At 38.7% G+C, this 144,179-nt stretch overlaps 4 protein-coding genes and 2 long non-coding RNA genes across 9 annotated transcripts; 4 read left to right on the top strand and 2 right to left on the bottom strand.

The window, feature by feature from the left end:
• Window positions 1–3,544: 3,544 nt before the first annotated feature.
• Window positions 3,545–11,297, top strand: LOC120732802. Its single transcript, XR_005695682.1, has 2 exons — window positions 3,545–8,578; window positions 8,832–11,297. It is a non-coding gene; the product is annotated as an uncharacterized LOC120732802 (long non-coding RNA).
• Window positions 11,298–12,527: 1,230 nt separating this feature from the next.
• Window positions 12,528–26,152, top strand: LOC120732803. The gene is made up of 2 exons (XR_005695683.1): window positions 12,528–12,577; window positions 25,136–26,152. It is a non-coding gene; the product is annotated as an uncharacterized LOC120732803 (long non-coding RNA).
• A 22,965-nt stretch (window positions 26,153–49,117) lies between these two features.
• On the top strand, window positions 49,118–63,545 carry tmod4 (tropomodulin 4 (muscle)). Its single transcript, XM_040030631.1, has 10 exons — window positions 49,118–49,232; window positions 55,263–55,439; window positions 56,026–56,182; window positions 56,706–56,825; window positions 60,766–60,858; window positions 61,013–61,143; window positions 61,408–61,515; window positions 61,981–62,124; window positions 62,845–62,989; window positions 63,114–63,545. Exons 2-10 carry the CDS (start codon window positions 55,338–55,340, stop codon window positions 63,134–63,136), a joined length of 1,023 nt encoding a protein of 340 aa, XP_039886565.1. The 5' UTR covers window positions 49,118–49,232; window positions 55,263–55,337; the 3' UTR covers window positions 63,137–63,545.
• Window positions 63,546–66,133: 2,588 nt separating this feature from the next.
• On the bottom strand, window positions 66,134–70,477 carry scnm1 (sodium channel modifier 1). The gene is made up of 8 exons (XM_040030632.1): window positions 70,304–70,477; window positions 70,056–70,126; window positions 69,876–69,964; window positions 68,384–68,478; window positions 67,945–68,045; window positions 67,730–67,854; window positions 67,523–67,643; window positions 66,134–67,383 (listed from the first exon to the last, which is right to left on the bottom strand). Exons 1-8 carry the CDS (start codon window positions 70,352–70,354, stop codon window positions 67,272–67,274), a joined length of 765 nt encoding a protein of 254 aa, XP_039886566.1. The 5' UTR covers window positions 70,355–70,477; the 3' UTR covers window positions 66,134–67,271.
• lysmd1 (LysM, putative peptidoglycan-binding, domain containing 1) lies at window positions 69,851–74,664 on the top strand. Of its 4 annotated transcripts, none has more exons than XM_040030637.1 (4): window positions 69,851–69,954; window positions 71,140–71,312; window positions 72,718–73,025; window positions 73,680–74,664. In XM_040030637.1, exons 3-4 carry the CDS (start codon window positions 72,718–72,720, stop codon window positions 73,852–73,854), a joined length of 483 nt encoding a protein of 160 aa, XP_039886571.1. In that variant the 5' UTR covers window positions 69,851–69,954; window positions 71,140–71,312; the 3' UTR covers window positions 73,855–74,664. The 4 variants fall into 4 exon arrangements, with proteins under 4 accessions (XP_039886571.1, XP_039886569.1, XP_039886568.1 ...); XM_040030635.1 differs by lacking the exon at window positions 69,851–69,954 and adding an exon at window positions 70,718–70,830; XM_040030634.1 differs by lacking the exon at window positions 69,851–69,954 and adding an exon at window positions 70,726–70,850.
• A 73-nt stretch (window positions 74,665–74,737) lies between these two features.
• tnfaip8l2b (tumor necrosis factor, alpha-induced protein 8-like 2b) lies at window positions 74,738–81,409 on the bottom strand. Its single transcript, XM_040030638.1, has 3 exons — window positions 80,918–81,409; window positions 76,184–76,507; window positions 74,738–75,544 (listed from the first exon to the last, which is right to left on the bottom strand). The coding sequence occupies exons 2-3, from the start codon at window positions 76,499–76,501 to the stop codon at window positions 75,302–75,304; spliced, it is 561 nt and encodes a 186-aa protein (XP_039886572.1). The 5' UTR covers window positions 76,502–76,507; window positions 80,918–81,409; the 3' UTR covers window positions 74,738–75,301.
• Window positions 81,410–144,179: the final 62,770 nt, after the last annotated feature.

Raw genomic sequence — 144,179 nt, forward strand, 5'->3', positions numbered from 1 at the left:
GAAAAAGAAAAAACACTCCATCCTGATTGATGTCGACCAATCAAAAAATGATATGGCAACATGTGGCATCTGGTTGTTTGGGAAGAGGGGGAAGTTTTAGGAGTGACCGGCGAGAGAGGGCGAGTGCGTGAAAGAGAGAGTTTTGATACGTGAGAGGTTTGTGAGGTTTGCCGTGTTTGAAGTCTCAAGTTAGTGTGTTGTCTTGTGTAGTTAGTGTGTAGTGTAGTCGTGTTTTGTTTTGTGTCAGTTCTACTAGTGAACGTCACAGTTGCTGCAAAAAAGCCACCAAAAGCAGATTGCAGTGTAAACGCTGAGTGACACACCTGCTGTCAGACCTGCAGGTTTATCCCTGTGCTGTTCTCATCTGTATTATAGTGAACACAAACTATTTTTTTTGGAGTTGCATAAATACTTTTTGTGCCTTCTTATCTGATGCAGAACAGCTGATTCTTTTGTAAAGTAGTTTTAAGTAGTTGTAAAAAACGGAGCCTTGGCTGCATTTTTAGGTAAATAGTACCATATAACTTTGTTGTTTGCAAAACTGACAATTTATTTAAAAATGTACAATTTCTATTTGCATTTGAATTTATGAAAATGATTTGTTAAACATGCTTGTGGTTTTTACAGTCAAAAATATCACTTTCTACTCGTATTTTAAATTGTCTGAATTTAGATAAATTGTGCTGATACAGTATGTCGAAATGAGAAAATAACAGATTAAAAACTCTATCTTGCCAAAGATGAAATATAGTCAAAAACGGCCAATTATACCCTGGACCCCAGAGGGTTAAAGGCTAAAAGCAAAGTTGTCACCAAGTGCTGTTTATATTTGTGTGTATTGCTGCAGCTTTTTTGAGTATTAACTTGGTGCCTTTGGGTGAAATAATGGTAATATGAGGGACCGATCCATATGGTCACAAAGAATAGCCACTTGTTTCTGTGCTACCAAAGTTCCCCGGCTTTCATTCAAAATGTGTTTCTGGTCAGCACCTACACATTAAACTACTTAAACATTATGAATGTCTTCAAGCTCACACTGAAGCCTGTGGGGCACAATCAGCCACTGAGACGGTACACACATTTATGTGTATTTGTATATGAATATTTCATACTTTAAAGCTGCCTGTTTATTTAAGGGAGATGAACAAAATACATTGGAATTGTACGTGATAATATGACGGATGATAAATTCAATAGATTTTAAGTAGATACTTGTAAATTTTCTTAAAGTCTTATATGTTGAATTGAACGATGTGATCTATTCAAAGCCTCTCCCAGTCAGTGCTGTTCTCCATGCCTGTCTGACTGTACATGATGTTATTAGCACAAACACTTTAAAGGTGATCATTTAGGACTTCAGCAATAATACAGACAGCAATGTAGTTAGCAATAAAACGGTTTAATTGGGAATTAACTTAAAAAACAAACATCTCCTATTTCTTGGCACACAGGAAAGAAGCATCAATGTGCTGGAAAAGCTTGCAAAGGGACCTTGAAAGTGCTTAAGAAGTGCTTGAATTTGACCCTGAAAAAGGTGTATGAACCCTGTTCTTTGTTTTTGGAACTGTGTAGAAGTTTCTAGCTTAACTTCAACTACTTCCAAGGTGTCTGAATTAGTTCAAATCACCAGCTATTGGCCTTCATCAGGGACCTTGATGCAAACACACACGTGATAACTGTCAATGGAATAACCTCTTAAGACTTTATTCTTTATTCTGCCTGAAGGAAATCCTGTGAGCACAGATAATGCGTCTTTAAAGATAAATAGTCCTTTAAGAAAAAGAAAAAACCAACAACAACGTGCTATTGGCTGGTTGTGGCACATTTTCATTTATTTCCTCGAGCTGAAGCTTAACTCTAGGCTTTTTCTCAGCACATTTTGTACTCTACAGCCAGTCTTTGACCCTGAGTGAAGTCATTGGAAGCTTGTTGTGTTTTGTTCTATTCCAAGGATAGAACAGTTTGGTAACAAGAGTCACATTCTGTCTGGAAGGGTGGGATGTTCCCAGCAATGTTCCCAGCATGTTACCAACAGGAAGGAAACTGCAGCGCATTGAGGAATAAATAGCAAGCCACAGAAGCCTGTGCTTGTCAATCAGTAACTATTTATCAAGCCTTTAGATGGCAGTGTCTTTTCTTATACTTCTTATATTTTTTAACAACAAAAACTTTACTCTGAATTTACTTTGCATGGGCTTAAATGAGCACAAAGGCAGAAAAATAACTTTCTGACTGCTTTTTTGAAGTTACAGTTTGTCTTCTGCTGTGATATAGTCTGGTAGCCCAATGTACAAATATGCTGTTGAGACATGGGTTACCGTTGGAGTTCTATAGTAACATGATTTCTTAAGTTTGACACAATAAAGTGACCTGAGAAATGGAAGTGGTTAGATTAACCCATCAGTGTGGCCCAAGGTCAAAATTTCCAACTATGTCCTTACTGACTCCCAATTCTGTGCAGTCATCTGAGTTTAGAACTGTAAGTACAATACTGGAATTATGTCAACATTTATCTCCATATATGGTAATTTCACTAAAAACAACTTTATTTTTTAACATGTACCATTTGAGCATAGCTATTCAGCTGGATATTGACACAGAGCCAGCCTGCCTATAAGACACACACACACACACACACACACACACACACACACACACACACACACACACACACACACACACACACACACACACACACGATGCAGGAACTACCTTAGTCAATAAAGAATATTTAAAGTTGTAAATTGACAAAAAAAACATGCAGTTAGTCTAGAAAAAAAGTAACACGTGGAAGCTTTTGGGGGCTCCATGTAAGTTGGTGATATTGTCTGGTTGGGAACCTGGTCTAGGAAGAATGTACAATGATCTATATTATTACAATGACATTTTGCAAAGAGAACGAGAAAATGCAATCCCGTCCAGCTCTGCATTCATGCAAAATATTCAAGTTCAAAGTCAGAATGAAAATGAAAGCAAAACTAAATTAAGTTATAATCATAATAAAGAGAAGATTTATTGTAAGAGTTTGGACAGTGAGGGATATAATAAATCTAAAGACTCTTAAGTGCAGATTGGTGTCACCTGATAAAATCTGGTTTTGGATTTAGTTTTTATAAGGAGCCTGGAAAGAAAAGTGTGTGGACTTAAAGCTGTTTCTCCTCTCATCCAAGAAGCTTCTTCAGTTCTAAGAGCAATTGGTGGATTGTCCCAGATTTTAAGCCCTATGGAAGTGTCCCCAAGAGGGTCATGGATCCCCTGTTGATCCTCTACCTAATCACACGAGCCAAGGTGTGAAAACGGGTTTGGGTCACAATCAGCCAAGGTTTCAGTTGAACCCATTGTGAAGCCTAGTCTCACCCTATCATGTGATTTACTCAGTAAATTAGAGGATCAATATCAATAAGGGGTCTATGACCCTCATGGGGACACTCCCATAGGGCTTAAAATCTGGGATTCTCCACCAATTGCTCTTAGAACTGAATAAACTTCTCGGATGAGAGGTGAAACGTCTTCAAGGAAACTTAAAGCAGACCAGCGCTTTTCTTTCCAAGCTCTTTAAATTACGATGACCTGGATGACTGAGAACCTTCAAACATGCAGTTTTTATGTTATCGGTTACTTTCATGATGTTTTCTGTGTTTGTGTTGATGATACAGTTGTAAGGGAAAAATAACAGGGGGTGACAGCCACCTGAGAATTGCATCATGTTTCCTTCTTAGTCACTGAACTCTTATGATCTGTGGCTTTTGCCCTGCATTCTGTTTTCAGAAGCATCGTGACTTGGCTGCAAGGCGTCTCTTTCCATTGACTTCTGGTATTTTGGGGTCAAACTGTGACATGTCTGAACTTGTTTAACCCAAATGTTCCAAGGTGTGATGATGTTATCACTGGTGGGTGGAGGTCAGGTGGTCAGTGTTGGTTACAGGTTGTTGGCTCCCCCACCCTGCCTTCACCTTTTTTTGGGAAACTGCATGTTTGCCGCTGGTTGTTTATTGAGATCTGAAGCTTTTAGCATTCCTCACAACAATCTCTGGAGTTCAATGTTTAAAAGCCACTGATCCCAGATGAATGGAGGTTATTGTGTTTATTAAAAAAAAACACAGTATGCTCCTGATAGTCATCCATTTATGTGGTCATTTTTGAGAACCTCAGTGCTGAACATAATTCATATGACTTACTACCATTTCACCACTGAAAATATGGGATCATGCGTCTTTTTATCACATGAATTTTTTTTTCCATGATTCTTCTTGCTGAAAGGATGAGTGCTTTGAAACACGTGTCTCTTTTGTCAGCAGGATTTATACATCCACTTTTCTTGTTTCAGCACTTGGTCAGCAAAAAGATTCAACACAGACCCTTTGCAAATGAATCTCTGGTGTCTGAGATTTAAATTTACTTCTCAAGCAAACCCACAGATTTTCAGTTGGACTAGCAAATATTACTGCTGCATAGGAGACAAAAATGAGTCATACTTTAATGTCATGAGCTAAGCTTGACTGACGCATCATTCATTCATTAGTGGTCCCAGTCATATGGCACAATAGGGCAGGTCTGGGCAGAAGGCTTAGCACAAGAGCTACATGTAAGCTTCCTGGTAGATTTCTAGTACCATATTTGTGTAGTTTACTTAGAATTTTAAGTATGGAAGTTATTTCTCACTTATATAATGTTTTACAAAGTCCCTTGTCTCAATAGTATCAGCTGGCCTATGACTGTGGCAGTCTGGATCGTTCCGTTTTTCACTAGTAGGCATACTCATAGATACTTTTTTTTTTTTTTTTTTTTTTTTTTTTTTGTTTGTTTGTTTGTTTGTTTGTTTTTTGGCCAATTGTTAAGAAGGAAATCCATACATTCTTTGTCATCTATTTGTTTTTGGTGTGGTGGTGTGGGAGCTAGCCTTTTCAGTCGATAATTCTAGAATGTGAATGTGAAGAGTTTCCTGCCTCTCTGTGTTAACCCTGCTGAAGACTGTCGGCCTGTCAGGACTGTGATCTGCCTTTTGCCCAATGGTAACTGTGATAGGCTCCAGCCCAACCACTAATTTGACTTTGATATGTGGAAGTTGCTTAATGGGTTCTAACTGATAATGAAATCATGGTGTTCAAAATGAAGTGTATTTAGTTAGGCTATAACGAATAACATTGCTTTTATTTATTTTCTTAACCTTTTCCTAGAAGATTTGGAGACTCCCAAATTCAGTGTTGCCTATTTTTTTTAATTTATTTATTTTTAATCTGCTGTGTAACTTCTCATAGGAACAAAAAGAAATTGTAGACGTTGTCTAATATTCTGTACTAGAGACAGTAAATTTTCTCTTTACGCGGTTTCTTTTGCATATCTGTAGCAGGAATTAATTCATTGCAATGTCCTCCAGAGATCTGAGTTGTGCATTACCTAACAGTAACGTTTTTTATTTGGACGCACCCATGGGGAAAGGTTGAAATATATGATGCTAGAGTATCAAGTAGTCTATTGTATGTGCTAAATTACCACTGGTTGTGACTACAGTTCTAGCTAAGTCACTATATGTTGGTAGCCCAATGCCTCTCTTAACACCACAGCATCTTAAACTAGCCCTATTGCAACAGGACAGGTTTGAAAACAGAAGTGTTATGCCTTCATTCCTTTGCAACATTAGATATGTTTACTAGTAAGAGTACTGTAATATGATTCCACACATTTTTCTGAAACCTTATATTGTCCACTTATATTACCCACTATATAACTTATCCTTGAAGACTAACAACTAAGATAATTCTGAGGTTAGGGTGTGTTAGATTGCTTAGAGTGACTGTTTTTAAGCAAAGATAAAGTGTAAGTAATAGAAGTTTCTTTACCAAAGAGTCTTTCATTTTCTCAGTTCACCTGTAATTTAACTTAAAGACAAGAGGGTATGTTTGAAGTTTCAGTGAAAAGATGCATGCAACTTGTGTACTGGAGTAAGCTGAACTTTGCAGCTAAAATATGGGGCAATCAAAGTCAAGCTAAGCAGGAATCATTAAAATGACTTCGTGTTGGTACTATTAGTTTCACTTCATTAGCTCCCTGTTAAATCCACTTTTTGAATGAACACGCATAGTGTCATATTATCCCATCAGAACACTTTGCTCCCAGATTGCAGGCTTACTTGCAGTTTCTGGAGTTTACAAAAGTAGAATCGGAGGCAGAGCCTTCAGCTATCAGGCGCTTCTGCTCTGGAACCAACCCCCAATTTGTATTCAGGAGTTGGACACCCTCTCTACTTTTAACCTTAAAGTTGTGGAGGTTTTTTTTTTTTTTTTTTTTTTTTTTTTTTTTTAATAAAGTTTATAGTTAGGTCTGAGTTAAGTATATGTTACATTTATTGCTTACCTGTTTGTGTTTCAGGGTGATTACAGAACAACATGGGGTTTAAATAACTTAGTAGTTGTAGCATATAAAATAGTTAGTCCAAGTTCTGTTAAATGTTTTACTAAGAGAATTAAATTACTGTTTTCAGTGCATAGTCCCCCAGTTACATGCCTCAGAGAATACCTACACACTTACAAAAACGATAATTAGGGGCTTTTGCTGTAGGCTTTGCCATTGTTATGTCTCAAGGACTTTCTGTGAATTTGGGTCAGGTCTAAAGTCTTTCATCCTCCCCCATACATGACGATACGAGGGATTACTTCACAGACAAAATACAAGCTCAGCTGATAACCAAAGACAAAAAGAGAGGTCTGCTAGCTCGAGCCTGTCGCCTTCACATTACCAGAAAAAAGCTGCTTGGTAAAGTGTTGATCCCTGTGTGGGTAGGCTGTCATTTCATAAAGACAAAGAAAAGATTGGTCATTGTGTTGTGGAAAACACAATTTAAAAACATAATCCACTTAAATTCTGCCATGAATGCTTATCAAATTGATTTAAGAATTTTTTATATATACATGCGCATTCCTCCAATGCCTTAATCCAGTTTTTACTATACAAATCCTACGAATTCAATCAAAGTCCAAACCAGAAAAGCGGTTTAGCTGAAGATCAAATGTGTTCATAAACAACAACGTGAACTGTATGAAGTTTCTTCTAATCAGAACTGAGTTGGGGATATTTTCCCAATTATTACAAAATTCCATAAGAAGAGTACAACCAGCAGTAACCTGACCAAACTGATGCATATCATCTCATTCTTTGCAACAGATTCTCATCAATGTTCCAAACTTTTAATTCATCAGACGTCCACAATGTTATAATAGGTGACGCACAAACACTTAGTGTAGTTTACTTTGACTCATGAAACATGTAATAATCCACAGCTGAAGATAGTCCCCAGCAAATCTATTGTTTACTGCAGTCTGAAAGCTTATTAAGCCAAGTGTGGCTACACTGTTGCTAAGTCTTTTTTGACATCACCCGTGGTCTTGTTTGTCTGTGAACATTGGCGGTCAGTTGAGACCACTCATGGAGGCATTGCTTACGTACCTTGGTAGCAGACTTGAGGACACTTGATCTGTGTCCATCCAGCTCCTTACCGCCGTTGGTCATGAATGTCAACTTTAGCTAGACTGTACAAGACTGGTTTAGGCTAAGCTCCTGTACTGCACACAACAGCAGAGTGTGGCCAGCTACATTGTGTGCACAAACATATGAACATATGGTTGATGCTTTACTGCATCATTGCAGAGCTGAAAATGTTAAGGCCAGCTCAACTTTAATTTGCTGCATGTCACGCTTGCAATACAGTGGCCAGTGCCAGGCATCAGGTTGCTTGTACTGGTTTTGCAGTTCAAAATTACTTTATCACTCGCCTCTGTCCAAGCAACGAGAATACAGTGTTATATTTGCTACACTTCATTTGAATGGCCAAATGTAGCTGGGAAGGTGTTTGCTTAAATCTTTCTTAAAAATGTTTTGCTAAATAAGGTAGAAACTTATCAAGATAGAAATCTGATAGACTGGGTAAGCGTGGCATCAAACGGAAATTACTGCGTGGGTGGTGTGATTATAATACTAAGCAAATGTAAGCCAATAACAATGGAACAATATGTCAATACCACCACTGACTTGCTGCTAAAGATTGGTCTTTACTTTATTATACACTTTCACCAAAAAAGAGGAGATATTTTTTTTTAGAAAGACACATTTTTCAAAAAGTATTGTGAATAATTTCTTTATCAGGAAGTTGTGGTAATTCATGTGTTAGCACAAGCAAACCTTAAGATTGCAATGAAGGTCTAAAGTCTGAATATAAAGCAAGTTGATTATGATTACCAGGTTAACATTTAAGCTTTTCTGTCTTTAAAAAGCACTTCATAAAACCAAGGACACAGGACCTGGCCTGACCATGATTGATTTCATTGCGTATCTAACGAACAGTAATGGAGAAAGAAAAGCATTGAAAACTCAGGCGATATCAGGTATACACCAGCGCGAAATGTGCATATACACATGCCACTTGTTTGCCATGGGGCTATATTATATGTCATCTGATCGTGGTGTTTGTGCAGACGCTGTTTGCAGTTCTATATTTGTTTGCTTCAACAATGAGCTCAGCCTTGAATGAAAAGGTTCACATTTAGGAAATGTGCCTCTTTAATGAGAAGGGCAACATTTTCACGTGTGATATTTAATCCAACACAATCTACAATCTTGAAAACGGCACCCTGGAATATACAGAAGAACTTTGGTTAGACTAATAAGTCAGAATGTTCATAGCAAAAATAATATTAACTATAGGTTTGAAAGGAAAGTTATAATCCATGTTTGGTAGATGGTTGACATACACAACATTCACCTTGTCCAAGAGAGGCTGCTGCCACAATAAAATGTAAGAGACACTTCACTTGGTTACACCATGTTTGTTTATCCAGGTTGGAGTTCTTGTTGTCTTTAATACTGAGTTCTTCGTGGCATAGATTTAACAAAGTGCTCGAAACATTCCTCAGATCTTTTCCCATATTTACACGATAACTTCACGTCATTGCTGCAGATCTGTCGGCTGCACATCTGTGTTACAAATCTTCCATTCCACCACATTCCACAGATACTCTGTCTGACTGAAATCTGATCAGTGTGGAGGCCATTTGAGTACAATAACCTCATTTAAGGAGCAAGTCTTGTACATGGTACATGACAATGCTGAAATTAGCCATCAGAAGATGGCTGCTTTGACTGTGGTCATAAAGTCATAGACATGGTCAGAGGTAGCCGATGGTGTGTAAATGATGTAGTTTTGTGCCAAGAAAATATCTTCTGTGGTCTAATTTTGGTGAACTGTGAAAATTCTTGCTATTCTCCTCTCACATCAATGAGGCATTTTTGCTGAGAGGACTGCTGCTCACTAGAGATGTTTGTGTGGGAGAATCCCACCATCACTTAAGTCGTCTTTCTTCTCCATTCTGATGCTCAGTCTGTAATTTAGCAGTTGGTCTTGATTATGTCACATACCTGAATGCACCGGGTGGCTGATTAAATTCTTCCAATAACAAGAATCTCAAAAGCTATACCTAATGTCATGGCGTCTGTGTGCATGTCATAACCTATTTATCCAAGCAACCACTAGAAAGCATGCTTTAGAGTTTCTTATCTAACAATAGGATTTGAACAATATATGTTTAAGGCTGTTTAGTCTTTTAAAATGGGAAGACAAAGCTAACCAGGTTCTAATGCCAGCTCAATGCAATTCAGTTTTATTCATATAGCACCAAATCACAGTAACAGTCAGCTCAAGTTCAGTATTCATTGTACAAGCACATGTTTTTAAAAATGATCAGGCCCCATCTTATCTTAAAGACCTCATTGTTCCCCAATAGAGCACGATGCTCTCAGACTGTGGGCTTACTTGTGGTTCCTAAGATGTTTAAAAGTAGAATGGAGGGCAAATGCTTCAGCTTTCAGCTTCCAGTTTGAATTTGGACAAACTGGAAGCTGGCTGGACATGCACTCTCTCTGCACTTTTAAGCTGAAGCTTAAAACTTTCCTTTTTGATGAAACACATAGTCGGGGCTGGATCAGGTGATCCTGAATCATCTGATCATTTGTTATACTGCATTAGGCCTAGGGTTTTGCGTGCTTCCCATGATGCACCAAGCGTTCCTTCTTCACTTCCTACTTATTTTCTCTTTCCCGTGTGTGTTTATATCCCACTCTGCATTTAATTGGTTATTATAATCTCTGCCTCTTTTACATAGTTATCTTTTGTTCTGTTTCCCTCCAGTTATCCGGCAGATGGTTGCCACTCTCTGAACTTGGTGCTGCCTGAAGTTTCTTCCTGTTAAAAGGGAGTTTTTCCTTTCCACTCAAATCACCAAGTGCTTGCTCATAGGGGGGTGTCGTCTGATAGTTGCAGTTTTCTCTATTTTGTTGAAGGTTATTTACCTTACAATATAAAGTGCCTTGAGGTAACTGTTGTTGTGATGTGGTGCTATATAATTGAAATTGATTAATAAAAGGGAGTTCAAAAGCCTGGAGCGTCTTATGCAGAATATAAACTTGTTCACAACAGTGACAGAGGAAACCAAATAGATTTACTTGAAAGCACTTGTCGGAAATAGGTTGTAAACAACATCCTCCTACTCATCTCTGTATGTGAGCAGAGATGACAGACCCTATTTGTCACTCCTCCGTCACCACCTTCAATATACAGTGATGAACCTCCTTCATTCACCTTTTTTACCTAATTTGTTTCTTAATCAGAAATGGACAGGTTACAACCTGAACAAACATTTTCATTAGACATGTCACAAAACTGTGCAGGTATCCCATACCTGCTGACTGGAAGCAGATCGCTCTGGTAAATCTGGGGTAAACTGTATAACCTCTGTGTGTGACCTCTGCCGCATGACTTCTGTAAGAACAGTATGCTTCTGAGTGCATTTGATCTCAAATGTGCTGTGTGCAGACTTTTGTGTTTCTATGAATGTATTCCACACTTGCTCTGTCAGGATTTGTGACCATTATAGCTGACATGGATCGTGTGAGAAAATGCCTTTTTTTTTTTTTTTCTTTTTTTTTTTTTTAAAGATAAAATAATTCTCGTGAGAACACTGTACCCACATAGTACCAACATAACGATAAAATCTCAACGTGATGTAATGTGTTTTCATTTCGTAACATTTCCCAAACAATCCTACAATTATTATCGTTGAAAAGGGCCGTTCCCTTTAGTGACGTTAGCTCTTTCTGTAGTAGTAGCAACACCAGCTGAGTGTGGGAACTGTTTACACCAGGACAACTGAATGTGTTTTCAGTAAGCTTTTTGTTGTTGATTATTGACTGGAAGGAAAAGGAGAATATTTTCTTTTTCTCTTTCATGGGATTAAACAGGTGAGAAAGTCCCAGAGCATCCAAGAAAAACATTCAGGTTAGGCTTACTGTAGGACTTGGGGAAAATAGGTGTTAGCTGACACTGCATCAGATTCTGGCAATGAAACCTGATAGGCGTGAGACAAGGAAGAAGTGCACAGTCTCATGGGAAGACATGGTGCAACGAGCAATGATTAACACAAATGGTGTTCCCAAGCTCAGTGACGGCACGTGGAGAGGACATGTACGCAAGGTCAAGGAGAAACACGCTTGATGTTTGTCCTCACGTCCAGTTACATGAGAACAATACACAAACTTTATTAAACATACATCATGCATACACGTAATATTTGATATGCTAACGTGAACAGATTATGTCTCTTATCAACTTTGTGATCCTTCATCTTGTAGTGCCTAAATGTGCATTTTGTTTGTGGTCTAGTTAACATGTCTCCAGACGCATGTTAACCTCAAATGCAGATTTGGGCCAGGTCAAAATTTCATTTTTCCCCCAGTACTTTTGTCTATAATCGATTACCTATACAACTAATAGCTTTTTTTTTTTTTTTTTGCTAGTGTCAGTGTTAGTGCTAAATGGTTAAATGAAGATTATCAAAGAGTATCAACCATTAGTACTGTAATTGTCGGGCTATAAGCCGCTACTTTTTGCACAAGCTTTGAACCCTGCGGCTTTTAGTCAGGTGCGGCTTTTCTATGGATTGTCCATGATTTTTGTCATATCGTAAGATGATTTGTTTTATTTGTTCCGCTGTTGTACGGCACTACGTTGCCTGGTGGAAGGGCATGTGATCAGACGCACAGTATCGGGGTTCAAGAGTGGTATGTTGGTCACATGTCCATCCGCCAGGCAACATAGTGCCGTACAAGTAGCGCGAAAAACAAACTTCAAAGTAGCGCTACGCGTTCAGCAGGAGGCGTGGATGATGAGCGGCGATAAACTTGCGAAAAGCAAGTTATGCTCAACTCCACCGGTGGAATCTGACAGCGTGGAAAAGTGTGAAAACATCCATGATCACCAACGGATTTCGAAGGGCTGGACTGCTGCATGATGGAGAGGAGGACACCGCCACGGCCCTTCTGAGGGACTCTGACACTGACAACGAGAATTTGTTTGGTTTTGAAAGTGACAACGAAGGAAAGAAGCTGAGAGTGGATGACGAAGCCATCCTGAGCCTGTTCGTATCCGACACTGGAGAAGAGGACTTTGGTGGTTTTAGTGCGCAGGAAGATGGTGGTGAATGACTGACTTTTCTTCTTGTTAAAGCCGTGTCACTGCACCTGAGCCTAAAAGGTAGTCTGAATCTATTTTTCTGGTGTGCTGTAGGTTATTGTTATGTACTACATTTGTTACTCATTTATGAAGCACAGTACATGTTTTGTACTTGTAATTACCGGTACTTGTACATATACCTAAAAAGTTATGCAAATATGTACCCATAACTTGTTTTTCAAAATACAAAATATTAATAAAAGGGGTGTGTCTCCAAACAGCCATCTCTTTCCTGACTATTCCCTTTCTCTTACATATGATAAGTCAACATTGAAACACCTGCGGCTTTTAGTCAGGTGCGGCTAATGTATGTACAAAAAAAACAGGATTTTCCCCTGATTTTAGCTTGTGCAGCTAATATTCAGGTGCGCTTTGTAGTCCGGGAAATACGGTAGTTATGTCAAAAGGAGTTTGCTATCCTGACATAATGCTGTAGCACCATGCTAGTTTGTTCCGTCTACTTTTTTCACCTTTGATTGTGATGTAGCTTGTAAGTCTCTGCATTAAGTTTATTTGGCATACTATGATGAATAATCACAGGTCTGTGTGCCCTGGAATTAGACCCCGAGAAGCTAATGTAGTCATATGCAGACTGCATGAAGTGCACATGAGCTGCGTTGCTTTAGTGTAGTGATCCAAGGCATTTTCCAGTTTCAGTATGAGCACCCAGACATTCCCTTTTTAGTCCAGAAAAACAAGAGCTTAGTCCAAAGGAATTCAAAGAGCCCTTCAGTGAACCTCGAACAGGCTCCTCAGTTTACAGAAAGAGAGGAACAGTTATGTTTTCCTGTGTAAGGTTTGCACCCCGCCTTGTCTGGAAGAATCTGGTTCACAGCTATTTGATAGTCTGTTGTGCAGTAAAAGGAACAGAAACACAGCTAGTCTCTTAATAAAATCACAGAACATACCTAAATGTGGACTAAATGGCTTTAATCTGCTAAAACACCAGGAAATCTGTTACTAAAATTATAGAAAGCATTTGTTTTCTCACCGTTAACCAACATAGGTGCAGAAATCTCATCTTTGTTGTCTGGAGGAACATTTCTTTCCTCCAGCCTTGGCTGTTCTTTTTTTTTTTTTTTTTTTTGTGGCTTTATGGGAAGCACACTTCAAAAATCCATCCTTAGCCTCAAGCATATGGCATGAACCTCAGCCTGATGGTGTGCAATGCACCCAATTTAAGACCTTTCTATACTTGCCTGCCTGAACAGATTTGGTCTCCATGTGCTATGTTTTCATAAGACTTGGTTATGGTTTCATGTCATATCCCAAAAGACATGTTTTTCTGTGCTTTATCAGCCCACGCAGAAAAATTCTTCTGCCACCTAAAAAATAAAAAAATTATCTGACACCTTCAGTGTTTTGAGTGAAATACTGGCAGACTTTTACATCCCACTCACATATCTGACATAATTAAAGGTCCTGACACAGGAGTCTGTGGACTGGGGAAGTACATGTCTGTTTACCAAATGTGAGGTAGCTTTGGCACACTCTCCACATTCTTGAGCTGCACGCCCACGCTCAAAGACTGATTCAGTTTCACAGTGCAGCTGTATAAAGTGAGTCTCCTACACAAGTTTCAGTCTTTTGCCTTTGGTGATAAGGGCAGCTGTTAACAAGAGATTCTACACAAATCCACAACAAATCAATCGCTTTTAATACTGGAGACGGTGGAAAATAAGGAAACTTTAGTTTTAGTTTCGTCACAGAAGTTTGTGTGATCGTAGCTTCCCGCAGCAGTCACAAGATTCGTGAAACTTGGTTTAGGAATTCTAGTCACATGTCAGTAGATCCAAGAAAGTTTGTGCAAACATTATGCATATTACATATAGAATAGAATAGAATTCAACTTTATTGTCATTGCACATGCACAGGTACAGGGCAACGAAATGCAGTTTGCATCCATCCAGAAGTGCTTTAGTGATATAGATATATTACAATATATATATATTAGCAATAATATAGATATGTGAGTATAATACAGAAATGGGTCTATTAGGGAATGTTATAATGTACGGTAATGAAGTATGTTTGTGAATAGTCTATAACTATAAGTATGTACGAGGCTGTAGTGAGTACAAGCTATGTACAGGATATGAACAGGATATAAATATGAAAAACTATACAGAATATGAAATAAATAACTTTACAGAATCTGAGATATACAGCTATACAGAAATGGGAACTATGCAAGTTGTAAACAGTTGTAGGATTAAAGATTATCGAATGTACAGAATGATTATTTACACAGAGCTATACAGTAGTGCAGTTAAGATAAGTGAGGGTGTAGATAGTTTCTACAGAGGCTATATAAAGTGCTAGTGGTTGTGAGTGGTGGTTCAGTCCATGTTATTATTGTGTGTTTGAGGGTACAGTTGTCCATTGTGGGTGTGTGTATGTTCAGTCCATGAGTTTAACGTGGGTCAGATGTCAGGAGGCAGAGTTCAGGAGTCTGACAGCTGTGGGGAAGAAGCTGTTCCGGTACCCTGGTGGTCTTAGTCCGGAGGCTCCTGTAGCGCCTCCCAGAGGGCAGGAGGGTGAAGAGTCCATGTGATGGGTGACTGGGGTCTTTGATGATTTTCCCAGCCCTTTTCAGACACCGCTTCCTGTAGATGTCTTTTATGGCAGGAAGTGGTGCTCCGGCGATGCGCTGGGCAGTTTTCACGACCCTCTGCAACGCCTTCCGGTCCGAGGCAGAGCAGTTCCCGTACCAGACTGTTATACAGTTGGTCAGGATGCTCTCGATGGTGCAGCGATAGAAGTTCACCAGGATGTCTGAGGACAGGTGGTTCTTCCTCAGAGTCCTCAAGAAGAAGAGGCGCTGGTGAGCCTTCTTGACCAGCTTGGAGCAGTTGGTCGTCCAGGTGAGATCCTCGGAGATGTGGACTCCCAGGAACTTGAAGCTGCTCACACGCTCCACAGCCGTCCCCTTAATGTGGATGGGTGGATGTGGGTCAGCATTCCTCCTGTAGTCCACGATGAGCTCCTTGGTCTTCTCGGTGTTAAGCAGCAGGTTGTTTGTGTCGCACCACTCAGCCAGACGATCCACCTCCTCCCTGTAGGCGGCCTCATCGTTGTCACTGATGAGGCCAATCACCGTGGTGTCATCTGCAAACTTAATGATGGTGTTGGAACCATCAGCAGGTCTGCAGTCGTGGGTGAAGAGGGAGTAGAGGAAAGGGCTCATCACACAGCCTTGTGGTACACCGGTGTTCATTGTGATTGTAGATGAACAGTGGTTATCCAGCCGGACATGTTGGGGGCGGTTGGTCAGGAAGTCCAGTAACCATTTGCAGATGAGGGAACTGATGCCCAGGTCTGTCAGTTTCCTGATGAGTTGTGAGGGGTGGATTGTATTGAATGCTGAACTGAAGTCTATAAACAGCATTCTGGCGTAGGTGTTGTTGTTGTCCAGGTGTGAGAGGACAGAGTGCATTGCGATGGAGACTGCATCCTCTGTGCTCCTGTTCTGGCGGTATGCGAATTGGTGGGGGTCCAGGGTGGGGGGGAGACAGGATTTGAAGTGTGCTAGGACCAGTCGCTCTAAGCACTTAGTGATGATGGGGGTGAGTGCTACTGGGCGGTAATCATTGAGGCATAAAATAGCATAGATTCTCTGTACAGCAGTAAAAAACTCTAGTAGTGACCTTGTGGGATATGTGTAATGCACAATCGAGTCCACGTGAAAGTAACGTAAACATTCAGTATACTGGTGGATGGTGGCTGGCACGTGTCCTGCAAACCTCTACACCAAACCACCTTATAGCAGTTAAGATATTTTTGGCAATTAGAATATTTCAGATATGTGAAACTCAGGTCACTCGTAGAAACTAATTCCTGACAAAAGTCAGTCAGAAGGCAGCCAGTGAGTAAGCTGCCTCAAACTGGTTTTGCTGGACTTTTCTTCCTACTGTTGCCAAATACTTGCTCAAAGTTGGTTGTTTGTTTGCTGGGTTTTCTCTGTATGGTCTCTACCTTGAAGCGTCTGCTGTTGTGATTTGGCGCTATAAAATTTAATTGAACTGAAGGGCTGAAGAGCAAGAAGTGATTTCTATAAGAATTACAAAACAGTTCACAGTTGATTATGTGAACTTGACATCATTTGTCTTGCCAGTTTTCTTAGCTGAATAATGAAGAGTTAGAACTTGCCCTTCTTTTGAGTTTTAGACTGTAAGAACATGAAAATGAATTGAAAATCATTTTAACTGAATTTGGATCTGAGCATAGCCCCTGTTCTAACTGAAACCACAGCCATCTTTAAGAGGATTATGAATGGTATGTTTTGTCTTTGTCTTAACTGATTTTGAATGAGTCAGGTGGTTCATTTGAACTGCTCCCAACCTTTTTCTGGTTAATTTACCTGGGTTAGTTTAACGCCAGTGTCCGTGAACTTTGCCCAGAATTTCTTTCCTTTCTGTGCAATGTGAACTCATCCACATCAGCCATTCAGATCCAGTCTACACAGGAAACAGATGAGCTCATTTCTCAGTTATAATGGTCGCAAACGCCACATTTCTGCTTTTTCTGAGGCTTTGCGTCTTTAGTTTCTGTTTTCCTAACCACGGACTACACAAACTGGAATTTAACTTATCTCACAGATGGTCTTCCTTGTTCCACTTCACTTTGTCCTCATTGGACTCTGAAACAAATGAATGGAACTTCCTGTTATTGTTAATTGTTAATATTACTGTGGAATTTCTTGCTTCCTGTTCAGCTGACTGATCAGCTGACTTTCTAAGTGCTTGGTACTGTAAACTTTGAACCCAGTTTAAGTGCTGACATCATTATTCCACGTTCTCTTTTATGTCATCTGCATTTATGTCATAAACGGTTAAAACCAGGATGTCATGTACAGTATGCAAGTCTTTAACGAGGCTGTCTTCCAAAGTGGCTGTTTAGTCTAGCTCTGAGGGTTTTTTCTTTTGTTTGCTTCCTCCTAAAGCAAATTTACTCACTGGAAAGCCAACTCACAAGAACAGGCTTGTCTTTGGCAAAGACCTATATCTGTAAATGCCTTTCAAGTCACCCTTTCATTCTTTCTCTTTCATCTTTTTACTGTACAGTTTTATTGCTCAGTGTCCCTTCGTTGTTGTATTTTAACATTTCCTGAACACTAAATCTGCTGCGAACCTGCTGCGAAGTTTGTTGCTGTTTGTGGGATAAGTGTGAGGAATGAAAGGAATGACGATCAGCCCATATCCTGGCGTCACTCCAGAGTAAGAGGGATACAAATTTCTGGGAACATGGTGTACTAATACAACCTGTGTGCATGAGGGTGTGTAACATGGAACTAGTGATGACTGAATTTCCAGGTGCTAGTTTGAAGGTTATTTGAACTGTGGATGGTTAAACAGGAATATCAAGAGCTTTTATTTTTGCCACGACTCACTAAAGCTTTTGAGGGCTGGCCTTTGTCTCTGCTTTGAATAGCAAGGTAGACTTTAAAGCACTGCCCTGAAAAAAGAAAAATGAAAGCGGCTCATAACACAGCTGCTAGTCCAATTGCAGTTGCTGTCTCTCAAGTCAAGAACCAACCTGCTGTCCTGATTCAGTTTTTCCAGTTTTCCTTTTGTTTTGGGTACACAGGACAGTGTGGGTGTGTGTGTCGGTAACAGATGGTTTACTTCAGGGCTATAGTTAATAGTATTCCCACGCAGTTCCCTGGTTCAGGAAACTTATAGGCAAGAAGCAAGTCATCACTTTTGGTATAAACAATCTCAGCTGACTGAAGGCAAACAGCAGCTTGGAGATGGCAAACACCCAGTGCAAATAAAACACCACAGTGTTTCAGGCAGTATGTCTATGTCTAGCTTCTATTTTGACAGTTAAGAAGGGCTGTTCCTTGTTTATGAGGAAAAATGCAGTGGGCTTCTATAATAAAATGATTTATTATAGAAACAGGGACCGGGATAGTGCCATGTTGAAATGAGCTTTGATCTATTTCACTCTATTTTGGGGCAATCTGGGTGCAACAGACTCATATTGTGACCCATGACACATTTCTTTCGTGTTAATATAAAAAAAGTTAGGCATAAAACAATAGACTTGATCGGTGTTATGTCATCCATTACTTTGTAGATTATGCCTTGAGTAGAGCTGTTAAGCTGGTAAATTCTATGCAAACATCACAAATGATGAGTGGATTTAGCAACCCAAGGCACTGCATTCTCATTAGTTAGCAGGTTGCTACAATCTTATCAGTTTTACTAAGGCCTTTACACACCATCCATCCATTCTCTTCCGCTTATCCTTGTCAGGGTCACGAGGGAGCTGGAGCCTATCTAGGCTACCATAGAGCGAGAGGCAGGGTACATCCCGGACAGGTCACCAGGCTGTTACAGGGCTAACACATAGTCAACTATTCGCACTCACATTCACACCTATGAGCAATTTAGAATTACCAAATAACCTAACCCCACTAACTGTGGAAGGAAGCCAGAGTACCTGAAGAGAACCTACACAGAAAGATCCTGGCCAGGACCTTCTTGGTGTGAGGCAACAGTGCTAACCACTGTTCAGATTTTTTTTTTTTTTTTTTTTTGTATGTGAATAACAATTCTGACCAATCAGACCTGCACATTTCACAACAAGCACGCTTGTAGCTCAAATCGTGCAACTCTAATTATAAACCATAACATAGATAAAATAATACTAATTTACCTCAGACACACAGGTAGATGTTGCTCCAGGTCAGTCGGATCTCAGATGTGGTCCCAACTCTGCCAAAAAGAGTTCAAACTGTCCCTCTAACATCCTGAAGTGCATATGAAGCACTTTTTCTTTTTTTTAAGCAATGCACTTGTTGTGTAAAGACCTTTAATGTGATCATAATTTACGAAATGAACAGCATGCTGTATTCAGCAAGACTTTAAACCATTCAGCAAGACTTTAAACGAGTAACTGAAATCGTAACATTATTAGAAAAAGACACACAGAGGTCATATGGCAGTTGAAAAGAAGATTATGAGAATTTTAATCTTGTATAGAAATGATTTTTGTGAGGAATCACCCCCCTGTTGGTTCAGGTTTAAAGCTCTTACCTTACACATTTGTTACACTTTTCAGTTGCAGAGGACATGTCTATCATGTATTGAATATACAGGCCGTGGTTAGTGTGGGAGATTTGTCATTTCTCGTTAGCTGGCCAGTATTTACTGTATTTAGGTGTATTTTGCTCTTTAGCAACCTCAAAGGAAACATGTTTGTTCTCTATACATGTTCCTCTGTAGTGATCTGCTTTTTTAGATGAATAGCGTGTGTGAAATTTCGAGCTTTTGCGTTAAATGGCAGCCTCCACCCTGTTGAGGTTAAAATCTAACTGTCGGTGATGTGTACCAATCTCAACCTAATTTGACAGCTGAACACTGACATGAAAGGTGTCAGACTAGGAGGGTTGTTCGCCTACACTCTAACTTAGCTGGGGACAACATTTGCATCACTGCTGACGTGGCTGTGTGCTACTCTTAATAACTGCTTTTGGGAAACTGCATCTTCAGTCTTGACTTCAGCCTATACCAGTGGGTGTAACTTAACACTCTGACATGCCACATAATTACTTATTTGCTATTTGTTGTCTAACTGTGCCCAGGAGAGAAACCTTTCATTTCATAATGTTCCCTGTTGATCAACATTTAAGGCAGGTTTGGTCATACAGCAAAATGGGTGAAAGGATGTAAGGCATCAATTACTTATTTTATCCATGAAGAAAGTAGTTTGTTACACTATTAAGTACTTTTACTTTTCTAGGGTAGATAAAGTGATTAGACTCTTGAAAAATGTTAAAAGCTGTCTATAAATCTGAAGGTTAATCAGTTTGTTAATCCCTGACTCAAAGTGTGCTTGGAGGTTGAGCAAGATACTGAACCCCAAATTTCCCCCAGTGTATCAATCAGATTGTGAGTGTGTGTGGCTTGTAGTAAAAAGTGCTTTAAGTGCTCAGTTGCAGTTTTGCTGAAGGCCACAGTTCACTGAAGTTAACAGAGTAACATCAGCAAAAAGAACCGATGCAACTCTTAGTTCAGGATAATGGCTCCGGCTGAGCAGAGATTCTTGTCAAATAAAAAAAGTAAAATCAAACCCGGTGACAAGGGTAACCCTGCCTGAGGCCCACACCAACTGAGAATTTGCGTAACTGCCTGATTTGAATATGGACGCATGGGGTTATGGAGGGAGCTCATGTGAACACTCATGCATGACACCTTCATCCATCATTAACTCATACAAAAAAGACCCAACAGGACCCAGTTAATATCTTTCTAAACCAGGGGTGGGGAACTCCAGGCCTCAAGGGCCGGTATCCTGCAGGTTTTAGATGTCACCCTGGGTCAACACACCTGAATCAAATGATTAGTTCATTACCAGCCCTCTGGAGAACTTCAAGACATGTTGAGGAAGTAATTTAGCCATTTAAATCAGCTGTGTTGGATCAAGGATGCATCTAAAATCTGCAGGACACCAGCACTCGAGGCCTGGAGTTGGCTACCCCTGTTCTAAACCTTCCATTACCGCTAGTTTTGTGTTGCAGTGAACATGAGCAGACAACTTGTCACAAGAAGGTTGTTCAGCATTACAACCTTTAAAAGAAAAATTGGCAAATTACAAAAAATGGTGCACTTTTGAAGAAAACAAACAAATCTTCATGCTCACTCTTGACAAGCTAATGGTTACAGTATGAAACGATTCTCTTTATTTGAGGCTAGTGAACTATTAAAGATGTTTCTGCACAAAACGCTTGGGTGGAGCACATCGCTGGTTAGCGGCCCGGATCAGCTGGCTGTTGTTTTTTTTTTTTTTTTTTTTTTTTTTTTTTTTGGTGAAGAGGAAAGTACCTAAATGCTTGCGTCAGTTAGAGAAACCTGTGAAGAGAAAACTGCAACTAGTACAAATTTGTTGACCTATTCTGCTCTTGTTTCACTGTTAAATTTGACTGAATGCAACTGAGAATGCTGCAGCTGTGGCCTCTAAGCCTTAGCTGTGTCAGGGCTTGTTATTATAAGAGGTGTGTCTCTTCCTGTAACTCAATATAAATTGAATAAAGAGAGGAAAAGGGTGCTTAGAAAAGTTCAGATTATAGTTATGAAAGGCTTTAAAAAGCATCATTGTTTTCATGTGTTTTGTCTCCATCACTACTGCCCTGTACTCATTGCTGTGGAGACGCCAAAGCAGACTTCTCAAAAGATCTTAGAACAAGTCATGCAATACTTCCTCGAACTTACTTACTGGCAGTGAAGTCTGGAAAAATTGTCTCACACAACTGATTTCTTCCTGTGTATCACTAAATTTACCCCCTTTATTAACAAGCCCCCCAATCATACTTATTCACTAGAGTCCCAAACCCGCTTACGTTTTCCTACACTTTCTTAATCTATGAAAATGTAAATTTAGAACTAGTTTATTAACAAAATTTACTTGAATAAAGTAAAAGGATGTAAAATTTTGATAAAGGAAGCTTTGAGCTTCAAACAAATATTACTAATATTCAGTCAATCAAATGGTGAGGATATCCTGTTTTAGTTTTTAGCATTTTGTCTTAATACTGTAATTTAACGTGGCACATCATATCACAAAACATTACGACATCTGTAAATGAAATGTAATCTGAGTTTCTTTTTTTGGTAACTTGTAATCGTTTCACGTAAAACGATTACATCTTCTTTTAAGGACACGTACACATAAGCCTTGTCAACATGAATAATCATGAGTCCTCCAGTCCTAACTCATGATTAATATTTAGCTTTGTTGCAGGCTCTCTTTAAACTGTGTGTCAGTGCAGCTGTTTCCACAGAATAGCCCAACAGCTGAGAGAGGATCAAGGCTCCAAAAAGCCGGATGACAACATGCACTTTAAATAAAAGGCTCACATCATTTGTAATTAGGATTGCACAACAAGTTAAAGACCACTTTAGTGAATTATTGCCTGTGGCCTCATAGCCCTTTAAACTATATTTAAGGGTTTTGCTGAGTATATCTTTTTTTGGCTTACACTTTGTGCACACAGCAAATACAGTCTGGTTTTAGAGCCACGTCACGTGTATGTTGCTCTGGGGAACTTGAGTAGAAGCTGGCGCACATTAGAAACGGGGAGGAATGTCAGACGAACTAAATTAGGGTAATAGCTTAGTATAAATCACGTTCGTCATATCTGAAGTGCATTTATGTAGCACAGGCTACCCTAGCGTCTCGGTTTAACTGTACTTGGGGATTATTTTAAGTATCACGTCCACATCAGTGTGCTCACAATTACAGTAAGATTTAGAGTCCCATTGAATAATTTTATCAGCAGATAATAGGTATTAGCCAGTCTGCATCATCATTTATAATGGCCAAAGTCTAAAAATTGAAAAGTAACACAAATGGAAAAAACACCCTTCAACCATGTCATTAGTGCTTATGTTGCATAGTTTGTCTGCTGTAAGCCACTCCGCAATTGCCTGTTTCGTTTGTCTGAAAGAAACAAAAATGTTGCCCAGTGCACATACAAAACCGTAAATGTGAACTTTATGGTATCACCAGTGAAATAAATCACTGGTTCCCCAAGAATGAGAGATGTCTTGAAGTGTGTTAGATACTAGGTCCATTGTAGACCACTATAACGCCATAATCAATGGTTATGTTGGTTTATAGTTGCTCAAAATCTGTCATGTTTCTCTTATTAAGCTGTCAGGTTTCTTGTATCATGTCGCTGTTTTGAGTGAAACTTGCATGATGTAGTTACAGCATTTTAAAACTATGAAATCATCTGTAGATATTATATTTTCGTATTTCTGAAATCAGTGTGACCTCTTGTACTTTGACAGCCAACCTTACCTCATGCATGTTTACAGAGCAGCGGTGACCCATACAGCCTACTGGCGCTCGTAACATATGAAGCCCGTATTGGTGATTAACAGGTTGACTTACGTCAGCCATCACCCAGTCACTCAATCTGTTTCTTGCCAAAACACAGTGTCACTTGGACACTTTGTGGGATGAGTTTGTTTTTAATGACAAAGATCAGGGAATGCAAAACGTGATGCACTGTACATACATCATACAGCCACTGTACACTTTTTTTTTTTTTTTTTTAAAAGACGGGCAACTACCTACTGTCCTTCATGTAGTTTTATGTGTGCTGTTTTTAATTTACTGTCGAATCATCTGTTTGCATTTGTGCTTAGAAATGTCCAATTCAGCTGTTTATCCATGACTTAATTCTTTGTACATCAGTTTTATTAGGCATGTTGTTTGGATCAATACTTACCATAATGCTGCACTTGTACCATAGTCCCATTACGGGAAGATGATTTAAAACATGATCACGCTGTGTATAATTTGGCTGCCATACAATCGACTTGGCTGTGCAGACAAGAAGTGATTAAACAGTGAAGTACTCAACAGTATGTTGATTCACAGTCATGCATTTGCAGCACACCCATGCCATACAGAGAAGCTGATAAAACAGAAGTGCAGTCCCATGCGAAATGTTGTCACAGTAAACACTTCATACCCGGATGTTTACAGCCTGAGCAGCTTGATAACTGATTGGCATGGCTATATCAAATAAATTCCAGTATTTTAAAAGGAAACCCATCTTATCAGTCTGGTCTCAAGGTTGATGACTCATTTTCTTTTTTTAGTTTTTCAAAAATAAACTATAAAGACATGGAGTTACACGACTCTCTTCTTACCAAAACAGCTTTAAAAATATGGAAATATATCAAAGTTGGATTTTAGATTTGAAAGCTAGCAAAACGGTTCTTTTGCAATTGCACATAAAGCTCCTTAAAGGGAAAGGAACTGCAGTCTGACAAACTCATGACTTACTCCAGCACCACCACTCCATCCTTCAACTGAGGACTTTGTAGTTGACTAGCAGACTGTTCTCGCTGCTAGTGCGCCGTGACACTAACACCATAGACCACTTTGTGCATAGCTCTCTTGTGCCAGTTGTGATCTGTCAGCTCATATCAGCAAGGTTTGAAACATAGGAGGAAAGCATATTATAAATGACTGTATCAGAAGATACAGTGCACCGGTCCGCCGTGGTGAAGAGGGAGCTGAGTGTAAAAGCGAAGCTCTCAATTTACCGGTCGATCTACGTCCCTACCCTCACCTATGGCCACGAGCTGTGGGTAGTGACCGAAAGAACGAGATCGCGGATACAAGCGGCAGAAATGAGCTTCCTCCGAAGGGTGGCTGGCCTCTCCCTTAGAGATAGGGTGAGAAGTTCGGCCATCCGGGAGGGGCTCAGAGTAGAGCCGCTGCTGCTCCACATCGAAAGGAGCCAGCTGAGGTGGTTCGGGCATCTGACAAGGATGCCCCCTGGGCGCCTCCTGGGTGAGGTGTTCCAGGCATGTCCCACCGGGAGGAGGCCCCGGGGCAGACCCAGGACACGCTGGAGAGATTATATCTCTCGGCTGGCCTGGGAACGTCTTGGTGTTCCCCCGGATAAGCTGGAGGAGGTGGCTGGGGAGAGGGAGGTCTGGGCCTCTTTGCTTAGGCTGCTGCCCCCGCGACCCGGCCTCTGATAAAGCGGATGAGGATGGATGGATGTATCAGAAGAGGAATGATATAATAACCGCTGTTTTCTGTCTTTTGCAGGTGCTGGGATGCATTATTGTGACCTTCCACTGGAACGACAGTGTTGCCAAGATGAAAGTTCATCAGCTTAATAAACTCTACACCAACGTTTCTATCCAGCTCTGTCGCATCCTCATCCTCTGCATCTTCCATTCATCACTATCACATTACACATTGTGATTGTAGATCGACTTAACATAATGGAATCCTGCACATTTAAAACTCAAAGCCTAGCTTCTCTATCCCAGCTGTTAAACTATTAGCTAAAAAACTCAGGGTTTTTGCAGCAAACATGCACTTTATTTTTTATTATTTATTTATTAATTTAAATGAAGGCACTTAACTGATCTGTTTGGTTTAATTATTTTTATTTTATAACCATGACCTCCTTGAGCCTGGTTCTGATGGAGGTTTCTTCCTGTTAAAAGGGAGTTTTTCCTTCCCCCTGTTGCCAAAGCACTTGGTTTTCTCTTTTCTTTGTATTATTCTAGGGTCTTTACCTTATAATATAAAGTGTCTTGAGGCAACTGTTGTAATTTAGCGCTCTATAAATAGATAAAACTAAACTGAATGAAGAACCTTTATTTTAATTGCTTCAGTTGTGAGTTACATGTTTCTTAGTTCTGTCTGTCCATTTAATAAAACTGAACAAATGTCAGTTTTGTGGCCCTGAAAATAGTGAAAGCAGTACATGAAGCTCTTAACATTAAGAATCCATTAAGAATGTTTTCTAACGGGAGGATCTACTTTGTCAAAAATTGATTGTGACAATCATGATTTGTTTTTGACTGAACTTCTTTGTGTTCTTAGGAAAGAGAATAAAATAAGCTTTTAGAATTTATAAACTGAAATGGAAATGCAGTTTGTTTGTTTTTTTTTGGGGGGGGGGTTATACTTTATGTATTATGTGTGCAATTTGTTATTGTTGTTATGCCTCATTTAGTGTTCCAGTTTTTTATTCTTAACATTGTTAATGGATTATTAGTTACATTTAAATGTAATTAAATAAATTATATTTCATTGTATAAACATTAAATAGTTTTGGAAGTAAAAGCAGGTTCTTATCAGAAAGGTTTCAACATTTGGATGCCGTATTGTCCTTTGAACCCTCTGGGCTCTATGCTGGCCATTTCTGACCACTTCTTTTTCTTTTTTGATCATTTTTGCAGTGTTAATGCATATGGAAATTTTCAACTTCAGCTCCTTGAATATATCAATAATATACACTATACATCCAATTATTCCTTATATCTTTATCGTGGCCACATTTTGGCCAATTGAAACCCATTATAATGACATTTTTTAATTCCTTGTTATTGACCGTAATAAATCATGCAGTTTAGGTAAAATTGCTTTCATTCTAAACTTAAGACATGAATATTGTATTGTTGTTGTTTTTTGTTGTTGTTTTTTTTGTTTGTTTGTTTGTTTTTTACCAAATCGTGACTAGCCCCGGGACGTCGGGCTAGCGATTTTTTTTCCAGTCGGGCTACCAAAATCTATCTCTGCCCTACCTGTCGGGCTATCATAGGAAGGAAAAATATGTGTCAATGCTTTTGCATTCTTTCGGAAATGTAGCTGGGTAATTATGTCATTGGCATCTGTGAGCCACTGTCAATATGTGACATATTGTAATAGAGTTTGAATTTGTGCTTGTTTTTTGCTTTCACTTTGCAATCGCACGAACTGTGTATAGAGAGCGACAGTACTGATTGGTGAGTCACGATAATTTGCGCACCAATTTGTTAGCTTACTATGCAAACATGACATGTGAAATCTCCCGCAGCAAGCTTAAACATGTGAGAGGTTGATCGCGCAGAGAATCGCTGAGCTTATGTGAGTGCGTGTGTAAAAGCAGCATGATATATATTTTAGTTCTGCTGAGCCAAATAAGACAGGTCAGGGTGAAGAAGTGACAGCCAAAGAAAAGCTTACCACAAAACGGAAAAGTTATGACAAATCAGACTATAAGGCAAAAAGAAAGTGCAGCTTTATGGTTTCATGGACAAAAGAATTTCTGTGGCTGCAATATGACGAGCTAAATAATAACCAGGGGTGCACATAAGTGGTCCGCAGGTGCGCATTCGCTATCAAAATAAAAAACGCACACAAGATAAGAAGTTGCAACGCGTGTTTGCATACATAAGATTTTCTGGAGGAGGACAGACATTTGTTTAGAACTCTTAAAGATGTCGAAGAAGCTCCTTTAAGCAATTACTTTGGTGTTCCTCCACCTCCAAAGAAATGTCAGGAGTCCGAACCACAAAAGAAGCACGTATTCTCGAAAAAGTGGTTGCAGGAGGTTAGCTGGCTTCAAACAAATAATGAACGCACAGAGATGTGGTGCGGAATGTGCCGTGAAAATCCCACTCTAGCGGACAAAAACAGTGCCTTTTATATGGACGCAAACGCGCGTTGCAACTTCTTATCTGGTGCGCGTCTTTTATTTTGACAGCGAATGCGCACCTGCGGACCACTTATGTGCACCCGTGTAAATAACATAATGTTCTGCCGGGTGTGTTGTTGGTTTTCCCTCGATTTCTGAGTCGACAAGCGCCTTTGTTACTGGGACCAGTAATTTTAAGAAAGCCCCTCATTAGAACCCATGAGAAATGCAAGAAATGCATTATTGCTCAGATATTGCCAAGTCAATATCTTTCCCGGAACAAACACCAATTGCAAATAACATACTAAAAATAAACCTGAAAAATCTGTTTAGAACAGCGTACTATGTTGCAAAGAGTGAACTACCACTGGCAAAATTTAGCAGTCTTTGCAAACTTCAAAAAGCAAATGGCCTAGATCTTGGTTCCACTTGTCTCTTACCCGTGACTTCAGTGGAAATTATTCAGGATCTGATACAGACTGATTCATGTCCTACACAGTTCTTACAAGTTCTTAGAAATTTCTGTTCAATTAGAACCAAGTATTTGAGTTGATGGTTGTAATTTTTATACAATGTTGTAATTTGTGTTTCAACAATTTTTTGATTAATGTTTTGTTTGTTACAAAACATCAATCAAAAAATTGCTCTCTTTTTTTTTGGGCTACTTAAATTTATTTTGGGCTACCAAAAACTGAAGAGTCCCTGCCCGAAGAGCTACCAGGGGTTTTGAAATTTTGTGAGCCCTGACATCATTTACCCATTTTTGGCCAAACAAGCAATTTCATGTAATATTCTTAGTTTTGTATAAGGGCGTACGGTGGCTTACTGCACTCCAATGGACCAAAAGAATGACGCTATGTTGGCATAGGTTTGATCTTAAGGATGTAATAGCTTGTGTTTGTGCATGACATTGCAGCACAAATATGTATCTGCAAGATGGAGTGGAATAAATTACAACACATCAAATATTACATAGGCTGCAGTGAGTTTCTGTAGATGCAGGCTATTGAGCTTTGAGTTTCCCAGGCAAACTTGGCTTCAAAGCACTTTTATTCTTGTACTTTTCATAGAAAATACCATACCCAAAATATTAACTTTCAAAAAAATTTATATATATATATATATATATATGTCACAGGACATTTTGCAGAGTTCACAGCTGCAGCGCAAACAACAACAAACACTGTTTGTAAATCTGTCCTGCAGTTTATGCAGGTTCAGTTAGTGCTGCTGCTATAAGTAAGCCCAACAGCTTCCAGATAATTTTCTTCTGACAAGATGGCAAGAAGGTCATAACTGCTTCAAGCTCCCTGACCATATGATGTGGTCAGGGAGCAAGGATAGGAAGAAGTCCTCTGCCCTACTATCTCCTGGATGTCTTGGAATACAATGCATTTGTCCCTTGGAAACCACTTCATAGGAGTGGGAGTTGTCTAAAACCTACAAATGAAGAGTGATCCTCGAAGAGCTGGGGCACATGCTGATGATCTCAACAATTGCAAGACGGCCTTGTTCCTGATGCTCAGCCGCTTCTGTCATTGATCCGAACATACAGTAGTCTGAACTAGATTGTTAACCTCACCTCGCCAACAAAATGAGAACAAGGTGCAACTGTAATTAGCACATCCTACTGATAATGAAGATGCACACACATGCACAAGCTAAAATACAAATTCTGGTCGTTTTAGTGGTCATTTGGTCATTAAATGGTCATTTCTGGACATCAACACCCCATGTGGGAGTTGTTTTTTTTGGCTATTCATCAATAGAAGTAATAATGCAAAAAAGTTAAAATCATTGTTACTGTTACTGGTACTGACCTGCACTGATGACTGAAAAAAATATTCAATTTATTCCCTTTTCTTTCTGAAAAGTTACTGGTAATATATAACCTAACTGACATTTACAGGGTAAAAAACATGGCCATAACATGCTAAGTGGGAGTTTTTCTGTTTTTCTGTCACTGCAAAAAAAAGTAATGATGCATATTTAATCACTGATACTGTTAATCATTGATATACATCCAACTGCAATCATGATGAGAAAATAAATCAGATTGCATGTTTAATTTGAAAAATTTTTTTAAGCTTTTATCTCTTTCTAAATAATTACAATTATGTGATCTAACTGATATTTAACTGGCACCTGTGGCTCCCTCAGGGCCTGGGGCTCGGCCCGCTCTGGCGCGATGGCTGCTGGCGGAGACTGCGGGCACTTCACTGCAGCCCCCTGTAGCTTCTGCATCGTGGCTGCTGGGTGACCCCCGTCTGGGGAGCTCCTCAGCTCTTTTCAGGAGGGTGGTGCTTCTGTCCCTCCGGTGGTACTCCGTGGGCTCCGTGGGCCTGCTTTATGTCCTGGGGGGCAGGGCTATGGCTCCCCACACCCACTATCAAATAGTTACATGGAAAAACCTTTTGAAAACAAGTGCGCTCAGGCACACAGGTGTGACCACAGGTGTACACACGGGTGTTCATAGACACACACACAATCTTCCCTGGCTGGTGCCTCAAAGCATGCCGTGCATTTTTGGTCTTGTGTGCTGCTCAGTAACACTCAATATTTATTATTTACTGTTACTTATACTTATCTAGAGTGTTGCTGTGGTTTTTGTGTTGTTGTCTTTATGCTTGCTTTCTTCTTCTTCTTTTTTTCCCCACCAGGTGATCTAGCAGATTTAGTCTTTTCTCTGTTTGCCTCTTCTCCCAGTTCTCCCTCCTTGCCTTAAACTTATCTTGTCTACGTCTCTCCTTTTCCTATCCCCCAGTCATTTCTGTTCCATTTGTAATAACTTAAAAGTTTAAAAGAAATTATAAAATAAAATAAATAAATAAATATCAAGTTGACCAGTATGGCAAAGCCATAATGATCCACTTGGAAAAGTAAATCCGTTGGGCATCTTTCTTGGCCTTCAGACAGTAATTCTGATTGCTACAGTGCCGAACGGGACAGGCAAAAAAAATTAATTATATTGAGAAAAAAATTGAACATTATTCCCCTTTTTTCTGAAAAGTTACTGGTAATATATAACCTAACTGACATTTAAAGGGTAAAAAAATCTTAATTTGAAGAAAATTTCGGTTTTCACCTCAAGGACTGATGCCAATTTGAAAAATCAAGTTGAAATTGTTTAATATATATTCATTTTATAGCATTTTGTGACCTTAAGCAGGAGGTGGCCACTTTTGTCCATGAACATGCTAAGTGGGAGCTTTTCTGTTTTTCTGTCACTGCACAAAGAAGTAATGATGCATATATAATCATTGATACTATTAATTATTGATGTACATCTAACTGCAATCATGATGAGAAAATAAATCAGATTGCACCAATTGTGTGATCTAACTGGTATTGAAAGGGTTAAAATTCTGAATTTGAATGGAATTTTGATTGTCATGACCAGGACTGGTGCTAATTTAAAGAATCAAGTCGGCCAAAGTAGAGAAATATTTGAATATATATTCATTTTATAACATTTTGTAAACGTAAACAAAAGTTGGCCATTTTTGGCCATGAACAAGCTGAGTGGGAGTTTTATCTATTTTGCTTTCCATGCACAACAATAACAATGCATAATAATCCATGTTGATGTTAATCAATTACATGTCCCAGACTCGACTATTAATAATACAAGAAAATACAGTAGCACTGCGAATTTATAAAATGGTCATTTTTGAGGTTGTCTTCCAACAAGTGCATTGTACAAACAAACTGGTGTTTTAGGGGTTAAACATGTAAAAGGTCATGTCTATTTTATATTTCTGAAAAGAACTGATGTTAGTAAAAAAATTTATGCAGAAAAAATAGCAAAAAAACAACCAACAGACCTAATCTGTTGGTTGGCACTTTTGGCCATGAACAAGCTGAAAGGATTGTGATTTTGAACAAACCCAGAGGGTTGTGTGGGTGTGTGTGTCATTCTAGATTAAAACTCTGCAATGATTTGTTTTTGTGCATGTTTCTATACAAATGCAAATGAGGTTGTACTGCCATGTTGTGCACTTTTGTAAAATGTTCACCTCCTTTAAATCCCTAAGCTATGATTTTTAGAATCCGAAACGTTACCCAAAAGCTCTTTTTCTGCAGCCATAAATGATTCAATGGAACCAAATACCTGTGGGCGGGCATGTATTTCTTCCCCCGTCTCTTTACAGTACAGTTGTTGGATGTCTCTGGGGAGTCTGCTGGATTATGGAAGGGATTTCTGTAGGATTTCTGTAAAACAAAGACAACTGTTTTTTAAAACACTAAAGAGCTCGCCTGTTGCATCAACCAATCACAAAGCCTGCAGACATGACATACCCTTAAGTGCTGTTTACATGCATTTTTAACAGCAGGCATCTCAGACTGTAAGCCGTGTATAATAGAGTATTGCATCAGTGGAACCAGAACGGCTGTGAGTATATAAACCTTTTAGAACAGCATTGGCCTACTTTGTTATCTAAATGAATAGCATTACAAAACTTCATCGGGATCTATTGTCTATGATGACATTTACACTAACCCAATGACACCAGCTGACAAATACGTGATAAGACTTTCAGATAGAAATAAAGGACAAAGTGACAAAATGACATCTATGTAAAACATGGTTATATTTAAAAAGCAGAGGAGGTAAAAAACACAAAACAAAACCCATCTATACAGTGAAAATATATATATATTGAAGCCTTACAACCACAAAAGCTGATATTAAGATAGTATTAAGTTGGCCTCGCTCACAAGAACAATGCATCCTTGAAGCCACCATGAAGTCCACTTATGTAGACTTCTGCATTGACTTCATGGTGGCGCAGGTGGGAAAAGTGTCATGGAGGTTTGTGAAATAGTAGGATGTATTGATTCATGTTTCCGGACACAAATTTCCCCTTTTTTTCCATTTTCCTGCACACTATTTGTCATATCTCACATGTGTTGACTTTTGCGATGAGTCTTTTTCACTTTTAATGGGGGAAAGAAGTCCACATCTGGAGGGTCAAAGTAAAGATTTGTTTAAGTTAAATTTAGGAATTACAAATTACTTTGTAAGTTTATGCAATAAAACTACTTTGTTAGGGGTATCAAAGGAGTGACGTGTCCCCAATGAAGAGTCTAGACAACATGTGTTCTGCAGGTACTAAATATCCTTACCTACATAACATCGGTTTAACAGTTGTGCTGACTGTCACAAAAACCCAAAAAACATGACAACTGCAGTCCATATACACAAACAGACTGTCTTGTGACTCACATTTTGCTGCGAGACTGGGCTGAGCACCCTTAGGAGCTATACTGACTACATTCTATCCTGTTTTCAGTGATAACTGAATAACTCCTGGGAGAAGACGTGCTCATCTGCAGTTTGTTTATGTGGTTGCCTGACATTCCACGTGCATGCTGCATCAGTAGTTGAGAACATTGTGTTCTGAAGTGCAGTGGTGAGACAGATTCCTGCTAGAGGCTGAAATAACTGCTCAGAAACACATGCCTGGACATGTATCCCTTACATAACAGGTCAGTGTAATCTCATCAGATGTGACCTGGCCTTACCATAACAAGGGAGGTACAAGAAATGTAATGAGGTCAGGCATTCACAATTTGAAGCTTGACTGATGACACACCGCAGCAAGAACAGGGCAAGAAGATCTGAAGACACGCTGCAGGGCATTTTCATTTGAAACACTCTGTGTCAGCCAAACAGCATCATTAGAAATGCTTAGACCAACTGTGTATCTTAGATGTTCAGCTCAGTTCAGATTCAGGCATGTTGATAGTGTCAGTATAATTTTTTCATATTACATTTAAAATTCCCGAGTGCCTCCATCACACATCCCTAGCATCCTCTTCTGTCACAGCAACCCTCTGCATGTCCTCCTTTACTACATCCATGAATATTCTCTATTTCCTCTTGACTGGCAGATTCATATTAAGCATCTTTGTTCACTTTTCCCAGTCTCTCCTCTACAAATGCCCAAACCATTTCACCCTCTTGGCCTCTCTAACTTTGTCTCCAAAATCAGTTGTGTCAAGCTGGGTGAGGATTTACTAGGTTATGAATGTGAAAGCATAAAACATTCTGTGCTAAACAGACAGTGTAGGGTAGTTTCGGTAGATGACAGGAGCTTCAGGCATGTATGTTAAATACTAAGACGTAAGAGGTAGCATGCTTTTATTTAGATCCTTGTGGTTGTTAGGTGTCATCAAAATAAGTCCCCAACCAGGCTTTACCCATATCCGTCACTTTTCTTCCATATTGTGATATTATCACACTGGACTTAAGCTGTCATTCTCTCTGCTCATTTCTAGAGCTTCTACTGACTATCATTCCTCTTTTTTTATGCAGAGCATACCTACCTTTCTGCCACCTGCATCCTGCTCTCACTACAGGTCACAATATCTGTGAACATCATAGTCCACTGAGACTTCTGCCTAACCTTATCTTTCAACCTGGCCGGTGTAAACAAGAAGGGGCTCAGAGTCAACCCCTAATGTAATCCCACCACCACCTTGAAGTCATCTGTCACTCCTACCACACACCTCATCACTGTCCACACACATGTCCTGCATCACCCTCACATACTTCTCTGCCGCCCCCAACTTTCTCATACAGTACCACAGTTATATCCTGGAATATCTTAAGAGTATTTTTAAGTATCTCAGTATCCTCACCTTTTAAAAAAAAAAAAATTAGCTCTCAACAGAAACAACTTTTTTATTACACTTATTTTCAGTATTTCTTTAGGAAAACAGAACTAAACCCTCTTCCCCTTTCCCCATTCCCCTTTTGTTTGGTTAAAAACAAGCACTGTGGGTCAAAACAGTACTGATTTTCTCTTTGTGTGTGGTAAAAACAGGCCCTGTGAGTGAATAGAGTAATTGCAATTTGTATTTAAAACATATTTGCTGTTTCACTTCAGATGTATATAGGCATCACTTCTGGGGGAAGGTTCACAGCTGGGATTCTTGTGTGTTGTTTCATCCCTTTAAGGGTGAGCCATTGTAATAGTTTCACCTGCACACACAAGTCTGTTCTGTTTAGGTAGAGGAGGTCGTTGACCAATCAGAAGACTGATGTTTAGATCCCTGGATGCTTTAGTCCAAATGCCAAAGTATTCTTGGGCAAGATGAGTTTTGCAGAGTGTGCATGTTAGATTAAAACACTTGGATGCAGAAAAAAGTGCTAAGATAAATGAGCCATGTTGTATAAAGCAGCGGTCCCCAACGGGTCACGGACCGGTACCAGTCCGTGAGTTGTTTGGTACTGGGCCACGAGAGTTGAGGCTCGGGTGTGAAATTTATGGTTTTCAGGGTTTTTATTGATATATTTTAAACTGTTTTTATCGTTATTTCGGTTTCACTGAGTCTTTTCCTGTGTGTTACGAATAAATTTTTCTTTTTCTGGGCACCGGTGCTGGTTTTATTTTGTTGTATTTATTCACAACACCTTAAAGGCCGGTCCGTGAAAATATTGTCGGACATAAACCGGTCTGTGGCGCAAAAAAGGTTGGGGACCCCTGGTATAAAGCACTCAGTTAGATTAGAAACATATGAACTACTTCTTCTACCATGTGTGTTTTAAGGCTATTGAAAAAAGAAATGCAGCAGAAATGGAAAATCTTCATCCATCTTTTTTTCCCATCTTTTCTCCAATTTTTTCAAATCTTAACTTTACTTTGCCAGGTTCAATTTAATATCTTAAATCCAAAAGGATTGCAGTAATCTAGTGAAACTGAGCTCAGCGTTTCATAAATTCAAGTTAATCACAGTTAATTCATGATTTAACAAGAGTTAACAAGAATTCCTCCACAGCAATGTGAATAACTGACAATTACTGCAAACACTTGATTGCAGCTCTTGCTACCAAGAGTAGCACAACCAATAATTAGGCTTAGTGGAAAATTACTTTTTCATGTAGGGTTGGGTAGGTTTGGGTAGGTTTTTCATTCAATAAATGAAATCAGTATTTAAGAACTACATTTTGGATTATTCAGGCTATCTTTGTCTAATATTTACATTTTTTAATGATCTGAAACATGACAAATATGGAAAACATTAAGAAACCAGAAAAGGGTCCAGTACCGTTTCACAGCAGTCACGACAAGAATGCGACAACTGCATCAAACTGGGTGAGGACGCTCATCATTGTGAAAAAATAGAACATTGTGTCCTAGACAGACAATGTTGGGTAGATGACAACAGCTTCAGGCATGTAGGTTAAGCACTGAGACTGAGGGAACATTCTTTTATTTAGATAACTGTGGTTGTTAGGTGTCACCAAAATAAATCCCTCCCAGGCTTTTGCCAGTAAGGGTATGTCATTGTTCTTGTGTGTTATGATGTCATCGTGTTTCTACTTGCTGAGTTCTTTAAAGTTCACTCACATTTTTTAATGTTCGCTTTGATACATATCTGTGCAAAATCTTGATCTGCATTTGCTTTTATTTTTTATAAAAAGAATGTTGTTTGCAAAAATAAAAAAAACCTTAAAATCCAAATTCATCTGGTTGTTGTAATTCAGGGTGCAGGGCTTTCCTGGGCATGTTCTGATATTTGCATGGTTCAAGAACAGGTTTCTCAGCTGTGTTATGGCTGAGAAACCGTTTAAACAAGTCTGTCCTTTGTGGTTCTTTTGCTTTTATTTTCGCATTCTGTTTCGTTTTCAGTCAGTCTGTTAATTTAATCTGTCTGTAATCATGATTGCTACATCTAACGTAAAAAAAGTGTCTTATTCTGGATGTTTAATCTTCGCCATTTTTCTGATAGTTCATTTGATCAACATTTTGATGATTTCATTATTAACCACTTGTCAATTGTCTTGATGGATTTTTCCATGTGTAAGCGGGTATCTGTGTTTTGAAAATGGCTGAAAATATTTCAGTACATGAGAAACCCTCGTGTGATAGCTGCTTCCGGCAGGATAATGAACCACGTCACAAAAGCTCAAACTATCTCAAACTGGTTTCTTGAACAAAACCGTTAGCTCACTCCATTGAAATGGCCTCCACAGTAGTTGGATGGTGATTCATATCATGTATCAATTTAGTTTCCTGTCCAGCACTTCTTATCAGTGACCTCATGTGCTCTATTGCATCACTAGCCACACCCATCAGTACTTTCATGACATATGCAAAAATGTCATGAAGAGTACATTCCTATAGTAACAGAGGCGTTTAACGAATGGAACGTAAGTTATTCATTTACTGTGAAAGAATTGTTAGGAATACAGCTTAATATGCTAGAATCAGTAAGAATAGAATAGAATAGAATAGAATAGAATAGAATAATCCTTTAATTGTCCCACAAGAGGAAATTTGGTTGTCACAGCAGCAGAAGAAAAGCACATATACAAACAGAACAGGACACAGAGCAGACACAATCACACACAATCTTTACAGAAAAAAATATTTACATCTTGGACAATAGTAACAAAAACAGAGTACTGTACTGTAAAGTACAGTTTTTTTAAAAAACAAAAACAAAACTTGGGTCTGTTAAAAGTATAAATAAATGTCAGTCCCATCACCATATTAATAAAGCTTAAAAATGTAGTTTTCAAAAGTATGACTTCTTAATTGATGTACATATATGAGGAAAAGAATGGGATCAAGTCATGAGCCCTGTGGAACGCCCAAAAATTGGGAACTGTGTAAGCAGGCTGTTCTTCATAATTAGTCAAAGCTCTTGCAGTCTTCAATTAGCAAGCACATTTTTTTCACTTCATTTTCATTGTGAATCAAACATAAAATAAACTTTTCACATATTTTACTTTATTTTTACTTTTATTTAATGTGAAAATGTGTAAAACTATTAATTTGGATGACTCTGCTTTGAATATTTAAAAAAAAAACTGAACTTCCAAAGAGTGTACTTTTTGTCTCAAAATTTGAATTTGAAAAAAATAAAAAAAAATTTAATTAAAATGATATCCATTTACACGTGATTTTTTACAGCAGTTACTTTTCGAAACATGACAAATCATCTCGTATATATTTCAGACATATTTCCTCAGACCATCAGGCAAAGTACGTCTGTACTACCTCAGACTGCTCTCATGTCGCCAGTATGTTTTCACTGTGTGTTTTCCACAGCCATGTGTCTCAGGCCTCCCTGCCCCCTCAGTCCGACTCAGGCAGCGTGTGTGGCATGTGTTTTGGATTCGTGCCCAAGGCCTATACAGAGCACAGGAACAAGGGCCCCTGTGTGCTCTGTTTTTCACATTCCTCAGCCCTGACATCAGCCCAGTTCCAGGAAGGACGCTGAAATGACTGTGTGCGGGAAGAGGCCCCCTTGACCTCTGCAGTCTGGCTAGCGTACCCTGGTTTGGTGGAGGCCCCTACCATCCCAGCCAAAGCCCCCACAACAATGCAATCAAAGGGATGCTTTACATACCACATGTTGTTTTGCAGCAGAAGTTAGATGGGTAGCCAGTGATCGTTAAGATGGATTATCCCCCCTTAGACTGCCATATGGAAATTTAGGACACATGCTGAATGTAAATATTATGCTTCACTAAAATGAAATATCAAACTAACTGAAAACTCGTGGCTTGTTTTGTGTTTTAGTTTTTGGTAGTTTTGGCAATAGTTTTCTTGGGTAGATACTATTGCCACTCTATCAGTGTCTGAGTTTCTTTTAATGTCGACAAATATGCATGCATACTGTAATATATCAGTTTGTTTTCTCAGCTGTTGTTCTTCTCCTCGTAATCCTGCCCCTTTTTTGTGTATCCAATGAATGATCTTCACCTGTGGGGTTGTTAGCATCTCACTGGCTGATTTAACACCTGGAGGCGTCTTAAAAATGCATCCACCTTTGTGCTTAACGACAATAAATGTCCTTAAGACCCTCCAGGGGTTAAACTCGAGTTAGCTGCTAGAGGCCTCTTCAGAGGAGACAAAGAATGATGCTCTTTGTCCCCTTTTTCACCAAAGGAGTATTTTTTTTGTATTTCTGCATTACTTGATGGAGTTTAAGCTTTTATTTGGAATGTATTTACAGAAATGTGAGATTACTTTAGCATAAGATTTGTTGAATGACCATTATTTAATTAAACAGTCATTTTGACCTATCCTTCCGGTATTTACTTCTCTCTGTCTCTTGTCTTGTTATTGTTTGGCTTTTTTCAGTATTTTATTTGTTCCTGAGTAAATCGGTTTGGCTGAGATTAAAGTTATAGTTTTTACACAGCTGAATAAACGTCAAGCAGACAACTGATTATCAGAAGTGTGAGATGCTCGAGAATATACTCCGGTGTCCTGTTATATTTTAGATAGCGAGGAGTTTATTAAACTTCCCCGAAACAATCTGCAAATTTCATTAAAATTTAATAAACTATCATCTTGTCTTTATTTTTAGTTAGCACATACCTTAAACACTTACAGCTGTAAGCTAATGATAGTTATATAAGAGCAGATGCTGCTGGTGCAATAAGCTGTACGTTTTACATCCAATGGATGCGCGATCTGATTAGTCGACTAATCGCAAAAATAATCGGTGACTAGTCGACTATCAAAATAATCGTTTGTGGCAGCCCTACTACGGTATCAGTTTCAAAATCCTACATCACCTCATTCTCAAATGATCACATTCATAATCATGCATGTCCACCTGCCCAGCCTTGTGACGACAACACCGGATCAGCCGTTTATAGCTGAGCACATAAAAACACAGGCTCAGGTAAAACATTAAAAGGCGTTTGTGTCTTCCTGTCCAGAGACATTTAGTGATCAAATTACACTCCCCCCTCGAACCTGCTCATACCAGTTTGTGGTAGTTATTTCCTAGAGCCAGTATACTCTGGAAAATGGAAGGATTTAGATTTACTCGAGGTATTTTCCATGAGCTCACAAAATGGCTCAGATGGGTTTAGTTTGGATAATGGTTATTTTGTTCCACAGTACACTGAGAATGACATATTAACTCCAGAACCAAACTGTATGAAAAACAAAGTCATGTTTAAAAAAAGAATCGGTTTATTGTGCCAAAGTTCTTTCAGTACACGGTTTTCAGCACACATAATGTTTTATATGAGGACAGGAAATGTAAAAGCATTCTGTAATCGGGCACAGAATGCTTTCAGTTCTGTTATTTATTTCTGGACTCAAAGCCAATGGCGTCGTCAGTTTCAAGTTTCCTGTCTGCTATATTTCATCTCGACTGCTTCATACATGAAGTCATTCGATGAGGTTTTCGGGCTCACGGCCAGCTTCACCCACCAGATGCAGCCTTGTGTTGGGTTTCACATAAGCATAAGGCACAAGCATGTGAGTGAGTGAGTGTGTGTTCATGTTCATGTGTGTGGGTGAACAAGTGGGTGCCTCAACAGAAAGGAGGGTGGAGGCTTGGGAGGAGGAGACATCAAAGCCTCGGGAAATCGGATCCCCTCTTTCAACAAAGCAGGCCATGGGGTTTGGAGACAAAGGAAACGCGATCTGCCATGTGACTGTGAACGCCATGCATGCCTCCCCCAGTCTGGCTCCATTCAGCTTTTCACTCATTCAACTTTATCAGGCCCCACCACCACAGCGAGCATTTGGAACAAACTAAATTAACCTTTAGAGTAATGTTGTGGTTTGCATGTTTCTTTCTTTTGTTTTTTTTGTTGTTTTTTTTAGCGAGAGCTTGGGTACCTCTTTTTTTTTTATATCTTGTGAGGTTCTTTTGTTTGATGTGGCTACTACTTTTGCTTTCATTGTTACTCATGTAGAAGCATATTTGTTTACACTGACACCGTGGGGGCTTCCCACCCTTTTTGGGGGGGAGGGGGAAAAGCAAGCCCCGTTACATAAAATTGAAGTTTATGTTTAATTATTTGTTTCAGGTTGGCATGATTAAAGCATGTCTTTTTTCATGTTTTTAAGCACGTCTTAGTAAACTTGAACAATAATTACTTACAACTACCACAAAAGAAAACTACAAGTGTGTAAGCACTGCTACACATTTCATAACAATTTACTTTCATCCATATTCATAAAACTACTCAATGCTTTCTGCTAAAGATTTTCAGCTTTTCATGCTGTAGTCTCTCAGTTCAACAACTACAGCATTCCCTGCTAAATGTTCTTATGATTTTGTATTAACACATACATGTCGTAAGTAGGGATGAACCAGTCCAGCTTTTCTAGTTTTGTTCTAATACAGATACCTTGGCTTCAGTTAAGATCAGTATCGGCTTATGGGTGGGGGGTATGACAAAGTCAAACATCAGAACTTCATTTGTTTCAGCATGTCTTGTATGACATGTCATCCAGCTGACTGCATTCTTAAAAGCCACTTTACCTTTAGAGTACAGGCTCACGCCCTTACTTGAGGTATTGTTAACACGTTCACAGGTGCTTGAGTAATACAGGAATTTGTTCCTCCTTGTCTAATGTCTGGATGTTAGTTTGGTGTGCTCTCCTGCAGATCATTCCTTCCAAAACAGCACATAATAAAGTGCTGGTGAGCAACTGCATTTGCAAAACGACAATATAAATAATTGCATTTCATTTAAAAATGAAGAAAAATCTGACTCATAAACTGTTGCAAAGAGCAAGTACCATCAGGAATGCAAAGGATTCATGACATGCAATGATGTGATTTTATTAGAAACGACTGCAAAAACATTAAATCTATTTCGCTTTTATGGTAACTATTTCCACAGTGGTGAACCTTTTACTGAATAGTCGACTAAGACCGAAAATTGTATAGGGATCTGAAAAACTCAACACCTATGTGTGTATTTTGTTGTGTCAGCGGCGCTTGAACAATCTTTATGTTTGCTTAACATGTCACCTGTATTTACACAAAGTGTGAGAAAGAACATCCGGACTGCATCCTTTGAACCCTGTGGGTCATAACTGCCACACCTCAAATGACACAGTCTGACCACACCTTGTGGGTGGTAGGTGTAATAACAGCATGTTCTCTGTTTAACCCCTTAAGTCTGTGTTGTTTCTCCTGACCCAAATGTAACTGAAAGAAATTTCCCAAACTTAATCAGTAACAGCTCCTCAACTGTATGACGATTCTTGGAAAACAGACACTTGGGATACCAAATATTAAGAGATGGCCTAGTCTGACACTCAGGGTTTGTAGGGAAGGTCTGCTTAGAACAAGTAAACAGTGCTTAAAAGTACATCTGTTCCAGATTTACTAAAGAGGACCTTTCGATTCAGATAAATGTAAAACAAAAACAAACCTTGAAGCTTTTACATTACAACCATTTTCTTACAGCTATTGCTAATAGTTTATGTGTAACATTTATTAATGGTGTACTTTCGTAAAAGTCATGTCATGCATGACAGAAAGTTCCTGTTTTGCTTTAAAAAAGAACAATGACAAAAGCCAATATAAAAAACACTAACAGCAAGTGTTGGCCTTGAGTCAAAGTGAAAAAAAGAAAAGAAAAAAAAAGGACCAAATTATACAAAGACTTCCCGAGTTCACGCTATTGTAGAAGAGGCATTTCCGGCTCTGGTCAGTTTTCCTTATCAGTTTCCTTGCCCTTATTTGGAAGTTCCGGAAATTTCAACTTGTTCCCAACAGTTGATGTATAAATAAATTTTGTAACGAGATGCAATAATCTACAATCTCTTTGTAGATTATTGTAGATTAGACAATAGAGTGATCAATACAGAACATTACTGATCATAAAGCTGGTAGATATAGTCTACTCTGAAACTCAAACAGCAACAGTACAAACATGATGACTACAGGTCTACATATAGATCCTATACTGTGTATATATTGTATATTGCTGTAAAAGGGATAACGAAGGCGAAGATGGGATGTTTTGGAAATAAGAAGAGAACCAAAAGTACATTTGAAAAGCATTTAAAAGCTGAGAAGAGCTAAAGACAAAAAGAAAACTAAAGTTAAACAACCCAATGTGGGCTAGGCTTTCACATTCCACATAATTACTATACAATCCTGAGTCCCTTTCAGTCATGTGCAGTGCTCGGCCTCACCCAATGCTTTATCTAATCTTTTTCCAACTTATATTATAATAGAGTTTAACCATTAACTCTTTTACATTATTTAGGTAGCTTTTAAGCAGATGCACAGATACTATTGCATAACAATTTTTTTTTCTGCACAACAAAACAGCAGGTCTGGTATGGCTGAGATTGAATCAGTCTTGGTAGATGTTCGAGATCCTCGTGCAGTTTGGCGTTGCCTACGTGAAAAGCATGCAACATTGTTGTCAACAGCCAATGTACCTTTCCAGCTCTTGTGAGCATGCTCTGCACGTAGCACACACACACAAGAGAGACTGGAGGCGGGGCGACAACACAGAAGAGCCTCTTTGTTTCACTGCACACGTGTCATTACGCCATCTAGTGGTGAAAAACACTGTATTTGCAGGAATCTGAGGTACGCGTATCCTCTTTTAAGTAAAAGAGGAACGAGGCATACTGTAGTTCTCGTCCTGTTTCCACTACCCGGTTGGCTATGAGAAGAAATCATTTAGACGTGTGATTGAGAGCAGAGCACACACACAGGGAAATAACAGAGCGACGGATATTTGCAAGAGTTGGGAGCTGTGGCAGAAAGAAGGAAGAAAGTAAAAATGAAAGAAAAAACCCCTTTGTTGTTGAAAGTGAATGTCAAGGGGGAGCCCCCGCCTCTTCCTGTCAACGCGGGGCAATCCCCGCCTCTTTCACATCTCCTAAAATTCAAATTAGATTCAGATTTAGTGATATGATGCAAATACAGTGTATCAATAGCAGGCTTCAGAAAGTCTATGTAAAATGTATAATTCATGAAGAATGGTCTCACTGAAGTAAAAGGTGCACATTCACTTAAAGGACAAGGTTAAAGTATTTTAGAAGCATAAAAAGCTTATTTCCCATAATATAGAAACATTTTTAGCTCAAAGTAGCAGCAAGCATCACTGCATTTGTTGGCACACGTAAAGCTTAGTATTATTAACTGAGAGCATAAACCTTAAAGCGGGGTAATATCAAAATTTCACACAAACTTGAACTGAGGTGTCACGAAATGAGTCATGTTTGATTTTGGAAAAACAAACAACACCAAGGTTGATTTGGCTAATCCACGTGAGCTGCACTTCCTGTTACTCAGAGCCCAGTCAAATTCCAGCGTCTCACACCTAATTTCACTTTTCCTGGTAAAACCCCAGATGGTAAATTTTTGACTTCTGCCAAAATGTGATGGGGCCATCTCCGGGGGATCTCGTTCAGGCTGGCTTTTTTTCTTTCTTTCTTTCTTTTTTTTTAAATAGTTTTCTAAGTTATTATGCACTTCCTCTTTTCTTGTGGTTGCAACCAAGTGCCATTAACTGGAAACACCCCCACACCACACGTATGACACACACACACAGAAGAAAAACCTTTTGTTTGAAAGAATTCCACTGACCTAAACATCTGGAAGGAAATTTTCAGAAGTGATGCGTTGTTTTGATTGTGTGGGCGAGGGGGCATCTATAAACCAGAGAGCGCATAACATTAAAAAAAAAAGTGTCAAGTTGAAAATGACAACAAGAAGGAAGCAGACCTTGAGGGGGAAGAACGTATAACACTTTGATTATACTGCGGCAGTAAAACATTGTTGATTACTACTGTGTGTATGGACTATAAAGCTCAAAACATTTTCAGCGCCACGTGAATGTGAATGTTAATGTTTGATCATTTATCATTGAACTGCAGTCAAATGTTGCAACAAGCTAAAGATAATGTTGTTGTGGTGTTTCACCAGACTTCAGTGGAAATCTAATGCGAAACCGATAAGTCAGGTTGGTATTTAGCCAAGTAAAACACACACACACACACACACACACACACACACACACACACACACACACACGCACACGCACACTGTATGCTAACAAGGGGAACACAAAAATATGTCTTCTTGTTATTCCTTGTTGTGGTTAGTGTGGATAATCCCTATTCATGATTGTCGGCAGGTCAAAGGGACTATTTCTTTGCAGAATGTAGTCCCTATAAAAAGGATGAGATGAAAAAGAAAAGCCCAGTATCAGGTTTGGGACAGCAGACCAGTGCAACACATCCACTGGTGTTGGTTTGGTGTTGATGCAGTTAAGTCCAAACCTGTGCTATACGCCAAGACAACCTGAAAGGGCACGTCAGAATAATAACCAGGGATAATATTTTGAGTGTAACCTGGAGCCCATCTAGTTTTGTGTTTTGAGTGAATTTACCCTTTTGACACAAGCACATTTTATTTGCTTACACAGGCTGCAGGTGCAATAGATCACACCACGAGATCAAACAGACACTTGCAGACTGAAGGTAAAAAACAGAACACAAACAGTTTGAGAACTCAGGTGTTTTTTGTTTGCAGTCATAGATGATGCTGAGTTAATGCTGTGCTTGTTGTTGCTGTGATTGGTATCTTTAAAGCGAGCGCAATGCAGTCAGTTGGAATTTCTGACATCTTTGGAATACAGAGAACTTGGAGTTACTCCTTTTATAACGACTAAGGATTGGTCATAGGGATGACTCTGCATGGATGTGCAGAAAAAAGTTACCATCATGACTTTGCAAAGTACTTGACCATAATGCAGAACTTTATAACAAAGTCATGTATCTTCACAACTGCTCTTTGCGTGACTTTTTAAATGCATTTTTTAAAACAGTGCTTGTTCTCATATATCGACACATATTACAGGCTATTGCCTAAACACCAAAAGCCGAGTCCTGGCAGGCATCACAGAGAGAAACACAAAAAAGTGTTAAAGACTTTTTCACAAGCCCTCGAAAGGTGCTGGGCTGTATTTGCAATGCCATCTAGTGGTGAAAGAGAAGGGGTGTGAAATGTATCTACAGTGAAGAGCACAATTTACATCTGTAGCTTGCAGATGTAAGATGATGGACTCTAAATTAAAGCAAAAATACTAAGAAAAAATAGTAAAAGAGCGAAACCACGAGCTTCTTCTAATGGAATTCCCAAAGGGTTTTTTTTGTTCTGTTTTTTCAGGGAAAACAGGGAGATCACAGTGGTTTTGGTGATTTCCCATCCAGGGGAGAGTTTTTATCATGTTGTTTTTACATAAATGACAAATCCAAAGCATTATTGTAAATAATGATGTTATGATGTGCAGTAATCGGGTCTTAGTTATCTTAATTACGTCATAGTACTGTTACCGTATCACCCCCTGCATTGGGGATTCCCATGATGTCACTTTTTTCCCACACATTTGTTTATTATTATTATTAATCTCTGGCTCTTTAGCCTGTCTTCCTCCCTTCACCCCAACAGGTTTCGTCAGATGGCTGCCGTGAGCCTGGTTCTACTGGAGGTTTTTCTTTCCAACTGTGACGAAAGCAGTTGCTCAGCGGAGTTTATATGATTGCCAGTGTTTTATCTGTGTTCTGTGTATTATTGGAGGGTCTTTACCTTACAATATAAAGCACCTTGAGGCAACTTTTGATTTGGTGCTATATTAATACTATTGAAATGAAACTGGAATTGAATCCATTGTTTACTCCATTCTATTCTTTTATAAAGTTCCAAGCCTTGTTGTGTTTCAGGGATTTGTGTGTTCCAGTGATCTGAGGAGCTACACTATATTGCCAAAGTGTGTTTATGGGATTTTTTTTTTCTTTTACCATTCTTCCAGAAGTGCATTTGTGAGGTCAGACACTGATGTTGGGTGAAAAGGCCTGGTTCGCAGTCTCCGCTCTAATTCATCTCATAGCTTTTCTACTAGGTTGAGGTCAGGACTCTGTGCTGACCAGTCAAGTTCTTCCACACCAGACTCCCTCAGCCACGTCTTTATGGACCTTGCTTTGTGCACTGGTGCGCAGTCATGTTGGAAGAGGAAGGAGCCATCCCCAAGCTGTTCGCACAAACCTGGGAGCATGAAATTATTCAAAATGCCTTGGTATGAAATGGCATTAGGGGTTCCTTCCACTGACACTAAGGGGCCCAGTCTAACTCCTGACAAACAACTCCATACTATAATCTCCCTTCCACGAAATGTTTCACTTGGCACAATGCAGTCAGACAAGTACCGCTCTCCTGCAACCGACAAACCCAGACTTGTCTATCAGATTGCCAGATGGAAAAGTCTGATTCATCACTCTAGAGAACGTGTCTCCACTGCTTTAGAGTCCAGTGACATCGTGTTTTACACCACCGCATCTGACACCTTGCATTTTGATTGGTGATACAAGACTAGGATGCAGCTTTTGAGCCATGGAAACCTTTTTTCATGAAGCTTTCTACGCTCTGTTCTTGAGCTAATCTGAAGGTCACATGAAGTTGGAGGTCTGTAGTGACGGATGCTTCAGAAGGTTCACTTGAGCATCTGCTGATCCCACTCTGTAATTTTACATGGTAATACCATTTTATGGCGAACTTTCCGTTGTTCCCTTATCACTTCCATTTTGTTATAATACTTTGTTATAAACCAGCTCACTGAGGAATATTTAGTAGTGAGGTCATTTTATGATTATATTTGTTAGACAGGAAGCATCCTATCATGGTAACACACTGGAATTCACTGAGCTCCTGAGAGTGACTCAATCTTTCACAAATGTTTGTGGAAGCATTTTGCATGCTTAGGTGCTAGATCAGTGAATACTTTTGGCAATATAATGTATGTTGTTGGGGGCAATTCACCCCTGGTAGGGTCTCTCAAGTCTAATTGATCCTGGGTGAGAGGCCAGACCAAGAGCAAATTTGGCAGCTCCTATTAGTAAAAAATCAAGGGTCCAATTTACTCTGCCTGGGACAGTGTCGCCAGACAGGCCCTTCTGGAGCCCTTTAATCTGAACATTGGCTGCTGTTCTCTTAAGTTGCATTGCATTTGTGGGCCACTGGAGTAAAAGCTCCCAAAAATTATTATTATTATTATTTTCAAATTTCATTTTATTTCAATAATTATTAATTTTTCATATTGACAGGACAATGAAAAAAAAAAACATAAACTGGATTAGAAAGTAACCAAACAACAGTCTCGCCATAGTCATTGTGCTTTTATGGAACATATCAGCTGTACATAAAAACAACAACAACAACAACAACAAAAACTGTGTAAGATAAAAGCCTTAAATGGTCGAAAGATATATACGTCACATCTACTGATTCTAAAGTAAAAAACACTTTAATCCATTCTGCACTCAAAGGTCACTGTTACACAGTTATTGGGAAATGCAGTTAACCTAAACAGTCATACGGAAACAGCTCAATGCATGTAGATATGGTCAAGACAACCTGAGAACGACCACACTGCTTCAAGTCAACAGGACAGTGCTCAACAGTGACTCAGACAACCACTGGTTACAATTAAGGTAAGGAGCAAATCTGAACACACAAACTGTACCTTAAAACAAATGGACTGCAGCAGCAATATATTATAATAATGCATAGTAATAATACTGGATACCACTCCTGTTAATAAAGAACACAAAACTGAACATTTCTGCTGTGACATTCAGAATTTGGTGAAACATGAAAATAAAACATGAAAAAATGTTTTATATTATGTCAATATGTATATATGAACCAAGGTCATAGATTTAGACAGCAACCTGTTGAATCTGTGCTATGAAGAATTAAAGCACTTCCGTAGACAAAAGAGGGTCCTGCTACTTTCAAGGTCTATCTGATTGTAGTGTAAAAGTGTATTTTGTGACACTTTGACTATTTTAAAAACATTTCTTATGTACAAATATTTTATTATTTGTTCAATTTGAAGTCATTGCAATAAATGAATAGAAATACAATGATGTATATAATGTTTGCACTAAGAAACCAACACATTCAGCGTCATTACCATTTGTTACCAACACCATTTAAAACCAATTCATAGAATAGAATAAAATAGAATTCAACTTTATTGTCATTGCACATGTCACAGGTACAAGGCAACGAAATGCAGTTTGCATCCATCCAGAAGTGCTTTAGCCATGATATAGATATATTACAATATATATTAGCAATAATATAGATATGTAAGTATATTACAGAAATGGGTCTATTATGGTATGGAGGTATGTTATGAATATGCTATAACTATAAGTATGTACAGGCTGTAGTGAGTATAAGCTATGTACAGGCTACAGGATATAAATGGCACAAATGTGAGAAGCATCTGTTGCTGAAACAAAAAATGATCTCAAATGATGCCAACATGATGATTTCTGAAGTACAATTCTTCACTTTATCAAAGCAAAAAATTTACAATGAAGCAATGATAAAACAGACAAAAGTGTGATAAAGGTGCTGTTAATGTGAGTGTGTCATCTCATTTCTGATTGAAATGGCAGTTTTATTTGTATACCACATTTCATTAAAAGCAAACTTAACTCCAAGGACATGAATTGCCAAATGAAGTAAAAAACAATAAAATATAATCAAACAAAACCAAAACACCTACTGAAATAAAAAAGGTTTGAAGTTTTACCGTTTTGATGTACATCTCAGCTCTGACCACTAGATGTCAGCCATCCTCCTTCTGTTCCTTCTTTTTCAATTGAATGATGAATGTGGTTGATTCCCCACTTCAGTCTCTCTCTCTCTTTCTCTCTCTCGCCCCCCTTTCTACACGACTCTCTACCATCTCCGTCACACAGCCAAAATAATAAAATGCTGACTTCTCAAAGTGCTGTCAGTATGCCGGTCTCAGCATAGCAGCCCTGAAGCTTGACACACAGGAGAGAGGGGTGGGGGGTGGGGAGAGAAATAGGGGGTCGAGAGAGTGAGAGGAGGGAAAAAAGAGAAACAAGTTTCTCTGACAGCAGGCTCTGCCTTGCCCAGGGGCTTCAGCACTGCACTTCTGTGAAGGTAGGTGTGAGGCTGCTCTCTGTGTCTGTTTCACTGAGTTTTTACTGGCATGTTGATTCACACTTTAATCTCTCTCTTTGCCTCTTTGTGGGGCTTTCCTTCATCCACACTCTGTTGTGTCACTATGAGGTGTTTGTAAAATAGGAGAAAGGTGCTAGACAGATGGTATTGTCCAAAAATATGGTGTTTCTGTAAAGTTCTGTGCTTTTGTGGTTTATTTAACTATAAATCAGAAATGAGTTTTTTGTTTTTTTTTCTCCCAGATATAGCATCTAAAAGACATTCACTTAAATGAATCTATCAGTATGGAATTTGTAGGCTGCCCATCACTGTGTAAGTAATTTGTCACCGGGGATTTGGAGATGTTGTCTCAGGAGTCTGCAAAGTTTGGAAACCAGAAAAGGCTAAAGTTTACACGTGGCCTGCTCGTCCTCTCCATTTAACATCCATTAGTGCCTGATGTTTTACTATTATCACCGGGTCAGATTGTCTTTTGGGATTGAATGGTGTAATTATATTAAAAGCAGGGACCTTTCATTTTATGTAGATGGGACCTTTTGGGTTTTTTGGCTCAGGTACAATGTTAGTGAAAGCCACAGTATGTCTTAAAAAATGAATTTCTTTAATGGAACCCCCCCAGCAAAGTGGTTCTTAGGGTGCTCAAAATGGTGCTCTGACTTGGTCTCACGGAGCAACCCAAGCTGGGGAGGATTCACACAGCTGTAAGTAGCTGACTTGTGAAGCTAAAATTAAGCTGAAGGGTGATTTGGAATGTTACACTTGGTCGGTAAGACGTGGAGAAGATGGCTCGCTGTTGGTGACAAATCTTCTGAGCTCTCGGTGGCAGAACGAGGCCTTAGCCTGCTCACGAGCAAAAAGAAAAAAAAAACGTTACAGAAAATTGGATCTACCAAAAGAGCAAGGGAAACAGTGCAGTACAGTATTTGGAATCCCTTTAAAGTTTATTTATGTTCCAGGAAAGATAATGCACTGACACAGAAGCAGAGTGTAAATCATCTTGGAGCATTTATGAGTGCGTAACCTTTGTCACTATGAAATCTAGACGCTTGTAATGGTCTTTTACTTGTAAAATGCACTGTAACTCATCCCTGCTGCCTGCTTAAATGCAGTACTTTGACATGTATTCATTAGAACTCCTTGCATTTAAATTAAATATGATAAAAGTTATACGATGATAAAAGTTACCTTATAGTGAGTCATGGTTTTAATGCATTCACAATAAGTGCTTTTATCCTTCAGACCTCTAACAATCGTTGCTCCAAAATGAAGCTGCACCCATTTTTTTCTTCAAATAACTTCACAGAAGTTCAAGCATTGAAATCTCTCAATACTTGAGCTGCTGTAGACAACATAGTTGTGAAAATGCTTGTAGAAACTCAATAGATGGCTTGAGATAGAAGGTTTGTAAGGGCAGGATTTTAACTGTTGCAGACACACACACTGACAGCTGCAGACACCACGGATGAGCAGTTGTTCTTATTCCACTTTTTTCAGGCCTTCTTGGCATATGCCTGGAGACACCAAATTGTGCCTGAGCAGTGCACAGTGTAGTGTAGTGTCTGCTAAAACAAGTTTGTGTGATCAAAACAAATTTATGTCACTTGGACCCAAGCGGGCATAGTTGTAGATGCAGAAACTGCAACACTGGCTTAACACTGGTTTAATAGGTGCAGTCATCAAGGGGAGTGGAGACCAGGCGTCTGTTCCTGTTGAGGAAAACTCCGCGTGCTTATCAGTCTTAGCTGAAATTTGCCCTGTGAGCTCAGTTATTCTGACTGACTGGACTTTTGCTCCCTTTGAGCAAGTTATATGAAGTTGGCCTGCATAGGTGTGATCTAATCAAAGGAGAGTGGGGGATACGTCAATAGCGACAGTCTTTGATTCACAGCTAAAATAACATTTAGTTTCTAGTTTTAATTTTTAGGAGGTAGAATTACTTGATGCAAAAACAGTTTATACAAATGAGTCAAAGCAATGGGTTAAAAGGGACCTGGATTGAATGCTGCTTACAAAAGCAGTACTTATCTCAAGAGACGGTTTAAGGTTTATGTAAAATGACACAGTCTTATCTGAAACAAAGAATCAAATTTATCTGAATTTGAAAAAAAAAAAACCTTTTTCAGATCAAAACAGAAAAAATATGACCCGTTGGACTTTTGTGATCTCACTAAAGGTTAAAAACAAAACTGTATTTCAATGAAACATCAATAACATGTAGCTGTACATTTATAGCCAGGCTTAGCTGAGATCACGACTCCTATAACTAGAGCAGCTGCAGGTGCAGGACATGGTTGAGATTTTAACTGGAAAAAGAACGGTCCAGAGCCAGCTGGCAGCGGCAGGTGACGGTCGCTGCACTGCTCCACACCCACTTTGCTTTCTATCATGCAGAAACCCTGCTGGGACTGCTGGAGACAGATGCATATGCACAAATACACCATCTGTTTCCAATGTGGACAGGGGCTTCCTGGAATGTGTCAAAACACATCATTTGATCAGACTGTTAGTTTACCAGAGTGCTATTTTCTATAGTCTACCAAAGCTGACAGCAAGCAATTCCCTCAAAATTGTAAAGTTTTGACTCTGTTTTGTAGTTTTCATGTCTCAGTGGTAGTTTTGCCTTTTGATACTTTGAAGGTTAGCTTTCTGATTTGTCATTTTCCCCCTAATCTATCTTCCCTTTGTGATTATGTGACCCTTCAAGCCTCTATAAGTTAAGAAAATATGTTCTTCGGCGCTGGCAGGCTGTTGGTATCCAGTTGTCTGAGCCCTCACTCTCAGCTGGTCAGAACAGCCATGTATTTAGCTCATCAATAAGTAAGGCTCAAAGGCTTGACAGCAGGCAAATCACACGAGCTGAGTTTGGCCAGAAACCACTTTAAAAAAAGGGAAAAATGAATGATCTAGTTGGCCTCATTTTTTTCATGTCACAATGTTTTGGATTTATTACACTGTTGGCTTCAAATGCATGAGTCAGAATAACATAAATATATATGAATAGGTAAAAAATGACATTTATCAGGCATTGCAGATTACATCATTAGTTTTCTTTTTATCATAGAAAAAAGCCCCACAATGCATCTTTAAATTTACCAATTTATTGATTTGATTTGACAGATTACCAGATAGTGTTCTGTGAAAAAAAAAGGCATTTTAAAAAAGGAGTTCACTGTAATGACTTTTATTGATCTGAAGTCACATTAAAGCATTTTTGTCTGCATCTGTGACATGATGGTCCAGCAAAAGATGAATGACTCTGTAGCTGACTGATATTTAGTGTTTTTGTTTTTTTTATAGCTATGAGTCTAGTTTAAAGAGCTGGGGGAGCTTTACTGTCAAGAGACTGGTAAAACCTTTCATCCGTGGTAAAAAGTGAGTCTAAGTAGATTGATGCCCCACCTTGTCCTGTAAGCTGCATCTTTTAAATCTCCTCTATCTTCCTCAACACTTGTTTATGCGATCCAGTGTTTGCGTCCCTGGCTTTACACATTAGAGGCACGCAGTGTTGATGAAAATAAAGATATACTTTAGTATATGTTATTTTGTGGGGTACGATATAATTTAATGGCCTATATTTTGTTTAAAAAACTCTGTATTCAGAGTTTTCACACATATGTGTATACACAGTACTCAGTATTACACAGTCACATTATGTGTGGGGACTAGACTTTACTGTGGGCATGAAAAGAAATCCCCACAATAAAGATCTGAAATTTTATGGGTACAAACATGGCTTTTGGTTAGGTTAGGTCTGTGAAATTGATGTATGTCATTGTTTTGTCCTGTATGTGTATGCGTATTTGTGTGTTTGTGTGTGTGTGTTTGTGTGTGTGTGTCTGCCCTTTCTAATAAAATGTAACCTGATCGGTGACTCTAAGAACACAAACAAGCTTTCAGTCTCAGAGGTTTTATGAAGAATAGAACAGAATAGAATAGAATAGAGTAGAATAGAATAGAATAGAATAGAATAGAATAGAATAGAATAGAATAGAATAGAATAGAACGGATTAGAATAGAATAGAATAGAATAGAATGCCCATTAACCGCAAAGTTATTTAGAGCTTCTGGAATAATGCAGAACAGTGCAGTTCAGTTCTATTTCCATGGTAACCAAGTTCCCATGGCGTCGTCAGGGAAACCAACTCATTTGGTTGTGTTGTATCAGGACATTATTTTTTACTGACTTTCTAGAGAAACTCTGGTGACACAACAAACTCACGGGGCCTTACAAACAAACACAAGGTGTGCCTTTCCACCTCAGGCCGATGTCCTTATTCAACTTTTCATATCAGAAATTTTGTGTGTTAAATGTTTCAGCTTTTTCATGTGTTTGTGCTTTTGTTTTGAAAAAACAATGATCAAGAAAACAAGTGAAAATCTTAAAAGAGGATGTGGCTCATTTGTATGTTGTAAACCATTGTTATAAATAATTTATATCTTGATACACAGCTTTTATTTTCAATTCATTTAAAAATGGAAATGAGAAACTTGACATCTGCTGCACATATGCAGTCACTAATTTGGACCATCTTGAATGTGTTTCGACAAACTTTGTTTCAGTATAAATGAAAATAAAGAGCAAGGGCTCCCTGAAACACAAAACCCCGCAACCACAATAGAGTTATTTGAGTGCTGGAAAAGTACACTTTTCAGATCACTTTGGATAGTGGAAAGTTACTCTGAATTATGCTGTCCTAATCCATCCTTGAGCACATGATTATGTTGTCATGCAAAAGAACTGCCTGCTATAAAACACTCGGAGTTATAGATGTGAGTGGTTTCTGACATCACGCTAGCAGACTGCCTGCAAAATACAATATTGTATGACCTGATCTGCAATGGTTTTCGCTCTGTGACCAAGTTGGGAAAAAATTTGGAGTAAAAATGAAAACACTGGCCCTTTAACCTGATAGCTGCATTACTCATACTTTGACCCAGATGTATACATGTTCTGTCACTGTGGTATTTTCATGTTTGGGGAGCCCTGTGGTGTTGTATGTAGACCACACTCTTTGTTATTTGAGGCTGGTGTGAATTAACTGTAACGTTTTAATGTGTCAAAAGCATAACTGTGTCACTGAGTTTTCATCCCTGGGTGCAGATATGTTTCGGGTGGGTCCACAACTGTATCAGCGAGTGTCTGTCAATGATAAATAAGGGATTGCACTTTCCACTCCTCTCTTCTCTCCATTTGACTATTCTTAGTCACTGTGTGGTAAGCTGAGGGTTTAAAGTTACAAAGACCTCATTCTCGCTCTCAGTCTTTCGTTGCTTACACTTCTTCGTGTCACTGACTCTCTTCTGTTAAAACTGCAAAGCATCAGTGGGCTCTTCTGCTGCAGTTTGCTTTAAGGTGAAAATAAAGACTATGCAAGAATGTGATCTGGGGGCTGCTGTAGCATATTTCCACAGACACTGCTTTCCTGAGTATTGCAGATGTATTATTGGAAGCGCATCTATTATTATCATAATAGCATTATTGAAGCACTCTGGATAGGGCAGCTGATAGGAGATCATGACGCTACTTGCCAAGGACAGTGGTTGACAAAAATACAAAGAAGGGGACCCCTTGTGGTCCTTGACAGGTTTCCAAGAGGATCCCAGATAAAATAAGAGCTGGGTGGTTTATCATTTACTTATATAGTCAGTAGATCTGCGGATTAAGCTTTCTGACCATGAGCTGTAACATCCTCTGTTAGCATCTGGCTGAGGATTTCAAAAGCCTGTGTTTACACTGCAACATGTTTAATGTAGGCTATAGTAATGCTAAAACAGTACTCAGTCACTCCTTTGTCTTGCATGATTAACAGTCAAAGCTAAGCTTTTTACAATGAAACTGATATTATTGTAAGAGTTTCTAACATAATAAATGACAGCACAAGATAAGTAAAAGAGGGTTGGAAATAGGACACAGTAAAAGAAGCCAAGGTATGACAGAAAAAAGATTTTAGATAAAAGAGTATAAAGATTGATTGTCCTCTCTTCTTTTTCCCCCTTTTTTACTGGCAGTGCCCTCTTACCCAGGGGTGCGCAGCAGTGTGTATGAGTGTGTGTGTGTATATGTGAGTCACAGCCTCAGGAACCATGTCAGACCCCAGGGACATTGATGAGGATGCCATCCTCAAAGGCCTTAGTGCCGCGGAGCTGGATCAGCTGGAGTATGAGCTGCAGGAGATGGACCCTGAGGTATGGATGATTTGACCTAAAACCTGCTTTTCCAGTGTCACGGGGCTTTAATAGCTGGTTCCTGACATTCACAAGTCTTACCTTTGTGCCAAAAAATCTACCCGACATCAGGAGTAGCTTGTTAACCATCAGACATGTGGGAAGTATGTGACATCTAAAGCAAGAACTACATTTTTTGAACCCTTTGTTACTTGTAAATTTTTTACTAGTAGGAGAGTAAAAGCAAATGATGAAGTTTTAAAGCATACCTCTCAGTCAGTAAACTGTAGTGTTGCCATATCAAACACATAATCAAACATGAGAAGTGCCCAATTCATCAAAGAAAAAGTTTTAAGGGCTCTCCACATAGAGTTAAAAAAAAAAAACTATATTGCAGAAAATGTTCATTTGATGCACTTTCAGTGCAGGGAGTGCATGGTCTAGCGTTTTATAAATTTAGAGAACCAAGTAAATAACAGGAAGAAGCAACAACCTTCTCTATTTTTTGGTTAAAGCTTCTCTGTTCAGATCATTTGATATACCTAAAACTTTCTACTAATTTAGTCTTATTTTCCCATCAACATAATATGATCCGATGTTCTCCCAGAATGCCATGCTGCCAGCTGGCTTTCGGCAACGAGATCAGACAAAGAAGACCCCGACGGGGCCATTTGACCGTGACGCCCTGATGAAGCACCTGGAGAAGCAGGCCCTGGAGCACGAGGACAGGGAGGACCTGGTGCCCTTCACCGGTGAAAAGAAAGGTGGGAAAGCAGATTCTTTGTCTGAGGATTTATGTAGGTGTCCTGTTACATAATATGCAGCAAGTCATTTAATTTTGTTTTCAGGCTAAAGTTTGAACATACAGTAAAAATCTATCTAAGCACTTTCAATATCTCCCCTTTCAATTGGGTATAGTTAGTCACTAATACCAACAATAGAATTTGCAATAAATGGAAACTAGTGATGCAAAAAGCAGATGTTCTTGGGATTCACCACTGAAATTGTGAAGATAAATGAGCACAAAAAAGAGCTGAGAAAGCACCGTGTAGGATTAAGCGAAACCTGAGTTTATTAAAGCTCCATTTGTGATATGTTTTGGGAAAAATCATACAAATAAAGCTTTCATGAGAAGTGAAATTATTAGATAGATAACTTCATTAAGAAATATATATATAAACAAACATCAGATATTTTGTAGTTTTTTTTAACTACCTTTTTTGGCCTTTGCTACCCTTTTGCCTGCTTTTGTCTTCTTATTTATCATCTTTTTCTTTCTGTATCTAGGAAAGCCTTTTGTGGCCAAGAAAGCACCAGAGATCCCCCTGCATGAGCAGGTGATCCTGGAACCAGAGCTAGAGGAGGCCTTGAAAAATGCCACTGATGCAGAGATGTGCGATATTGCAGGTAAGATTTACTATTGCTACTGTTTACTATTACTACTAATTGTTTGGCAGCACTATACTTATGTAGTATATATACAATATATACATTGGTTTTTTACAAGTGCAACTTAGTAAACAGGGCGCTTTTATGACAGGCTTTATCAGGCTGCAGATAATTCCAAAATCTATATTTAGTCTGTATTTCAGGAGCTAAACATCTAACGATCCTACAGGTAATCACAGGTAAAAGGGAACTGCAACTACTACTCTGACCACAAGTTCTTAGAAAAAACAAACAAACTATGTATCCATCCATCCATCCCCTTATCCAGTGGAGGCTTGCAGGGAAGTTGGAGAGGTTGGGTGCATACTGGACACGGTGGCAGTTTATCCCAGGATGCACAAAAGACAAAACATAACAGCAATCTCAAATTTAAGGAATAGTCCTTTAGTTTGTTCTCTCCCTAATACTGTAATGAGGGGAACCAGTGTTGCCTTCTTGAATCACATACATACAATAGGAAACAGATTTCTCAGTCAGATCTGCTCATCATGTCCAGTGAACAGATCTGACTGAGAAATCAAGGAACAATGCATGCTCAGCAACTTGTGAAGTAAAGCACACGCTGCTTTATCATTCATTCCAACTGTAATGAGGACCATAATTTATAAAATGAACATTGTTTTTATTTGATAAGATTTGGAACTAGAGACCGAGACCGTAAACTTGTTAGGGAAATGTTTACTGAGATCACAGGCAAAGGAGCTGGAGGGTCATTTTCTCATAGACTTCTACATAACCAAACATCTTTTTGAAACCAGACCCATTGCCCTCTTGTACTTTTGTGAGGGATGAAATGGGTAAAATAAAGTGTTAAATGCGAATATTAGCAACGGTTCTGTCCCAGTAAGCCGTACTAATGAGCCGGCATTCATAACACCAAGACCCCGACTCACCTATGACATGTAAAAATGTCTGTAATTACATCTTTTTTATGTGTGATGTCATCTGTTTGTCCTCATGCAATTTCCCATCAGTCGGTGCTTATTAACCAACAATGACATGCACAGCATACTGTGACCTCAGTGTTTTCATCACAGCGGCTTTGACCCACATAGTTCTATTATACAGATCCATTCTCTTTCTACTGCTAGCTTTATATTGTTTCCCTCAACACTGAGACAGCTCGGTTAATGACATGGCCAAACATGTGACGGGGTCCAATTCCCCACGCTCAGCAACACAAAAATAAATAGGTCTGGCTCCAGGCCACCGAAGGAAGGGTGGAGTGGACATGGGGATGGTGGAGGCAAAGATATTGTATCTGTTTAAAACATACTGTTTTTGCAGATAAAGCCTCAGTTTTCCATGTTTCCAGAAACTTGAAATTAAAAAAAAAGTTCACACTTGTTGGATTGCTTTGTTCTTGAATAATAAAATCATTTAAGAGGTGATTTTGACATTTTTTAATGTACTAATGCATCTTAGGTTAGTAGTAATGGTAAACAGCCAAACTAAAGAAAATGTAGTGACAGTATGACAACTGCAGCTTTGTCAAAGTTAACAGTATCCTGTGCAATGCCCTTTCTGGGTTTCTTAAATGTTAGAGAGAAATCAAAACCCTTACAGCCTTCCTCAGTGAGTTACGTTGCTCATCAGTAATTGGACAAGACCTATTTGGGGGAGCTGCTTTGCAAATGCAGAAAAAATGAAAACGGAAAACCTTAGATTTTCTAAAATCCTCTACACACCATTAATCCTAAATGCCGGATGGTATTTTAGGCAAAGTCAAACTGAAGCATAAAACATGCTTTATTGAGTGTGAAACCCTGAACAGGCGGTTAGACTCCCCTGATGTGCCAAACAGGCAGGCAGGCATCCGGAAAGGCATAGTAGGGGAACATGTTTGTCCAGCACCATGAGTCTGACAGAGAGACCGCCGTTTTAAGCTTGGATAGAGTCCAGATGGGGATTAAACCTCGGTTAGCCTCTGTCAGTCTATTGTTGGGGCTTTCTGGCAAACAGACTGAAGGGAGTGAATAGCCTGGCTGGCATGTCCAACAAATCACTTAAGGATTTTGATTTATATAAGACAATAGCAGTTTATTTGAATTGGTTTAAATTGATCTTGTCTTGATTTATTTAGATTTATCTCAGTTTATTTAAAAGAATTCCAGCATTAATTTTTTTTAGGTTGCTGTTAGTGTATTTAGCCACTTTAGGATGGCATGGGTGTCCATGGCAAATACTCCCCTTAACCGCCACACACACACACACACACACACACACACACACACACACACACACACACACACACACACACACAAGGACCTTCCCATGGTTAGAAATACTCCGACATTGAATGAGGAGGTTGGTGGGAAGGTGCTATGCAGGGAGGTGTTGCTGTCACAGCAGTTGGTTTGTCAGAGACTTTGGACCTGGCAGGTTTCAACAAGAGCAAAAAAAACACAAAACAACTTGAAGTCTGCCTCCTCCTGGTTGTAAAGAGTAACAGCAATAGCAAAAGAAGCCCCGATTCAACAGCTGTAGAGGTATTCATTAGTAAATATTTTATATAAGTGTAAGTTCTATTTTTGTTTCTAGTGCACATGAATATAATAATGAAGACAACAGTAATTTTATCCAATGATAAACTGCAGAAATTGGGAAAAAAATTATCACAGTATATTGTCACCTAATCTTCAAACTACTAAAACTACCGTAAATATTATGATACTATAATATTACAGTGCATATTAAACACAATAAAATAACACAATACTAACTCCTGCACTAATATGCAGATTGTGAGGTTCTTATTTAATATTTTATTATTTCCAGTTTGTGTTCCTCTTTGCTACATTTCAGCAGTAAATGCTACTTTGACATTACTACTTTAATATGACAGGTATTCTTTGTATTTTGAAATGGTCTTTATAGCATTTATGATCAGCTCATATTGCTACACAGTTAAGCTTAGCGGTATAACATGTAAAAGCAGTAGAATATCTTTTTACATCACAATTTTAGCATATGTTAGCAGTTACTGTAAAACAAAAAAGGTATAAATAATTATTTTTAACATCTAACGCTGAACACAATTATTGTGCATCACGTGAATGTCTTGGTTTTATTGTCCTGCAGTGTTATTGTTTTTGTTTTGCTGAGGTGTCAGCTGTTTAAGAAAATCTGAATGCGATACGCCCGTCCTGCACTACCACATCAAACAGCTGACAGACATGGGTCAGCATATTGCTGATTGTGACCACTGGCAACCTCCATAACAAACCTAAAAACAGGAAAACAAAAAAGCCAGTGAACACTGAACTATAACTTCAACTTAATGCAACAGGAATGATGCAAAGTTAGTGTTACTTAAGAAAAGCAGTACTTCCTTCACCTTTTCTAAATACTTGCTATTGATGTATTTTTAGGATTAGTTTGACCTGACAAATACTTTAGGTGCCCCTAAACAGAGTCTTTTCTTCTTCTAACTTTGTGTGGTCACAAATTAACACTGTCTCAATGTCAGCTATAATAACACTAAGAATTCTAGAGGCCCACAGCTTGACCCTGAAAGTTGTGTATTGTGCAGGGTATCTTTACTTCCTTGGGGGCCCCTCGAAAGTGTAAGATTAGAAGTCCCCACTGAACTCATACAACAGTTTCCTTATCTCATCAAACACCTGTGCACACACATAGACACACACAGGAGATGAAGGAAAAGGAAAAACTAACTGTGGCACTTTAGGTTTTGTCCTCGCCACAGAAACATTTTTTCCTAGCAAAGCAATATTAACAAACTTGCCTTTGGTATATCAGTACAGGGACACAGGACACACCATTAAAACTAGCTAAAAAAAAATAAGTATAACAGGGGCACAACTCTCTGATTTTATTCAAATAGTATAGATATTTTTATCTGAATGTATTCATGGTGATTGTTTTCCTGTATTTACAGCTATCCTTGGAATGTACACGCTGATGAGTAACAAGCAGTACTACGATGCTCTGGGCACCACAGGCACCATCGCCAACACCGAGGGCATCAACAGTATGTCTGAAAGCCAAAGACATTTATGAGCTATTGCTTGTACTCACACAGACAGACGTTGAAATGAAATGCAGACAGACATGTGACAGTACTGTATGTTTTATTGTGTACCGTTTACACTGTAGCCTCAGTTGTGATCATTTATCTCCTTCAGGCGTTGTGAAACCAGATCCCTTCAAGGTCTTCCCTGAAGAACCTCCAAACCCCACCAATGTGGAGGAAACCCTGGAGAGAATTCACAACAATGACAGCAGTCTGACTGAAGTCAACCTTAACAACATCAAGGTCAGCTCATTGGAACGTCACAATTATGGAAAAATTATGCACAGATAAAAAAAATGTTTGTCAAAGGGAGCTTGAAGCTGGACTCAGAGACCTTAAACGCCCAAACAAGATTAATTTCCCATATGACAACAAAGATTACACAATCGTTTCAGTGAACCAGCTCATGTCATATGCTATACTGATCCTTGGCTGCAAAACCCGGATCTGCAAGCTTATCAAGTATTCCTTGTTTGCGAACTGAACATCTCCGTATTTTCCTTGCAGGACATTCCCATCCCAACACTAAAAGAGATCTTTGAAGCGATGAAAGGAAACTCTCACGTGGAGTTTCTGAGCATCGCTGCAACCCGAAGCAACGACCCTGTGGCATATGTGAGTAAATTACCCATTGTAATTATCAACTGCTTGCCAATGACAGCAAATTTCCTCAAAGTTTAAATCAATTTTTATGGTATTTATTTCTTTGATATAAAAATCTTAGAAATGTCTTACAGTTTATATCTCGTTCTAGCCATAGATCTGTTTGTTTACTGAATGACTCTTAGAGGATATTTATTTGTAGTGTAAAATATCAACTTAAGGTACTGTTGTACCTCTACTGTGTTATTATTGTTTCACATAAAAAGAGATTAATTGCAATGACTGAAGTTTTCCTTCAGATTCTATAAAGATCTCCTTTTCTTTGTCACCTGATGTTCAGATGCACTGTGGTAAACTATAGTTTATATCCGAATGTGTCTGCCACCTGACTATAAAAAATATTTTTAAGTCCTTAAGAGCTTTTAAAATGTGGAAGAAAAATATAGTTTCAATGTACGTTTCTGTCTGTGTTTCTAGGCATGCGCTGAGATGCTGCAGGAGAACACCAGCTTACAGAGTCTTAACATCGAGTCTAACTTCATCACTGCAGACGGCATGATGGCGATCATCAAAGCAATGGCTAATAACGCCACACTGATGGAGCTCAAGATTGACAACCAGGTTAGAAACAAATTATTGGACATGCTGTGCATCTACAGCTGATAATTTGCAAGCCACTTTGATACTCACCTGTAGAATAATTTAAGCCTGGCACACAAACGTACCATTTGTGTGCAAAACAATGCCAACATCTACAGTTTTACAGACATTAAATTGTAATTTTGTACCAACAAAGTGATTCCAAAAGAGCTATTAGCCGAAGACTTGGCATATTTCAGCATGATGTGCAGTGTAATCTAAAAAAAAAAAAGAAGAAAGAAATTAAATTGAAAAACACAATGAAACATGGAATGACCTCCCCAGAGGCTGGACCTGAACATTACTGAAGCAGTGTGGGATCGTCTTGGCAGAGAAGCTTTAAATGTCCTTTAAGAAGCCTGGAGAACTGTTCCTGAAGACTATTTAAAAAAAAAATTATAAGTCTGCCTAAAAGAAGAAAAATGGTGGTTACACCAACTATTAATTTTCAAGCTCATTAGAACTGTGCAGACTTTGCCATTTCCATCACTGCATGCATTTCCCATTTTCATGGTAACATATAAAAAAAGACTTATGCACAGCAACCAAAACAAGACATCCTAATTTTTATTGTCCAAATATGAAATAACTGAGTTAATACTCATACCCAATGACATGCTTTTCTTACTGCTTTCAAATTTAATTCACAATGGAAAAAAGGACTCAGTGCTTGATTGTGTTATCCTTTCATGTATCATATAGCGACAAAAACTTGGAGACTCGGTTGAGATGGAGATTGCCTCCATGTTGGAGAACAACTCCAGTATCCTGAGATTTGGCTACCACTTCACCCAGCAGGGTCCCCGAGCCAGAGCCGCCATGGCCATCACACGAAACAATGACATGAGTAAGAAACCTGAATCCATGGTCAGATAGTCTTGAAATATTCATGTATAATACAAGGAATCATTTAAAGTGTTATTGGATTGTGCAACAGAATATGAAATCGGCATCTTCTCTCTTTTACATAGTTCGTCAGCAAAGATTAAGATGAACACGACAAGGAGTGAGCAGAAGAGCAACCATTAGCCCCTCGGGGCCTGCAAAAACGGATGACTCTTGTGCCAGCTCACTGTGGTGCAGCAGAGCTGAATGAATTCTCCCAAATTAATTCTGGTCACTGTGCCTGGGGGAAACCATGTCTAACATCCATGTTCAACCATTCATTTCATTTACTGCAGCAAGAGTTTTGTAGGTTGCTGAATTTCTCATAAAGGCATGTATAGATCACAAGCACAACCTGAAGTGTCTTTTTTGTGCTTTTAGTTTATGCGTCACCAACATCAACCCAAACAAATAGTTAACTATTTTCATTCACTAACTCAATGTGGTGCTATATCATCTGTGGGAGAGGGGGGAAAAAAAATCTGTAAATACTTTAAATAAAAATATATATTCGATTATTTTTTGTAATTGTTTGGTAAGTTTAATTTTATTGTTTCTAATTCTTATTGCACACATAAATATTATACTCAACAAATATTGTTTTAAATGCACCAAGAAAAAAAAAAAAAAAATCATACTTTGGCACATTTAAGGAGACTATCTACAGGTTGTGAGTAATCTGTATTTGAGCCACTGATACTGGATAAACTGCTATTTACAAAAGTGACAGCATTTTCTTTTCAAAATTGTGTCCATCAAATAATTGCCATCTTGTAAACAATGAATTAACATCTGTGATTAACCACCTGAATCAAGAAATTACTTAAATAAAACCTGACTGACAAAGTGAAGTCGGCTAAAAGATTTAGACTCAAGAACAGAAGAAAAACAAAGTCCTTGACATCTATATGGGAAGGCTTTGGGACTCCAACGAACCACGGTGAGAGCCATTATCCCCAAATGGACCAAACTTAGAACAATGGTGAACCATACCAGAAATTGCCAACCTACCAAAATGACTCCAAGAGGACATCAAGAACTCATCCTGGAGGTCACGAAGGAACCCAGCATAACATCTAAAGAACCAAAAGCCTCCCTTATGATTGAACAATAACAAAGAGAGTGGGCAAAAATGGTATCCATTGGAGAGTTCCAAAGAGAGAAATCACAGCTGACCAAAAAGAACACAAAGGCTCATCTCATATTTCCCCCCAAAAAACATCTTGATGATCTCCAAGACTTTGGTGAAAATGTTGGGGGACTGATGAGACAAAGCTGAACTTTCTGGAAGGCTTGAGTGGGGTAAATCTGGCACAAAGCTAACAGCATTTCATAAAAAACAACAGCAAACCAACAGTCAAACCTGGTGGTGGCAGTGTGATGGTTTGGGGCTTGCACTTTAGTGCTTCAGGATCGGTAACTGATGGAACCGTGAATCAGAATATCAGAATGTCCGGCCATCATTTCATGACCTGAAGCATCAAGCCCACTTAGGCAGCAAAACTGAGTCGTTAAACAGGTTCATGCAGGAAAACTCTCCAGTGTGACTGCATGAAAACTATTCTGCAAAGAACAGCAGACCAAAATTCTTCATCCCTTCAATTCAAAATTCCTTATAAAAGCTTGGTTGAGGTTTTTGCCGTCATGGGTGGCACAACCAGTTATAAGGTTTAGGGGGCAAGTAGGTTTGGATAACTCTTTTCCCCTTAATAAATGAAATGATCTTTAAAAACTGCATTCTACAGGTTATCTTCGTCTAATATTAAAATTTACTTGATGATCTGAAACATTTAAGAAATCAGAAGGGGTGCAAATAGTTTTTCACAGCAGTATACATAATCGTAACTGTTATAATCATAATCTCATTTTCTGTGGTAAATATTATATGAAATTATTTCCTAAAACTAACACATACAGCATTTTAGGTAACCCCCCCCCCTCAAAAAAAACCCTTGATTTAATAAATCACAGCCCTTTAATCGCTTACAGTTTCTTCTGATCTTTAGACTTCCTCCAGGCACCTGAGCTATTTTTACATCTCACTCGGCCCAACGCAAATGTGAAACGGATCCTAGCCCACTGAGCTTGAGTTACCTTGTTCCAAATATAAGAACTAACTTTAAGAGGGTTGCACCCTAATGCACCCACAGAAATTTATGAGCAGAAACAGCTGCTAACCTCTCAGGATTTTCACAGCATTGCTTGCATCCCTGCCTTCCACCTCTCGTTTCATTAATCCATTTCTTGAAAGACTTCTCACCTAATGTCAAGTTTGACAAGACCACATATGCTTTTTAGATTTCTCAAAGGTCACATTTTAAAACTGCAAGCTTCACTGACATTTGGCTTTGTGTAAAACTTTCAAGTCAGTGTTGCCTTACCACATCTATTCTGAGAGTTTCTCTTCCACTTCTTAGTTTCCAGTAAAACACGGATGTATTTTTGGACTGTAACCCTGTCACAAATGTATTCACCACATTGTATTTATGCTTCTACTGTTTCGTAAACAGTAATACTGAAATATCAGATTTGAATTTGTCTTAAAACGCTCTAACATACTTCCAAATCCCTACAAAGACGTTTTAAGACCGTGGTGACGCTCTTAACTCCAAACTAATGAAGTGAGTGAGCTTCTGAAACATATTAGCCATGTCATCAGAAACTAACCCATGTTAAGTCCCTTTGCCCCCTTCCACTGACCCTGATGTTATCCAATTTATACCAACTGTGCTGAGAGGAGCTTTAAATGAACGCACAGATTAGCACCAATACAGCCAATCTGCTGCTGATTTATAGGAAAGCTGGCTGAGAATTGATCGTATCAGACAGAGCTCACTGAACTCAAATGGAAAGGACACAATGAACAAGAAAAGGGTAATGAAAATAGTCACAATAATTATAAAGGTCAGGAGAAGTTCAGCTGAAAATTGTTGCCCGAGCTTTTAAACCCTGCTTCTTTCATTCTAGAGGAGCCATGAAAAAGATGTAAGGCTAATGTCACTGAGGATGACACAGTTTATCCAGTCTTTCCAGACTTCTAAGATGTTTCATGTTCAGGCGGGATGTTTTGGCAAAAGAACATTCTGGTGATCAAGAATGAGAATGATTTTCTTATAAAACTAATTTCATTTAATGAACACAAACCCCCAACTACATCACAATAACAAGTTTTAAAAAACAGAGTTATCACATATATTGGGACAATGTTTTGTGAGTGATCCAACCACAAAAGAAGAAAGTTGTTCAACAGTCCAGGATGACTTTTTCAGTCTTAATCTTTATGTCTTTAAAGCTAAGGCAGATGTTTTAATGTATAAATTCTATACAGATTTTAAAAATGTTCTGAATTTCTGCCAGATAATCAGGCAAATGCCAATTTGAGTATTTTCCAACTTCTTAATAACATGAAGAGTTTGGTCAGTCGTATTGAATATGAATATTTCCAAAATCACCTTTCCCAGAATTCTGATGTTACCTTAATCTGCTTGTGCAAGTAGGGAATCAAACATGCAGCAGACAAAAGAGCCAAATCTTAACACATCTTTGGGACAAACTTGCTCTTCCCGCATGAAGAAGCACAACCTGTCGGGGGGGGGGGGGGGGGGTCACAAGCAGAGGTCACATTACACAAATCTTTTCAACAGATTGGAGGAGCGGTGTTGGATTTTAATGTAACAAAAAATATTCACAGAACATTTTAAGGAAAAGTGCCGGTAACTGAGTGGTTTGTCTCTGTCACAGGTGTAAATGATTTCAGACTCTTCCATTCAGGACTCTTTATGGGTGTAGAGGGATTTCCTCCCTGATAAGTAAGCTGTTAGAGAATATAAGTACTCAAATTCAGAGACCATTGGTTAATTCTTGTCACTTTCCTGCAACTCAATGCTTTTCAGGGTGGACTATGATAAGCCAACAAAGGTTCAGCCTTAAGCATAAAATATAACTGGATATGAAAAGTTGTCACTTGAATAAAGACTGACTCTGTAGCAACCTCTATTGATCACATCCTGGATGGAAGAAATAGTTCGACGCTGAACACTCAGTAGCTTTAAAAAACAAACAAACAAAAAAAACAAAAACAAACAAACAAACAAACAAAAAAAAACATAAAAAGGCTGATGAACAGAATAAATCTGTTAAATATTTTTTTCACATTGAGCTGTCTGTTTTATGCAGCACTGTGCCTCGTGAACGTACCACTGTGGTACAGGTTTTATCTGTGCGTCCACACCATTCTGGTGCTCTCATTTATTTGCAGGCGCTGGGGCAAGCGTGAGCGGCTCTTCCTCATCTGAATCAAACTCGACATTCTCGTCTTTAACCCACTTGCCGCTGTGGTCTTGCAGCCACCCGTCACTATGATAAAACAACAACAACAAAAAAAAAAAAATAGATGAAATGCACTGAAAATCTAATAGTGACCTACATGCAGATGTGATAAAAGTAGTGAAAATGTACAACATTAGAAAGTGAAAGTCCCACAACATTTAGGCACCTTTTCAGTTTGAGATAGTGCTCCAGCTCCCTCTTCCTCTGAGCAGTAATGGGTTCAGCCTCCTGTCTCTCTGCAGCCTGACATTCGGCAGTATCTTTTGATGGATGTGGCTCGTTATTGGCTACAAAAGGAGTTGAAGCAAAATCATGACCGAGGTTTGCTCAAAATAAAAGCTGACAATAAAACATTTTCTCTAGCAGACCTTACCTGTTGAACAGACAGTAGAGTTGCTTTGTGACGTGTTCACTGAAATGCCAGACTCCCAGCATGCAGATGTCATGTTGTCACTGGGGTTTGAGCTGGTGCTTGCTGTCACTTTTTCAGATTTTGTACTTAAAAAGAATGACAAATAATTTAAATGGTGTTTTTTATTGTATGGCTTTAAATACAGACAACAACTCTCATACCAAGTAATCACTCACCTGGTTTTTCTATGACAGCTGTTATACGGTACCGTTTTCAGCAAAGCATGATGGGTGAGCTTCCGTGTTTGTGCTAGTAATGGGGCTGAACTGGAGGGCTCCTGAAATCACAACAAGAGTAGCTCATATTTTCCACCATTACACAACTACACTGAATTGTTTAGTAAGGTGTAATTTGTTAGGGTCATATGGTAGTCACACGGGCACCACATAAGTGATTTAACAGGAGACAACATGGAATAACAATGTCATGCAGTAATGAAAGATTACATCTGTTGAGCTTGTGATGTTTTTCCTGTGATGATTCATTGACCGTCTGCTGGCAGAATGACCCAGCTGGTTCTCATCTGTTGTTGCTTTGTTAAACACACAGCTTTTTTCTGTTGGCTATGAGAGACTTGTAACCTTGACAGAGAACGCATGATTATCAGTTACTGACCTGCCTTTTTTCTTCAGCCTGGACATAGTTTTCATGTTGCCGTTTTGTTATTTCAGTCTTCAGCCGTGCTTTCTTGCCATAAAATGCTTTTAGCCCTGAGTAGAACACACAACAAACAATTGGGTTTACTAAAAAGTCAATGTAAAATGAACCAAACCTGAAAAAAAAAAAAAGTCATACTCGTTTCCCTTTGAAGTACAGCAAGTTTGGTATATATCATGAAGACATGCAAAACTTTACCTTCATACTGTAGAAATTAAACTGGTATCGAAATGTAGGTAAAAACAACATTTTTTATATGCTGTAATTTATCTAACATACATGTTATACGGTGATACCCTTATTCAAAATACACTTTCTGGCATTTTTTCATCAGAAAATAAAGAAAACCTCCAGGGTACACATGCTTGTCTTTGACTGTTTGTGTAAGAGACAACAGACAGAGTTTTGCTTTTCCGAATGAGAAAAGTTGGATATTTAAAAAAAAAAAAATAAATAAATAAAAAAAAAAAAAAATGAGGTGAAGAAAAATTAGATAGTTGTACAAGACTCTGATACTTAAAGAGTACAATTTGTTTGACAGCCATTTAAAGTGATGGAAAAACTAACATAAATTCAAAAGCATGGAATTTTTACTTATCCCTATGTACTTGTAAATATACAGTTTTAGCGTAAAAAAGTGCGACAATGTATAATCGTTTGGGTTTTTAATTCTTCCAAATAATGAGGGGATATCAAATCCAGATAATTTGAAAAGAAAAACTACTCTCTGTGACGCAGCATTAGAAAAGACACAAAAAACAGCTTACCAATGACGCAATCCAAAAACTACTGAACTTTCCAATATTTCAACTCTTTGTTATCTTGATTATCTTGACTTGATTATCTACAAATCCAATACAAAATTTCCCCCTGGCTGCTGCTTTTGAGTTTTATTGAGTGTATTCATTTACTCTGTTGGGTTCTCAACTGCTGCATCAAATTACAATACAGGTCTTGTTTTGACTGTTGTTTTGCCTGATGACTTACATTGGCATTTTACTGAGGACACAACTACTGACCAGCACATCTCTTTCTTTGATCCTCAGTTAGTTATGTAGCTTCTCCCTCTCACAACTAGCTTTTCAGTCTTCAGTGTTGTATTTTATTTTTGAGCAGATTGTATTAAATATGCATAGTTTATGTATCTGTATTCCTCTGATTTTGTGTAGCATATGTAGCAAGGATGGCATATTAACCTGCACTTCACAGCACCTCAGATGATAGCACGACCTCATACAAGTGCCCCTCCTGCAGCATTGACTTTAGAAATGCAGAGCCATTTAAAATATGGGGCACTGTCTCAATAAATAGGGCGAAAGACAAGGGATAGAAATGCTGTGCAGATGGCTAACCCTTGATACAGTGCTTCTTAATAAGACTGGGAGCGAAACTTCAGGTCCCCTGGGTCCCCAAATCGCTTTAAATAACTTTACAGGTTCAAGGTGCTCACCGTCTAGATGCCTCTTTCCTTTTCTGTGGACTGCCAACATGTCGACTGTATCAAACACAGGACGGTAGGAACACACAAGGCAAGTGTACCTATAAGATAAGGGGATAAATTACATTTAATGCCATTAGCTACACAAGTTTTTCTTTCCCAAACATATCAATGTTTTGAAGTTCACTTCACCTTCCGTTTTTCATAAGAGCAGCCTCATCTTCTGGAATAAAATTAGACAAAAGGTCTGCCACACGACGTTTCTGTAAAACGAAGTGAATAACGTTAGATAGTATGTAAGTATTACTACATTTTTTTTTCTCCAAAGAAATAACTACAATATGTTGTTAGCTTAAAGATGCTAACACTAGCCGCATGTGTGCTCTTAGCTGAAGTCTCTGTTATTAAGCCAACATAAAATGCTGCAAATTGATCCATACCTTAAGGAGATTCAGCTGGCTTTTATCATCACCTTCTCTTTTAAAAGACATAACTGTTATGATTGATAATCTAAAAACTAATCTGAATAGCAGCGTATAGCTTCTTGGCTATAATATATAAGCTAATAGCAATGCTGCATTCATGGACAAACGGAAGATGGGAAATATAGACAACTCCCCCCCTATGTGCTCAGCTTTGAGGTGGATAATTGTTTCGGCTATCGGAACTACAACGATATCTGCTTGTTTTTATAACATAAAGTCCGCATAGTCGTTTGAAAGCTCGATTTGTGGCTATAGTTCATATTTACTAAATTTACGAAAAAGTTCATATTTACTAAATTTACGAAAAAAAAAACAAACTCTGTCAACTTAATATAAAACTCACATTTTTCCCCTACAGTCTTTAATGCAACACGTTGTGGCGAATCATCGGACTAGTCAGTGAACACGGCAGCCATGGCAACATATGGTTGTAGACAGCTGACTGCAAGAGTTTTGAAAACAAGTTTTTCAGCGACTTTTAGGTGTGTATTTGACAGATAAGGTACGTTATATTTGTAATCCAAGAAATTTTCTATAGAGTTTAAACGGCTGTCATTTGGAGAAAATATTGAACGCTTGGAAAAATAACGCGCGACGACATTAATTAAGTTGATAGCCTTAGCTAGCAGGCTAACTAAGCTGCTAGTTTGATAGTTATGGGCTAAAGCGGAAGCCATTATTGTAAAGATGTTATCAGCAGTGAAGTTCGCTGGTAAGCGCATTTTAGGCCCACATGGTTGTTTACCACCACACGAAAAAAGAACAATATAAGTGTTTTACGACAATGTCAGGGGAGCGAGCTCCACTACCAGCCGGAGGGGACGGCCTACTCCGAGGGAACCGCACAAGATCTTACGGCAGTTTGATCCGATCTCCGCTGTCCCCGGTGCACCAGAGACGCATTGAACATATAATTCAGCCGGGAGAGACACTGCAAGGCCTGGCGCTGAAGTATGGAGTGTCTGTGAGTATGACTGTGTTGATTTGACTCTGAGACTGAATTAGTTCAAGTATTCATTTTTTGCGCCTTTAACAGTTCATATTAAGCTTATATTGAAATTTACTTGTTGCGATATGATGTCTTCTAACTGAATACTTGATTTGCCAATATCCATCCATCCATCCATCTTCATCCGCTTTATCCGGGACCGGGTCGCGGGGGCAGCAGCCTAAGCAAAGAGGCCCAGACCTCCCTCTCCCCAGCCACCTCCTCCAGCTTATCCAGGGGAATACCAAGGCGTTCCCAGGCCAGCCGAGAGATATAATCTCTCCAGCGTGTCCTGGGTCTGCCCCGGGGCCTCCTCCCGGTGGGACATGCCTGGAACACCTCACCCAGGAGGCGCCCAGGGGGCATCCTTGTCAGATGCCCGAACCACCCTCAGCTGGCTCCTTTCAATGTGGAGCAGCAGCTGCTCTACTCTGAGCCCCTCCCGGATGGCTGAACTTCTCACCCTATCTCTAAGGGAGAGGCCAGCCACCCTTCGGAGGAAGCTCATTTCTGCCGCTTGTATCCGCGATCTCGTTCTTTCGGTCACTCCCACAGCTCGTGGCCATAGGTGAGGGTAGGGACGTAGATCGACCGGTAAATTGAGAGCTTCGCTTTTACACTCAGCTCCCTCTTCACCACGACGGACCGGTGCAGCGTCCGCATTACTGCAGCTGCAGCCCCAATCCGTCTGTCGATCTCCGGCTCCCTTCTCCCATCACTCGCGAACAAGACCCCGAGATACTTGAACTCCTCCACTCCTAACTCCTAGTATTAGGAGTGGAGGACAAAGAGCGATTCATAAGACCCTTATGAAAAGGACACCGAGGGAACAGTTTACCCTGCCCGGGATAGGGTTACCGGGGCCCCGCCCTGGAGCCATGCCCGGGGAGGGTGCCCGAGGGCGAGCGTCTGGTGGCCGGGCCTTAGTCCATGGGGCCCGGCCGGGCACAGCCCGAAGAGGAGACATGGGCCCATCCTCCTGCAGGCCCACCACCCGCAGGAGGCGCCATAGTGGTCGGGTGCATTGTGTGCCGGGTGGCGGCCAGGAGCGGAGGCCCTGGCGGACTGACCGCCGGCTGCCAAAGACTGATTTGCCAATACTGAAATGTAAATGTGGGTGAATATTCACTTTTCTTATAGTCGTTGTTTTATTTTCATATTTATTGAGGTAGGTTATCTCAGTGGTTCAACAAAACGTTCAACTACATAATTAAATTGTTTATTCAGCTGTTAGGGCATGCTATGAAAAAGTGTTTGCCTTAAAATGGCATGTATTTATTTGGTTTCCTGTCTGCCTACTGATCTCGGTAAAAGTGAGACTTGATTTAGCCAAGTCTAATACTAATTAACAAAAGGTTCACAAGGACATCTTCTCTTTCAGATGGAGCAAATCAAAAGAGCAAACAGGCTTTACACCAATGACTCAATATTCCTGAAGAAGTCTTTGACAATCCCTGTGATATCAGACCTGGATGACTGCAGTAATGGGTTGGATGTGGCGGAGGAGGATGGCAACAAAGGCAGTGGTAACTCTGCTTCACTTCACAATGGACACATAGGGAGTTCCTCTGAGAAAAAGCAAGAAGACAGGAAAGATCTCACTCCAGGGGATTTTTTGAAAAGGTTGGATGACTTGATAAGCCAGTCCAAGCAGGCTGCAGTCAAAGGATGCCAGGAAGCAGAGAAAAGGTATAACTGTGCCTGTCGCTGGTTGCTCTTTTCTTTGCACAGTTGTTGTCCAGTCAGGGTCATTTGTAGCATTACAGAGACTTACTCTCTTCGTATTTAAGTCACTAATAGTTAGATCAGTTGGTCCTGCTTATGCATATGTTTTTAGTCATAATCCCTGGGCCATTATACTCATGCCATTCGTATTCCTAAACACAGTTCAGTGGAAATATTATGTTACTCAGATTAACATTTTTTCCTCCAGGTTAATATTGGAACATATTACTGCATGAGAAATGGTCAGTGGTAGTGTAATTTGCAAATATTGTACCTTCACTGATGTGTAAGTAATGTTGAGGTCATGGTCAAATATAATGCATTTTGATGCTAAGCATAGATATACATGGATAGTATCTGATAGTCAGATTAGCCTAGATTGTCATGTCAAGTATAGTCATCCACCTTTCTGGCCTTCTTAATATTTCATCAACCACTCACAATGTGGCTGTTCAAAAGATTCCCAATGCTTAATAGCTGCTTTAAATGCAGTTTCTAATGGCCTGGTGAAAGTACCAGTGCAACAGCGATATTTTTTTTAAGAATACCAATCAATTTAGCCTAAGATCAGTACACTCTGAATGACTTGCTCTGTTATATATTTATTTTATTTGCCAGGTTTGCTGCACTAGAAGCAACTTGCAACAACAGGACATCAGATTGCCGGCCGCTTACGAGGTCACAGAGTGTCATTTCATCTTCCAGGATGGCAGTACAGGGGACAGTACCGCTCACTGTCACCAAACTGACCAGGAAACTGAGAGACAAGGAAGATGAGATCTTTGAACTGTGACATGTCTGTCACTCAGAACATTAATGGAGCTTTCCCAGGGAGCCGTGATGCGCTGTTTGATCTCCAGAATAATGGAGCGTTACGGATAAAGGAATGAAAAGGAATCCCCGGTGATCCCGCTGCTACTTAAAGTATAAAAGTGTTTTCACACTTCCATTTAAAAATTTATATTGCACAATTGTAGACTTGTTATTTATTTGGTGAGACATGCTGTAGGTTGTGAAAAGCTTCATATGACTATTCACATCTGGGAAGTTGGAAACTTGAAATTTGAAGAATTAAAAATCAATCATATTTATAGTCAGATGATCATATGGTCAACACAAAAAGGGTTTGTGTGTAACTGCCTCATATTTTCAGACTTGTAACGTTAGGAAATGGAATCTAAAACACAAGTTGTGTTTACTGTAATAATGATGATGACAATGAACTGGTTAGAATGATGGTTTTTCTATTAATGCTGAAAATGCAAGAAAAAATGTTGTAGGCTTTAGAATATTTGATAGCAATGATTGTATTGTTAAGGTTATATTTCTAATGTCTTTTCAATTTTGTATTGTTTGTTTTAAAATACATATTTTTATCCCATGTTAAATGACATTTGTTCACATTACTGCTAACAAATATTTCTTTTAGTATAACATGTAGATTTAGCTGTTTTGGGAGATTTAATGTCCAATTGGAGTTGATTTTTATCTGTTTTAACTGCCATATAAGACCAACGAATAGTCAGTAGGCCAATGAATTTAAACATTTTTTAAGCCCTACTGCGATCCAAAAATCATGAATTATAGATTGGATGTCCAAGCAGTCATGAGTAAAGAGTCTGTCTTTTTGTTGAGCTAAACATGTTTTTAAAATACAGTCATGGTCGCAGTAATTGTGCACTCTGGGGTCATTATCTTTATTTTTGGCTTGATTGTTGTCTGGACACCTCAGTAAATACAGTTTGTTTGTGCTGCAGAAGCATCATCTTAACCACCAGATGGCAGTGCTGTACTATAGTGGTATTGTTCCCAGGCCTAACTTGCTTATGCATCGGTCCAGCTGATTCATATCAGTGATTATAATGCATAATATCAGTAGTTCTGAATAATACAGTTCAAAGTCACAAATATTAGATGATACTTTGTGTCCTAGTAAAATAATCAATGCAGAATATATCTGTTTAATTTCAAGTTTGTTTTCTCTGGACACTGTCTGAATAGAAGATTAGCATCACTTACATAATATATATTTATGGCCCCAAAATATCAAAAACTTGAATGACTCCACAAAGCTCTTTTTGTATCCCTCATGTTCTTTGAGAAATATGGGAAAGCAGGTTGGTTCTCAAATGACTTGTTTTATGTTGCCAGTCCTCAGTAACAGAAAAACAAGCAGTTCGGAGTCCTAGTTGAGTCTGTCTGTTGATCTCCCAGTGTCTGTTTGAAATTTAGTTCTGATGTCATATTGTCCCATCCTCCACTAGTTTATTCAGTCCTTTACAGATCTTGGTGAGGTTGGGTCTGAAGGGCCCATCAGGGTTGTACAGTTGGGTCAGGAGCTGTGGGTCGGAGTAATGGTTGAAGACATGGTTGATGCGACCATGAGATTTAGTGGTGAGGTGGGTGTTGACCAGTTTCAGCAGCAGATCCCTGCAGCTGGTCAGGATGTCTGCCATCACTGTTTTTTCAAAGGTAAAGTCCACCTGCATCAGACAAGACATGCATTCATGTTACGTATTTCATACAAGTCAAATTGTATAATATCATAACGTGAAGTAGCAGGATATGATGTATGAATATTCTACCAGGTTTAAAGACTTCTTAGAGATTGCATATTTTTGTTATTTTGCATCATTAATCTTCCTGCATATTCAGTTTTAATCCCAATACAGAAGTTTCAATATCAACGTATTGTTCTCTCACATTACCAAAGCAGAGAAACAAGCACTTGATTATGTGGAACTGAAATAAAACAAGCGACCCTTTAAAGCAACGTCTGAGCCACGCGTTGATGCATAAGAGAATCCTATTCAACAGTGAATTAACCTGGACGTTTTGATGCCATGTGATTAATATATTTATTTATCTGTTTTAATTGGAAATATTAACACAACTGCAAATTGCATTTATTGTGGAAAAACTAAGGTCAGAAACCTCTTGAAGTTGCCTGATTTTCCAGCCTTGAAGTTCATGCTGCACACAAAACATTTTCCCCATTTGAGAGTAATTGGCATTCTTTTGCAATTGGAGCTAGAAAACAAGTGCATTGGCACAAATTTCTTTCAGGTGATGTATGCTTACTCATACATCATGGATTAAAAAATTAAAGTTGGGAAGTGTACCTCATAGAAACTGATAGCTGTCATTGCTCCCTGGTGGAGCTTCTTCTTAAAGTCTTGGGCCACTGCCAGCTCTTCTGTGCTGAAGCGGTTGTTCCTGAAAAGGACGCCAATCTTGACTGCAATCTTGATGAGGTCTTTGATGACTTTCTGAGCCTCTGATTTATTTCCCAAGTAGTCTCTGGAGACCCGGTACAGTTCATCTAGGATCTCACTGGTGGTGTCATCAATGAACATTTGTACAGAGCTTTTTGTGGCCATGCTGCTGAGGATTTTCTTCTGTGCCTTCATGGCCATGTCCTTGGCATTGAACGCATCCATTGTTGCCTGAATTATGAACAAAAGGAATTATGAAAATTAATTTAATTTTTCATTTTAATGTCTGTCCTGATAAAGTTATTATACAACTATTCAACTGTTTTAATATCCACATAAACATTTTACAGCTCAGTTTGAGCGCAATTAAATTTGTGTATAGACAAAAAAATTTCATAATTATACCTGCAGAAAGAAAGCAGTGAAAAGAAATAAAATATTCATACTTTATGCTCATAAATAGCCCAACAGGATATCATTACACAGTGTGTAGTTCTCTCAGCTATAGAGGCAGAATGTTCAACATTTACAGTTTCAGCTTCCTGTGATTAAACTGATTGGTAACCATTTTCAGTTTGAAAGTTTGAATTTGTCTCTTCAGGCAGATTTCCTGTCACTACCCATACCCATCACAGTAAATCGACAGCAAATCCTGTTGGTAGGCAAGTAAAGACTAGATTGCACAACTTTTTTTTGGCTGAATGAATTAGCATGGAAGTGCTAAAGAGGTCCTGTTTAAACCTGAAAGGAGAAGACACACAAGTACACTCTTAAAAGAAAACAGTTTTTCTTTCTGCCCTCGATTTTTCTGCCACAAAATCTTCAAAAAAACAGCAGTTCCAGTTGAGTAGTTGGAGAATGATTGCTGACTACAAGGTTTAACTGTTGGAAAGGGAGGAGAAACATGTTTTTACAGCAAAGTGGCGAGTCTTCCCTCATTACTTTTTAACTTTCAGATTATCATCCACTGACCCTTCTTACACATCATAAAACTCCATCTTAGTGTCAATATTAGTAACAGTTCAAGCCTTTTATTTGTCATCTTAAAATTAGAAACGTACATCGACACAAACACTGAACATGTAGTGTGTTAAATTCTGAAGCAATGCCTTCATGTTATGTTAGTTACAGTGTTTGTTTTGATATCTGACATGTACTTACATTGCCAAAAGGGAAAACTACCATGGAGGAGCCTCCACAGAGGCACTTAATTTTCACTCCTGGGATTCTAACCACACCTAACATCCATCACAGAACCCCCCCCCTCGGGAAGTCATCAGCATGCATACAGCACACTATGACAGAACTACAAAATCCACAGTTTTATCTTTGATTGTCAACACAGTTTGAATTAATTCTTTTTTAATTCCATCTAATTTCCCTCTAATCTCTAACATGGAAGCAAGCAGATATGAAGTGGATCACTCACAGAGGCAAACTACATTTGAATTTGATTTCTCTGATGTTCTTGTTAGAGTGTTACAAAGAGTGGGCAAGCAAAATAAGATTTAATTCCCACATCACCAAAAGAACAAAGATTGAAAGTATCACAGCAATAAGACTCTTACAATAGATGAAGCAAACAAGTGTGTTTGTAGAATATTAATGCTAAATAGATAAGCTCTAGCCTTATATCTCCAGTTCCAGAAACACGGCAGCTTAAGCATGAGCCTAAATGCTTAGCTTCTGCTTCATATTAATCCATGTTTTATGAGTAACACAGAATCAACAGATATGCAGTATCTTTAGCAAACATCAGTGCCACCGAGGCAGCTGTGCATTCTCTCCTACTTCCTGTGTCACTTAGTATTGTCACATGTGCAGAATCTCAAAGTCTAAACAGGTCTCCAGTTAATAAGACTGTTTCTGAACCTCTTTCTGAGTCATTTTCTGCACTAAACCTGACTTGTGGCCTGTATGGACAAGTATATGAGGGGTGCAGGGAGGCTGCATAGCTCAAGCATGTCCGCGCCTGCTTTTTTCACATTGCATCAGTGCTAGAACAAGAACAGGAAGTGAGCACCCTGAATCCACACACTACCTCAATTTTTCTAACTGGGTCTACCTTTGAGTGGAACGTCGAAACAGGATGTAAACACTATTTATTAAGCGCATATTTTCTGTAAGCTGTCAGCTATCAACAACTGTAACTCCTGTGATGCATTTCTTTCCTCCCTGTTTATTGTTATTAGCAACATCATTTAAAATATGATGTTCAAGTCGCCCAGTGCCAGCGATGCACAGTCAGCAGTGTGAGCAAATGACTCCACCATTCACTCATGAATGAAAAAGTGATCGAGTCACATTAATGATCATATCATGCAAATAAGTAGCACTCGCTGTGATTCTCCCCACCACTGTTATGCATCCCACTCCCAGCTCCAAAATTCATTATAAGCAAACAGTCACTTTTATAGCATATCTCTAGTAGGGTTCATTTTACATGCACAACCATTAATTTCAAACAAGTGTCACATTTCTAATAGCTCCCTTTGTTACAAAAGCTTTGGGGTCCCTGTGGGGAATTCAAAAACATTCATAAGATTAATTTCCCTTAACAGTGATAATGAAAGTAGAGCAGTGTGACAGCTATTTCAGTTTCATACTTCAGTCTCATTTATTTGCTAAAAAGACTACTGGGATCGGAAGGATGTGCACTGTGCGCAGTCATCAGCCAGTATTCCACACAGTGAAACTCCCACAGCACGAGACAGGTCGCTGCTTGGCCTTTTGTGCATCAGCATTGTTTATTTTATGCAGCGCTGTCAGGGGGTTGAGGCTGTTTGGGTAACACTGGAACATTTCGATGCTACAGCAGCATATTGCCATAAAACCAGTGTTTTGTAATGGACATCATTCAGTCGATCATGTCGAGGATGCGCTCAATGTTGAGCAGCAATTTTCTGGTACAAATGGATAGAAGAGGGCCTTTGAGCATTTATCAGTTTGTTGTTGACATCCACAGGGAGTGACTCCATTATATGTTCAAGTGTTTGTTTCCCTCCCAAATGCCTGAAACTGCACGCTGTGTGAGATCTAATGCTGGAAGGAAAAGCACAAAAATGCAGAAGTAGAACTATCAGAGCAGAGATGGCCTTAATCAGTTTCAGAGCTGCTGTAACATCCAGGCAGTGCAGAATCTTTAAATGGTAGGTTAATGGACAGTCAGAGAGAGTTGTCCTTATTGGTGGAGTCATCCAGGCAGGCAGGAGAGGTAAATATTTAGCATTCCTCAGATGACTCAAGCATTAAGCCTGAGTGTTTTTGTGTTTGTTCGTGTTTCTACATGTTTTTAGTTGCAAGGATGACAGAGTGTATGGCCAAGCAAAAGTCATTTTCCTGCAGTTTTTGTCTGCAACTTTTTAGCAATAAAAGATTTGTTTGATGTTTCGTGTGTACTTACGTGCTTGCATCTTTGTTTATTCTACTGTTTTTGTGTTATGAAAATAGATCTGCTCGCACGCCCCCTTTGACTGAGCCAATCTAAATATTCTTTGTAATGTTCCTAGAGTGCAGCTGAGCATTATCTATGAAATCCTCACTGTTTCTCATACCAGCCCTGAGATTTCTATACTGGATTGTAGCTTCTGGGACCTAAAGGAATGTATGTTCCCTTTAGTTGCCTTTTTTCATACTGAACACTGAGAATATTCTGGGAACAGCTCAGAGACACGAGTCTGTCATGCCATTTTTAGAAAGGTCATCATTGATTGGCGGTAGTTGCATTAGTATCTGATGATATTCTGGACAACCTGAGACAATAACAGCATAAAAAATAGGAGAAGTTTCTGTGTCCTTACTCAGCAGGTTTTTGTAATAGATCAGTATCTTGCTGAATGAAATGTCACTTCCGTTGTATGTTTTGAACTGTGGGTAATTGTTGTAGTTTGTGATCCTGTTTTTCAATGATATAAATATATAAGTATATAAAGTGTTTTATACAGGTTTCTAAGAATTAATTTTGCTTTATGTTATTGTTATTAACCAAGTAATACTTTTGTTTCAGTAAAGATGACTGCTTTATAGGTTTAGGTTAAACGAGGAAGCGTTTTGAAATCCTCTTAAAGCAGATATTGCAGTTTCTCTTTCAACATTGCACAACTTAGCAGAGTTGTTCAAGCCTGCCACACATCTGTCCTGCCTCAAAAGGGAAGCGAAACAGAGCCGTTGGCGCACTGGCGAGGAGTCATTACCAAAGGCCCTCAGCGTTGTATTTGTCCCTTGAATGTGTGCGGCCATGAGAGCTATGTTGCAAGCTTTCACTGTCTTTGGCTTGGACTTAACATGCTTCAAATTAAAGTAGGCCAAAGAAGAACAAAAGTTCACTGCCTTGAGATTTGAGTTGAGCAACTCTCAGCCTGTGCAAACAAAAAAATGAGAGCTCTACATCTGTGCCTGTCACTGTACTTGTCCCAGCATGACTGTGAGCATACATGCATATCTTCCAACTCGTGTTCAAGATGGGGAAGTGAAGCAAAGTCACACAGTTTCCAGTCATCCCTCTTCTTAGCTAACCTCTGTTGAAAACCCTTAATTAATACTCTTAATTTTTAGGAGATTAAAGAAATGGAGAGACCACAGATATCTAGTCCCAGAGGTTGTTTTTTTTACTGGCATATGAACACAGCAGAAGTTTCTTACCTGTGTGTGCGTGCTGAGTCCCCCTCCCTCCTTGTCTGTGTCAGATGTCTGCCTCTGCTCTGTGTATCAAGTTGACAGCACAGGCTGGTCAATTTAACGGGATCCCTTCATCTTAACTACGAACAGAACCAAAACCTAAAAAGAGCCCTCCTGCAGCGCTTCTGTCAGTGCTTGCCACCCTTTTCTTAAGATAATGTTGAGTTGTACTTCCTTGAGGAACTAAATTGCTGTGACACACCCCTTAGTGTGTGTGTATGTCTCTCTCTCCCTCGCTCTCTCTTCCTCTCTCTCTCTTGCTTTTTCTCTCTCTATACGCTATCATGTGTTTCCCTCTGAAATTCAAATTCAAACTCTTCCAAACCACTGTATTTCTCTCTTAGCCTCGCTCTTCACAATTTGGCACTCTGAATCGGCTTGTCTCTTTCCCTGCTCTTCTCTGTATTGCTGACGCTGTGCCTCTGCTTGTTCTGACTAGTGAAAAACCCAGAAAGAATTTACGAATAATCCAGTGATGCAGCCCATTGAAAGGGGAGAGGCTTAACTCTTTTTTTACTGCTGTTCACCTTCGCTGGAATGTGGCTCCTGTCAGTTCTGCTGCGCGCCATGTCCCTCCCCGCATGTCTCTTTTTGAAGGTAGAATCAAAACAATGAGTAGCCAGGAGTGTGTCTGACGTACACAAACAGTCAGAGATCACTAACTGTTCTACACCTTTTTTTTAAATGTTTAAAGATTGTGTAGAAACACAGCACCAATGTGATAATTAACAAAGTTAAAGCTTTATATTAGTTCTTTTCTTTAGTTGTTTAATAATGTTGTAGTAAGTTGTCCATTTTTAAATTTTTTTAAATCTTTACACTAACATTTTAATTACAAGCTAACTTAGCGCATTGTCGCTGAAATGTTTCTGTTGTTATCAGATTAAAATAAAAACTAAAGTCCAAAAGTGTTGCTCCCCTGAATGAACTATTGTTCAATCAGTGGCCATAAAACTCATAAAGTCTTATCTGAATCGGAGGCATGCAAATACACATAAAGGTCTCAATAAGTCTCAGCAGTTACAGCAAATGTCTGCGAAACTGAGGTTGTGAATTCAACGATTCATTTAGAATCAGGAAGTGTCCCCTGCCTCTTGAGCTGTGTGTTTATCTATTTTTTTTTTTTTCTGAATGACAACCAGCTGTGCTGAAAGACTTTTGGCCGAGGCCTGTGCCATTCAAAAAGACATGTCCACTAAGCATTTGCAAATGGTAATTGTTGTCAGATGTTGAGGTTACAAGTCGCACTGAGACCCAGCTGGACTAAGAGGAGTGCCTGGACAGGATACAGCCCACCAGTATCCGATCGAGCACACCTGCCTCTTTGTTTTGCCACCTACCTTGCCCTTCTGCAAGAAATTAACATGAGTAAAGTCGTGGTAAACTTTTCTGCAATTGCAGAATGAGGTCTGTCGCCTTGGCAACAGACAGGAAGTAGTGCTTAAGCGGTTTCCTGATGGCTTCCTCTTTATCATGTAATGACATCTCACAAGGAAACATCAGCAGGGAGTACTCAGCTGTATATCTGTGAGTGAGAGTTTACACCCTTGCCTATGTTTGTGCATATGAGCAAGTGTGTTTTTGTGAAGGAAGGCGCACGCGGTGAAATTGAGTTCTTAACTCTCTCACCTTCATACTGTACACATCTGACGCATGCTCCTCTTTTGGTCATGAGATAATGTGAGCATCTTAAATTATGTCTGTTATGTTTCATTAAAAGATCACAGGAACCTTCAAAGCCTCCAACTTTGCACACACACACACATACAGGCACTCACATAATGGCAGTGTGTTATCACCAGATGACTAAGACAAGAATAACCACTGAGGTCAGAAAATTGGACCTGAAGATTTGGAGTCTGAATTGGATGGAGGATTTGGTGAGCTTAGGTGCTTTCTGCACTCATGCTGGCTTTGTGTTATACGGTGAACAAATGCTGTTTCAGGTGAGGCTAGAGGCGTGATATGGTCTTTCTGAAGGTAACAGAGAATCAGTTTTTAAACCCTTACAGCTCAGCTTTTTTTTTTTTAGCTGTGAAGAACCTCAATGATCCAAAAAATAACTAGGTCATGGTCTCTAATTCATTTATTTGTTGCTGTGTGTCTAGTGCATCACCTCCTAGTGGTTGTTAAAATTAATGCCATCTGTTTACAGATAACACCTGAACAGTATTTGTTTATCATCATCCTTTTGCAATCTTGTGCTTTTTTAGACACACCTTTTTAATGTCCTTACAATTTCAAGAATCTCCTAAGTTTTGGGAAACTACAACAGCAGCTTATTATCACCACTTAAGCTGTATTTTGTAATTCAGATAAACTTTTAGTTGTCCACAGTGTAGACTTTGTCTAATAGAGATTGACCATTATAGTTATAATGAAACAGTCATAAATGAATATTTGCTTATTTCAATGAAATTCTTCTTTTTTTTATATGAATGTTATCAAGTGATATAAGAAATTGCCTAATTTTTAGGAATTTATGCCTGTGTAAATTGAGGTCACCTCATTATCATACTTAGAAATCAGGATTGAGAGTTCACAAACATTCCAAGTCAAGAACACATTAGATGTGTATTTCTGTAGGTCAGTATTTTATCAAATCATCACTTAGGTGTCACTGCACTGCCGTGTCACTGTCGTTTCCAAAACAGAATTATTTGAGGTTGTAAATGCAGTTGTTTAAAAAATAAACACAGTCAGCAAAAGAAAATTGTAATCACAAACAGGAAGGAGAAAGTCTATCATAGATTTTTCATATACTTGGACAAAACAGAATAAACAAGTTGACTTCTGATTGTCTCTATTCTTGATTAATCAAACTTCCATTTCTGTATAATCTCGCACCTCTTTTAAGAAAAGTGGAAAGTAATATCACTGTACTATTAGCAGTGACTTCATAAATGTTTTACTGATATAAACTGCAGCAAATAGCACACGAACAATTCCCATGCTGGTCACTACCTGTAGTACAAGTTTTAGGTTCTCTGCTTCTGTATATGCCTGCTGTTCTCGCATGTAGAGGAAATTGGACTTCCTCTTTTTTGAGAAAAAAAACAAAACAAAAAACCAACCCATAAGGCAGGCATGTTGTAAAACCTGCACAGTCTCATTATTTAGAATAGTAACAAACCTATAAAACAAGACAATGTCATTACAGTTCTGTTCATTAGTAAGAATTTTTATCTTGTCCCTAATTGACGTGAAAAGATATAATTTTTTTTATTTGTTTTAATCGCACTACAACACTGCTTATAGGATGCAGCAGGCAAAACTGAACAGAAGTGGGTTGGCGGGCAGTTTGGCGTAGTCCTGTTTGAAGCTGTTTCTCTTATTATTGAGTAAAGGACCAGGGTTCTCCAGCCTATCAGCAAGGGAAGAGGATTCTGACATTATTGAGCTTTCGTCACTTGTTCTTCGCCTTTTTGGCTTCCTCCTTCGCTTGAAGTTTTGCTGAAGTGGTGGGGGGCTCATTAGCAGGTTTTCGTGTAGGCAAGGTGTTGCAGGGAAGGTCACTTGGGCTTGGTTTACCTTCTGAATATGCCTCATTGCCATTAATGTGCAGACTACAGGACATGTGCTTAGGATTGGTGCTAGTGCAGTTATACATTAGTTGAATTCACAGATACAACATAGAAAATGTTCAGAAATTCTACGGCTTAAAGCAGGCTTTGGTACATCTGATCACACGGGCAATAGTTTGGGAAAAAAAAGTCTTATTTTCTTACAACATCTTTCCTTCAAGTAATACTATTCCATTAAATGGAATATTTTCCCTCAAAAATAAAATGTGTGCATTTCTAATCCACTCTTTCAACAAACTGTTGCTTATTTTTAAGATAAACCTCGGGAAATAAGGGAAACATCACTGAGTAAAAAGTGCAGTTATGTTGCTAAAGTTAATGAATCTTTCCCCTTCTTTTTTCATTGTTTCAGGCCCAATGTGAGGCTAAGTTGTGTTCTTGGTAGGCAGTATTGCTCCTTCCAATAGACAAACACACCTTAAGTGCCTTCCAGTTTGCTTTCTGTCTCATACTGCAGGGGGCAATGAGCACAACTCTGACTAAATCAACAGGGGGCATCCTGAGTCCACACTGTGTGAAGAAGATAAGTGATTCTTTGGTGCTGACTGCTCTGCTTTTCTCTACTCACCCATTAGAGCTCATCAGAGTCTTTCTGTTCACTGCTGTAGTGCAGCTCTGCTGGGGGCTTGAATGATAGATCTTTCTTTCCTTTAAGCCAGTAGTTTTTCATGTTTACCCTGGAAAAATGTGGAAGATATATTATTTGATTAAAAAAAGAAATTCTTGTGTACATTTTGGAATGAATATTTCATGCAATATCTCAGAGAGTGGCTTAAGATAGGGGGCATTTTTTAGGAATACATAACAGCAATGTTCCCCTGAATTTTGCATCTCATCGTAAATTAAATTGCTTACAACTGCAGTTACAACAACAACAGAAAGTGTGTAAAGTTGTAATCAAAATGTTCATCTCGATGCTTTCTGGGAGGATAAGAATGCTTTTTTTGTCCGAAGCATGACCGACAGCAAAAAGATATGTATGCTTGGCTTCTACTCGCTTTTACAACAATTTTGCCCTTGGCCTCAGTTATATAGGGCTCATGCTCCAAGTGGTCTTTGGTGGTCTAATGTATGTGGATCTGCATGCCCTGCTCAGTCACACAAACACAAAACTAAGCTAAAGCTGGCTATTGAGATATAAGGCCTATTTGTTCTGAAATATCTTTTTTTTGCAGTTTACTGAACTCGTAAATGACAGTTCTTTTACTTGCCTTGTGGGAATGTATAGCGAGGAAATTATGTCTGCACAAGCAGCTTCCTTTTTTTCCTTTTCTTTTCATCAAGAGCAGATTTCATACACAACATGACATCAACTTCTATTATTGTAAGTAATTGAAAGGAAATGAAGTGAATAGCATGTTGCATCAACCAAAGAGTAACACGCATAGTGGCATCATTACACGGAAAATGGTTTTCTATTCTAAACTATATGAAATTTGACTGCATGAAGTCATGAATATTATTACCGTTTTTTTTTTTATATTTTTGCTGTTGCTTATTTGGAACATTTTGCAGGACAGTTGGTTATTAACAAAGTTATTGTTGTCACCACTCCACTGCTCTTCATCCTTGAGGCTGCGTTAACAGTGTCACCACGCAGACAGTAGCAAGGCATCTTCAGACCCACAACGCCAGCCACCCCCATACTCGAATGAATACCTTTAGTGTAGTTATTGTTGACATATGAGAAGAGGTTTACATTTATTTCTCTAGCGTCCACCCATAGTTTAAGCAATTAATTCAGAATTAATTCACATTAATAAAAAACTCACCATTCTTTCTTTGAAGGTGCAGTAATTTTAAATGTTTGCTATTGTAAACATAATGATACATGTTTAATCACAATTCATAAGTGTCTCCAACCTGCAAATTTTCTGCCAGTTGAAAAACAAAGTTTTCTGTATAGCAGTGCTTCCTTCAGATGTTTAAAATCTAGAATATTAAAATTGAGCCAATAATGATCTACAATAATCTATCTCAGTACATGCTAGGATAGGCTTCACGAGAAGCTGATCAGAATAAGCTGTTTACAGAGTAGATGTACAGTTTAGTACAGTGATATTTTAACTTAGCTTTGTGTATATGTCACACCCCAGTGCAACATTACGACTTTTCATTTTGTTACAGATGGTAGGAAAACACATAAAACAGCTGTTCTGTTGCGTAGTATAGTACATTAGTCATGCATTGTTTAATGTTCCTTTAAATAGAAGCATTTAGATTTCCCCCGTTTGCTCTAATGATGTCAGGGACAAAATCAAAATAGAGACCCTTTGTGATCTGTGTATTTGAAAAAAGATGCATCTGTTAAACTTCTGTCTCTCAAAATTTCTGTTTTTGAACGGTTGCTTGAACATTGCTGAATAGCTGAGTAGATAAAATGCCAAAACCAAGACTGTTTGAAGTGCAAGGATCAATCCGCTGAATCCTTTCAAGAAGTATAGTTAATTGTATACCATCACCAACATATGAACAGCAATATTTAAACCACAAACATCCAAATAATCTAGGTGCCTTATGACTTTGAAGCCACCAAAGCTCCAGACAGTTTTACTTGTTTCACCAACTCTGATTTGGATGTTATTCCCGGCGGAAGGATCTTTAATATGGTCGATGTAGCTCCATGTCCAGGGCCACATCACAGATATGGTGAGCATGGAAGGTGCTCTTGTTAGGCGCACCTGCAACCACCATGTAAGCATCATTATTGTTTCCACCTGGACAGAAAGTGGAAATTCAAAGTGAAAATATAATTCTTTCTCTTGGCCAACAAATGCCAGAATGTGTTTTATGCTTTATTTTAAAACTAAAATATACAGAATAAAACAAACAAACAAACAAAAAAAAAAAAAAAAACTCGGTGTATAAATAAAGTCAGTAGGTATTTTAAAGTATTTCTAATTCATTAAATATTAATTTCATTTAATAACTCAGAAATGTTTCATTTTTTTAATCATGTATTTATTCACATAAGTGATATTTTCCTTTTCCTTTATCAAATGAAGTGTTTCCACCTTTGCCCCATGTCAGCTGGGATAGGCATACGTGGATGGATCTGTTTCCACAGAATTGCATGCTGAACAGGGAAAAGGCCAAATGTAACAATCATCAGTTTTTCTTTTATTTTCCAGAAATAACAACCAGACTCCTACACACTGTTCAACTCGCAATAAATATTTATATGTTCTGCAAATAAATATATTTCTCTGTTTGCAACCTGAGATGTGTTTCCCTCCCTTTCCTATTTGTTTTTCTTATCAAGTAAATGTGCTAAAATATATTTGTCATATTCTGAAATATGAAAATAGGCTTCAGACAGACCCTAAAAACTGCATATGTCAGATAATTTGGTTCAGAGTAATATACAAATACAATTGTTTGTGTTGCTTTCTTGGACTGACTTTGTAGACATTGTGTTTAAAATGTCAAAGACAATGTAGATCTCATTAACATGTCTACCACCTGCATGGGTGTAATGGGGATACAGATCTCGCTAAACGTAACTATGTCCATGGACAGGACAATCGCATCTTGGAAGACCCGGGACACAAGACGTGTATTTCAAATGATGACAAACCTGCACTGTTGCACTTGCCAGGAAAAAGTGCATTTAATTCATAAAGTGTTCTTCTGACACCTGAGTTCTTTTGTGAATGAATAAAAGTTACTTTAGATGCAAGATGTGCTTTCCCTGTGCATGACTTGGGTGCTTTGGTGATCATTTCTTAATAACTAGAACAGCAGGACTTTCAAATAACAAGAAAAGTCTATGACCTCAATTTCCCTCTTGACCATTTTTTAAATAGCATAATGTTTTTATATGTAGTTCAGACCAAGCATTTTTTTCTACCTGGCATGTCTCCAGAGCAGTGATTCCCTTTCTGAGGCGGTCAGCATCGACTTTACGGTACAGCCCAAAATCGCATCTCTTCTTCTCTTTGTCCAGCTCCTTGAGAATTTCCTAAAGCTGAGTAAATTTTTGTTGCTTTTACAGGATGAGAAATGGGACACAAGAGTCTATAGTTACAGTCTCACCTCTTTTAAAGCTCAAAAATCCCTCTTTGCATTTTCTAATCCTCTTAATCCACATCTTTCCTGCATGACTGAAGTGGATTTAATGGGTGAAATCAATAGGGTAGCAAAGCTTTTCACCTGGGTTCACTTGGTCAGGTTGCTTTATGGAGAGCTGGCATTATTTTGTGCACTTAGTGTATCATTCTACAAAATCACTGATGCTTTAAGCCATACAAGCCTTTTACTTTTTATAAGGTTATGCGAGCTACCTCAAACTCCCTTTAAAATGCAGTATTGTTCGGTTCTCACTGTTGAAGAAAAGTCAGCTCTGTTGGCATAATGTGCTCTCTCTCCCTCTCTCGAAGGAATGGGCATTCTGGGTATTTTCTTCACCTGATCCAGGGCCAGCTGCAGCTCTGCTGATTGCTGTGTTCAGGCCAAAATCAGCTGTGCTAGAATCATGCAGGTTCAGATCGTTCACATAAACACCCATTTTCAGCACGTCCTCCGCAGTCTCTATACTACAAGAATAAAGAAAGAAAATGAGGCAGTGATTGGGAAGCACACAATTTAGTATCAAATGTCAGCACGTTAGGCTAAAATGTGGAAGTTCTGTTTTTTCCCCTGTTGCACAACAGAAATAGCCCATTTTCTGTTCTGTTCTGAATGTTATTACTTTTTTCTGATAAGCTGATATTAATAAAACCATTTCACTGTAAGGAAATCAAAGGAATATGCTGTCTTGAATGATCTTAAACAGTTAAACAGTGTCAACAGCAAATTAAGACCACAAATAGGAGGAAATCAGAATGTAAATTTGATATTAAGAGAGCTTGAAAAGACATTTTACCTCTTATCTAAGAGACTTCATAGGATCTAAAACTGACTGAGAGTCTGCTTGGGCCTATCACCAAGATGCCAAGATGTGAAAGATCTGTAAGATAGTCAAAAATGTGAACGCTGGGTTCCTCAAAAGAGTATCCTTTCTCTTTGAAGTGCAGGTGTACAGTAGAGTCTTGTCCTGTTGAGGTTGCTCTGCTATGTTGTGCCTTAATTTGTGGAGTGGTTGTGAGCAGGGCTAATATACTTTGTACTCGCCCTCACTTTGATAAGTCTCTTCGAGCACTCGGGGATATCTCATAGTATGAAGTCTGCATTCTAATCTTCTATTTCTGGTCTTGATTTGTTGATGATGCTGTGTGATCCTTCAGGTAAAGAGAGCCTCAATTTATGTGTTTTTAATACTTAGAAGACAAATAAAATCTACTATAATGATTAAACATGATGTAGGCGGATCCATATTGGTGTTAGGCGCAATAAGCTACAGACTAACACGACTGTCTGATTGACCCTCTATATGGCCAGTCAGACATGATTAGACTGAATATACCCAGTCTTTCTTGCAGCTTGTGTTAGGTCTCCATTATTAAGGATGTGCCTAGATGTCTAGTCCTGAATCAGTATCATCAGTCACTATTGTCACAGTATGCCTTGGTCTTACATGGGTGTTCCTAGGAAGATGAGAATCCCACTAGGGGACTTAATCTGGCTCTTCAGGTGTAGAGGCTTCTTAGGAGGCTCCCACATGTCTTCAGAGATGGTCTCGCTACATTTGCCTGAATATCATTTAAGAGAGTTTTTTTTAAATTGCATTTTAATTACAGAGGTTTTTTTTTTTTTTTAATAAAATTAATTTAAAATATTTTCATTAAGATAATTAAGGAGGGACAGTGATAGATTGGTTTTCCTAAAACAGCTATTTATTTACAATCCTACTGATAAGCACAGGGAAAGTACAATAAATATATCAAAAATGCTTCTGAGCTAGAAATTTAAGATATGCTGTGTTTTTGTCTTTTCAAGACAAAGGCTGTTTGAAAAGGGTAAAATGTTCTGACCAGTTACAGTGTGGAATGCCAACAATTTGATGTCCTCGCCTACGGAGTTGGCAGAGCTGTTCTACTGAGTGAGAAAACTGCTGTACTCTTCTACCCTTCATTTCCTCCACTGCCTTTGGCTCTGATGGAGGGTGAGAAATGGAAATTGTGAGAGGATAGGTGGCCGAATGAACCAGGAAAAGTTAACTATGCAAAATTAACAATGTGTCAAGATGCAAATCCAAATCACACAGTTGGGCAATAGCCGAATAACGCTGGCCGGCAAGAGGATAAAATAAAGGGGATATCCTCTCGAAATAATTATACACAGTATTGTGCTTCAGATTAATTTCCTTATTTCATTTCCTCTAATCCCCTTTTATTCTAGTGATGAATATTTGAGACATATTACTCAGTCTGTACTGGGTCTACAAGGTTTGCATAAGGGTCTCTTATGTACTGAAAGTTTATCTATTTCTTTCTACATTTTTAAACTTGATGGGGACTTTTATTTCCATCAAGTTGTGATCCCATTTATTAAAAATGTTTTTAATACACCATGAATTTGACATTGAAACGACAAGCAAAAAATAAATAAAAAATGACATGGCAAGACCAGTACCCCTTTCTTCTCCTCTTTTTGCTTCGTCAAACTCCTTCTTTTCCTCGTCTTCCTCCGTACTGAGTTTCAGGATATTTATCTTCTGCTTGCTTTCCACCACAGATTTCGACAAAAGCTCAAACACACTGTTCAAATGGGCGTAGATCAACAAGTAGAAACAAGTAAGAAGATACATTTTTGTTAAGTATATTCAATAGTGACGATAAAACAGGAAGGTGGGACTTTAAACTAAATTTGAATTATGACAAATAACTCCTGCCAAACTCACATTATTCCAGCTGAACTCCACATTGGTCTGACCAGAGTGAACTCTTCATTGACTTTCTTGCCTTGGGGGTTGGCGAAGATCTCTTTGAAGCCAGTACATGTTCATATTGATCATATTAAGATTTTGTTTCTTCCCAGTACACCAAGTAGTGAGCAAATAATTTGGATAAAGTGCTGGTTTACTGTTTCAGAAACATTAGCTCGAGGAACAGTTCTAGAATAATAAGGATGACAATGTCCATGTGACGCCTAATATGACATTCACTTATATACCTCTTTTAACTCCCAAGATGTGTCTAAATGGATATTGCATAGGCACTTAGACTCTATTAAAAGTTGGTGGACAATTTTCTTCAACTGAGAAAACAGGAGTCCTTGTTTGTGGCCCTGACAGATTTGTGCCTAAGGTAATGGAAACTTTATATTCCTTTGTCACTGTTGCTAAATCTTCTATCAGGAACCTGGGACTTTTGACTCAGCCTTCACTTTGGATACTCACATGAAATCTGTGGTTTGCTCTTTGTTGTCACTCAAGAAATGTTGCCAGGTTAAGTTCTACTGTGTCATGGTCTGAATACAAAATTATTATTCATGCCTTTATTTCACCACATCTGGATTATTGTAATTCAGTGTTCGCTTGTGTTGGAACGTCTGCTGCGACGCCTCTAACTACTCACATTTCACACTGTTGCATTGCACTATTGTTGTGGTGGCTGACCATTAACTTCAGAGTCCGCTGTAAGATTCTGGTTTTGACTTTTAGAGCTCTGCATGGGCAAACACCAGTGTACATCAGTAAACTTTTACATCCATTCATCCCCAGCAGGTCCCTAAGGTCATGTGATCAGGGCCTGCTGGGTGTGCAGTATACAGGCCTGAGAACTAAAGGAGACAGAGTTTGTGCAACAGTGGCCCCCATAATCTGGAACGCTCTCCTACTGAGACTGAAATCTGTGGACTTGGTAATCTGTTTTTTTTTTTAAAGCAGCTAAAAACTCATTTTATTAAACTTGCTTATGGTTAGTTTTTGTCTTCATGGTTTCAGATAATGTTTTGTTATAAAGCACTTTGTCATATTTATCATGAACAGTGCTATAAAAATAACATAATATCCCAATTCACATGTTTTATGTTCTATGGTTGTAAAAGCCAAAACAGAATAAACATTCTCAAAAGAAGTCCTTGTCAGTATTAATGGCCTCAAATGGATTGACATTTCAGTTAGTTTCAGGGGCCCCAGTTAAATATTTCTGGAAATTGATCAGTGGAAAAAAATTGTATAATGCCAATGATTCAACCATCCATCTTTGCTGTAAATGTGTGGGTCCATTTTTGCTCTTTCCAAAAATGCTGGCCTTTAGACTGAAATGATCCTCTGCAGAGAGTTTAAAAAAAATCCTGTTCTGTCTGGCAGCTTTTGCAATCAGAGTTGTGATCTGAATGCACTGTGGTGCCAAACACATTTTTCTTTTCCAAGAACAGCTATACAAAATCTTTATAGCCTCCTCTTGTTCATGTGAATCATTTATCTGTTTATTTAGTAATTTCTATTTGGGTAATTTCATTTATTATATGTTATAGTATGACAATGTCCAAAGCAGAAAAGGCAGGGGGGTAAAAGGAAGAGGGGGTGGGGATTTAGGGAGAATGCATAATGTATCACCAACTGCTTCACCTTCACGAAAAAACAAACATACAATACCTGGAACACAAAAATTTGAAAATGCACTCATATGTAAATTAACAGTCTTCTTGTAGTGTGAGTGTTTGTGTTTGTGTGTGTGAGAGAGGCAGAGTGCCTGTGTATGTGTCTTTGTCACAAATGTACTTGTAATGAGTAATGAGGGTGGGAAGCCGCAATAATAGGGATTTATTTTTCCCAGTATGGATTTCAGTTGCCGAAATTCAAGAAATTTACCTTTGCTGATTCTAGATTTTGATACAAATTCTTCAAATGACATAAACTTTCCATCTTGTACAACATGTTCTAGATTTTTTTAACCTTTTCTCTTGCCACAATGAAAAACTTATTATATTCTTCTTCTGATAAATATCTAGATTGTTCCAAATGGGTGTTAGTTTACATGGATAAGTGATACATATTTATTTTTTTAGAATTCCCACCAGGCTGTCAGAGAAATGTTTAATAGTGGGGCTAATGAAAGGCAGTTTTACATTTTCACAGAATGCTTGTTCTAGGCCCAGCCAAGAGCTGTCGAATACGCTTGGTTTAAAACACTTTGAAAGATATAGCAATCTATTGGCTAGGAAGTGGTGATAAAAATTTGGTAGTTCTACACCACCATTGTGTTTTGGTTTTAGGCTTATCTGTGATGGTTTGATTTTCCATAAAAACTTCCAAATGTTTGAATCTAGTGATCTAAACCAAAGAAGAGAGGGTTTATTAGGGATCAGTGAAAATAAGTAGTTTATTTTCAGCAGAATCATCATTTTCATGGTCTCAGCTCTTCCCATGAGTGATATAGGTAAAGTTCTCCAACGTGTGAGATCATCCTCTACTGTTTTTAATAAAGGAATATGATTTAACTGTACCAGGTCTGAGACCTTGGTGGAAAAGTTAATACCTAGATATCTAATGTTACCTGACTGTAGTGAAGTGGTGGTGTTTTGAAAATTACAATTCAAAGGTAAAACTATTGACTTACTCCAGTTGATCGAGTAGTGATTGTCTTTATAAGCGAGGTTTGTGAGTTCCCGAGTAAATGTAATACATCATCAGCATATAGGCTTATCTTACGGTCGGTATTTTCAGTTCTTTGATATCTACACTTTCTTAGATTACTGCTGCTAATGGTTTGATAAAAATAACAAAGAGGGAGGTGAAAGTGTCTGGTGCCCCTCTGTAGGTTGAAGCTTTGTGAAGTAAGATCATTTGTTCTAACACAAGCATTTGGAGTGCTGTACAGTGTTTTAATCCTGTATATGAAGAATGAACTAAATCCAAATGTATGTTTTCCAGTTTACTCAGTCAAATGCTTCCTCTGCATCTGGGGAGACAACTGTGGTTTCAGATTTCTTGATGGAACAATAGCCTATTATATATATTAGTCTGTGTATTATTCGATGAGTGTCTGCCTTTAATCAAACCTGTCTGATCAGGTTGTGTTATGAATGGAGTGATTGTTTTTCTAATTTTCTCTCAAGGACTTTGCAAAATATTTTAAGGTCTATGTTTATAAGAGATACTGGGCTGGATGGGGAAGCAGGATTCTTGCTTGGTTTAAGAAGTAGACTAATAGGCCATAAATCTTTGTAAAACTCTGCTGAAAAAAACACCTGGATCTGGGGCTTTATTGTTTGGGAGGTACTGTAAGGTTTCATGGATTTCAGAGATTGAAAGAGATGAATCCAGAGCCACAATCTGTTCGTCATTTAGTTTTGCTAGATTTATATTGTTAAGAAATTCTGCGACATCAGCATTGGAGGGATTAATCTGTGATGAGTATAAAGCATCATAAAATTCTTTAAAAGATTTGTTTCTTTGTTGTGGATCATGAGTAATGTTTTCCAACTACCTACTACCATCTCCAAAGTTCTCCCAAAGCAAACTGTGCATCAGAAGGTTTGTTCTTCTGTTATTTATTTCATTTAATACTACTTTTAGTTTTCTCAGGTTATTAATTACATGTTCTTGTGGTGAGGCAGCATAGGCAGATTCTAGTGATTACATTTTTTGTTCTAGTTCTAATACCAGCATTTTCCCCCTTCTTTTTCTTATATGAACAGTAAGATAATATTATGCCTGCCATTACTACTTTTCCTGCTCCCCATAAAACACACGGTGATATTCCTGGCAGGTCATTATTATTTAAATGCATTGCCCATTCCTTTTTGAAATAAATTAATGAAATCTTGTTCTTCCAATAATGATGTATTAAATCTCCAGCTCATTATTGGTGGTGTGACTCTTTTCTCTGTCAGAGAGATAGATATCGGTGCATGATTGTTGATAGTGATAGGGTGAATCTGAGTGTCTGTGATATCCCTCAAAATGACACTGCTAACTAAAAACTAGTGTAAGTGAGACAGTGAGTGGTGTACTGGTGAAAAGGTGTAATCCCTGAGAGTGGGGTGATGTTGATATGAGCGCCAAGCATCGCAAAGACCAAATCACTCATGTATTGTTTAAGAATATCTGTAGACTGCCAGTTCCTTTGACTCACTCCAATTATAAGTGTGGTGTCAAAGTGATCCAAAAGGGAAGAAAAGAAGGAAATGATCCTCTGCAGAGAGTTAATACTCTTAACGAATTAAGAGCAACACAATAACAAGATCTAGGAGATAGATATTTATCTTCAGGAAGCTAATCAAACACATGAAATAAGCTATTCGCTCTGGAAGAAACATGCATGACATATTCAAAACTTGTTACATTGTTTCCATTTAATTGCATCTGTGCATGTAAACACCAGAGCGAGTCCCATTTCATGTAAGCCAATCTGAAATCACAAGTAAATATGGAAGAAAAGAAATGTGTACAAGTAACTGCAGACAATACTGACAGAATCATGCAGGTTTCACTAGGTTGCATAATTCATATTTGTTCCGTTGTGAATCCTGTCTTTACCCAGAGTCCCATCCCAATAAACACTTATCTAGATGCAGTAACCACTTGCTCTCCAAGTGAAAACACAAACGCTGCCTGGTGCCTCACTGAAGAGGATGATATCTTTTGCATGCTCAACAAACTGACATAGGGTCAAGGTCAGGCATACAGTAGCTGGACTGATAGTTCAAAGTCTGAGTACGTACCACATATGTCATTTTCTCAGTTTCCTCCTAAGATAGGATTTCTACTTCAATATCTGTGTCGTAGAATTGTCGTCCCACTTAGGAGAGCGACCCTGCTGCAATCAGACAAGCGCATGCTGCTCATGAATGTGTAGAGGTCAACTTCGTGCACAGGAAATTAAGTTACAATCGGCTTGCGTAACCTTAATTTATGAGCTGTCTGTAGTAGGTCTATATTTAGTTTTATTTTAAATGAAGGACTGAATAGGTTAAACCTTTCCGTTTCAACAACTGTGCTCATTCATTTGTTGACAAAAGGTTTTTCTCTCCATTTCCTTAAAATACATATACATATACTCTTTGAAGTAGTTTGGCCAGATTAAAAGCAGAGCTTTTTTAATATACTACAGCAGCTATAGTATACAGTACATACACATGTACACACTTTGTATGTATACTATAGCTACTGTAGAGTGTTAAAAAACACTCATTTTGTGTTTTTGGCACAAATTGGCCAAAATACTTCAAAGCAACTTTTATTGTTAAAGAACTTTTTCTTACTTGATCACACTTAGACCTGTTAGACTAGACCCTTTCCCAGCATGCAATAAAAAAGAAAGTCACACAAACACAGGAGAGATGTAAGCATTGCATTACAGAGAGGTCTAGGGTTTGGGGTCAAACCAATTTCCTGTTGCTCTGGTAAACCATTTTGCACACCCGCTGTTTACCCCATCATGTTTCTTGTTACCTTTGACAAACAGGGTGAAGCCCTTGCGGGTGCTGCGGTAGTACAGCATGAGGCTCGTCTCACAGTCCTCCTCCACACAGAAACTTGGTGGCTGCAGCTTGGGGAAGCAAGTTGTCAAACTTATTGATGAAATCATGCACATTTCTCCCCAAAACCTAAAAAAATGGTCCCACAGTTATTCATAAGCAGTAAAACAGAATGTTGTTTGTATAATTTAAATAACATTTAATGTAAAGGTTTTTTTTCATGTTGCCACAAAACGTAGTAGTTTGTAATCTGTTCCTACTCTGTGCTGTTTCTACACACTCCTCATTGGGGTTGAAGATCACAATTCAACCCCACTATTGCTATATAAGGTACTTATATACAGGTTTCCTCCCCCCCTATATTACCTTGCAGGAACAAGTTGTCACTGTATAAAAGAGAGAATACCCTTTTTTGGGTATTCTCTCTTTTGTGCAGCATCATTAGTTTCTGTTCAGAATTTGATTATTTCTGTTAAAGTACAGAAATCCAAGATATTGTGAAGATTGTTCCTAAACCAAGCAATCATCACAATATACTGTGGCATGAAAAACAAAAACAGACTTATACATCTGATGTCTCAGAAACTTGAGATTGGGTCAGCTCTCAGTCTCCATAAAATAAAAAAAATCCAGGGCATACAGTTCATATTGAGTCCACATGTATTCATTGATTAGAACAAGATAATATCCTTTTTACCTGTGACACACACAACAGTCATGGAAACTCGGGCAGCTTCTCCAGACTCCAGCTACATCTAGGAAAGGATGTCAGGGAAAGTATTAAACAAAAAACTGCTATAGCTGTGCACACCCACTGCTGCTTTGTTTTACACATACTGTAAAATTTTATTGTTATAGAAAATACAAGGCACTGAAGATGCATCGCTAGGTAATCAACCAGTGTGTAATGCTTGTAATCCGTCAGTTATCGACAATAAAATCCATAAAATGAAGACAAAAAACTCTGCAAAGCATGAAAAAGTGCAAAGACAAGGCCCCTTACCTACATTCACTTAGTGCTGTATTACCCAAGGCTCTCCGACTGTGCCTGCCAGCATTACCCAGTGCTGAGAGTTTCCACCTGCAGCTGACGTGTGCTCTCCCCTGACTCTTGGATGCCAGGTCAACAGATGACCTCATCCAACATAGTAACACCAAGGCATGTTTGTGGCAGGTAATAAAAAAATAAGAAAGTTTAATTTGTGAGGCATTTGTTAAGAAAGAGGTCTGTGGCTGGTTGTGACTGGTTATGGGAATCCCTTAAAAAGAAGCTCAGTTTCCATCTTAGTTCAGTGTCAGGCTCATTATCCGAAATTAGCTTGTACTCTTTTGCAAAAACTCATTAGGGCTACAGGTTGTTTGACTAATTACTTTAAATTTGCATAATTACAGTCAGGTGCACATTAAACTGACAGGCATTGTGTTGAGATTGGCATTCGAAAGGTTTTGTTGCTTTGTGAAGTGTAGCTAAATGGATCCATTCAAAACATTCGGGCCTCCTGTTAAGGCTACTATTATCTACCCCTTGATCAGTGAAGGTTAAAATTTGACAAACATTTGTGTTTTGACTCATATCATGACTGTTTTGACCACCAGAAAGTACTTTTGCATTTGAAAAGAGTATTTTGTCATACTGGAACAGGCACATATGATAAGTGAAGCTTTATTTAAAATAACAAAAACAAAACAAAACAAAAAAACCTGTCAGCTAGTGGGGCTTACTCAGTTTCTAAGATGAGGTAAATATTTAAACATATCCACAAGGGGGCACTGTTACAACATCTTTTATTTATTACTGGCTCTTCTTCTGCTTCCACTGGCAGAAATTAAAAACTAAAAAATGTGTGGCTGTGGCCTTTTGGTAAGGCCAGACAGCGAAGATCAAGCATTCTGTCATTTTCTGACATTTGTGGCCTTTTATATTTGGCCTGTTGCAAAATATACAGACCTAGTTCAAAATATCCTTTTACTCTATGAAAAGACTGGTTTTAGTCATGAACAAAGAGAAATACGTTTTTTACTTTAACTTTTTTAATATTTAAATCTTGACCTGGAAGGTTGAGAGACTTACTCCTATCATGTGGAGGTCTAATTAAGAAAACACTTTGAGCCATCTAGCCACCGCTTTCCACCCCACCTACTCTCCACCAGGCAACCAAAAGGGTGATGACAGCTAACCTGTAATACCTGCTCTGAGCGATAATGAGGCACTCTCTGTTCCATTTATTGTATGGCTTCCTGCCCCGTTCCCTGCCTCTTTCTTCCAAGCTGTCCCCTATATTCTACATGCTGCCTTCTGTCTTTAATGGCCTCTAGTGCAGCTTTTACCACACTCTGGTCTGGGAGGTCTGCTGCTGCCTCTTAGCCTGGGAACAGAGGGAGATAACAATGTGCTGATGGTGCCAACCACAACTCCACACAGATGCTGCGAGAGCTTTCATTAAAGATGACATGACTCATCTTCTTTTGCTTCACCAATATTACACCCCGCCTTCCTTCCGTTCTCACAAAGACAGAGGTGCCGCTGTTTCAAAAGGTGTCCATTCATACCATTTTTCAAACGCTAACAGGGAGCCAAGGAACACCTCCCTCCTATTGTTTGATGTGAACAACAGAAACACACACAGCAACACACTTACACAAATGGGCACCCAGCCCTGTTTTTCCTATTACTCCACCGCATGTACCGGCCGTATCTTTTTCACTCTTACTCATATATGTTTCTTTTCTGTCCTTGCTGGTTATCTGGGCTGGCTGACGCTGATAACTCCCCTAACAGAGCGGGGATCCAATCTTTGGAGAGAATCGGGGTCACTGGAGGAAGCCATGCATAGTTGGGCTTATTCAGCTACGGCAAAAAGATAGCGGTTTATATAAGTTTTATATCATCGAAGCACGAAACGACTTCACCATTCAAATAAGAGACATTGATTAAAGCATCAGCACAAAGCACAATCGGGTTATTGGAGCATTTCAGCAGACTCGGGCGATGGAGTTATCGGGTGACAAACTCGCACCATAAACTGCTGCTTATATTTTATAACCAGCAGCCCTTCAAGATAAAATTACACATCCCTTTGCTGTAGCAGGGCTGTGACTGCACTAAAGCTGCAGGTATGAATCCTGCGATGTGACAAAATGGAAATCTCTGCCTCTGTGGAGGAGCTGTAACTGCTGTGACCCTGTGGTGGAATACTTAATGGGAGTCTATCTGTATCCCAGCCGTCCTATCTCTCAATCCACTGAACCATGCCCCCCACACCTACCCCTTTCTCCCCCGCATGCACACACACACATGCACGTGCACACACACCTCCCACTGCAAACGAATATTCCATATTTATCCTGCACAATCCCATGATACCACACTCTTATTGGTTTTACTGTAGACACAGCAGGAGCTGCTCCATAAAGCGACGCTAGCTGAATGCTAACAATGTCGAAGCATCTTATTGTGACTTTATGCAGCAACCAAGGTCCTCACTTTTGCTGTATTTATAGCTCCTCTGTGAGTTCTTCCCCCTGTCTTCCCTCCCTCTCTTTTCAGTTTCACCTGTCAGCATCTCTATCTTTCCCCCGTACTCTTTACTTCACCTGATACTTTTCCCTCTCTCTCTCTTTTTTTACTATTTCTACAAAGACCAACTCTCAGTCTCCTCCAACACCAGCTGTCTCCAGCTTTCCACCATCATTTAAGGCAGCGTTTCCAGATTATTGCTATGATTCATCAAATAAGGAGCCGTGAAAACGTGTTTTCCATCTCCTTGATTCCTTAGTTTCTTTGCACATTTGTCACACTTCAGATCATCAGACAAATGTTAATATTAGACAAAAATAACCAAAGGAAATCCAAAATGTAGTTGGGTTGGAAAGTGTAGCTTTTTTTCCTTTCATAAGAGATGATTTCATTTATTAAAGGAAAAAAAAGATCACCAAACCTGGTTCACCCTTGGCACAAAGAACTACAATCAAGAATTTGCTTTTACTGGCAATGTTTTTTTTTTTCCATATAACTGTGAGTGATTTTTGTCCCAGTCTTCTCTGCAGAATTATTTTAATTCAACCACATTTGAGGGTTTTCAAGCATGAAAGGTCCGATTTAAGTCCAGACTTTGATTAGGTAACTCCAGAAGCTTTATTTTGTGTTTTTCTTAGCCATTCAGAGGTGGACTTGCTAGTGTGTTTCAGATGTTTGTCCTACTACATAACCCAAGTGTGCTTGAACTTCAGCGCACTTGGGTCCTTCATGGTTTTCTTTTAGAGAGCAGAATTGCGGATTTGTTTTGGTCCCTAAAGCAGCCTAAGAATATCACTCTAACACCACCATGTTTGACTGTTGGTATGATGATCTTTTTATGAAATGTTATGTTGCTTTTATGCCAGGTGTAATGGGACTCTAAAAAGTTAACAGATTGTCTTGTCAATCCATAGAATATTCTCTCAAATGTCTTCAGGTTATCAGGATGTTTTGGGGTTTCGCGCTGTTTTTGATCAGCAGTGTTTTTTTCCTTTGAAATCTCTCATTGATGCCATTTTTCCTCAGTCTCTTTCTTATTGTATAATCATGAACACTGACTTTAATTGATGCAAGTGAGGCCTGAAGTTCTTTAGACGTCATTCTGGGTTATTTTCTGACTTCACTGATAAATTGTTGACGCTCTCTTGAAGTAATTTTGGTAGGCTGGCCATTCCTGGGAAGTTTCATCAATGTTCCAGTTGTTCTGCACTTGTCGATAATGGCTCTAACCTCAGATTGCTGGAGTCCCAGAACCTTAGAAATGGCTTTTTAACTGCTTCCAACCTGGAAGGAGGTTAATGACTTTGTCTCTCAGCTGCTTCTTTAGATTGTGGTATGATGTGTTGCTTTTGGAAATCATTTAACCAACTTTAATTTATCAGACAGACTCTATTTAAGTGTTTTCTTGGTTTAACATATCTAGTAACCCCCCGTCTGCGTCACTCTGCATTAATTTAACTGAATCTTCCTTTGACATTTAAAAGCATGTGGTGTGAGGATGTTTTTACGCCTATTTCTGTGTGCCATTGCGAGGTGAAGGTAACAGCACCTGACCAAATGCTGCTCATATTCACTCAGTCTCTCTACAGGCCCTTTCAACTGCAACCAATGGAAATACAGTGCTCTTGGAGGTGTAAAAATAGTGTCAAATCCTAACAAAGGCAATTCTAAAACTAGAGATAGGAGAAAGGGAAGTGCGTAGGGGGGGTGCTATTCGGAAAGAAAGAGAATTCAGGGTTCCGCAGTCTGCATATAAATATTCTATTAACTTCAGCCGGCTCCATAACGGTATGGCTCTGCGGTTTTGTATTCAGTGCCTAGAATTTGAAATGAAATTATTGTGGAGGTGGAGGTAGAGAGGGAAGTATTGGTGGTGAAATAGCCGCTTCCTTTCTTCCAATTTTCTCTTCTTCCCTCTTTCGCCCCTTCTCCTTATCACGGGTGACACTAATCCAATTTCAGCTCTGCTTGTGACAGCTCTAACGTGGTTTGGTGTACCGATTCCACCCGCCTTATGCACCCACATAAACACATAAGTGGTTCATGCACACTTTGAAAGGTCACATACAGTATCTACACAATGCACACACTTAGGGATACATATATGTCCAGGTGTGCACTTTACAATGCATACACACAAAATCTCACACACATTTGCATGACTTTCAAAACACGGACTAGTAACACAGTATGAAGGGAATCTTTGCTCAAGTTCTAATGTATCAATCAGCAAGACTTACCAAAATGAGACTGGAAACCCATTATAAAGGCAGCTACAGTAGTAGCTGTCCAGCCCAAACTGTCCTTTTCCACCCACTCATAAAAACAGTAAGAAGGGTAAATCATCATCATCAGACACTGGTCGATGGTTTTGAGATTTGATGAATGCTATCCACGCGGACGTTTTTACCTGCTAGAAGCCTTTACCTGCTTCAAGACTACAAATCAAAAAGCTTCCTTAATCAAAAATAATTTCAAGAAACAAAAATCTCCACAATAACATGCCTTTCCAAAAACTGTTACTTCGTTTCTCTTAATAATGCACAGGCTTCATTCAATATTGGAAGAACTGATCCTTTAAACCCCACTATATTACTGTGATAGAGCAAAACTCAAGGTTCACTTGCTGCTGAAAGCTTGAGCAATATCTAAGTAAATGACAAAATGCTATAGTATTGTATTGTGGCAGTAATATAATTCCAGAGTTGAGTGTTTGCTTCACTTTCCAATCACATTCTGCCATATTACTAAGAATTCATTAAGTGTAAAAATACACTCCAATTTTGTTAAATTAACATGACTAGACTTCTGAAGCAGATTTAGACATTGTGTTAGTCTTTCTTTTACTCTCAGCACGAAACATGGCTGTATTGCATCAGCCTCTTGGGGATACTGCTGGTAGAGAAATTAGTCTCTGTGCGCCTTCCATGATGGATTTCTCCCTCTTTGATTATTGAATCTTGGTGCAGAATTGTGAGATTAGGAATAAGTCCATGGCTCTTTGATTCAGAGTGACTGACACCAACGGCTGACATTAACCGATGGTATAGAAATTGCATTATAGTTGCTGGAAATGAGAAAATTGCACTCCCATACAACAAACTCGGTAAGAAATGCAGCACGACACCAAAAATGTTCTTTAAAGGTCTGGTACAAATATTACTGCTCAATAGAAACTCAAAATTGGGTTGTGAACTGTTAATTGAAATTTGTAGATCTTTTAACACACAAACACAAGGCTGCATTTTTTTTTTTTTACCTCAAGAATATATTGCATCACTTCACAATTTTGTAGGCCTCAACCTTTTATTGCTCTTATGTCCAGATTTCTGGCAACCCAAGATTGAGGGACCTCCAGTGGCTGTCATATCATCAGTGAATTATGACTTTTCTCCATCAGAGATGTGGCTTTAAGTAGTATGACATTGTTCTTGAGCTGCTAAGCCTTGAATGAAGGATGGTAAACTTCATGAAGCAGGAATATGTGGGAATGGGAAGGAAAGTTTAATATTTCTATACAAACAATCATATTGAATATTTCTTAACTTAAGACAAGTTAACAGCAGTTCTGAAATCATAGTTACTCTGTCAGAATGTATTTTTTGTATCATATTTACTTAAGCTGGCATGTGTAATATGGTTTATAACAAGGATATTGCTGGATTGGATTTTTCCTCCAAATTAGTAGACAAGCCAGTGATCTGTATTTGGTAAATTTAGTCAAGTCTGTGTGCAAAGGCAGCATTTCACCAGAGTTAAAGCATTTTCTTCCAGACAAGAAATTCAATCGTTACTGGAGTAACTTGAGTTTGCAAACAGATGCTACAGCTCTGTGTTGATTTCACACCTAGATTGTATTATTAGTAGGCAGGAGACATTGCATGCACAGAGTGGGTGAAGTAAGGACACTGACTGGGGAGGGTGGCGGCATGGTATTTAATTTAGATTATGACTATCAGTACTTTATGCATTTGCTCCATTTATCTGTTTTCTGTCTGTGGGTTTCTGCATTAACTGACTTTTATATGTAATTTACTGCTCAGCCATCTGCCCACATTGATTTTTATGGTCCAAACAGCCCACACTGGAATGAATGACACCGAAAAGCAGATAATTGAGCACATTGTAAGTAATGCTGGCATCAATTCTGTTTTGATTTTATGCTAAAAATAGGTAGTGACTTCACATGCAATTTCATAAATGACAACCATTTGGCACATTGCATTTTATATTATTCGTACAGATCAGTTCACAATTATGATTTGTGTATTCTTGTTTTGCAGGCTTCAAAAGTGGAAACAGACAGTTCCAGTCGTGGAAGTTTTTCTGCCCCTGTGAAGTGGCAGGCAAAGAGTACGCACTGAGAGAGTGGTTGTGAGGTAAACAAAAGTTTTGCATTTTATTTTGGTAACTTGAACAAGTGCTGAAGACAGCAGTTCTTCTCTTACCTGGTATTGTTGCATTGACCACACAGCACAGGAAACAGGAGACAACAACTTAAAGATGATAAACCTTCAGTGCTTTCCTTCATCTCCTTTTGTAGTTTATTGTTGCCACATCAATGCACATACACAGTGGCACACACACACACACACACACACACACCTACACACACTACACACACACACACACACACACTTTCCACACACCATTGAGCATCCCATTTCCTATTCCTATCCCCCATGTTTCCACTGAGAGTCCTTTGACAGTTGTCATCATCCCGAACGTCTCTAAGAGTAGCACATTTATTTTTTTGCGTGGCTGGGTATTGGTGTCTAAATAGGAGGCAAGGTCACAGAGTGTTTGTGAAGATGGTCCCCAGAGGATACACTGACAAAACAAAAGATGGTGAGACAAAAAGCCAACATTAGTTTCCAGCAAGAGGGGTAATTGCATCACAAAGAAGTAATTTAAAACAGGGTCATAGCCCGGCTGCTGTAGGCCCCTTTACGTTTGTGCATGTGCAGTCGTGTTGTACAGGGAGTGCAGAATTATTAGGCAAATGAGTATTTTGTCCACATCATCCTCTTCATGCATGTTGTCTTACTCCAAGCTGTATAGGCTCGAAAGCCTACTACCAATTAAGCATATTAGGTGATGTGCATCTCTGTAATGAGAAGGGGTGTGGTCTAATGACATCAACACCCTATATCAGGTGTGCATAATTATTAGGCAACGTCCTTTCCTTTGGCAAAATGGGTCAAAAGAAGGACTTGACAGGCTCAGAAAAGTCAAAAATAGTGAGATATCTTGCAGAGGGATGCAGCAGTCTCAAAATTGCAAAGCTTCTGAAGCGTGATCATCGAACAATCAAGCGTTTCATTCAAAATAGTCAACAGGGTCGCAAGAAGCGTGTGGAAAAACCAAGGCGCAAAATAACTGCCCATGAACTGAGAAAAGTCAAGCGTGCAGCTGCCAAGATGCCACTTGCCACCAGTTTGGCCATATTTCAGAGCTGCAACATCACTGGAGTGCCCAAAAGCACAAGGTGTGCAATACTCAGAGACATGGCCAAGGTAAGAAAGGCTGAAAGACGACCACCACTGAACAAGACACACAAGCTGAAACGTCAAGACTGGGCCAAGAAATATCTCAAGACTGATTTTTCTAAGGTTTTATGGACTGATGAAATGAGAGTGAGTCTTGATGGGCCAGATGGATGGGCCCGTGGCTGGATTGGTAAAGGGCAGAGAGCTCCAGTCCGACTCAGACGCCAGCAAGGTGGAGGTGGAGTACTGGTTTGGGCTGGTATCATCAAAGATGAGCTTGTGGGGCCTTTTCAGGTTGAGGATGGAGTCAAGCTCAACTCCCAGTCCTACTGCCAGTTTCCTGGAAGACAGCCTTCTTCAAGCAGTGGTACAGGAAGAAGTCTGCATCCTTCAAGAAAAACATGATTTTCATGCAGGACAATGCTCCATCACACGCGTCCAAGTACTCCACAGCGTGGCTGGCAAGAAAGGGTATAAAAGAAGAAAAACTAATGACATGGCCTCCTTGTTCACCTGATCTGAACCCCATTGAGAACCTGTGGTCCATCATCAAATGTGAGATTTACAAGGAGGGAAAACAGTACACCTCTCTGAACAGTGTCTGGGAGGCTGTGGTTGCTGCTGCACGCAATGTTGATGGTGAACAGATCAAAACACTGACAGAATCCATGGATGGCAGGCTTTTGAGTGTCCTTGCAAAGAAAGGTGGCTATATTGGTCGCTGATTTGTTTTTGTTTTGTTTTTGAATGTCAGAAATGTATATTTGTGAATGTGGAGATGTTATATTGGTTTCACTGGTAAAAATAAATAATTGAAATGGGTATATATTTGTTTTTTATTAAGTTGCCTAATAATTATGCACAGTAATAGTCACCTGCACACACAGATATCCCCCTAAAATAGCTAAAACTAAAAACAAACTAAAAACTACTTCCAAAAACATTCAGCTTTGATATTAATGAGTTTTTTGGGTTCATTGAGAACATGGTTGTTGTTCAATAATAAAATTATTCCTCAAAAATACAACTTGCCTAATAATTCTGCACTCCCTGTATTTTGTTACATGTACACACGGGCCTCCAGTGGTGCAGCGGTTCAGTCAGCAGTGAGTGTCGTAAATCATTCACACAACAATGCGGCAGAGGCTTGGAGATCACGGCTGAAGTATTGTTTACACTGAAATAATGGCTGAACTTCAATCTCAATTTTAACCACATTCGTCACTAACTGTCATTTAGCACAGCCTGAAACCTAAGAATTCTTACTTGCAGGTCGATGATAATGGTAATGAAATGCTTTGTGGGTAATAATGGGTCATGCTTACTACCCAGCCACTCTGTTATTATTTCAGAGATAATACTATATTATTCAATAACAATTGAATAATACTTGACTGGTCAACTCTTTTTACTGTAGTAAAGTTTAGTAAATATAACAGTTTTGTCAAAGATGCTGGTGCCACTGCACCTCTCATGTCAATAGTAAAGTAAAGTAAACCTGCATGGTGAGTGTTACTTAATATAATTAAAAAAACATCCATAGTGATATTTTTATTGTTATTCAAAATGATGAAAAATGAGTAGACATAATTTCCCTATAGGTAATGTTCAGCTTCGATACAGCGATATGTTCAAAGAAAGTCATAAAAACTATTTTTACAATCCAGTTAGCGAAAATGAAAAGTTTACAATGCAGCAATAGCATGGTTTGTCTTTTGATGTATTATATATGATGGATTATATACCCTTTTCTACCCAAAACTAATAAAAATAACTGCACACAGTTTATTTTTCAGTGTTGGAAAATCAATTCTAGAAAAGTAAGAAACAAATGTCAGAGTAAAGATTAAAAAAAGGTCTACAAACATGTATATCACAATACTTGGCCATAGAATATCCAGAAAACACAACATAACAAAGAAAAAACAGTCTAAAATATGAATTGTCCTTTAAAAAAAATCTTGGCAGCACGCAGCAGTAAACAGGTCATCTGGCAGGCAGCGAGTCCCAGTAGCCCTCTGAAGCTGGTTAAACACCTCCTGCTGGATAAAGCAGCATGGTGCTTTTGTCTCGACACTGAAATGGTGTGAGTCTGTCAAAGCCCTCTGCACGCTCCCCTTCCCAGCACAGGGGCTGATGATGAAGCCCTGCAGCATGGGTTGGGAGTAGATCTATAATCCTTTTTATTTCTCTATAGATTCTTCTGGAGTGCAGATGATACAAAAAATTTGAACTTGACCCTCGCTGTCCCCGTGCAGTGGGAGGTCCTTTTATCATTCATGGCTGTGTGCATCAGTGTCTGCTGTCATCTTTGCAGCAATGTCATTCTTATCTAAGATGTTTGATGTTTTAGGCCAGTCTGTTCACACTAAAGAGTAAAAGACAAACAAAATTGTATTTTATTTACTTCTTACAATTGTCACCAAGTCAGAGATCTGCATTTTTTACCTTTTGATTTTGGGCAAAAATGCTTTTAGCACGCCAGGAAACATCATCATCATATACAGTGGTGTAACATTGAGCTTTATAATACAATGCTATGAGACTACAGCATGTGCACTGCAATAATGTTACACAAATACATAAAATGTATTAAAACAAAAAGAGACAAACATAAAGAAAAAATGAATTCTCCAGATTTGAATGTCACAAAATTTGATTTAAATCATAGGCTACTGTTGTTCATTATTGTATCTCCATGTTTTGGAAATCAGGTGGCCTATTAGTTTCTATTTTGGTATAGATTAAAGATTACAAATATAGTATAACACATTTGATGCTCAACAAATCTATGTCATATATCTAAAGCATTTACTCGTCATATAAATGTGAATCTTAAGGGTTTGGCTAAAAGAGAAGTACTATAAAGGCATAGCAGTGATACTAATATAGTGCAATGGCGTACATTGTTTTGTTGTAAAACTCATTAAACTGTGTGAGACATTGTTGAAAATGAATGTGTTTTGCCATAATGTTTTGCCCTTGTAATGTGTTGGCTTGTTTGCATGCCAGTGTAGATAAGACACTGCTGTGTGTTTTGCCAGTGTGTTCAATGTATCGCTGTGCAGCTCATTTTGGATGCTGTGAGGCCAGGTCTCTGCCAAGTGATTGGGTCTTAGCAGGAATCTCCTCACAGGCGGTAAATGGATACCAGATTGTTGATCTCATATGTTTAAACTCATTAACGAGATGCATGCTAAAGTGCCAGGATGCATATCTGTGTAAAGTACTGGTTCTGTAAGAAAATGTGATAAATGTTAAATGCACATGGTATCGTGAAATTTGTTAGCCTAGAGATGACAGTTACAACAAGATGTAATTATGGACAACAGAGACTAAAGAAGATGCAAACTACTTGGGTTCATATAATGTTGAAAAACTTCTGAAATGTTTCCGCCTTTTCTGTGTTTGAGCCTTTTTTGAACTGAGCACCAGGGGAAAAGATCCCCTATTATAGCCATTAGACCCATAAATGTGTGCAAGACCAAGACGAACCTTACAAAACGGCCATGCGGTGTGTAAGAGGGTACCGCTTGGGAGCTCAATGTGTACAACTTCATCAGTTCATTGCAAAGAAGGTTGTGCCATGGGAGTAAGGCTCCCACCTTTATAACAAAACCTCTCATTCACAACAGCTGCAAATTTTCTCTATGCTTCACTTCCCTGCAACCACCCAGTCCTGCATGACACCATCAGCCCTGGGATGAGATTATCATAAACCTTGAGCCATGCACATTCATATCACAAAGAGAAATGCTCCAGCAACGAGGGGACACAGACACGCTAGAATTTCACTGTCCCATTGTCTTCATAGATGCTGGGTGGTGCGATAAACCGAATATAGAGGGGGGAGGCGGGGCTGTCGTCAGCGATGAGGGTGGCGGTGATGTTGGTGGGATGCACGTTCCTCTTGTGCCAGATGCTTGTGGTGTGCCAAAGACGGCCACGTGCCACCCACCCCTCCTCTCTCCGTCGTTCTCTGCCAGCTTGACACAGCCATCTGCGCGCTTGCTTGGCAGCGTCTCCCTGTAGTCAAATTTACATTCTTGCACAATTCTCATTCCTTTCCGTTTGTGCCCTCGAGGGAATGTGTCAAGGTGTTGCAGTCCAAGAAGTCCCTTGAGGATGCCTGAGAATGAGCTCAGCAATTTGTAATTCCTAAACTCTACCCCAAGCAGTCTGTATTCTATTAACATTTATTAAAGCTTATCAAAGGCCTGAGAGGAAGCACTGAGAAAAGTACTTTGTTGATGCTGTGCACTGACAGTACTCAGAGTTTTAGGAGGTATGCAGCTCTATCTGTCTACCTTTATCCTGAGTTTGACATCACGAGGAGCCAAAGGTGGCCACGTTCTTCTTCTTCTTCTTTCTTTTTTCTTGTATGATTAGATTTTCTGTGATGGCCGCAGATAGAATCATTCTATTCTGGACTGAGAGAAAATATACGTGTGTCGAAAGAGGCCTTTTGTTCATTTCGTTTTTTCATCTCTGTAGAAATTGAGGTACAGTTAGACAATCTTGGCCACTGTTAGAGCGAAGTGCAACATAAGAGAACAGTTGAGTAAGAAAAACAACAGATGGTGAGGCGTATGAAACAGGCGGGAGGATAGAGCATATTGTTTTCGTGTAAAATTAAATCTTAGGTAATAAAGGGGAACATAATGCAAACTGATCTGTGATCACATGCTATCTCTGAACTTTCTCATTGTGTTTCCTCTGCTGCCATATCTCATTGTCTTTCCCATCCCAATTAGCGTTGTTTAAAATTGTTCAAGCCGTTTTTATTGCCAATCAGATAGCCTTCATGCCCTGGAGGTCTGTGTTTAATATTTTATCTACAGCTGTGTGGATATCATCAGCGGAGATTTCCCCATTCTTGTTTCATTTTAAGCTTTCATTTAAAACCGGCTTCTCAGGATAGAGGCATCAAAACCCAGTCTAAATAATGATGATGACATTTACATGACTAATTGATGCTGTGGTGCCATCCCAGCTCGTTCTTTCGGAAAACACACAAGTGATGAGAGTGCTAATCCATGCTGATGTAGGGATCAGAATCATGCATATTTCGAACTAATTTGACATTAGCCAGAGAGGATATACAGTAACTAAATATTCTCAGGGCATACGCTGTCAGTTGTTTCATTTTATTAAGAAAGGGGGATGTAAATACTTGTGTTATAAAAACTGACCTTTTACTTTATTTTATATATAAGCCTTTAATTCACTTTAAAAATCTGTGTGTAAATGTCTTCCTTTTCACTAAGCATTGGTGTGTCTGTTAAGTAATCAGTTTCTGTAGATTGTCCAGGATTATTATTCATATGGGTTATGGGCAGCACGGTGGTTAGCACTGTTGCTGCACAGCAAGAAGGTCCAGAGTCTTTCTGTGTGGTGTTTGCATGTTCTCCTTGTGTTTGCGTGGGTTCTCCCCGGGTACGCCGGCTTCCTCCCACAGTCCAAAGACAATCTAAATTGCCTATAGGTGTGAATGCGGGAGTGAATGTGATTGCGATGCTGTTTCTGTGTGTTAGCCCTGCGACAGACTGGCGACCTATCCAGGGTGCACCCTGCGTCTCGCCCTATGACAGCTGGGATAGGCTCCAGTGCCCCAAGCGACCCTGAAAAGAATAAGCGGAAGCGAATGGATGGATGGAAATTATTCATATGTACATTTGAGATGACTGGACCTTGTAAATTTTCCATGAATTTTCTTTTCTTTTCTTTTTTTACAAGCATAGGGTAAAATCTTAAAATACAAATTTCCTTGACTGGTATACATTTAAGTACATATTAGCACTGTTGTCTCACAATAAGAAGGTCCTAAGTTCAACTCCACCATCCACCATTTCAGTGTGGAGCATTAAATTATTTAAACCTTTGATTTCATATATTTCACTTGGATTTTATTGAAAATGATGAATTCATATTTGTTGAGGCAGAAGAATTGTTTTTTGAATGTACAGTACAACTGTAGTGATCCCCCCCCCCCCAGAAGTAAAAAGTAACCATATTTAGACAGGAAATGGTGTGTTAAGTCATCAGCTAAAGTAACAGTTCATAAACTGCATGTGTGCTAACACAAATATCTGCAAATTTATAAAAACAACAACAACAACAACAACAAAAAAAAACAAGTTCCACCAAAGTTTCTCCAAAACTGGATCAGAGACTTAATTTGAATCTCTGTTAAACAGTTAAGTATTGTAAGTTATATTAGAGGTGAAGCCTATTAGATAGTTAGTGGCCTAACTTTAAGCATTACTTACAGTTTGTGTGAAGGAAATTAGCTATAGAGTCCAAAAGTGTTTTGTCACAGTTTGTAGACATGTTTAAAGACTTGGAATTTTTTTTTTACCCATACAATTTATTACTTATGATGGTGGAACGGGTTAGCAGTGTCACCTCACAGGAAAACGTTTCTGGGTTTGAATCTGCTGGCCAGCTGAGGCCTCTCTCTGTGGGGTTTGCATGTTCTCCCAAAATGCATTCCTTCTGGTTACTCTAGATTCCTGCCGCAGTCTAACGACATGCTTGTTAGGTTAACTGGTGATTCTAAATTGTCTGTTTCTGTAAGCCCTGTCATGGATTAGTAATGCGTCTGTGGTGGTTCCCACATCTTGTCTGATGTCAGCTGGGATAGGCTTCAGCACCCCCAAGAACCCTCAATTGGATAAGTGGTTAGGAAAATGCATGATGGATGGAAGGTTGGTTAACGAATTTCTGTGTCTGTCACATCCTCTATTACTGTTGAAAGGAAATCAAAAGCACTCAGAATTTTAGTGAGCAGCACTTTTAGCTCCAGTATGAGCGAGTAGCAAATTTGACATTGAGCCCAATGTTTTGGTCTATGGTGGGGACAGAGTTACAAACATGTAAGGAGAGACTTCTGGAGTGCTCTCAACTGTTGTTTTTATGGATGTGTGTGCGCCCACAGATAAATTTAAGTATTTGGTTTTCACCGTTATTGTGTAGTCTTTGACAGTTTCTTTTGGTAGAGCGTAGAAGGTATAGCAAGTCTCCTAAGCTCCATAAGCTGTTCAGAATTAATGTCTCATTGACCAACAGTAAAAACCATGCATAGGCTCATGTGTGCACAACACTTGATGAATCTCAAACAGGAATATATCCGAAGAGTGGCTTCTCCACCTCCACCATTGTCATATTTCTTCATTTTAAAGAAAATTTCACTCAAACATACTGGGTTTAGAGAAATAAGGCCTCAAAGTTGCCGTCGTTATTGCGTAATTCTAGCATACCTCCGAAAATTCATTTATGCTCAGTAAATCATTGTTTCACAGAATATAAACGTGACAACTTCATAGTTTTCTCCCTGGATGAAAGCACGCTGTAAAGTCTCTGTTACTTAGAGTTATTGAACCATTTGCAGAGGTTGTTGTTGATGTTTTTGGCACTTAATTAGAGAAGTTGATGCTGCCGCTGGAACCTAGTGATAAAATGTTGATGTGTTTTATTAGAATAAAGCTTTCTAGCAAGCCTTTGTATACTGTAATAATTTACCTCTCCAGACACTATGCTCTGTCATCCAGCTCCAGCTCTTGTTTTATGTCTTTAAAGTTATCTTATATCACATCATTGTGTTCAGGGTGGGAAAACACACAATGTTCTGACTTTTTGAAGCCATATCTTTTTATGAGTATATACTGTATATAACACTAGGTGCTCACAAATATCTGAGACATCTCTTTTTCCAAGCTACACGGAGCCTCATCCAGTATTCCTCTATGCAAGTGTGACCTGGATGTTTCTCACCATTTAGACATGTAACAGTATTGATTTACATGTAAACAGGATGTGGTGCTTGTTTGCTATGCTGCAACCTCACCTTAACTCATACATCAGTAGAGTAATGCTCTTTTCTCAGGCTTCAATGCACACTAAAAAAAAAAAAAAAGATAGCCATATACTGATGACAACACAAAAATGAGTATTCGCGTTCAAAAACTGAACCGTAACTGGCCCGAGAATCTCCTTTGTTCCTTTCTGTGGCAGCAATACTCTGAAAAGGTCATTGACTGAAAAGGACTATTTTAACCAATATTCATTTATGGCATAAAAAGATAGTTGTAGTAGTACATACAGTAGTCCTTAAACACCGAAATTAAAGACTTAAATCTGCATAAATCTTCAGGTATGTTTACTAATGTAAACACACAGTTAATAATTATTCATAGTGTTGATCAAATAAATTAATAAAGAATAAAGTTAGAAACACTGATGGACCACAACAATTAGAGAACTCATAAATGTTGCCAGTAATCGCTTCAGTTTTTACATTTACATGACATTTCACTGCCATTTTGTAACAAACCAAAACAATTGAAAACTCCTCAAAAAATTCAGACATTTATGAGGATTTTTAAATCTCTAGGTGGAGGCCCAGCTCCAGCTACGCAGTAAGGCTGCCGCACTGATGCATTATTCCAATAAACAGCGGATCCCATGTGACATCTATGTAGATATATCTATGCAATAGCATAAAATACAGGGCATAAATATGTTAACTAAATCATAGAACACTACAATAGCATCAACAGATACGCATGCTTCTCTAATCCTCATTTGTTTCTAACAAACAACGAAAGACTACAATGAAAAGAATAATACAAAGACTTACCGCGCAACAGGATGATGTTCTATTCAGCTCAAAACACTCTTTTATAAAATAAATATGTAAAAACTGGAGCCCTGCAGTCTGCAAGCCGTTTGGATCTCTTTTTTTTTTTTCATTTTTTTGCTTGTTTTCAGCCCCCTTTTTCAGCTTGCGTATATTCTTAGTATCTAATGAAGTACACTAACTTTCCATTTCAAAACAGACACCTGAACACTTTCATTTCTTTCATGCTTTGGATGATAATGAAAGGTTTGACTTTCCCTGGTGCACATTTTTTCCTTTAAAAAGTCAAATTTATACCCCAGATTTTCACAAGACTGGTTTATCTTCCCACACTCCACTTAGGCTGCAACTGTCCCAGATAAACAGCTAACCTGTAAATCACTCACTGCATGTTCATTTGCAGCCAAGCAGCTTCATCTAACTCAGAAACCACTCGTGCTGCTGTTTCTCGGTTATAGTAGATTGCTCTGCAGTTGTGATGCTTATCATCAATTTCAGTTTAGAGCTGTTTTTAATGGCCCGGCCTTATTTCGCGCTCTAAGGTGGATTATATGCATTATTCACATTCTAATATTGTGGTGATATTACAAATCCTCCCTACTCCTCCTCTCTCCACCACATGCACACATACCCACAAACACCGCACACGCACACGCACACTCTCTCGCCTCGGAGTGATGAAATATGTGCATACTGTTTACAGCTTCATAAATTGAGGATGCAGACTCAGACATAAAAGATTACATAAAGCAATTCCTTGTGGTTATTTTTCTCGGTTCATTTTCAGCACATGGAAATGAACTGCAGAATTCCTCCACTCACTGTGGCTCCGTGAACCTTTGCCTAGCTTGCCAAGCCGACGCACAAAACATTAGAAACAGGAAAGCAGAGCAAAGAGCTGCAACCAGGGAAGCTGGTTTTCCCTGTTCATGTGCTGTGTAAAGAAGTGCAGTACTGTAGTCTTGTAACCAAAGGCCTCGGAGGCTCCCCGAAGCAGGAGGAAGACTTGACTAGCTGACCACAATCTATTATTAAGGAGCAGATGAAAGTTGTATCAAGATGGGCATCTGCAGGACTATTGGGGTGGACTCAATGGGTTGGCGGTACTGAGATTATAAAAGCCAGGAAGGAGGAATTGTTTCATTTTATATCATGCAAATCATGAGTTATGTCAATTTGATATTGATTTTTAGTTGTTGGGGGAAAGGTGCAAGTTTTCCATCCTTTTAACATTCTTGAAAGAGAGTGACTCAACTGGCTCAGAGAAAGTTATTTTCAGTTTTCTCTTTACTGGGTTAAAAATCCATTTTCATGAATGCCAACTCAAACTATCAAAACGATCACAAACCATTACAATATGACCTCTACAAGATACTGCAAGATATTTCTTAAATTTAACAAGTATGATGGACAAGAATCCAGCTCCAAATGTAAGCAATGGAGGAAGGTTTAATGAAAAAACACTAAAGCCTCCTGCAACAAATGGAGCACCTCAAGTCTGAATGCCAGATTTGTTAGTGCTATCTGAGCATAAAGGAGACTGCAGCATGCTAATCACGTTCAAGCAATTGCAATGAAATGGGATATAGTAAGTTATGCGGTAAGATAGAAGGTGAAACATGTAAAAAGGTAGTTTTTCATTGGTTTGACTGCATGAGTACTTTGATATTGCTTGGAAAGACAGAGCACTTCTTTTGTTCGTTATGCACAGAGCTACTGTCAGAAAAAATAAACCACTACTGTAATTCTGTTGGCTCGCTCTGTATACAAATTCACTTTTTGTTTTGAATGCTTCCCTTGGGCACCTGCATGCTTAAAAAAGGCAGATTGTGGTTGCCAAAAACAATGACATCAATGGCAAATATACAGCAGAGAAACTGTATGCATCCCACAGCATTCCTTGCGAACATCTGGCCAACACCTGCTGTCTTTTGCTGCATCTCTATATTGTATTAATCTGCGGAGAAAATTCTTCATATCGGGTTACAGTAAGTCAAGAGAAACTTTGCAAAGAAGTAAACAAAATTGCCCTGTTTTGAGACTTGCCAAGAAAAATATAAACTCACATTTTGCTCTTTTATAGCGGTGTTTAATGAAACTTGCCCCACTGAGGTAAAATATCTTTTTTTTGGAATCAATCAGAGAAATGGTTGCACCCAGATTATTTCAGAGCACTGCCAATATTCCATTATAGAAAGGACAAGAGTTTGTTTTCGGACAGATTTTCTCTGTTAAATATTAATTTTGGCTCTTTTTACTACCAAGCCTAATGTCTCCAGGCAGGTGCATAGTTAATAAGGCATAGGTGCAGAGATAGCACACTCCACAGCAACCTTTATGCCCCTCTTGTTGACATTACTGGATCAATAAGGTAATACAAAATACTGGAAATATAAGGGCAAGAAGTCACAATCCACCAGCCCGTGACCTTTTAAGAGAAATACAGGAATGGCACATTGGAAAACACCTCATGCTGCCACATAAACTGCAGCATAGGATTGCCAAGGATTTGTTGGACCTCTGCAGATGGAGCACAAAGTGAAAATCTAACAGAAAGAATTGGGATGAAGCAGAGCGGCAACAAAGTGTTGCATCACAATCCTCACGGCTTCTTAAAACACCCCCTTTACTAAAATGACTTGTTTGTCTGCCGGGGGGGTCCTGTCGGGGGCTCTGATGCCATTAATATTTGATAGAGCTCGATGGAGCTAACCTTTAAGGCATCCCACTGCTATACACTCCCAGGTGACCTTTTCTTTTTAGCTGGACTCTCCTTCCTTCAGTAGCTACTGTAACTTGTCCTGATGCTGGCTGAACAAGTAATGCATGAGAGAACTTTTTATTTGCTTTATTCAGTAAGAAGACTGTCAAACATTTTCAGCATAATGAAATGAAATTTTATTTCTAAGCTACAAAAATAAATAATAATTGCAGAGCTGATTTTTTAAGTAGGTTTTAAATGGGTCTTTATATGTTACTGGTAGGTATTGCCTTCTTACTTCATTCTGTTTTCACAGTAACCCTAATCTAACAGTCTTTCATCACATTTAAGCCAATGAAACCACATGCCTTTTGCAAAATAGCTGGAAATGAAAATAAATATAGTTTTACTTATTATATATTTTAATATTGCTTTTCAACACTTTCAACATTTAAAAATGTGATTACATATAAGCTTAAGATTAATGAAGTCTGTTTTTATTTGCATTATCTGCAGCTCCTCTACTTGTATAACCCCAAAAGAGTGATAAGATCTTCTAGGCAGATGTTCTTACAACCAAGGTCTTGGCAGAAGCCCAGAGGGGATCATGCCTTTCCAACTGCAGCTCCTAGACTCTGGAATAACCTTCCTGTTGACATTTGTACTTCCGAGTCTATTCCGTCTTCTAAATCACGTCTTAAAAATCACTTTTTTACTTTGGCTTTTGAATCAAACTAGTTTGACTATCATCCGGCTTGCTTTTTATGTTTGTCACTTGTGTTGTTTGTTGGTCTGTCTTGTTTGTTAATGCTTTGTTTTTAACTACTTATTCTCTTTTTGGCTGATTGTAAAGCACTTTGGTCAACACTGTTGTTTTTAAAATGTGCTATAGAAATTTTTTTTTTGATTTGATTTGATTTGAAATCGCAACTTTTTTTGAAGCTGAGGTGTAACTTTGCATAACAAATAAAAAGTATGGATAACTCAAAGTCTTATCAAATAGGTACTAGTGAAGTGTAACAGCAAAAATTTATAATGGTTAAATGTGAAGTCTTAGTGTTGAAAGTTTCTTTGAAGTGGTACTGTATGTTAGAAATGTTCAATACAATTTCCATTTTAACAAAATAGCACTCTTCGCTTCAACTGAGCTCCTGTTTGATTTCCCAACAGGCATTCAGCACCATTCCAACTCATGTGAGTGCAATTGCTTCAAGACAAATGGGTAAAAAAAAAAAGAAACAAAGACATGATCACAGCACTTACATGACTTGTTAGCATTGCTCAAAAGCCTTTCATTTCAAACTGATGCATTAAATTTGATATATATGCAACATTTAAAAATGAATCTTTATATTGAGAAAAAAAACTTCTTCAATTTTAACTGCATACATCAATAATTAGATAACATACACCTCTTTTAAGTCCAACTGCATCATAACATTGCAGCCAGATCTGCAATGAAAAACTTAGACATGTGCTGTTATTGTAAGGGAGATCATCAAGGTTGTTAACACATGTCATCTTGCACAGTATGTGTTGTCAGTACATACAAATGGTAAGTTGAATACCAAAACTTATAATTTGATTTATTTCCAAAGGCAGTTTAACTTGCAAAACTAGTCATGGGGCCAAAAAACTAAATGCTGAAGATATTTGAATGTCCTAATTCTTTTAAAATATATATTTTTCTTATTTTACATTATTTTAACTCAAAAGGGTGTTCCATCTATGATTAGTTTTTATTGCACAAAATGCACAAATAATTGCCTCATTTTTTTTTCTTGCAGAATATATGATTATTCTGTTATTGTGCCTGTGGCTAAGTGAGACTATTCAAATGGGCCACACTGGGGCTTTTTTATATTATGTAGAAGGATGAAAATGGATGGTGGGCATTCAGCTCAGTTCAAAAACAGATAGCATGACACACACAACCACTTGGTTGTATTAACTGATGTCAACTAATTCTGACAAAACAAATTAAACCAGTTTAATAAATATAGTGAAATTTGAGTAGAGATGTTGTCATTAAACTGTGTCTTGTCATTGAAGTAGCTGCCTAATAAAATGCAAATATAAAATGTAGGAGGGAATTGTAGAAACCACCGTGCAATTCAAAATCCCTATAATTATTTTACGTGTCCAGATTATATAAAATAAATCTTATGGATAAGAAAACTGGAATTTGGCGTTGGTGACCTCAGTTTGCTTTGTCTTTAATAGAAAACATATTTTATCAAATTGAGATTTTTTTGTTTTAGATTTATTAGAAAGTTACAGTAACTGTGACTTTCTATTTGAAATAATTTTGTAGTAGCCGGATAATAAGGCGGAGACAAGAATGTAATATGTGGAAATAGCATGCCTCTTTATTACCAAAGTAATATTCAAGTAACGTCTAATTTTCTTCTATTAATAGTAGTTATAGATGAGCAAAACTACATTAAAAGTTATGTAACTGGGTAATAACAGGCCAGAAACCGCATGGAAACTAAGTGGAGACCTATGAGGAAAAACCAATTAGTAATCATATAGTAATATTTTGGTAACAAGATAATAACCTGCTAGCAATAAAATGCCATATCTGCGTATTTCTTACACACTGATTTGTGGTAGTAACTTCATAATAATAAACTAATTGTTTTGATACTTTAACATGTAGGATTTTATTGCCGTTATGTAATGCTGAAATGAATCCTGCCTTATGTTTCCAGCATTCTTATTTGTTTGAAGGTAGCAATGTAAATATTATGTTGTGCTTTAATACCTGGAAACACCTGTGGTTGTTATAAATAACTAGGATTTTTTTTATCAGGAGTGTGATGATTACTTGGAAATGTGTGGTATCAGCCCCAAATTCTGGTTATTACAGAGAAACCAACACGCTTGTTTTCAGGTAAAACTTCACTGTATGATAACACATGTAATTTACTACATGGAAGATTACACTACCTAATGTAAAAAAAGAAAAAGCCCAGGTATCTAATCACAGACAATTCCATTGTGTATCTGAAGAAAAAAACATGTTCTAGTTTAGTCTGAGACAGTTTTGAAACTGTCTTCCTACATGAGTCTTCCCAAACAGGTCAATGGATGTTGTCCTTACGCTGTGTTGGATTCAGAGGACGAATAGGTTTAAAATAGCTCTAGGAGCTCCTGGATAATGATTTTATTTCATTCCTAGTGCAGTGTCCAGCAATACCCTGGCAGATTGTTCTGGGAGCAGATGTGTTTGTGCCATTGATCTTGGCCATCTGATAAGGAAACCCAGCGACAGGCTGTTAACCTCAAACAGTGGGAGCATTAATCCATTTCAAAACATCCCGCTGCTTTTCGCTTTGCTCTGCTCGATTTCTCCTGTGCAGGCGTTCCAAGGAAGAATGGGACTAAACTACTCCCACCTGCCCCATAACTCTTTTTTTATTTTTCCTAGAATGCGAGCTGTCATTAGTTTTATAGAACACAATCAAAACTCCTGATGAACTTTTAAGAAATGCATGGTTATCGGTCAAAGGGAATGGGGTTCCGGGAAATCTTGTTATAAGCTGCAAGCTTTTCTCTGACTGCAGCTTTATACTGGTAGAAGATTTAATACAGAGAATTATATAGCCCTACAGCGGTTTAGAGGGGTTTTGAGTTAACAGGTCATCCTGTTTCAAATGTTTACCACTGTAATGAGAGACGGTAACTCTGAAAACCATTTTGCTCAGGGTGTGCCTGAAGAAATATACAGGATTGGGCACTAATAGATTTGTTATAGGGGGTTGCATTGAGGGAATTTTATCATTAATTGATGTGTTTTAAAAAGAGCTGAAGGTTAATGGAAAGTGCCTGAAGGCAAAACATCAGATCACTTAACATCAAGGGATGTTACTAATGAATTTTGTGACTGATAGCTGCTTTGAGATTATTGTATGTCATTATAGGTGTGTGCCACTTTCTAGCACATGGAATCTGATGTAACCGTTTCTAATTAAACTAAAGTCAGAGGAAAGTCAACGGGATGACAGTCCAGATGAGGACTCTATGACTAGACAGCTGATTGAAAGCATCAGCAGAGACAATATCAAAATGATGCTGATGTCCAGAAGATTGAAGTCAGCCAGCCTGCCCTGTATAAACTCTGGGTTATTTATAACATTTGAAAATGAATCATCCAGTCGAATGAGTCTGTCTTTGTGTTGTCATTTTCAGCATCTAGAAGAACGTGTCAGCTGTTCAGCAAATCTTGGATAATGGTCTAATTCCATTCATCTATGTTATTGTTGATTCTTTACTTTACAATATAAAGCACCATGAGGCGACTGCTGTTGTGATTTGGCGGTGTGTAAATAAAATTGCACTGAATTGAACTTAATACATTCAAAATTAAGGAAATATGGTTTGATGTACTGAACACAACATAAGTAATATTTTAACAAATCAGTGAAACTTGACCGTCTGGAAATAACGACCAATGTCTATTAATCTGTACACAGAAATACACATGTGAATGTAAAATGACCATTTTTTCTTTTACGTGTGCTCTGGGTAATTTGTTCTATTCCTGCATGCAAATATTTAACCTGTTCTCATAGCAAAATGTGACAATCATAAAAATGTATTGGTTGTGTGAATGTCACATGACAAATCTGCAGCATCATGCAATTGCTGCAGATTTTTCAGCTGCAAATCCGTAGCATCAATTTCCTGTTCCACCACATCCCAAAAGCTCTTGGTAACTCTGGAGAATGTTTGAGTACACTGAACTCATGTTCAAGAAGCCAGTGTGATATATTTTGAACTTTTGGACGTGTTATTGTGCTGAAAGAAGTCATTAGAAAATGGGTACACTGTGGTCGCAAAGGAAAGGACATGGTCAGCAACAATACTCAGGTAGGCCGTGGAGTTTAAATGGTGCTCAAGTGGGACTAAGTGGCCCAAAGTGTGCCATGAAACACCATTACATCACCATCACTAAACAGCCTGAACCACTAGCACAATCGATGATTGCAAATGCTCACTACCATCTTAACGTTGTGGCAGAGCTGTTTGTAAACCTTTTATTTTAATCCGAACTTTTCTAAACATAACAGTTACCGAAGTTAACTGTTATGAAACTGATAGATTTGTCTTCTTAAACTGTATTCCTATGAAAAGCTGTGATGACTCAAGTTCAAGTTCAATTTGGTGTAAACAGACATGCATCAATACATATGAGCCCTGACTGATGAAAGTATTTGATAGGGGACACAAAATTAATGATGGAAACTGTTTACATGACCAAAAGTTATTAGATTGCAGGCATTGACTATTTATTGAAGCTAGTTGAAAAACACATGTTCACTATTTTGAAATCAGGACACCTCCACTCCAATTCCGTTAAACTGGCAATACGTCTAAAAGCATGGATGATCAGTCTACTTCTCTTGTCCAAACTAAAGAAGAGCAACAACAGACTGTCATGGCTTTTCATCCGGTCCTACAGGAACACTTCATATTAGAATGAATCCTAATAGCATTGGTGATCTCCTTGCCAATAAAATGTCAGTTCGTGTAAATTTAGAATTCATAATCTGATTATCTTTTCATTGTGAGCATAGTAACATGCTGACATTTCGATTCGTTACACTGCACTGCATGCACTGATAGCACTGATGTTGCTAAGCAAAATCTCAGCACTCTTGCCATCACTGTGCTCTTGGCTTTGTTTCCATTAATATATTCACAATAGTTCAGAAGGAGACTACTCAGTCTCTATGATAATAATAGTATAGTTAAGTGCTTCTCTTTTATCTCTTTGACATAGAGTTACTTTAGAGAGTTTAGGAACAGCTGAAAAATAAAGAACTGCTTTGTCAGATATGTCTGTCATATCTAGTGTTTGGTGTTTACTTGTTGTTGGTCTGACAGCCATGCGGTAATTAACTTACACTGCATATATACATTCTGACTTATATTGTTGGTTCAACTGGCTTCTCTGGGTTTAAGTGAGCCCACATTTTAAGGTTTACCTGTAAACATTTACAGACTCATAAGGCTGGCGAAGCACTGCTTACATCCTTGAGGTTTGGCAGGATATCAAACATATTTCAGAACATGTGCTTAACATTTGCTGCTGTAGTTGAAGCTGGGCATTAAAGCTGTTGTCTGTGGAGAAAGGTACTGAGAGGTAGGTCTTCAGAAAATGGCTTTTGTATATGAATGAAGTCTCGTTTACCTTCCATTGACACTTGTTTTCTCCATGCCTTGGCCATAACGACCTGTATGTGTGAGCATAATGCAGTTTGACCCGTCGCTAATGATGTCCTGACACTTGGTTAGCAGAGCTTTACATTTGAATAGCTGGCATCTAATTGGAAGTGACAGGACAGCATCTTACTCACCACAGTATTTACCAGGAAACTGTAAGGCGGTGACTGTAGGAAAAGAGAACTTGAAATAATCTGCTGGACACCTTTTCAATAGTTGTTTTGCACACATATTGTTGCACCCGTCACTGAGGTGATTTATGGAATCCCTTAGGTGGAGCAATAAAGGAATAGTTTAAATTATCATGCTGTTTTATTCCTGTTGATATTAATGAACCTCGGAAGTTCAGAATATAGCAGCTAAAAGTCTCTCATCTATCTCTGTCCTACTGTAATTTGTTACATATATAGAGATAATCATTGCAGAGTGTACCCCAAAATTGCATATAATGTATTATTTATGACTGAAGGTTTGGTTAAGATAGTCATGAAAAATAAAAGTACTGTACATTAATACTGTAAATAATGTACTCCATATTGCACTGGTCCGTTTTGTTGCTCCATTAACATCATGTTAAAGTTTGTTAAGTTTCTCTTTGGTGAGTGGCTGCTTATTCTATGATTTTAGGTTTAGCAGTCCCTGTTTTATATCTGTGGAATGTTTTTTGACCTATGAGTCGTTCAAGCATAAAAAGGCACCTAACTCAAGTGATGGATCACTTTAGCAATTAACCAATTTTAAATTGTATCTTAAAGCACTTTGCTACCAGCAGCTTGTCACAAAACCACACCATTTGTAACATTTCTTTAGATGACTCTATACAAAATGTCAAAGCTAACGCAGTTTTTAAAAGCATAACATAGTATTTCTAGACCAACAAGGTGATTCCCAACGAGCTATTACCTGAGAAATTGGCATATCTTGGCATAGTGCACATGCCAAAATTGGACAAGTGGAAGACAAAAGAACCAATGTCAGACCTAAAAACTATCTACAGCAGATGGTAGCTGAACTGTCATGTCTTTCAGAAATAGGAAAAAAATCCATCAAAGACCTGACACAGGAAGTGTGAGACACATCTGGCCCTTCAGTTTATCCATCTACTGTTCACTGAAGCCTTATCAGGTGGAAAGATGGCTGTCAAGAGGTCATTCTTAAAGAATCAAAACAGAGAGAAAAGGCTGATGTATGCCAAATTACACAAGAAATGGATTTAAAATAAGTGACAAGAAGTCTTATGGAGTGACGAAACTAAATTTGACATTTTTGGTTCAGATTATGGTCAGTGTGCACGGAGGAGGTCAGGAGAAAGGTCTGTAAGACACAGTGGAGACTGTCATGATTTGGGGCTATCTTTCAGCTCCACAGAAAAGTACCAGATTTTGATCTATCATGCAATGCCATCTGGAAAGCATCTAATTGGCTATGGCTTCATTTTTCAGCATGACAATGATCTCATATGCACTGCCATGGCAGTAAAATCATAACCTGGGCAGAAAAACACACTGAAGCACTATCAGTCATGGACTGACCTCTCCAGAGCACAGACCACAGCATTATTGAACCAGTGTGGGATCATCTCGACAGAGAACAGAACAAAATGAAGCAAGCAGCAAGCAAAGAAAAGCTTCCCATGTCTTTTAAGCAGTCGAGAGAACTATTCCTTAAGATTACTTAAAGAAATTACTAGAGAACTTGACTTTGAGAGTTCATAATGTGTTGATGAATAATGGTAGTTGTGCCAAATATTGACTTTCAAGCTTGTTAGAATTTTCTAGCAAATTTAAAGAAATGTGGGTTGGATGGGTCTTGAGACTACACAGTACTGTATAAAATATACCCCACATCCAGACTTATTCTGGCTTCTGATGTTTATGAAAGTGAAAACTATGTTTATTATTTTCATGTCTTGTGATAAGAAAAAACACCAAATAGTGACTAAACCTGTGGGTATGCAGTTTGATGACACCTCAGTCCCAACAAGACTTTTGGATCAATGTAGGTGTTTCAGACCTGTAATATCAAGCACATTTATAAGTTATGTAGGGAAGTAAGACTAAGATTGCTTTGTGATGTTCAACCCAAACAGCAGACATCAAATCCAATCAGTGCTGTTTTTTACGTCTACTTATCATCTTAATAAATGTCTTCTAAATGTAAAATATTTGCTTGTTGAATTCCTGCACTGTTGATTTACCTTTAGTCAGGTTTGAAAGAACAGGGAAGATGGAGAATATGAGTTTGGAGAATAGATTGTTCATAATCAACAACATCAGAACAGCTGCTGAAGGCTGTCTCACCACATGTGTCCATCAGTGCAGGCGACAGCACTTTTAAACTTTTCCATTTCTGAAATCCTGTGTCTCTGTCTCAGTGAGCCCTGTAAAATGAACTCTATTTTTTCTTTTTATCACCCCAGCACAGGCATCTCAAGGAGTTAAGAATGAAAAGAAAAGACTTCATATTTTTTCTTATCCTCATTAGGTGCTAGCAAAGAACTCCTTCTTGCGGCCATACCCGCCTGCCTTTGTCTCTTAAATCTGTCTCTAGGCCAGGCAGCGGGAGTCATGATAGAGCTCAATGCCATACAGGGTATGATCTTCTCTGGCGATACTGATGCACTGAAACAGTACTTTAGCAAAAAAGAGGAGAAATGAATGTGCTCACAAATCCTGCAGCTTGGTATTCATAGTCAGAGCCAACTTAATTTCAGCACAAATGGCTACTAATCAAGGCATCATTTCCCATTTTAAAGCCCATTTCAGTTTCTTACATGCCTATAAATTCTGCAGGGTTAGTTATTCTTTTCTCATTTCAAAATGTCAGTATTTAGTCTAGCCATTATGTACTCATAGCCATCTGGATACAGAAGAGTTTGGCAACATAAAAAAGGTGAAATATTGAGGCGTTTATCATATTTAAGTTGCATTATGTAGGACATGGAATTGAGTTTCTGCTACCCAGTCAGCCTAATAATTGTGAGGTGTGACACTTTTTCTTGTGGATTTGTACTCTACTATAAGATAAGTATGGTTTTCCATTCTGATTCTTTATATTTAAGTGCTATTATTTTTTAGTTACTTAAAAAAATGTCCTAGAAGGTCAATTCCAATTTTTTTAGTTAAAATGGGTAGCAAGGTTGACCTGCCACAGCTTTAGATGTGTCCTCTCAAACTGTATTCCTATGCAAATGTGGTTGTTAGCAGCAATTTAAAAAGGAAAGGGTCGATGAAGATGAGATGAAGATGTGTAGATTGCTTTATCTGCTGAAGAGGAAATATGTTGTATAAGTTGTATTTTTACTCAGTTGTATATAGCATTTGTATTCTATTTTTATCCTATTGTATATAGTATTTTATTTTATTCTGTACAGTTGTGTACAGTATCTTATTCTTATTGTATTCCAGTGTTCTCTAATTTTTGCTATATAACTTTGCACTGTCCACTTTCTGCTGTGACAAAAAAAATTCCCACATGTGGGACTAATAAAGGTTATCTTATCTTATCTTATCTTATGTGTTTAGATCCCATCAAAAACAGATAATAGATGTTAAAATAAAGTTATCCACTAATGTGGTGGAGACCAAAAAAGAGCCAAAAGATACAAAGTCACAAAGTTTCCAAACACGTTAATAAAAACTTCTTCTTTAGCTTCTTTTAAGTTTTTTAAAACTCTCTGGTAGCAAATTCTAGCTTCAGGCTTCAGGCAATGAAATTATTTTAGTAACCTTTGTAATGATTTCAGCTTAAAAATGTAAACTATTTAAGATGACATTAGTGTCTTGAACGATATTTTAAGTTCACATTGCCACTGTGCCACATTCTGATACTAAGCAGAAAATTGGTTTCCCAAATTCTTCCTTGCCTGTTTAACCATGACAGTTTTGGTTATAAGGGTTTCTAGTTACACTTAAAATAACCCAGATAAAAGACTGACTGATGATCAAAAGTGAAACGTCAAGATGAAAACACACAGCAGATTATGCTTTATTTTACTTTGTTTCTTCTCTTATTATGTGACCGTTGGGCTTGTCAGATAAATCGTTCATAGGTTTTATTGATTGGCAGCACAGCGTCCAGTTGAGATACGACTGATAGTGGATGTAGAACACAACAGATACAAGCTTTTTGCCTGCAGATTCCCTTTGCTATGTTGAGTGCTGTTGTCAATATTGTAGATTAATGCATGGAGATAACCACCGTATGACTGTCTGTTGTGTTTTTGTGGATTTTTTTGTTCATTATTGTCAGTGGTTTGGATGGTACCTATCCATCAGTTCAAAGAGCAGAATAACCAAGAGTGACATTCAATTACAGTATGCAAATTTGTGTTCTTTATTTATTTATCTGGCCTCACCATTAATTTACTTAATTAACAATTTTGGACGTGAGCTGTCATGAGCAGATTGCAATATTCTTTCCAATAACAGGCCATAATGAAATATATTATTAGCAATAAAGTTAATGAAACAACTGAAGTGAGACTCCTCATCACCACTGGATGGATGGCAAATTAAGGATAATAAAGGGAACAAACAAAGAAGGCAGACTTGAGAAAATGGGTCCTGTAACTTATTAAGGTTCTTGGAAGAAAATCTATGGGCTGTACATTGATGCATAACAGTACTGTACATTGTCAAACTGCCACTGGAATTTCTTAAGAGAACCTTTTTGCCTTGCTGTTAGCGCAAATTACACCTTGTTATCAATTAAATTGTAATTAGAGTGCTAATGGAAAGAGTTGGATATTTTGACAGGCTCAACTGAACTTACTTTGCTTACAGGTAATTAAAAAAAATTCAGGCAGGGTGTGCAGTCTGGAATTCTCTCAGAAATCATGGTTTGATTGCTTTTGTGATGTGCACAGGGATTTTCATCTCATTTAAGAGAAGTTCTTCCCCCCAAAAATTGTTGAATCATGACATTAAATATGAAAGATCCGTCTTCATTGTTAATTTCTAATTTTCTGGATGACTTTAGCAGGTGGTCAGAAATTTGTCTGAGTTTACCATTAAAATATTGCAAAAACCTTAAATTTCATGCATGCAAGTTGTTTAAAAGTATATTCATATCTTCGTAAATTAATCTTTAGTGCAGTCTCAACTATATGGATTTTCAACTATATGAAATCAGGTTGACTGAGTTTTTGATCTATTGAAACAGCCTTGCTAGCAACAGTGTTTTCCCCGCTGCAAGTTCATATTGTATAACACCAATTAAAGGGAAAGACAGCAAGTAACAGTGGATCTTCTGACTTCTGAGACCAAGCTGGGAATTCAGGAAGAAGGAACTGTTTTTGATGTTGGCCTCAAACTGACTGAAGTTCAGTCAAAGGCTTTGAGCAAGTACCATTTTAACTGTCCAGGTATATCCCTGAAGCAAAGACGCTGACCACATGAAAAACAAAAGAAAAAGAAATATCTGGTTCAAAGCACTTAAGTCCATAGAAGATATCTTAGAACAAATATTTAGGAAGGGCACAGAACAAACCTTTAAGAAGAATTGTATCATTAGAAGGCACTTTATCCATAATTTGATGTCTAGTAGGGTGCAGTGCACACTCTAAATGCTAAAGTGCTAATGTTAACAACTTTTTTCTGTATGATTGTGTTTGAATGACATGTTCCTAATGGATAGTTTTATTACTTTGTCACTCGTGTGATTAGCTAAAATGGACTTTCTTTGGTATGATGAGTATTGCTGTACTTGAGTGAAAATATTAAATATTTCATATTGTGCAAATCTTACTTGGTTGATTACACTGTGGCTTTCTTTTACTTTTTTGAGCCTCAAATTGCAGAATCAATGCAAATTGAGATTCTCCTGTGAATAAGTTTTAATTGTATTCTTGGTAAATGATAATGAGTCATTCATCAGACACATATTTGCTTGACATAATACCCATGCGTGCATAAAATTTGGAAAGCTCAACGTATAAAAGGAAATCACTATAATTGCTTGCTAATCCTGTAATATTTATGCCCTGAAAGTTGGCTGCATATAGTACTGTTCTATTTTATGAACTGACCATGACAAACCCGACTGATTTAGTATTCTTTTTCAATATTTGGATGGACAAAATACAATTTGTAATAACTTCCTTTCCACCCCATCACCTTGTCCCAAGGCTGGAGAAAAGTATGAAAGATGAAAGCACTGATCTCCAGGTCTTGGCGGCTCTGTGACATCAACCAGAAGCAGCTCCATTAAAGAATGAAAAGGCAGGTCTCTTTTGTTGCTTCCACATCCACTTGTTATTAAGGAATCCCATTAAACTGTGGAAGAAGGTGACTTTTCCTTTCAGTGTGATGACACATGGAAAGAGACCCCTGTCAGGTCGGAGATGGGAGCCGCTGATGAGGCTGGTGAGGTGGTTTTGGCCCAAGAGGAAAGGAGTTATTGATTGACCGAGCCAGCGCTGCGTCTCCTGCACTCTGTCAATCACGTGTGGACCCTTTTCTTTGTTTCTCTTTTTTGCTCTGGCCACAGGTGATCACCCATTTCCCGAATGCTCTTTGTCGAGTGTGTGCCCTCATTTAACTTCATTACTGTTGGGCTGACAGCCAGGCAGCAAGGGGAACAAACTGCATCCTTCGACCCTGCATGTTCGCCATGTCCTGCAGACACCTTTCCTGCTGCCATCCATCCTCAACTCCCCCTACCTTCTCTTTCCGTTCTTTCTTCTTCTCTTCTCTGTGGTTGTTCTGTCACCATCTTTGCCTTCCGTCATGCCCTCCCCGTCGCGCCCACAAATGCAGCTCAGCAGCATTGATAACAGTCTGACAGACCACAGTGGAGCACTGGCGTCAGTTCCTTAGTCCCATCCCTTCTCCCCCCTAACTCGATGGCTTGCCTTTGTTGTCAAGGTCACCCTGCTGCCCATCTGCAAATAGAGAGAGAATGGCAGGTTGTGAATGGGAGGCTTTCACCTGCCACTACTTGTTTCCTTCCTGAGGTTTCTTACTCTGAAAGAGAAAATGGCTGTAGGGCCAGGCTGTCAGAATCATGGGAGACATGATAAGTGAGTGATGCAACCCTGTTACCTTAAAAGTTTTGACTAAAATAAACATGAAAAACAAACAAACACTGAATTAAAAATCATATAAAGACAATATATCATTGTTAAATCTAATATTTTTTTCAAAAGCTATATGATCAGTTTGAGTGGCTGTATCCGGTCTTTAAGAGTGGAGTTTAGGCCCAGACACGGCTAGTGACGTCAGACTTAACGACCGGATAGTGCAATGATTTACATATTAGACCAGCAGGGGAAAGATCACAGGAGGAAACACAAATCCTTCAAATCCCTTTGGGATGACATTAGGGAGGGCATCCAGCATAAAAAGAAATATGTGACACTACTTGCGGGGGTGATCCCATTTTAATAGTGTAGCAGCTGAAAGTAGTCTTAAATTCTCAATTTTATTTCAACAACACATTTGAAATGAGACGAGAACAACAGGAGATTAGACATGTGTGTGTATATGTGTGTATGTATTTTGAAATATGGAAATTTTAGAAGATTTAGAATTTTAGCATCTAAAAGTATATAACAAGAAGACAGTTAGAATCCAGTGATATCTCTGTACAAGTGGGAGAAGGCCAAAGACAAAAGAAGGCCTGAACCAAGGAGCAGCTGAAACAGTACATTAAGCCAAAAAGTTTGCTTTCAGAACTATAACGGGCTTTCCTACTTCCTAAATGTTTTAAAGTATTGAAAAAAGGTGATACAAAAAGTAGCAAACTTTACCCTTTCTCAACAATTTTGAAATGTGTTGCAGTCTTCAAAGTAAAGGGAAAAAAACAGATTTTTTAAAAAAAATAATAGAATTTCTGTTTAAATATTTGAAATAATGTCTGTCTGTCATAATCAGTTAAGTAATATATATTAATTATTATACTGTTTGAAATTTATTTAGTACCAATTTTTCCAGATTGAGAACAATAATTACAGTTTTTAAATATTTTTCAATTCAATTCAATTTTATTTATATAGCACCAAATCACAACAAAAGTCGCCTCAAGGCGCTTCATATGAAATCATTCCTGTTTTCCACATATAATATTATTATATTTGAAAAAAGAGGATTTTACTTTTGACTTGTTAATGTGTAGGGTGCATCACTTCATTGTAACACTTTATCGACACTTCACTGTCACTTATCTAAACTCCGACACATATGCACTCCATATTGTGCATAAATGCCATTTTTGCACAATATTCATCTGCTGACTTCTGTATATATATATATATATATATATATATATATATGCTTGTGAAGCTGGCACACAAGAATTTCACTCACATGTGCTGCACCAATGTACCAGTAATGTGGTGCGACAATAAAAGTGATTTGATTTGATTTGATTAGATCAAAAAGAATCATACCATTTGTAAGTGCATTCATTCTTCAGAGTAACAGTTGGAACAGCTGCCAGTCGCCAGCGTAACAACAACAGTGACCACTCACAGGTTCACAAAAATATGGGACACATTTGACTGTTTTATGGAAATATTTTAACAGCAATAATAGTTGTCATAATTTTAGTTTTGATAATTAATTCATCTGTTAACACAGCTGTCTTAAACATGAAAGATCCTTGATTTGACAATGAAGGGAGACACAGAGAGGAACAAACTAGTTTACTCCTAACGCTTCTCAGAAGCTTGCATTAATGGGTTTCATCAGAATAGGCATCGCCATAAAATCTGTGTGAAATCAAATATTTAGATCCTTCCGCTGCGGCAACACCTTGGGGGAAAAAAGGGATGTTAACATCATCGCTGATCATACCCAGTATCTTAATAATCTGGTCCAAGTACAGCACCAACCAGCAAACATATCTTTCAGAATCATTCACTGGTGATGTAAAAATGTAGACTTGATAATACGAATATACCTCAAAATGATCAACATCTGCTTCTTAACAATTACAACTGAAGTAAAGTTCTTGTATAGAACTCATTTGTAACATGATGACATCATCATTAGCCTAAGAAATCCCAAGCAGGTTGTTTTATTAATTCTGTGTAATTCTGTCTTTCTGCAATATTTGTTTTAAAATCTAACTTAGATGCCGGCACATACACACCAGATATTATTTAGCAATCCAAGATACTAAAGCCCAAACCACTTAAACATTGTTTTATTGTTTTTTTACTTCTTTTTTTTTTTTTAAATAAACGTTGTTAAGAATATCCGCCTTTGTCATGCAAATTGTGCTCAGGAACTCAAGATGCCTGCAAACACAACCTTAATTAGGATGTCAGGAAAAGGAACTAGTCTCATGAAAAGTCTGTGTTGTGTTACCGTCTGTAGAAGTTGTAGTTTTCCTGCCCCCTCTGGAGTATCTACTCTGCTGTCATATATTTAACAACTAACTTCAAACCAAAGTGTCTTGCACCTTTGATTTTGACTGGAAAAGTAACACTTTAATGCAATGTGCAAATTCTGTTTTTCTCTCATAAGCTTCAGCAGCCGCACGCAGTGTACTAGCGTGGCTCACTTAGGCACAGTACACCTACACACACACACAAACAGAGCTGTTTGAGGGTGAAATATCCCAGAGGGGGAAACAGTGAAAACTATAGTAATATCCTAATATATTCAATTCAAGCTTACTGCCTGTTTTGTATATGAAATACATAGTTGTAGCAACTTAGAATAAATATTTGTGTGTAATAATGAATACTTTTAGCTGCCCTTGCAGTAACTTCAAAGGAAATGGACATACTCAAATATATGATTTCTTTTTTGGCAAACGTCATCAATAACAATGCATATTATCAATATTAGTGCCGTTATCTATTCTGCTAAGAAGTCGGATTCTTTACCATTTCAACAGATTCGTGTTCAGCTGAGGGGTAAAGGGGTTAAAAAAGGTTGCACTGATGCAGGCTTACAGTTTCAACCTTTATCATGTCAGTGTTTGAACACAGTGTGGAAGCAAGGGTTTAAAAAAAGGTTTTATGTGACTCAACAGTGCAAACGCTCCACTGTCGTAAGTTTGACGTCACTGGTTTGCTTTGCTCAACTGGCAGAAGAAAAAAAGAGTATGATTCTGCTGCACTTGATCCCTGTTGCTGACAAAATACATATCAAGTATTTAATCATCCTTTGCTGGTCTTTTCCATCAGTCCAGTAACATTCTTGATCATTTATCCACTGCAGGGGGGTCTGGAGCATAAACCATGTGTGTTACAGGGGGGTACACAGTCCATCAGAGGATCAGCACATCTATCTTCTCTCTCTCTGTGTTTTCAAACGAAATATTTAGAATGATGTGGCATTAATATCTATATTTAAATAAGTGTTATTGCATAATGTACAGGGTGGGCCATTTATATGGATACACCGTAATAAAATGGGAATGGTTGGTGATATTAAAGTCCTGTTTGTGGCACATTAGTATATGTGAGGGGGCAAACTCCTCAAGATGGGTGGTGACCATGGTGGCCATTTAGAAGTCGGCCATCTTGGATACATCTTTTGTTTTTTCAATAGGAAGAGGGCCATGTGACACATCAAACTTATTGGTAATGTCACAAGAAAAACAATGGTGTGCTTGGTTTCAACGTAACTTTATTCTTTCGTGAGTTATTTACAAGTTTCTGACCACTTATAAAAGGTGTTCAATGTGCTGCCCATTGTGTTGGATTGTCAATGCAACCCTCTTCTCCCACTCTTCACACACTGATAGCAACGCCGCAGGAGAAATGCCAGCACAGGCATCCAGTATCCGTAGTTTCAGGTGCTGCACATCTTGTATCTTCACACCATAGACAATTGCCTTCAGATGACCCCGAAGATAAAAGTCTAAGGGGGTCAGATCGGGAGATCTTGGGGGCCATTCAACTAGCCCACGACGACCAATCCACTTTCCAGGAAACTGTTCATCTAGGAATTCTCAGACCTGGCACCCATAATGTGGTGGTGCACCATCTTGCTGGAAAAACTCAGGGAACGTGCCAGCTTCAGTGCAAAAAGAGGGAAACACGTCATCATGTAGCAATTTCAAATATCCAGTGGCCTTGAGGTTTCCATTGATGAAGAATGGACCCACTATCGTTGTACCCCATATACCACACCAAACCATCACTTTTGTTGTTCCAACAGTCTTGGAGGGATCCATCCAATGTGGGTTAGTGTCAGACCAATAGCGGTGGTTTTGTTTGTTAACTTCACCATTCACTTAAAAGTTTGCCTCATCACTGAACAAAATCTTCTGCGTGAACTGAGGGTCCTGTTTCAATTTTTGTTTTGCCCATTCTGCAAATTCTGTGCGCCGATCTGGGTCATCCTTGTTGAGATGCTGCAGTAGCTGGAGTTTGTAAGGGTGCCATTTGTGAGTAGCTAACATCCGCCGAAGGGATGTTCGACTAATGCCACTCTCCAGTGACATGCGGCGAGTGCTACGCTGTGGGCTCTTGCTGAGTGAAGCTAGGACAGCCACTGATGTTTCTTCATTAGTGACAGTTTTCTTGCGTCCACATTTTGGCAAATCCAACACTGAACCAGTTTCACGAAACTTAGCAAGCAGTTTGCTAACTGTAGCATGGGAGATGGGTGGTCTCGTAGGGTGTCTTGCATTGAAATCTGCTGCAATGACCGGTTACTGCGTTCACCAGATATCAACACAATTTCGATCCGCTCCTCACGTGTTAACGTCTTCGACATGTCAATGGCTGTGAACAAAGAGAAACTTTTAAATAACTCATGAACGAATAAAGTTACGTTGAAACCAAGCACACCATTGTTTTTCTTGTGACATTACCAATAAGTTTGATGTGTCACATGGCCCTCTTCCTATTGAAAAAACAAAAGATGTATCCAAGACGGCCGACTTCTAAATGGCCACCATGGTCACCACCCATCTTGAGGAGTTTGCCCCCTCACATATACTAATGTGCCACAAACAGGATTTTAATATCACCAACCATTCCCATGTTATTACGGTGTATCCATATAAATGGCCCACCCTGTATATTAAACTTTGGGTGGCTGTAGCTCAGGTGGCAGAGCAGGTCAGCCACTAATCAGAAGATCGTTGGTTCGATCCCAGGTTGCCTCCTGGCTGCATGCCAAATATCCTTGGGCAAGATACTAACCCCATGTTTGCCTACTGGTGGTGGTCAGAGGGCCCGGTGGCGCCAGTGTCCGGCAGCCTCGCCTCTGTCAGTGCGCCCCAGGGCAGCTGTGGCTACAATGTAGCTTGCCATTGCCAGTGTGTGAATGTGTGTGTGAATGGGTGAATGACTGAATGTAGTGTAAAGCGCTTTGGGGTCCTTAGGGACTGAGTAAAGCGCTATACAAATGCAGGCCATTTACCATTTACCAGGCTAAACTCAACTCTAGAATACGGTATTGATTTTGAAAGAGCTCTACCAGAATGTTTTTCTACAATTGTCTTTCTTGACCAAACATCTAATATTTCAATTGGAAACTTGAGAAATTGGCTTGATGGCCTGGTGGCATGATGGTTAGCACTGTGGGACGGTGTCTTTCTGTGTGGAGTTTGCATGTTCTCCCCGTGTTTGCATGGATTCTCTGCAGGTGCTCCGGCTTCCTCCCACAGTCCAAAGACGTGCACTTAGTGGGGATAGGTTAATTGCAAACTCTAAATTGCCCATGGGTGTGAATGTGAGTGTGAATGGTTGTTTGTGTCTATGTGTTGGCATAGACATAGACCCACACCTCCCTGAAAAGGATGAGTGGATGGGTGGATGGATGGATGGATGGATGGATGGATGCATGGATGCATGGATAAATGACATGACTCAATGGATTTCATTTGGGTGACCAGTACTGTTGTTACTCAGAACAGCATCATTAATATTTTAATTGATGGAATCAGTCATATGTTTAGCCTTTCAGATATGAAAAGTCAATTTCACAAAGATTTTTATGCTTCCACTGCAGCACTTTCACTCACTCAAAAGAAACATTTTCTTATTTTATATATATAATGTTGAATTCCCCAAAGGGATGGTGTTTTCTGAAGGTATATTTTTAAAAAAGGATGAAGAAAACATTTGTTTCCTAGAAAGTTTACTGAGTGGCCCCTGGAGACCTTCTGTGGGCACTTGCCAGTAGCATTTTAGCTTGTTTTATAACTTTTGAAAAGTTCTGGGCCAGGACACTACACACACACACAATATGGTTCAAAAGAAGAACTGAAAAAAAATTATCACTTCATAGGTGTGATGTAATTTTTGATTTGTGTGCTAAAACACAAGAGCGTATTCTTATTTATTTGTGTTGACAAACTGGAAACTATTTCTGTGTATGTTCTGACACAGTAAACACTAATTGGAATCTGCACACCTGTTAATAATCACACTAATGACAAGAGGCTGAACACTTCCCTAAGCAGTGCTCAATGCAAGAGGCGAGTAACTATTAACAGGGAGCAAAATGAATAATGAAATTAATGATTTGGGGAAATAGGCTGTCGTATAGGATGATTTCTTCTCTTGCATGCATTTTAATTTACTCTGCTGTAATGGATATGTACTTCTACACATTATCTTAGTGACAAATCCAAACGTATACCCTTTATTGAAGCAGATATCTAATTATTGCAGCGTCTTGTTGCTATAAAGTTTAAAGAGTTTTTAAGCTTATTTTGTTTGTTTTGTTTCTTTGTTTTCTGGCAGTGCAGCCACTGGTACAATATAATGTAAAGCGAAACATATGTAACAGGGCTCTAGAGTCGCAAATGCGACCAATTTGGTCGCAAATGCGACCAAATTTTTCAGTGGTGCCAGTAAAAAAAAGTATTTGGTTGCACCTGTGCGATCAACTGTTCGGGTAGCAAAAAAAAAAAAAAAAAATTCTGCAACCTTCCCTGTGGTCAGCAACAGACACACATTATGCCCCTATCGTGGACTAAACCAATCAGAGATAGTAAGGGGCGGGACCTCTCTGATTGGCCGTGGTCCAGTTGAAAGTGCAGGTGGAAGAGAGATGTGAGTAGCTTGAATAAAGCGATATCGATTCATTAAATCCTGAATCGACTTTTAAATATAACTGTGTTTTGCCAGAAACGCCAGATTCTCAGATTAAAGCTCACAAAACCATTTCAACAACAACCAAACAGCAAATGAGAGCAGGTACACGGATTCCACACAAAAACGTAAACACAGACCCGACGCATCAGAATCAACTTTGTCTTTCTCGGCTTTCTCACCCGACGGCCCGCAGACGGACACGCTGTCGGAGCTCGGCGATTCTGCGTCGGGTCCGCGCTGTGTTTACGTCTTTTTGCGCTGATTCTGAGCTGCAGGTTTTGTCTCTCTCCAACCAAAATTCACCGAGCCAGCAGCAAAAGAAGCAGCAAACTACGCTTCACATTTGATCAATGTCGTCATGAATTTTGCTGTTTTGCTTCCACGACTATTAAAATCACACTTCATGCACAGCTAGCTCTCTCTCTATCTCTCTCTATACTTCAAGAACAGTTTCCCGTCTCCAATCTCTGTTTTCTGTATTATTCATTCGCTTATTACCCACCAGTCTACCGTTGTTTACAGCGCTGTCTTTTTCTTTTCTTTTTTTCACTTAAATGACCTCGGACAAGAAAGCCTAATTTCTGTTGTTCAATACTGAAGAAATTTAAACTTTATATGCAGAATATTGTAGAATATTTTTAAGGTTATCTGCTATAAAAAGCCAGACCAGGAAAATCTCCTTCATGTTTTTCTGTGTTTTATTCTCAGTTACTTTCACACAAAGGCATCTGCTGTGATGTTCACAATTCTGATAAAGTCTCACATGTATCAGTACTGATAAATGATCAGAATTATAATATTTCTGACTGTCTGAGGCAGTCTAAGTTGAATCGAATCAGGACTTTGAAAACCGGAATCGAATGGATTATAGAAATCAGTGATGATACCCAGCTCTAGTGAGCAGCCTAGGCACGACAGAAGTGGATGTAGCTGTAATAAGAAAATAACTATTGCTAACTTTTCTGTTAAGTTAAGGCCTGATCCGTCTGAAATTCATAGCCAGTGCTCTGACATGGTGTCATCAATCTTTGAATGCTGAAAAAGCACAGTGTATCCAGAAAAACACATTATATTATATAAATTATTATAAAATTTGTGTGCGCCTAACTTTTTTGCCGGTACGCCTAACTTTTTAAAGTTAGGCGTACCGGTACGCCCATGGCAAAAAGTTAGTCTAGAGCCCTGTGTAAGAAAACACAATGATGGAAGTACTTTATGTAATTATGTTGCTGTGGATAGTTTCTTCAGTACTGCCATGTTTTCTTCTTTCCAAACTAAATTTCTTATTTTTGTCTCTCTTCTATCTTTCCACCTCATTAGCAGACTTCATATGGTTCATCGCATATTTCATTCAGGGGTGACTCATTCATACCATACTGATTCATATGTTAATATGTTCCTGAGACAACCCCCCATGGCTCGAACAGAGTCTGATATATAATTCTTTTTTTGCTTTGCACTCCATTTGTCTTATTCTTTCACAGCAACCAAATGCACCATGAAAAACCAAGCTTTATCACATTTCCCACCCACTAGATTCTGTTGACCCATCTCACTTATTTCCTGCAATGGGAAAGGCATTTCTGGGATAAACAACCCATTGAAATGTCACCAGATTCCATGGAGTCCACGAGAGTTGTCCTTGTGCCTGAGGGACTGGAATGTTGACATTAGACATTAAGCAGCATTTCATGTGATATTATAGCCTGACAGTATCATACAACTCCAGTTTTCAGAGATGCCACTCTCAAATGGTGGGCTATGAAGCATGTAATGTTGGCATTATATAGTGTAGAGCACAGTATAATTTTAAAAGAATCTGCATGGAGGCACAGACCCTCTTATACTCTGTGCAGCTGCACAAGTTCTTATGTTAATATTACTGTGGTGCAGAGACAAGGCACTTGACAGTGTATGGCTCTGATTTAAAACTAAGCCCCTGCTGAGAAATCTACTTGCACATTTAATGAGACCTCAATAAAAGAGAGAAAACATTTTTATATTACTATTCTAAGTATTTTCTCCCTGCAAGCAAAAGGTTAGTTCAGGTTGTTTGTAAACATACATGATTTCTTTCTTTCGGAAGAGTTTGATTTTACTATATTTTGACATGAATCACACATACATGTGCATTTCTCCCCTGCTTTTTAGTTTTTAATTTGTGATCTGGTTAAAATGTTTTTGAATATTTATTGCTATTCAGGAATTGGAATCTATCTAGCGTATAGATTTCAAATGGTGAATGTAAATGGGGAGTCCTCTTCATACACAGGGTTCTGTGCTGAGACCACTACTGTTTACATTAAGGATGTTCCTGTTGACTAATTTCCTAGAAAAAAAGCCAACTCTAAAACTAAAAAACAAAGACGTCAAGCTAAATTTAAGAAGTGTCTGATGTCAAAAACTCAGTAAACCAAGGCTTTTTAAACCATTAATCACATTCTACAATAATGAATCATGCCGCTTAACTGTCCTGCACCTCGCATTGTGCATCATTTACGCTGCATGTTATACTCCAGGTAACGAAGAAGAAAAACACATAAACCAATGTTAAATATGATATGAAAACATGTTATCTACATAAAATGAATACATTGCGACTGAAAAGTGTGAGGCATTGTGCCGAGCATAATGAATGATACATGCTGTTTGAAAATTCATGACATCCAATTCAATACAAGTGAAAATCTAAAATGACAAAAAAAACAAAACAAAACATCCATCCATTTTCTTCTGCATCTCTGAACTTGTGTTGTGGACGCAGCAACCTAAGCAGGGAATCCCAGGCCTCCCTCTTGCCAGCTACCTCACCCAGCTTATCCGGGGAAATTGTCGAGGTGCCTCTTCCTGGTAGAACATGAGGCGTGCACCTCAGCTGCCTCCTTTTGATGTGGAGGAGCAGCAGCTCTACTCTGAGCCCCTCCCAAATGACTAAACTCCTCATCCTCTAACTAATGCTGGGCATACATTGGGCGATTTTTGTCTCATTTTTGAACTGATTTTTCAGTCGTGCGACCGTTTTGGTGATCGTGTGTCGTGCATCGTGTAGTAGCCTATACGTGGGGTAACGAGAAGTGATTAACACCTCAAGACCAGCTCCCGATCATCAATTGCTTGGTCGTAAGAAAATCGTAAGAAAATCAAACCTGTTTGAAATCCTGTCGGCCGTCATGAGGGTGTCACCGCAGTGCGCACGCGCAAAAACAGAAATGAACATGAAAAGACAGGGCAGCACGGCAGTGCAGCGTGCAACACAAGCGATGGAGGCACAATTTGTAGAACTTTGGCAAGCTCATCTGAGCCTTGTCATGTGGCCTTACAAAATTATCACGACCGCAACAACCGTGAAAAGACTTGCATGGACATTGCTGCTCAATCACAGCTGCCTGATCAATGTTTTTCTTTAGCAATTTAGCAAAGCTGATGGTGGTGGTGTGCGTGTCTGTGTGAGTGAAAGACAGAGAGGGAGAGCGAGTGACAGATTTTCTGTTATAACCTTCATGTTATGGATGCACAGTGTGAGCACTGAGGTCGCGTCAGAGCATCGGGCCATATAGTGTGAAAACCTGCATCATGACGAACTTCTAACCCCTGCGAGTCAATCGTGCAGTTTGAGAAGCTGAATAACGCGACTGAAAAAATCTCATAGTGTATGCCCAGCTTAAGAGAGAGCCCATCTACCTTTGGAAGATAGCTAATTTACATCCGCTTGTATTTGCTATTGCATTTTTTCACCTTTAAAAGAACTACCAATAATGTGTTAATAAAAAGATTAGGGTGAGATTAACAGATTTATGGTGTTTCCCACCAAACATGCTCCATCTGGTGGCAGATGGTTGCATAACATTAGGACACAACTATTTACAGGCATTGGGTATCAATTAAAACGTAAAACAATTACATTAAACAACTAGTACATCTTGTACCTACTAGTGACAATAACAACGATTAGTTGACTAATCAACTAGTCAAGCACATCCATAGTTTAGATTATACATGCTTCCCCTAGGCAATATTATTAGAAAACGCCACATAGATTTTAACCGTCGTGCAGACGACACCCAGCTTTATGAAGTCAAATGACACACATGAGTTAAACTAAAGGAAGGCCTTAAAAACCATTTAATGAACTCTGATTTTCTACTTCTGACTTAGCACATTTAAGTGCTTTCTATCTAAACAGTCAGAAACATTCATTCACCTCCTGACCTACAATCATCCCCAGTGATAATGTATAGTATATATTTTCTCCTTCTCCTCTTAAATTGCTGTGCTTCCCTGAGCCTGGCTTTGCAAGACGTTTCTTCCTGTTAAAAGTGAGTATTTTCATTCCCTCATAAGGGGTCATTTGATTGTTAGGGTTATCTTTCTAATTTTATAGGATATTTCCCTACAATACAAAGCACTTTAAGGTGACTGCTGCTATTAACTGTTCTATAAATGTCTTATCTCTCGGTTTCCTAATGCTTTACTATCAGACTCTTGTCTGAAGACAATCCTCAGTGTATACTACACTGGAATAGTTTGCCATACTGTGCTCATACTGTATGGGAACAGAGCTACCAAATCTTAAACACCTTAATCCAAATAAGACCTTAACTTCAACACTGTAAATACCTGCATTACTTCAGTGCAACTGTTCCTTTAGCTTTCTGTCACTGTTCACATTGCATTTTCTCATTGTGAAACACACATAGTAATTATACTATTTAATCTCACAGAAGCATTTTGGTATTAAAAAGAAAATTGAATGTGGGGATCATGAAGGAAATGTTTTCCAGGAAAAAGCTTCCTGCAGAATGGAAATGCTGATGACTTTTACCACCTTTAAATAGGCTTACAAGCTTAAAACTTCCACACTTAAAAAGGGCAGCTTTATCTAAATTCAGTTGTTTACACACTGGATGTCAGTGTCATGTTTGCACATATGTTATGTTGATATAACAGCCAGTACTTGTTAAAACCTGTTCTAACTCAATACAGAACACTGATATTAAAAAGTAATCGTAAATGAAACATATTTAACAACAGGCCTATTACACTTGAGAACATGTAGGCTTAATCCTGCAACAATATTCCTTTCAACTGTCTTTACTTTATCTGTGTTGTCCTTGAAATTAATTTCTTTTTCCTTCATACTGTCTCAGCCTGTCTTCATTGCCCTGAGCAACTCTCAGTGGCTGGAGATTGAGCTAGTTTTATCTGAGGTCACCTCACCTCCATCCCAAGCTTCTGTTCCTCAGAGAAACCATTGGATCCTATGAAGCACTGCCCTGCAGTTTTGATTAGTGCTGGCTCCTCCTCCATAATGTTTCCTGTAGGGAAGAGTGCAAACTGTCAGCACAAAGCATAGTTCTCCAACAGGGACAACGGTGAATATCACACATAAACTCTAACAAACTTAGAGTAAGAATTCAATTTTCTCTGCACCTGCAACCTTGAAACCATCACCGATCAGAATAGTGGTCTTCATATGTAGACACTGGTGGGCAGATTTGGAGCTGGGGGTCTAGTTCCAAATGCCATGTTCTTGTGCCAGCTAAAAAAAAAAAGAAAAAGAAAAAGAAAAGAAAAACAAGCAAATTGCAGTTTGTAGAGGTAATAAGCTATCTTCACTTGGTGTCTTGCAATATTTTTTGGTTTGAGTCTAAAAAACGATTTGTAATCTTAATAGTTTGTTACTTTTAAATCAGAAAGAAGAAGGCAAATGTTGGCTCCAATATGTTGGCCAACACCATTTCTATGCTGTTGGCCAAGATTATCCTAGTACTCATTTCAGCTAAATATGACATCTTCAATAGACTTCATTCAAGGGTCAGTCACTGCTTGGGCAACTGCAGTTGGTTAAAACTACTGGCATGGCAAGTGAGATGATGTATCACCCTTATTGGCTTCCTTACATTGGCTACCAGTCAGTTTTAGAATTCATTTTAAGATCCCATTGATTGTCATTGCATGGCACCTTGCACCCTTAATGAGGTTTGCAAAGCCAATGTTCCTAACTGTTCCAAGGTCCAGATCAATACATAGAGTCGTTGTAACTACTTGTAAACTGTGGAATAAACCGCCTCTTCACATCAGGGACTGTGTCACATTAGACACTTTTAAGCCAGTTTAATCCAGTTTTTTCATTGGCTTGTAAACTACACTGAGATATGATTTCTTTTTATTTATGCCATTTCACGTGCACTTTTTTCATTCTATGTTTCATTTGTTAGATCTGTTTGATAGTTTCATGAAGTTTTATTTTTAGCTGTGTAGCGTTGTGAGGGGGGCATAAAGAGTGCAACAAAAACAGCAACATTTATTAAATTGTGTTTTATATATATATATATATATATATATATATATATATATATATATATATATATATATATATATATATATGCTACTTTGTCACAAATAGCAGCTTGTGCAAAATATATATAGGGTAACATTTTGGTGGATGACAGTCTCAAATGTTTATAATCACTATACCCATGGCAACATAACCATTCTTAACCTCCTAAGACTCGAACTCTTCCATAGCATGCATTTTTAATTTCTCATTGATATTTGGGCATATTGAGACCCGATGAATGTAAAAACAAAGAATCACCAGATTTATTTTTTTACCTGATTTTTGTTCCTAAAAAAAATGAGAGCCACATATGAGGATATTCGGTTTTAATGTTGATAAAACAGAGGCAGTATAATGTCCTCGTAAGTGGATATCAGGCCCTTTTAGAACAAAATTAAGTATTTTA

This window comes from Simochromis diagramma, unplaced genomic scaffold, assembly GCF_900408965.1.
Source record: "Simochromis diagramma unplaced genomic scaffold, fSimDia1.1 OVJJ01000361.1, whole genome shotgun sequence".
NCBI lineage: Eukaryota > Metazoa > Chordata > Actinopteri > Cichliformes > Cichlidae > Simochromis > Simochromis diagramma.

Coding starts and splice junctions, on each gene's coding strand:
- tmod4 (XM_040030631.1), top strand. CDS start 55,338: ATGTCAGACCCCAGGGACATTGATGAGGATGCCATCCTCAAAGGCCTT. Junction 55,440..56,025: donor TGCAGGAGATGGACCCTGAG/GTATGGATGATT, acceptor ATGTTCTCCCAG/AATGCCATGCTGCCAGCTGG. Junction 62,125..62,844: donor AGCTCAAGATTGACAACCAG/GTTAGAAACAAA, acceptor TGTATCATATAG/CGACAAAAACTTGGAGACTC.
- lysmd1 (XM_040030633.1), top strand. CDS start 71,082: ATGGTTGTTTACCACCACACGAAAAAAGAACAATATAAGTGTTTTACG. Junction 71,313..72,717: donor CGCTGAAGTATGGAGTGTCT/GTGAGTATGACT, acceptor CTTCTCTTTCAG/ATGGAGCAAATCAAAAGAGC. Junction 73,026..73,679: donor TGCCAGGAAGCAGAGAAAAG/GTATAACTGTGC, acceptor TTTATTTGCCAG/GTTTGCTGCACTAGAAGCAA.
- scnm1 (XM_040030632.1), bottom strand. CDS start 70,354: ATGTCTTTTAAAAGAGAAGGTGATGATAAAAGCCAGCTGAATCTCCTT. Junction 67,644..67,729: donor CTCTACTGTCTGTTCAACAG/GTAAGGTCTGCT, acceptor CTCCTTTTGTAG/CCAATAACGAGCCACATCCA. Junction 67,384..67,522: donor CACTATCTCAAACTGAAAAG/GTGCCTAAATGT, acceptor GTTTTATCATAG/TGACGGGTGGCTGCAAGACC.
- tnfaip8l2b (XM_040030638.1), bottom strand. CDS start 76,501: ATGGATGCGTTCAATGCCAAGGACATGGCCATGAAGGCACAGAAGAAA. Junction 75,545..76,183: donor CAGCTATCAGTTTCTATGAG/GTACACTTCCCA, acceptor TGTCTGATGCAG/GTGGACTTTACCTTTGAAAA.